Genomic DNA, 144,179 nt, shown 5'->3' on the forward strand with positions numbered 1-144,179 from the left:
GATGGTTCTATTTCAGGTAGTCTTAACAAGCGACAAAAAGTCAAGTCGATAAGTACAGCAAAAGTTCATTAGATACCATCCATAAGTTTGTCACTGGTTACTGAGAGTTTGTAATAGATTTTCGTAAACCGATGGAGTGTAGTCAATTCTTGTTTGTCGTTCTCAAACTATCTCTCATTAGGTCTCTAGCATTACGAAGTGTAGTTAGTGTCATACTTATGGAACATATCTTATAAACTTATGGTACAGACAAGGTACTGATTCTTTAAGGTTATAATCAACCGTAACTGGGATTGTACACTTTAGCGTGGATTAGTACAAATACAAACACGCCTTTTTAGCTTTAATTTTCGCGCTGAGGCCACTGCGAGGTTTTCCATTTGGAATTAAGTACTTTTCTCTTACTGCTTTCGCGCTAAATTGCGAAAGAGTCCCTTTATATAGTTGCATTAGCTGATTAACCAGGATTGTTTTCGTTCCACTACTGAAAGTATAATGTCTAGTTCTAGAAAGTGCATGATATTCTAAACCTCAAAACAGCAATCCTTACAAATTATAGAACTAAGATGGGAAATGCTGAAATATCTACAAATATTTAATATACATATATCCTAGTAACGTAATATATTATGTCTGTCAGTAAATAAGTAAAACTATAATATTATTGGGAACATACCTCATATGGTTTTCGATAGAAATAAACTGACACGGATTTCTGGAGTAGAATTATTATTATTGAACTAAATTCTCTATTGTTCAAATAGTTCCGCCTAGTATTTATTTTTCTAGCAGATCATCGCGACCGAAAAACATTTTTATTAAGACATCCACTGAGTCGTTATCAGTTTTTAATTAGACTGTTATGAAAAGAAGTTAAAATCTTGGAACACACCCTATTGGTAGGCTATATTATAATATACCGGAGATCCCTGGTTAGGCGTGGTGATTTATCAATTTATAGGTCAACGTTTTATAGTTGACAGTTCAATGCATCGATTTCGGTTTCGACCTTTCACTGTCAAGGGTGTCTTAATGTTATTATTTCTTCTCTTACAAAATATGCGGGGCAAAAATTAATAGACCGCGATACAAATCAATCGCGGATTCTCCTAAGGTGATAAAAAGACCAAACATTAATATCGATGAAGTCTTACTTGGTTCAAAAGTCAAACAGTAAAGTTGGCAAGGATTTTTATTGTAGCAACAAACAAATGTATTACGGAACGTAGGTTTCACTTTAAGACGATCGCTTCCAAAAACTATGATGTCTATAAAGGTAAGAAATGATCTCTGGCTTTTAATTTAAAGTAGTTTTAATTTTATTACTTGTTAAAGCGAGTGTTAATATGCTATAAAACTAAGCAAAACTTTATTTCTGAATAGACTAGTAAATATAAAGCCTTCTTAGGTATTTAGTTGATTATCAGTTAGTCAAACTTGCATAGATATAAATAACAATTTTGTATACTCAAAATATTTTTAATTTTTAGAAAGAAAGTTAAATACACCAAATCATTTATATACGCGTATAAAATTGTCTTGAAAACTCGCCATTAATATCAAACATAACATCTTATAACTCATTGAAGCGTGAAAATATTTAAAACACAACCAAAAGATTTAATTCCCAGGGCTGTAAAAGTCAAAACTATAAAGGCAAGAAAAGTATTCAGTTGGAAAAGTACTATACAGTCGTATTTCAAAGTGTATTTAAGACAAAAGAGTCGCAACTCCTTTTGTATGTATATAGGTAGACTGATTTCGAAAATTTATTATTCGAAAACTAAGGAAGAGAAAATCAATTGTTAATTGTTGGAAAGTTTAAAGTATAAATTCTATGTTCCCGTCTTAAATTCTATATTTTTACGGTTCCGCTATAATGGCTTTTAGAAAAGCCGTCAATCCTCATTAGTCTCTACGGCCAGTTAATCCGAGGCTATAGTTTACCATAGACGGTACCAAAGCTAGCTATAGCAATCGGCACCTAATAATTATGCCAATATAAGCAAGCGCCTCGAGGGAGAATCGTTCAGCTCGAACGATCACGGACGTTATTATAACCCTTTAGAGGTTCTCTTAGACTATTGTTTCTTTTCCAATCCGACGCCTTCTCAACCGTGATTATAAAATTTCCGCGTGGGCGCGGTTATCGGAGAAGAGAAGCTTGGCGTTAAGTTCGATCCTGTTATTATCGTTAGCGTAAGAGCTGGCTGTCCAGCACCTTTACGCGTGACTCGATATACTTCGAGGGGGAAACACTAGCTTCTAACTCTTCCCCGGTAACCAGGGGTGACAATAACGAGAATATCCTTTTAATAAGTTATTGTTTACAGCTACTAGAAGCCCCCTTCCCCCTCCCTTGCTCGCTCGCTTTCCTCGAATCGCGTGAAACAAATCGAATTTCGAAAAGGCGCCTCGTAGAGATAGCCAATGATAAAGAAAAAGCGCACAGCGTAAATCGACGGCTGTACCATTCAAGATGTTGTAACTTCCAAAATCGCTGTTAGTTATTATAACCTGAATGATTTTACCGTTACCGTGTGAATTTTATGTCATTTCTCATTAATATTTAGACGCCAAGTTACTAAAGAAATGAAAGTGTTTAACCATTAGAATCTACATTTTACTACTACTGTGAGAAATTACGAAATTTCAGCCATCTTTTTCATTAAAATTTAATTTTAATGACGCTTTCTTATGTCTTTTAATTAAAATCTCTTAAAATAGTTTAATTTAATCTATATGAACATTACGTTATTCCTATCTGAAAATACACGCAAAATTGCAAACTGTTTGTAAGATAGCCATTTTGGAGTTACAATTGTCTGTCTCTGTAATACACGAAATGGACAGCTGCTTTCCTTTTATCCGGTAAACTCTTTCATTTTTCATTGCCGAGATTTGGTTTGGTCCTCGTTAATCTCCCGTTGACGGGCTAATTATCTTTCGGATGCTTTGCCGGTACGTGTAGCCTTCTTCCAATTTTAAAGATCGGTCTGGGGCTTTGTCCTTAGTTTTGGGCCGTGTGCCCGGGCCAATCCCTCGATATTTGACTCGTTTTAGGGTTCAGGCATAGACACGCTTCGCTAAATAAATGGCTTCGAATTTTAATTGAGTTCGTAACCTCCATTTTACCCGTCAACGTTTATTCTATCGGAGATCTTTGTTTGCTCATATCTGCAACTTGACCTACTTTAACACTGGTTTTAAAATTAGCTAAGGTGTAGTATTTCTCTTTATAACTTTATGGAAATTTAAATAAAAATGTCGTCTGTTATATCTAGGTGAATTTTTGAAAGGAATAATAATATTTTTAAAGTCTGGTAGACAAACAAATCTGTGTTATTATTTGTTTTTGGTTCTAGGGTAAATTTCTACAGACATTTTGAGTAGGGTTTAATAAATGAATTTGCTTAGCCCAAAATAAGACTAGGAAAGTGTTTTAATAGTACAACCACTTTAAAGCATTAGATCTTTTTGGGAAGATTAATGGTTGTCTTGTTAGTTAGGCGTAAAAATGTTCCCGTTTAGATTGTTTAAAAAAAGCAAAGAAAAATTTCTGTACATTTTAAGAGTGAAATGGTCTATAACCTCGCTTTAACAGACGGTAATGTCTTTGCGGTGTTTTCAACTAGGTTCCTATATTTACTTTTACGTTTTTCCCTTCAGCTTTTGGTGGCGATTACGACTCTCCTGTGTTACGATGTTTGTTTCGTGAAAGGAGAAAAAATCAGGACAACGACGAGCGTCTCGGGAAAGAATCTCCTTAAACGCTTCTCAACCGCGAATGAAAGAAATTGGGAAGACATAGAAGGGACGAGGTGGAAGACCGGCCCTCGGACGTGGACGCGACGAGACCAACGATCGATAGCTTGGAGCGAGTACGATGACGGCGGCAACGAAATTGCGCCAGCGAAAATAGCCATTGCCTCGCCGGGTAACGATCCGCATTTGCTCAGAATTGAAAGAAATGAAAGAAGCGAAAAAAGACCGGGTCTCGCCCGAGATGGAAAACGACATCCAACGAATTTAGAGACGAAATTTAGCCAGCCGGATCCTTTTCAAGGCAGCGGAATGATAGTGGGCCAACGCCATCGAAAAGAGAACGATTCTTTGGACCGTTTGGTTCTATGGGCGACGACAATAGGAAAGAGAGAGAAGAATGCCCTTCGCTCAAAAAGTAAATTAAAGCGAAGAGAACCCAGAAACGCCACAAAAAGCTTCGATGGTACAGTCCCTGTTGGAGGTAGTTCGAATTCGAACTCGAGGAGAGTAAGCTGGGACGATGGTAAGAGAGAAAACGAATGGAAAGTTTCCTGGGAAACGAGGTCGAAGAAATCAATGCCAGGGTCCGATGGATTCGACGTTACCTCGGGAACTGGGGGCCTGCGAAACCCGCCAAGAAATGACGAGCATAACCGGAAGGTGGCATCCAAGGGAGTAAACAGTGATTTACGCGAGGTACGCCTTTCCGAGTTGTTTAGTAAACCAAAAGAATCGAAACTCGTATGGCTGGGGAAACGAGGCTGGGGACTCTCGGGGCCGACTGAATCCGTTGGTGGAAGAAATTTGGGGCAACCTCCATCGATCTCATCAACAGTTCGCTTCCGGCCAGAAAAACAAACGAAACAGGGCAGCTCCGCTCTTTATTTTCACGGTTATCGTTCCCATCTAACAGCCTCCCCAAACGCCTCGGAGGGATCATCTCCCATCATACAGCCTTATTACGATAGAAGACCCCTTTTTGTAAACGATACGTCGCCCAGGAAGGATTTGAAGAAAATCTGTACGGGATTGGACTGTCGACCCCCGGCTACTTCCAACGCCGGAAGTAATGGGACCCGAGAAGCTTCAACATCGGCCCAAATTCAAGGTGATCGACAAAGTTTACCAATAGGTTTTGCTGGAGGACCAGGCGCGCCTTATTTTACCTACCCGAATGCCAGAAACAATCCAACATTTCCTTGGCCTAAATACGACAGATTTCCAAGACCAGGTCAGGCTCTCATTTTAAGTTCCAATTACGTTGGACAGAGATTTCCGGATAAACCAACTGACTCGGAAAGACTCACCTCGCCCGAAGTCCCGCAAACTAGTAGTACCGTCGAATCATCGTCGTCCACCGAGTTTGATCCTCTGAAACCAACCAGACAAGAACAGTATACGCAACCTCCTAAGAGCGGTTACAATTACGGCATATTTCCCGGTGGTGGGTACGTGGGTAGTGGTAGTAAAAAAGGTTATCAATACGAAGTGGTCAACGGTTATGACTGGTATAATGGTTACAGCGGGTATAACCGATACCCCAAGAAAATCAAGGGAGAATTTCACGGCTGGGTTTACCCAGGAGGTGGCTCGAGATACCCGTACCAAACTTACACTCCATTTGGCTCGAATAATCCGTACGATCCGTACGGTTACCCGTCAGGTGGTGGTCAATATGGTGGGGGTGGGGGTAAATTAGGAGGTTTGGGTTTGGGAGGAAAACTAGGAGGACTTGGTGGAGGCAAATTCGGGGGATTGGGAGGGGGTAAATTCGGACTAGGGGGAGGCCTAGGGATGGGTGGTATGTTTGGAGGTGGCGGTGGAGGCGGTTTCAAAGACACTTTAAGAAACTTGTACATGTATCCTGTTTATAAGAAAATGCAATTTTTCCAGTCTCTTAGTAGTAAGTTCAACGGACAAGGTGGGGGAATTGGTTTGGGTGGTAAATTTGGTGGTAGCGGTTTTGGAGGTGGAGGATTTGGAAACAAGTTTAATAAGTTTGGTGGGCTAGGTAGTTCCTTTGGAAGTAGTTTCGGAGGCGGATTGGGTAACATGTACTATCCTGGTTTTGGTGGGTCTAAATTTGGTGGAGGTGGTGGATCAGGTGGTTCGTGGGGAGGAGGCAGTGGGCTTTATCCACCAGGTGGGACCTGGGGTGGTGGTAGTGGAATTTATACACCTGGTGGATCGTGGGGTGGTGGTAGTGGAATTTATACACCTGGTGGAACCTGGGGTGGTGGTAGTGTAATATATCCTCCAGGAGGGTCTTTTGGCGGTGGACGCTACCCTCCTGGAGGGTCATGGGGTGGTAGTAGTGGACTTTATCCACCAGGGGGAACATGGGGAGGTGGAAGTGGGTTGTATCCACCAGGAGGCTCTTGGGGTGGAGGTAGTGGGTTGTATCCACCCGGAGGTTCTTGGGGTGGAGGTAGTGGAGTGTATCCTCCAGGAGGCTCTTGGGGTGGAGGTAGTGGCGTCTATCCGCCAGGAGGCTCCTTGGGTGGAGGAAGTGGAATTTTACCACCGGGAGGTTCCTTGGGTGGTGGAAGTGTAATATATCCTCCAGGAGGCTCTTTAGGTGGTGGAAGTGGACTGTATCCACCGGGAGGTTCCTTGGGCGGAGGAAGTGGACTATATCCACCTGGAGGCTCATGGGGAGGCGGAAGTAGTGGGTACCCGCCTGGAGGTTCATGGAGTGGTGGAATACAACCCTGGAGTGGTGGTGGTAGGTTTCCCCAATCAAACACATTTTACGTCAGCGGGAAAGTAAAAATTAACCCGAATCAAAAATCCTGGAATGGTGGAAAGAGTGGCTATAACCCATATCCTTATTACGGGGCAACCCAAAAATAGACTCATTTTGAAATTTTTATTTGTTTACCTTTATATAGTATGAAATAGTGTTTTGTATTTTTCGTAAGAAAGAACGGGTTAAATAAAAGCATGATAATTAAATTATTACAACTACATACATATTTACATTTTCTATGCACACTATTTATTTTATAAATACATGAAATATAATATGTTTACTAGAATATAAATTTATATCATTACGATCATTACTTCATTATAAAGTTTTCCTTTGGAAAAACAATTTTCAAAATAAATCTTACTGAAACCAGAGCCTTTTTTGGGTACACCCAACAGGAAATATGTATAGATATATAAAAAGAATACAAATAACCGATACTGTTTCATGACTTTTTATCTCGTTATTCGTCTGGGCGTATCTTCTCAAAGGGAAGCAGCAGCACCATATTATAGCCTCGTAAGAGCTTCTATAGCTTCCGAGTACTTTTTTTTCGACGTTTCTTTTCTTTGGGGCGAAATCTAATACTGGAAGACCCCGTATAGCTCGTTGCCTTTCGCTATCTACATCTAGAGCCGCTGGAGTTTTCGCTTTGGATCCTAGCATCCACGATCCTTAGCGACTCTCTAGAGGAAGCTCTCTTCCGCCGCGGAATTGTGTCCCCTTTTTTTCGCTATTTCCTTCCCTGGGAACAAAAAGATAGACTCCCGCGTAACCACCGATCTACTTCCTCGGGGCGAATTGAAAAAAAGAGGAACTATAGGATAGGTGCTTCCGAATATTCTTCGCTTTTCCCTCAAGACTTTTTCAAGGAATGAAAGAAAGAAAGAAAGAAAAAATTGTACTTAGAAGACGTAGACATAAACAACTTTGAAAGCTTATACTGTTTCACTCCTCTTTCTCGAACTCAACCAATGTTCTATACCCATCTCCCTTTTTTACTTTTACTCCAACTTGTATTCGGATTCTAAGAAATGAAAATAAGATGGTTAAGAACCAACAAAAACACTCATCTGTTTTACCGCTGAAGGTATTACCTAAAAAAAACCACTTTTCTATAACAAAAAGACATAGGATTGAATATATTTCCCCTCAATCAAATGGATAAACCTCAGAATCATATTTTCTAGTAAAAAGGCTGTACTGTTTAAATGGCACACATGCAAAAAATGATTTACAACCCTTTTCATTTAGCCTTAACAGCAGAATTCTTAAATAAATTTAGATCAGGAAAACATCTTTCACACAAAACAACTCGGTATTTGAAAAAGAAAGATAGTTGTAGGGTTTTCGTGAGGAGGAACGAAAAGTTAGTCGACCGTAAACTCCTAAGTAAGATCGTGAAATTCGAACTATCCTTTTTAAGCCTCCCCAGCTTCTCTAACCTCCATCCAACTCTTCATCTCGTCTCTGGCGTTTTAGAGTTGGGTCCTCGCGGGCACGCATTTACCTTTCCTAGTTTTTCGAATCGAAACTCGAATATACGCTCGTTTTTCCCATTCCTACTGTACTACATCGCTATGCTTCTCTTCCAACCCCCGATCCCTCGTTTCGAATAAAAAAAAAGGGGCGCTCGGAGCAACTCGAGCCTTATTTCGCCCCGCTTCTCCACATTTGAATGTGAAATGCCGTGGCGTTTTTTCCCGGTCATCCTATAAACCTAGCGTGTATATCGTGCCACTGACTCGTCCCGTTATAAAGATCCGCTGATTCATCGTGACGTAGGCCCATTTGGACCTCATACCCCTTTCAAAGAAAAAAAGAAACCTTTTCCGGAGCAACTCATTCCTATCTTTTCTTTTGATGGCTTCAGTTAAGGTAGTCTTTTTATATTTTATTTTTCAACCTTTTAAAAAACTTTTTCATACCTATTCGTGCCTCACGTAAATATATTTTATTTCTATAGAAATATACCTATATTTTAGTTTTTTGGTATCATGTTTTGACTTCAAGGACCTTTTCTTAGAGTTTTATGAAGATTCAAGCAAATTTTAAAAGTAGGAAAAATCATTGGAGTACACAGGTTTAGTTATGAATTTTTTTTCTATTAGCGCCTGCAATGAAGCTACTCTGAAAGGCAGTTTGACTTTTCGGTCAGCCTACTTCCAGGGGTAGCAGTTTTAGATAGACTTGTGTCAGTAAGGCGTTGGGAAAACTGCAAATAATCGATGCCAAGATTGATATCGGTCTATTTAAAAATTATAAACCATACGTAGAAGGAAATATGAAATCTCTTCATCTTTTGAAAGTTCAGTAATGCCATGGTGTCTTCGAAGCTTTCAAATGCATCTTGGTTGGAGGTTTTACGCGAAGAAGCGCCAAAGGAAAATTGAAGAGATTTTGTTTCTATTTACCAGCGGTATTGTTTTTTCACCCAGTAGGCTTTTGTCCCTAAAGCGGACCAAAGCCCTGCGATGATAGATAGAGAACGTATTTTTCTAACCCTGTTATTTCTTCACGGTTGAATTCAAAAATGTAAAATCCTAGACAAATCTTCTATGGTTGAAAGAAAAAAAGAAGAGAGGACGGATTTACGGTTAGTGATTTCCCGAGCGGGATTCGACCAACCAAATTGTTAGTTTCTTTGTCTGTAAAGAAACCATTTTGGAGATTTTATTTTTTTATTTTTTACTATTATAGTTATGTTTCTAAGACTTTTTTATATTTCTTAAACTCGGCTTTTAAAATACTTCTAAAACCACACGGAAAAAAGTTCTAGAGGATATAAGGAATAGCGTCTCTCTTGGTATTCCTCCATTCTCGAGAATTTTTCAATTTTTGTATAATAAGCATATACATATATATAAATATGAATATGGAATCAAGTAAATTTCTCTCTCAAGTTTCGAGAAATTTACGTTGCCTTATCTGGGTTTCAAAATTCCTCTAGAGGCCTCAGTCGGCCAGCCGCTTTTGTTAAAGGGTTTCATCGCCGATGGTTATAGTATTTTGCATTCAAATCAGGTGTCAATGTCGAGAAACTTCCAAAATAACCGTATCAATTTTCAAAATATCGCTTTCTATTAGCTTACCCTGAATTTTTCCCGAACTCTTTTGGGTTTAGGTTAACCGACTCTAAGGCTCCCAAATTTCAATAAAGCCCTGATAAGACGCATTTAAACCTTTACGAGGCATAGTTTTTCGAGCTGAATTTTTTTCATCTAGTAACGTTAGCTCACAGACAACCCCAAGAAAATAGATAATTTAAATATGGCGAGAAATTCCATAATCAAATGCACCCGCTAGAGAAGTAAACATAGCCGATAGAAAGAGATTTGTAATAGTTCAAAAACATGCCAAAGTACCTACTACTATACATCTAAAGGATATAATTGAAATACCTTTGAAGTTTAGTGTTTACCATTGAGAAAATACAAATAAACTTTCTAATATTGTCAAAGTGAGCGTCTCCAGGGGTCTTTGACGTAAATTAGTTGATTCTAAAAAGAAATCCCCTATAGCGCAATTCCCAAGTAGAATTTCCCTCCAAAACTAAATCTTTTCCTTTGCCAAGAAGCAATCTATTTTGTTTAATTATCGTCAATGCAATGATGTTTCGTTCGCGTCACCTTTCAAATTAAAAAGAAGTCCCTCAATACCTGGGTGAATTCAAAAATTCTCTCTTTCTCTAAACTTCCAAAACCCGTATCGGTAAAATACTTCAAGAGCTAAGAGAGTTCTGTAACTGGTAATAGAAATAAAGAACAAGTTGGAAAATTCTTCCACACCGATATATATATACGAGGCTGCAATGCGTGACGCGTTACCTTCGACATCTCAAGAGAATTTGAGCCTGAAGATAGTTGGAAAGTTATTCCCATCTAGAAATTTCTCCACCTAGAAAATCAGTGCAGTTCGTTTGATATTCATAAACATTTTCTACGAAGGAAAGACTCTCTCTCAATAATATATATGGTATTAAATTTAAATGTATATACCAACAGAAATTTTAAAAATGATATACGGTTTCTGTCCAATGAGAATATTAAAGTTAGAGGTGTGCGGTTAACCGTTTCAATCGAATAATTCTTTCGAATACCGAACCGAATAATTCGATCCGGTACTCGATAAGCCCATTTTCACTATTCGATTCGAATATCGAATACCGAACTGACTATTCGGTTTAAGTTCGACTACCATAAATTTAGGTCCTTGGCACTAGAGAGACCACCTTTTTTTAAAAAATATCATCCCGATTTTATTTGTCCTCCATCAAAAACAACCAGCAAGTGCCTAGGAATATTATAAGAAACACTTGGCCACCAATGAGGAGAGGTATTTTGAAATTTTGGAGCTTCTAAATTTTTTTCTCCTTGTTTTGTATTAACTATTCGCGAATATGGGGTTGGTACCCGATTAATCGCGAATAGTTAAGCCTAGAATTCGCGATATTAGGGTTAACTGTTCGCGAATACTAGGCTTAACTATTCGCGATTAATCGGTTAGTTAAAAATTTACCAAGGCCAAACTATTCGGTATTCGATTGGAATAAACTATTCGATTCGGTATTTGATAAGGAAAAATTTTTGGTATTCGATAACCGGTTCGATACCCAAAAAGTGGTATTCGCACACCCCTAATTAAAGTGTAGTGATTCTTTCAATCAGTGAGCATGTATGAGAAGGAAAGGGGAAGGTAACTGTAACGGCACAGCCCGATATCTCTCTCACGCGCAGCTATCTTGGCGCACAGCCGAAGAGCCAGACATCACGTGATCCGTTAGGAATACCTGTCGTAAAAAACTTCTCTAATTTTTTCCCCTCTGTTTGGCACAACGTTTGCGCATGTGCAGCACTCTGATACCGAGCCCCATGAAAGGGGGAGGACTAACGGATAATTTTGTTTCTCCGACCTGTTTCTCATACGTGCTCACCGTTACAATTGGTGTAGAGGCAGGAATTTGAAATTTACAGAACTCAAAGCTTCGACTCCTTATCTGTTCTCTCCGCTTTATATCTTTTAGGGATAATTTTTCTTGGAAACTTGGCGAATCCCTTACGAATAGAGAGTATAGAAACAATTGAATCTACGCGTGGGTTCCACGAGGCGATATTGTCGCTAATAAGTCAGAATAAAGCTTGGGTCCTCCTGTTTTAGTATACTCCGTTTTCGGTGGATGGTGCATGGGATTTCGGGGGTCATTTGGCGTGGAAATATTAAGCCTAGATTCTAGAAGAGGATAAAGATCTAGCTCGTTCGCTTCCTAGGCGAGCTTTTGAAAATCCCCAAGATAGATATTCGAAGGAGAAAGGATTGGCCCGTGTCGTGCCACCACCACCACCAACACCACCGTCACGTATACCGGGCATCTCCTTAACTGCTTATAGAAGCTAAAAGGGGTTTTAAATATATCGACCAAAACTTCGTTGTTCCCGGAAGCGCGAGAGCTAGCGACTTCTCTCAAAACTATTGTTATAAATTTGAAAACCCCTTTCCCATACGCCACCTTAATTTGTTCAAAGTTTACGAGCGTGGAAATTCGCTGATGTACGAGGCTTTCAGCAATGTTGATAGTTTGAAGCTGGTCATTTATGAACATACGCGAGAAGCTTTATTTACACAAATTTACATATTTGTATAAACGAACCTTGTTGATACTCGCTATAAATTAGACGATTGAACAGTTTTGAAATTAAATGCGAGGCCAATTCAATAAAGGTCAAATCCTTAATTGTAAAATGACTTTCTGACGAATGTAGGTAACGCATTTCGAAGGAATTATTTACATCTTCCGCGGTTATCTGTACATTAACAGTACGATCGTATTTATCGCTACACAAATTTAAACACTATACGTTAAAAAGGGTTGTTTTTCCCTGACCTACTTAAGCGGGAAATACCTCCTTAAAGCTTTTATTTTTACCGACTGACTTTATCTACTCAACTATAAATCGAGGCGAGAGGTTGGCTCATTTTTATAGCCACGGTAATTTTCCTCGAGTTCTTCCCAAAATGGCCATCATGGCCAAGGATTTTCAGAAAACCCTAAGGAATATCTTTTTTCGCTGTACCATTTCGTTTCCTATAGTATAGTCATAGGTAAAAAATTGTTAGCCATTAGGGATGCTATATTAGTAAGAAACCTCAGAGTTTTCTATTGGGTAAAAACGACTGTAACCGGAGTCATAACTCAAATAGATTACTATTTACATTTCTAACCGCGGTTGCTTAACGTTCCGTTAAATTTTCCCTCGACGTTAATTTGTTTTCAAAACGCCATTCCCAAATGTTTTATTTTACAATTTCGTTTAAAGGAAAAGTTCAGGTAACGTGACAATTCAACCAATCCAGTTACTCCCGTAGGGGTAAGTGGTTCGATTAAGCAGACGCAACTAAACCAATGGTGGCGCAGTAGTTCACGTTTTTCAGACCGATTTAATGTTAATTATTTTGTAAAAAGAGATCATTTATTTCATTTTAATATTTTTACTTTTATATTTAGAAAAATGTCGTCCTTTTAAGGTATAATGTCACGTTTCCTGAACTTTTCCTTTATTAAGCTTCATTTGAAACACGAGCTACCCAAATTCTTCACGCTGTTATTAAATTGTACCACTGATGAATTATCCTTAAAAAACAAGGTGATTTTTATTGATGACCACTCTAGATCGGACCCTTTGCTATTTCCCTTGTCAAATGGTTACGTGAGTTGACAAGTTCATTATTGATTTAAAAAGTTATAAAGTATTTCTCAGTCCTGAGCTAGTGGTGCGGTATCGAATCCGGGTCAAATTTTCGCCAAACGAATCCCATCTCCTTTCTTTAGCTAAAATTTTGAGAAGGCAAAAAAAGGGCCTTCATAAAGATTTTGATTGATTATTTGTCGACGTCAAATTTGGGAAACCTTTAGTTTCTCTCATGGTTTTTTGACGAATGACCCTCAGTTCTGGGATTTACAAGAGCCTGGAATTGAAATTTCTTTCCCGCGCTTTCTTTGGGAAATTTCGTTAATGCGAATAATGTAGTTCTGAATCGATTTGCACTAGTTCCAGTTCATATGTTAGAATTTCCAAAAAAAAAAATACTGAACTATAGTTGCATTTCTTAATATATGTTACAGCTAAAAAACCAACTTTGGCTGAATATTAGCAGTTTTCCGGAAACTTAATAATAGGTAATCTTTCCCCAAACTTTCGCGACGGCAAGCAGAAAAATATTCCCCTTTTACTTTTAATCATGATAGAGTTTGCTCAAGTATACAGTCTTAAAAAAGAGATGAATTTTCTTCGCAGCAATAATCCAATTTTATCTTTTTCGGCCAGACAAAGTGTACTAAGCGGCTTATCACTAAATTTATTATTTTTCCTTGTTTCATGGAAGATTAGCGCTAAGTAATTAATTGGTCGAGATGACCTTTTCTATGACCCCCATCCCTTTGAAGTTTTGTTTGAAAAGTAATTGCGTAATCCTTCGATATACGAGTTAAATATTGCGAGTCAAAAAACTGTTTTAATTAATGCTACCATTATTTTATGGTTTAGGACTTCCCATTTTATTGTTTTACGTTGCGATATCCAGCTAACCATGTTTTAAAGAGGGAGGCTCAAGAGCTGGAAGAGGAGATGCCCATCTTAGAACGTGCAGATCCCGGGGTAATAGATCAAGGACCCATATTCTGTCGGGTTAAAAAGCGCTTGACAAATGTGTCCGAGAAAAAGCTTTTATCCTTAAAAGGACCGTTTGGTGGCCCCCCCTAACCCCGCGTAGTAAAGGAGCAAAATTTATTGGTTTGGTTGGGCTATAACGTCTAATCGTCTTCCACAGTGAGATGAATCAATTTCCGCACATAGCATCCGCCTTTAAGATCTTCTAAAGGTCTTTTCTGGTGGTTGATCTCTGCCAAAAATGAAGACCTCTCCCTCTCTCCTAAACCGGAAGTTCCCTGTCGAAGACTTTATTACCTGTATATGTACCGGAAGGGCCATTGGTCATCCGCCATAATATACTGGGGTTTTTATATCCCTAACGTATAAAAATGATACCCAAGAGATAAATTAGTAATACTGAATTATTTTAGAGCATATCACTGTAAAATATTATTTAGCTTCAGGTAATTAATTTGGAAAGATGGAGATATAAGAAAACAAAAACAAATTTCAGACATTCGACCTTCTCGAATTAGGAAGAGCCATTAATATCAGTTTCCGGACTAAATAAATTTATTTCCTTATCAATCTTCATCCTTTGAAAAAGAAAAACCTCTGGTATCAAATCAGCTCCAGAAACGACGTCCATTTTTTAACCCGGACAAATAAGGGTGGAGTTGAATACTGCGGGTTGATTCTATAATGCACCGTATACAGTCTGTATTTAAGGGAAGAGCCATATAGAGGAAAGAGCTCTCGACAATCTCTTAAATAATGGCGCGAGTTTATAAAAAAAATTGAAACGTAATATATAAGACCCCTTCATCGCTCTTCGAAGCTAATCTAGAAGACTCCATCAAATTCTTAAGACGCGTTGACTCTTCTCTCATCTTTTAGTTGACGCGTCTGTCACTTCTCGGTTCAGAGATTGAGCCCCTAGTCTCGTCCTTTCGACGCCATACGCGAGAAAAAAGGACCAAATTATATCATCATACTATGAAATTATATTCCAAACTCACTCTTGAATAGTTAATCTCAGTAGAAAATACAAACTTTCAAGATTCAATTAAATTAAGAAAATCCCGTCAGGGATTTTCTATTTATACTCAATCCGAAATCCTAATGTTAAACTCTATGGAGCTTAACATTATGAGGTGGAAAAATTTTCGCGACCAAGGGGGTACACTTTTTTCACAGCCTAACTTTACAGCACTAGCAAAGGCTGAAAAGGTATAGTATCTCATTTCTCGTAGTGTAAGGTTAACTTGGCCTTTTTGTAAAGGTTTTAAAAAAAATATTTTAAACCACGCGCTAGCTCACGCGCCAGCACGCGCTGCATTTCAATAAAAGTTTCAATTCAAATCTCGCCCTTAATTTCACCCTTTTGATTCTAATAAAGTTCACGTGATTTTTTTAAAACTCTTTGGGCCTATTTTTTGTCTTTGTAAGCCTAAGGTTAAATGATCACAAAGAAATAGTTGGAGAATTTTTATAATTTTCACATGGTTTCAACGAATATTTTGGATAGTGTGTCTTTATACAGTGCATTGTATTATCCGACCATTCCAATTTCCGAATGTAAGTTACAATTTAGAGAAATACTATATAATTAGTCTTAAAAAATTGGACGAATGAGTTTCACTATTCCAGAACTAATTTATTCCCAAATAACGTTTCTCCCCAAAAAAGGGACAGATATTATACAAAAACGAGTTTTGCTTCGCAGTCCTTAAAAAACTGCATTTATACACAATCCGCGGCACTTTTTCAAACCCACAAAGGGCCAGAAACTAGAAATTATTTTATGTATTGCAATTTGAAATTAAGTTTAATCGATATGAGAAATTTGGTTTTAATTGCGTAGTTCAAACATTTGTTATGATTAGAAATTTTACAACAAAAACGGGTATAAATGCGGCGTTTCGGAACAAAGAGCTAAATCAAGGACGATTATGACTCGAGTTCGAATTGAAGTTTAAAACTTATACAAGATGTAACAACACACATATGAACACCTTTTCTGAATGTATGATAAATGTCTGAAATACGACACTGCTTTTAAAGCCACAAATCAGAATGCGGGACCTCATTTTAGTGGTAGTAAAGCGACATTTTACTCGAAATAAGTGTTCTTCTTATCTGTTCCACCCTGAAAAATTAAAATGCTAAAAGCTCATTATGTATTGTTTCGCCTTAATTATTTGACAGGGATAAGTTTTTACGGGAACAGATTCTATATAATTTCAAACGTGAAAATCTAAGCTCCCTTTATCTCGAAACGCCGCATTTATACCCGTTTTTGTTGTAAAATTTCAAATCATAACAAAAGTTTGAACTACGCAATTAAAAGCAAATTTCTCATAACGATTAAACTTCATTTCAAATTGCAATACATATAATAATTTCTAGTTTCTGGCCCTTTGTGGGTTTGAAAAAGTGCCGCGGATTGTGTATAAATGCAGTTTTTTAAGGACTGCGAAGCAAAACTCGTTTTTGTATAATTTAGAAAGATACAGTTGTTTGACTACTACGAGGGATTCAAACAAACCATCCTTTATTTAATAGTTTAGATATTTTAAGACGCGTTTTCATTGGAGCTGCGAATAGATTATCTGAGCGAGAGGGCAAAGTCATTTTCGTGCCTCTTTTCTTTGGGGCACGGATGCGAGAAGGGCTAAATGACAATCCTCGTCGCCTTAACACAAAAGTTAACGACATTTTTATGACGCTCTTCCGAAATGACGCGAACGCCCTCTGTCCCCGCGTGGGAATTCATTACCAACTCTTTCATATCTGGCTTTTGAATTTTTTTAATAGCGTAAAAGAAGAGGGTGAAAAATATGTGACATCCATGCCTCTTTCATACCATACCAAGCCACGAACGGACGGCCCCTACACGTTTAAGAAAAATTTCCACTTTTCATTTTCAAGGATTTTTATCTCTGGCTATAAAAATTTTCGTTACAGCATCCGAGCTATTTTCATTGTGCCCCGAGATTCCTATCGCCATACACTGTAAGGCTTGTAATTCAAACAGACAGACCTACAAGGACGGAATGTTGGTAGATCTACCTGCAGGAAATAGGCCTAAAGTCAATATTTACTCTTGCAGAGGGAACCATAGCTACAACCACTTAAAAGAGATAGTATCAAAATCTCGTTATGACCGAATCTTCTAAATTACTTCCACACTTGTTTTGAACAATGCGCAGAGAGCAGTTAAGTGTGGTTGCCTTCATTAAGAATGAGAGAATCATCCACGTTGTCTTCTAATCTGTAGAAAAGAGTCTTTACGTGGTTGCCCTGCCCCTTAAGTAGTTTTGGAGAAAACGCTCCCGAGTATTAAGTCGGGGCCGGTTTTCCATACTTTCCATAAAAAAAATCGCCTGAAGGGGCCAGCTCATTCTTGTTTGGTCAAATTCCCTAACAAACTGGGTGACTCGATAAATCCGGCAAATGTAGGCACCCCTTCAAGCTGAACTCTGGACCAAAAAAAATGTAGTTGAAGAGTTTGAATACTCTTAACTAGGAGCGGAAAAAGAGTCATTCGATAAAAGGGTTGTAGCCTAAGCGCTAGAAGCACCTCGATCCTGCTTCGGTATCTTTTCCAAACGCCGTGCAGTTTTGCTGACGAGAGGTCTTTTAAGGCGACTGAAGGGTGGGAGGAAGGCAAAAACTATAGCGCTGGCGCTTAATTGTACGAAGGCATTTAATTAATTTTGCAGGCGCAATTTGGAGGAGCCTATATTACTACTGTTACAGACCAAGCTAGGCAATGGGGATAGGTACTGAGGGGGTTGAAAGTTGTTCCCGATTCTGTCAAAGCGACGCTCTTGACAAATGGCCTTCCCTCTGTGTAGTAAAAATGGTACGAGCGATGACAGGCTACTTTTTCACAGCTTCCAGCTGTACTTGGGTCCCTCGGACGTTAATTCGCTTTCTCGTCTTCCCTACAGTAGAAAAAAAGGACTTGTCTTTTAACCATACAAGCGCTTTTACAAAGCGGATTTTTTCCCCTGTCGCCCCTTTTGCCTGGTCGAGCGGCAATCAGGAGAGACGGCGTAAAACACGATGCTCAATGTCCCCGCCTAAAGGTCTTATCCACCAACGCAGCCGCCCGCACTCTATTTTTACTTTTTTAAACAGCTTTTGAGCTATCCTACTATCACTTTGACTTTTTTTTAAAACAGCACGAGGTTTCCAATTAAAAATTATGAAGGATTTGAGTTATGAAGGCCCTGCTAATCCCTGTGGGTTTAATAAGGCAGTGAATTTTCTAGATTGTCCTACATTTTTCCGTACAGAATTCTTGATAGAGTATTAGAGAACACAGTATCGTTGAAGATAAGTGTGTGAACCACTGTCAACATCATCCATGCATAAAGCTGGTTAAGTCGCTTTAGGATATGTGCCGTTCATGTACGTGGGCTGGTGTAGGTTTTATTTTTTTAAGTACCTGAGCAAAGTCACCTTTGTGTACCTGTAGAAGCCCATGGACAAATTTAATAGGCCTATTTACCAAACGTTTTGAAACCACAAGATGATATCGGGATCCAACCTCCAAACGACCTTGTCAACTACCTTGAAGCTTAATAATCTTTATATATTTTGGCGGGGTTTTTTGGTGGGGTTTCCTTCGCGTGCACCATAGTGGCGCGCTTGAAGGGTGTCCTATCCCCGTCGAGTCTCATCTATCTTCTATCTCTTAATCCTCGACCTGGCCGACCTGACTCCTTGCACTTGCAGAGGCTCTAGCTTTCCCCATCCCTATAAGATCTTGTCAAGCTAAAAAAACCCGCACCCCGCCACTTCTGGAGATAAATAGCTGGACATAAGCCCGCTAGCGATCCCCCTCTTCCTTTGAAATATTCGACTTTTCGTCCAAGATGTCCTCCTCGTTTTTATAGCGGGTGTGACTTCGCGCCCAGAACCACAAACTGCAGCTGATGAAACGAAACAAGATGTGTGGCATTTTCTCAAATACTTAATTAGTTTTTTAATATCTACATTGCTACTCGCTGATAAACCCCTGTAAAACAAAATACAGAGTGACTTCCCGGTATTGAAGGGTAGTACAAAGACAGGTTGCAGGCATAGAGCAACACACGGTATATTAGAATCCCCAGCAATGGGCCGTTTATATGAGAAATAGAAACAGGGTGCCAAAACGTTCAGCTATCTTGGGGTTATTTCGTCGTTACCCCTTAACTTTTGTTTTATTTATGAAGGGGGTGGAAGGAAGCCATGAGTTACTGGAAACAGGTTTTTCACATTTTTTCCCCAACATTAATCGTGAATGATTAATCAGAACTGATTTGAACTGGTTTTTATGTTGTTATTTTAAGCCTAATAATATTATATGCGATATGACCTTCATAATTGCATCTATTTCCACTTTAAGCGTGCTTTTTTTGGAAGAGCGCCAAATGTTTTTCCCAGTCTTTTGAAATAAGGGGGAATGGAAAAACCTACCCCTCGCTAGTTGAATTTTTAGTGTATCAAAGAAAAAAAGGTACACGTAGTCCTGCTAAAAAATAATTTGACCTACTGGAAAAAACTGTCTGGTCTACTGTTGTTTTTCTTTCTTTCGAATTATGAGTCATTTTAAATTCAATCGCAGCCTTGATCAGACGTGCTGAAACGTGGCGTTAGAAATTTTGACCGCATTGTGGAAAATGAATGGTACGCAATTAGGTAATAATTTTAATACTTAATTTATATGCCTTAAAGTAATCTAACAATGTGTGATTATAATTAGTGTATTGTATTTAATTTAATTTAAACAATTTTATTTTATTTATTTTAGGAAATTAATTTTGATGGAAATAGTCGTGATTACGTTTACTCTACAAAGTTATTAACTTATTTATTTTTTGTATATGTAAGTACTTAAATTTTATATTTTATTTAAAGCGTATACATACTTAGAGATATTTCAAATTACCAACATTGCGGATTTTTGGTAGTAAGCAAAAGGAATCGAATTCATGGCTTGGAAGTGAAATAGACCATTCTTATAATGCCATAGGAAAAGCAAACAGCACCGGGGCCGGGCCGCCGTATTTGGCTAGTTTTCTCTCGCTAAGAAGCAAGTCGTCTAGCCCCCCCCCCCGTGTAGCGAATGCAGGCGCGGTGCCTCTTGGCGCTAGGGAGCACTCCTAATATTGCGGCCCTTCCCCTGCGCATTAAATTCTCAACAAGTATTTAATGGAATTGTCTATAGCGCTTTGAAAATTCGGATTTTTGATTTGTACTTCAGGGAATTATGAAAGTCAAAATCGGCTTAGACTCTTTATTTTTAGGGATTAAGGTTATTTGGTCCAAAATCCCCCCCCCCCAAAGAATAATAATAATAATAGCGATGGTAAAAACGGGAGAAATATATTTTTATCTTGCAAATTGAAATCTTTTTTTTTAATATTGGATAAAAACTTCGCTGGTCGATTGGGATTTCAATATTTTAAAAACCACATTGAGGTAATGGATGGCGCAACTTTTTCGCTGCATTTAATCTCGACATTTTTTTTTAAATAATGGGAGGTATAACTTTTTATAGAAATTACGTAGGGATCATTCAAAATATCGCTGACGAAAACAAGTTTAGTATGGAAATCTAAGCGGGAATAGCGGCCTGCGAATCTCACACTCACACACGCTCACGTATTAAGCCTTGGTGGTGCGATGTGAGAAAAGGGTCGTTTTCATACATATCTTTAAAGATTTTGTTAGGGCGAGGGAGCGTTTAATTTATGGGTAGCTCGTTACGCGAAACTATTACACCATGCAAATTTCAAAAAGGGCTTTTTGATTAGCACTAATTTTTACGGTGTGTGTGTATACAGAAACTTTTAACGTAGAAACTAAGATTGATGCTAATATAAGTGCATGTGGTTGAAATTTTCTGCTAAGCATTAGTGGGTTAGTAAAGGTCAATCAAAGTTAACTTTATTTCGCGACTGTAACAATCTAAAACAGGTCTGAAATAATCAGATAAAGATGTTGAATTCGACCCTTATTTGACCTGAAGATTTGAACCTAACCTAAGGAAAAACTTTCGCAATGGTATGGTAAAGAAAAAAACAGTACAATGCCCCGAAACAGAATTCTGCTTACAATTTTATTTTACAATTCAACTATTCCCCAACATTTTTCTTTATTCTAATATCGATGCAAATGAGGTATAGTCCGAGATATATATTCGAACGAGGGCTCTTTTCCAGCATCCCTCGACAATAGGCATAGGCCAAGGCTTGCATCCTTCTTTCCTCGCACATAGGTACAGTCTGTACATGCACCTTTACTTTCGTGTTAAATTCCTCAAAACTAATTCCGCGAGCTAAAATATATTTTGGAGGAAGAAAAAGTGGTCAGGTTAGGAAGGATGGAAGAAAGGGGAGCGATTTTTTAACGTGTATTTTCTTAAGTTTTAAGGCAAGCCATCTCGATAAGCCTTAAGAGAAACAAAGATTTTTCTACTTTGCCTAGCTGCCATTTCTCTCGTCTAACCCACCCTCGCTCTACTGTTTTGCCTTTCAGAGATTAAATAACGGTAATCTTTTTCCTTCTAAAAAATATTACAAAAGCCTTTTTTCCCCTCTTTCTTTATACTTGGGGGAAAAAAGGGAAAATTTGGCAACATGGACGCTTTTTAAACACCACGGGTTAAAGCCTTTGAACTCTACTTCTAAAAATGTTTCTCATCATCCTTTTCATAAAAGGCAAAGATAGCAGCGGCTTACGAAAACGATACAGCCGTGAAATTAGCTCCTTTTTATATTTTTAATGTTTTTAAAGGATTTAATTAAAATTCCTATTAAATTGACTTGAAGTTTATCTTGTTGTGTTATTAGTTTTGAGGGAATTTTTGTGGTCCATTTGATTTTTTTCTTAGAGTTTTTTAATCAATCCGTTAGAAATTTTGTACCTGCCTGTTCAAGGTATGCGGTGCATTTAATTTTGCATTAGAGGTGTTTTAATCTATTTAAGTTTGTACCTCTTTGAGCAAAAGTTTTAAACAAGCACAGCTCTTAAGAGTGTGGCGCTATTCATAAGTTATCTCATAACTTTTCAAACAAATTCAGGAGAGGGTCATCTTTCTCAAAGTTATCGGTCCCTTTAATCCATTATTATCCCTTCCGATGTTTCCTTCTAACTTGCATGGTTAATTTATGTATGAAGGAATTGTGTCTATTCAACGATATTATGTTCATTGGAAAGATCAATTTAATTAGGTTAATTATTGTTAATTTTAAAACATTTCACCATGAGGGGGACGAAATTGAGTTTACGGTTAAAATTGCCCTTGTAGTTTCTTAGTTATGGTTTTATTTGATAATTGAGTTTGCAAAATTGAAACTAGTCTCTGACTTTCAATCGTGTTCTTTTCATTAACAATTTTGAACTTCCAAAAATTTAATTGACAAAAAGAGATGGAAGATAAAGCTGTATAGAAAAAAGGATGGCGTAGAGGAAGAGGAAGGCAGAAGAAGGGATGAAGAGGGAATGGTTTTGATCGAAAGAATTGCCTTTCCTCTCATTTTAAGAATTTGGTGTTCATTGTTTTAATGGACAAAATGAGCAATTGTCCACAGCTGTTATTTCTATGTTAGCCCTAAGCCCCTAGCTATTGCTTCTCCGTTTCCACTTCCAGAGGAAGGAGAAGTTAGTAAGAGAGGTAATTTGGATCGGAAAAGCTTTGGTTCATTCAACTCCACCCGGTCGATAAAATATTTTAGACCCCATTCCGCTAGAGTTTCATTGGCGCTGCGATCTTCTACCCCTTTTTTCCTAGTTTTTCTCTTGATTGTTACGCGAATTTCTGTCCGATATATACTTTAGAAGAAGAAGGGGATATCCAATTACGTCGGAACTAGCGGAAGAACTAAAGCGGAAAATATAAATTCGAAAAATTTTCCCAGGCTTTTTTACAGCTTTTTGCAGATTATTATAGCGACTCTTATGTAATTCCATTTCGGGATAAGTTCATTGTTTTCATTCCGAGCTGAATAAATCAGGAAACGCCACGTTTTAACGCCGGTTTTTCCCATCCTAATATCCTTTGTAATTTACGTATCATTTCAAACTTTTGCCAAAGATAATGTTTTCATCTAACTAGTTTCAAAATTAAGAATAGTTATTTTTTATGTAAATCCGGTTTATTTTTATTTTTCAATTAAGTGTTGTAGATAACCTACAAATAGCTAGAAAGGTTGTGAAAGAGATTTATTTTTACCGAAATTGAGCTTCGTGTCTTAAAGGTTTACGCAAATTAATTATCTTTTGATTACAACTAAATCATGTAATTAAATTGCGTTGAAACCAATAAAATATTTTCATTGCAAACTTTACAGTTTTACTTATCTCGTGATGAAAAGGCGTCTGAAGAAAGATGTTGTAATGAACTAAAAAATGTGATTTTAATATTTAAAACAAAATATTATCCTAAATTCCAACATTATTTGCGAAATAATTTGAACCATAGCGATCTCGACATCTTTTTCGGACTTTTTTGTGCTGCTCCATATTCTAACTAAATATATTTTTCTAATTTACATATATATTAGAGGCCCCTTTTTGCGTATAGTCTTGGGTGTGCCTCTAGTGTTATACTTTCTCAGCTTGTGCTTTTTAGCGGCTCTTTAACTATGGCAAAACGTTGCTGAAAGTTTCGGGGTCCCAATACAAAGAATGGCATTTTGCACCTTGATGATTTGTTTTATGATCACTTTGGATTGCATTCGAAGGCAACTTGCAAATCGAGTCGAAATGGATCCTGTATTAGCTTAATATTCCGCCTTATGGCTTTAATTACTACGCGAAAAGTAATATTGCTAAAGGTTTTAATTTTTTTATTGCATTTCGTCTGTTGGTTGATATAATTAAAGGTCAGTTTCCACGGCAATATTTGGCTGGTACGCAGCATTACTTTACGAGCTAAATTCGCAAAGTGACAACCAGGCTTCAGAGATAAGCTTTTTTCAAACGAAGGAAGCCAGGTTTTGACTGTAATTAATTTTCTAACATCCGTTTGTTGAAAGTTGATTCATACCCATGCATTATTGAATTTTTAATCGAGACTGCTAGGCGTCCAATCATATTTAAATATTCATTAGCTTGGGGTAATCTTGAGGGTAAAATTATTTAAACCTTCCGGCAGCAGCGTTAATTACTATAATTTGTTACTATATTTTAATATTTCTAATAAAATTAGAAATAAAAGTATGAATTAATTTTTAGACATATTTTTCTTTCTCATTGCTATCGATTACTTGTAGTTGTCCAAATAGTAGGGAACTTTTGGAGTCCTGTTTTCCAGTCGTAACATTTCATTTATTTCAAAGCAAGCTGGGATTCTGTCAACATTGACTTCTTGAATTCCCTAGTCTTCTCTTTTCCGTGGATCCCTTAGACTTAGACCTAGCATTAACACGTTTGAATGAATTCCCGCTCTTCCTTACTTCTTACCGGAAATGTAGTTTCTTGACACTAAGAGCTCCCTTCACGAGTTGTTCGGAAAATTAGACAGGACAGGGGAACGTGGGAAAATTTTAATTCAAATATTCACTTACACTTGTCATATCGCATAGATTTTAGCTCACGTTTGTAATGCACTCATTTCAATCGTTAGAAGTAGATTTGCAAACAAAATTCGTAGATATTTTTGCTCTTTGAAAAGTGTACTAACTGTTCTGAAATTCCTGTGTGTGTATACATATTAGTAATCTAAAAGTGTAAATATTCAGTATTTGGTCTCGGAATATAAGAAAAACTGAGGGATAGAAGCGAAACCTAACTTATTTCATCGATTCTTTTCTGAGTAAAAAAATAGTGGGAACATTAAAAATCGATCAATTTCCACTCTATTTCTCTATTTTTTTTTTACTCTTAAAAAATCGTTTATCGGTAGAAAGTTTTTCCGACGTATCTGTAAGGGTTAGTAAAGGTTTTTGTACGTTTCCTTGTCCTTTTTCCTATACTTTAAGGGAGAGAAAGACAAACATATCCTTCCCCCCACGTAGAAAATTCGCAAATCCTTGGAACAATTCCGAAGGAGGTATTACCTATTCGCGACTTTTTCTTTTACCCCCCCCCCTTAAAGATCGATTTTAAATAAGAATGAATGGAGTAAAATCCCAGGTTTGACTAAAATAAACCTTTCGTCTATTTGCGTCCATAAACCTTTTTTGTTCAATTGGTCAAAAAGAAAAGAGAAACAGAAACATTCTTTTACATCTAAACTTTTCTTTTCGCAGATGTGATGTTCAATTATGAAGCGACAAGTGTGATGGATTGACCAATTTCGGTCTGGAATTTGTGAAGAAAACGTTTTATTTCTTCATGCAGTCTACTGATAAATGTAAGTGGTTTGTCTTTGTTTCTTTGAGGTATATTGGAAGGATTTAAAGATGAATAGTTTTCATATGTTTTGGGGTTTATGGAGAAAAGACTTGAATATTGCTTAAAACTCTTTATTCATCAAAATCTGCATCATGTTTATAAATACGCATTGGCTATCTCCATCACGATACTTCTGTACAAAACGCGGAAAATTCTAAAGTACAACAATTTTACATAATGAAGTTTATATTTGAGAAGGATTTTTCTTTTTTTCTTATATTACTCGTGATATGCTTTCTAAAAATTGGTCAACTCCTAATTGAGGAAGAAAATATTTCAATTTATAGCTATATATACAGAAAACCGGTAAAGAAATAAACCTTTTACAAAAAGGGGATTCTGGGTGGTAGAGTGAGGGATAAAGACTTTCTGTACACAATTCGTATCAATCTTTTCTCAAATACTTAAATTTATTTCCTGGCATATTGGAGCGCAAAGTTCGTCTTTTAACGAACGTAGAAATCTTAATATCTCTCTCTATCTTGGGGAAGTCATAAAATTGACTCTTTTATTAAATGGAATTCAATTCCATAAATATACAAAAAATACGCTTTTGAATTATAGCGTTTCTGAAACGTAAGATTTTTAATATAAATTTTATACGGAAAATTGCACAGACTTCGTAAAGGTCTCCGGCCTTTATTTTTATTTTAGATTAAATATAAACCGAATAGTGTCAAAAATACGCGAATTGGTCCATCTTTGGTATAATAACATTTATATTAAAGCGATAACTTAGACTAGGATTTAATTTGTAATTTTTTTCCTGGGTTTCTTTACAAAATCTTTTATTAATAATCGAGCGCACGAAGCCCAGCAATTATTAGGTTTCCTTCTGTACAGTTAAAATATTAGGCAGTTCCGTTTGAGCGTTAAGTCGCGTCAAAGATTAGACGCGCTGTGTGGAGATTTGACAAATAGTAGCTGGTTTTATCTAGCACTCCTTTCTCTGGTTTTCCGCGTTTGATAGTAGGGTTGCCGCAGCCTGAGAGGCGGCCGCGTCTATGGCGTCACTACGTCCCATGGCCCGTTCGCAACCCAGTTTCTTAGCGGCTTCGGTCGCAATGACATCGATTACCGCGTACTGTACCCCTTCCGATTTAATGGCGGGACTAGCGGGCTCTGAATCCGTAATCTCCATTTCGAGATAGTTTAGTTCCTTGTTGTCTTTTGGAAATTGGAAGAGCGCGTTGCCGTAAGAGGGTGAGCAGTTGCAATCGACGGTTCCCGGGGAAGAACTGATGTAACCCGGAGAGGGTGAACCCGACTTTGTAGGGAAGGGCTTTGAGGTCACGAAGGTGTTTAAGTTGTTTCTCAGATCTCTCGACAAGGGGTCTTCCGTCAGACGCTCGCTTTCTTCCGGCGTGGCTGGGTGATGGAGACCTTTCTTATCTCTCAGTAAACCCCTATCGATCGATTGGTATTCCTTTCCAAAACGCGGTCTCATGGTGTTGACGCACAATCCGCTGTTGGCGTTGCCCGTCAAGGTGGCTATTTCTTCGGCTCGAATGTAATCGCTACTACTCCCACCGCTGCTGCTACTCGTTCGCGAGCACAAGGACAAGGTTTCGATGTAATCGCTCATGTCCGACGACGAAGTGCTTCCAGGGTTTCTCCCGTCGCAGAGAACCATTTTATCTTTCTCCGACGAATCGCCGCCACCGTGCTTCGGGAAACCTTAATTACAAGGAAAACGCTGACTTTTAATTTTTAAGGACCCCTAAAAATGAGACAGACTATAGGTTGCGTTCTTTCATCCAAAACGCTAGTGAAAAAAATAAAAAGAGGATTTCTTATGGTTAGAATGAAAAAATGGAACTAATAGATGTAGTAAAAAAGCGTGGCCAAGATTTTCAAGTGTTAAGGCGTCGCCGCACGCAAAAATTTCGTTATTATCTTTAAAAGGAGAGAGAAAGAGAGAGAAGAAAATTAAAAGCGGAAAGATGATTTAGCCGACCCGCCCATTAACTTTCCGTGATGAAAAATGTCAAGAAAACGGGTAATGAGGATGGAATAGTTCTTTTCTTAACGAAGCTCGAGATAAATAGCTTCTTAAAGAAGGAGAGAAAGGGTTACTTACTTTTAATATTCGGAGCGTGATCCAAAGCAACCTTCATTCTGGAGTCCTTCGCCGGAGAAGAGTGCGTGTTTAAATTCTCGCCGCCGACCACGGCCTTGCCAAGGCTGTCCGAGTAATGTTCCGAGATTAAATACTGCTTGTCCGTCAGGTTGACTTTTCCTCCTCGTACCGGAGAATCTGCCAACGTCGTCACTAATTTCTCTTTGTTTTTGCAAGGGACGCTGGAGGATCTCTTAATTTTTAAATTGTATTTAAAGTCGGAATGCAAACTTTCCGAGAAAACGTTACTGGGAATGTCTTCGTCCGACAGATGGTATTCCTCGTTGGGTTTGAGGCAATCCGCCGAGTGGTGGAAGGGTAGTCTGTGTAAGTTCTCGAAAGATTTGGCATTTGAGGGAGAAGACGGCACTGAGGAAGGAGGAGAGATTTCATCCGTGCTGTAAGATTTTTCTTTCGTCCTTAAAGTAAATTTCGAAAACAGGGAGTTCTTTCGTTTGGGCGCGGACTTGGGGCTATCGTTTTCTGTCGGACCGTTGTCCTCCGGTTCTGACCCATCGTTAGCGTTGGCTCCGTTCTGTCGGCTGTCCGCCGAGCACGATCTCTTTTTCATTAGCACTTTGCGTTTCAAACCCTCCAACGAATTAGATCGGAACGACCTTTGGTATACGTCTTCCGCCAGGGAAGGTCTACCTAAATTGGGGCTCCGCACGCTATTCAAACTACCCGTTCTCCTATCGGTGGATAGACTGTTTTGAGCCTCACTTTCCGTAGATAAAGTGTAAGGTAGAAAAGGTCTTAGTGGTAAGCTTTTGGAATGAAGATCCTCTTCGTCTTCTTTTGCGTCCATTTCATCCGAAATTAGTATATCCGAGGTCGCGTTCAATGGTTCTAATAAGGTCGCGATGGAACTAGAGCACAGAGGTTGCATGACTAAGTAATTGTCGTCCGTTTGGCTAGATACTGGCTCTTGCTTAAAAGACATAATTTCGTACGCGGCGCTGGAGGACGATTTGGTCCCCGTTGGCCTTTGAAGCGTAGCGGTCGAGGCTTGAAGAGCGTTTTCTAAAGCTATCACCCCGCCATTCTGAGAAAAGCCTCTCGGAGGCAATGGTGGCTTGGCCGCTTCTTTATCGATAATTTCCGGGCCTGTCGCTGTTTTAGAATCTAATTTGCTCAAAAGACTTTCCGTGTTTTGGTATAATGGTAATGTCTGAAGGAACTCTAAGTTGGCGTAGTGGGGATCTGTCGGGTCCAAGGACGCGCGTAGCGTTTGTCGACCATCCGTGTTGTTTATCACTTCGAAATTGACATAATGAGGCGTTCCTGTAGCTGGTGCCGAGTCAGATCGCGTCGCGCAACCGCAAGGTTGTTGACAAGGTATATTCTCGGAGACGGTGGTCGTTTGCTTTGGAGGCTCTGTGCAGACAGCCGGTTTTGAAGAGTCTTTGGCTCGCGAGCCGTTAGGGTCCGGCGGTAAAATTGAACTTCCCGCGTGTGTAACGGTGTCCTCGCAACCCGTTCCCGGACCCCAACAAGGCACTAGACTACCGGCCCACAGCATCACCTTATGGCAACCGCACGTTTGCACGCTTTCCTGAAGACAACGCGGATCGCCTCCTACTCCAGTATGACTGGCGAAGGGCTGTTTGCAGAGGCAAGACGCCGTCCGTAAATGCGAGATCGAAGGCAGTGGCTTGGTATCTAAGAGAGATATATGTTCCTGAAAGCAGAAGGATACGTCTTACTACTTCTACCGCAAGTCCCAAACGGAACAAAGCTACAGAAATAACTATAGCAAATTAAAATATGACGTAATTTGATGCAAAATAGCTAATATTTTAGTAAAATTCTATCTACGTACACACAACAAGCGGAGCTTAAATTCTTACTTTAAATTTTCTTGGAACATCGTACTCCTCGGCTGGATTGGGTGTGTTTATCTTTCCGGGAATTGGTTGCTTTTCGGGATCAAAATTCATTTTCGATTTGAGGTCGTCGGTTTGATTTTGCTGAAAATAAGTAACGTTGTTAGTAATGGGCTGGGCTAGTAATCTAAAAATATATACCTTCTGAACGATGTTAGCTAAGGCCGTCCTGGGAACCGCGTAGTGAGCGTAAGGATTTTGGCCGCCATCACAAGGACAAGTCTGTTGCGAAGCTACTGGTGTGGAAACGCCCGACTGAACCTTCTTTGGAGATGTTTTGGTATTTTCCACTACCGATTCATTTTCCGATATGGAAGACCGTCTATTAAACGGGAAAGTTCTATTCCAACAAGAACAGTACGGAACCCTATGAACTCCAGGCAGAAGCATGCCAGTAGTCAAAGGCGTTCCGCCCTTAGTCTGTCCTTGTATCGCGCAAACCGTGCAAATATCGTTCGACTGAGCTTGATGCTCCATAATAGTTTTTTCTTTGCCCATCGGAGTTCTCATCCTGTCGATAACCCGCGGAGGACCGAGGACGGACCGACAGACGACGGCCGCGTGTAAGTTTCGCGGATGGTCGTAGACGCTTTCCAAGACGCTCCTCGGGACGGAGTACTCCGAACTACTGCTTGAAACGTCACTGCCACTACTGTGGCTACTCTGCGAACACAATGAGTCTCTGTCCGTCGTAGTTCTCTTAGGTTTCTGTACCAAGGCTCTCGTATGGATTCCCACATCGTGAAAATCCATCGTCCATTGAGGTGTGAAGCCCGAACTGTCCATTTGAATGTCTGGAGATGGCGACCTTGAGCGTCCTTTGTACGACATGGTAGTGTTGCTTCGTGGACCGTAATGCCTACCGCAATTCTGACAATGGCTCGGGTTAAACCTATAACAAAGCGGTGGACGAATAAAATCGATTAGAAAAACTCATAAGTGGATTACGCGTGTCGGTCAGCCAGGCCCTAGAACAAGAAAAAGAAGATCAAGTAGAAGAATATAAGGCGTTCAGAGTTACTGACGTGAAAAGTTCGCCGGTGGAAAAAGATAAAAGTTTATAAAATTGGGTTTGGAACGAAAGGGGACTGTTTTTAGCATCGGGACGGGGGTAAATCTAATTACCAATTGATCTGAGAAGCGGAATGGCAGTGCACGGATCCCGGACCGGCCAACATCGATCTCCTGAGAAGGGTTCCTTGAAAATCGCTGGCGGCGGTAGAGACACAGTCACTCCCTCCTACTCCTTCCATCTCTGACTTGGTCCCGCGTCGAATCGTCGTTTCTGCGTGAGACACGGACGAAGGCCACTTGTAATGAATGTGACAAGGCGTCACGTGACCATCGTCGTCTCGACCCTCGCACGCCATATTTATGATTTCCGAACAGGTATCGCACGTGCTGCTCTCCGAGCCTGAGCTAAGGAGCGGGCGGCTCGATTCCGTGCTGCATTTGTGCGAACTGACGTGGTGCGGATGCGATTGTAGGGACATCCGGGACGATCCTTCGATCACTATAATTCGAATTTTGCGTTATCTTTTCAATTACGTCCAATATTTCTAAACCGTATAAAGCGTGCGACGTCGAACACTCGCGAATACCCCCCCCCCCATCAAGTCCATCGTGCTATTGAGCAGTTTTGAGAGGTTATCAATAAATGATTCTATTCATGGTAAATTCCGATTGAAGCGTGTACAAAGAAAAAGGGTTATGGCTGCTTATGATATTCGATATTCGATCTACACGTCAGACGTTTTTTTGAAACTGAACGTCTTGGCAAATTACATTTTTAAAGGCAATAACTTATTCAGTCATGCTTGGAGTGCAAGTTTATTATATTGATGACGAAGCTCTATCAACCACACAGACAGATATCCTACAATAAGTCAATATTCATTGGGAAAACTGAATTAACTTATTCTAAAGGTAGAATTCCAAGAGCGGATAATAAAGAAAAAATTGTCTATGAAGCTACTCAGTCTGAAGCAAAAAATCGTTCAGCACTTAGAGTTAGCTAGGAACCGAAAAAAATCCCTGTAATGATGTTTGATTTTCATATTAAGGGAAAAATGAGAACGAGATTCTGTTTGCTCTAGCGAGTCGTTCCCTGATTGAACTTCCACCTCGTTTCTAATTCAATACGGCCGGGAAAAGCAAAAAGGGATCCAAAAATGGGACCCTTTCCTTTCGCGAGATTCCTGTCTACAGAGCGTAGGGAGTACCGAGGAAAAAAAATACCAAATAAAATTGACTGGAGAAATGTCGGGAATTTTATCTCGAGAAAACGTTACGTAGGTGGGGGAAGAAAAAGTACTTGTAAGGAGAACTAGTTAATTACTAAGAAGAGTGGACCAAGTGGTGCAACGCGATATCGAGAATTTTGGTCTTCTTTTTTTATAAACGCGGGTCCGTCTGCCGCCTTTGAACCTTTAACGTCCGAGGTAACCGGGCACGCTCGCTACTATTCGGGATTTTTAAGTGCTTGGAAAACAAACGCGAGATTTCAGGGTCTCGAACACGTTTCGGTGTCTTACCGGCGGATTTTCTGGAAGCCGATTTCTTCCTTCCAGCTAGTTTGCCTTTCGACGCTAGATCGAAAGACTTGGTGAGCTCTTCGGCTTGATTAGTGAGCAAGACGTGAGCGCCTTCTCCTGTAAAAAGAGAAAGTAAAATGTATACGTGTCCAATTCTCTCTTCCTTCGTTTCTCACGTCAACGGATTAAGTAAGATCTGAAGAACCAAAAAGAGTAAGGGCTTTTCGGCTCTACTAACCTTTCCCGCAACGAGAACCTCCTTCGAAACAAAATTTAGAATCGACGACTCCGAATCGTCTCAATTCTTTGATGGGCCACGTTCCGAGAAGTCTCGGTGGAACTCCGGCGACTAGACAAAACCTATGGTCTTGTAGGTGTAACCTGGCTGGACCGCATGACAGTTTGCTTTTAGGTGGAGCGTGCGATATTTGTACTAGGAATTGTTGCTCTGAAACATTAATTCTATTACGTACACCAAAATTTTATCGCTTCTAACTCGGAAACCCATTCCAATCAGAGTGGTTGTCGTTACGCGATAACAAGGAAATAGGCGCAGCTATGTACCCCATGCAATTATTGGAAGGGTTTTGAAATCGTAGAAATATATACCTTCGCAGATGTTTCCTCTGATTTTGACTTGCCATTGAATGAGTAACTCTCTGGAATCAAAAGCCAGAACAACTACTACATCACCACAGATCAAGGCGAGCGTATTGCTTTCCTTATCCAAAGTGAAACCGGTTTCCATCCCTAAGAAACCCTCCAAAGACAGTGAAGCTTTTGTGGAACTGTTTTTGCAGCGGTCCTTGCTGTCGCGATAAAATTGGAGCAGGAGGCAATCTAAGAACAAGAAAAAGAAAAAAAGAACATCCTCTAATTATCAATTTGTCTTAATCGATAAACCGGAACCTGTTTTCTTTCGCTCTTGATAAGAAAAATACGAGAAACCTTTCAGAAAAAGAAGGAAATAACCGGAAGTCTATTTCTAGGTTTTTTATTTCCTAAGATCAGTTAGATGACAGTCTAGAAATTTTTTTCTACCCTTGTTCGAACATTATGTGAGGAGAGGATTGGGGTTATTCAGCGTTTGAAATGGGACTCTATTGGCCTCTTTTCGTCATTAGTGAGATTCGCGTTCTAGATGTTTGCCATCTTTTTTTGTCTGATGCGTTTCTCTATCGGCTCAACGGCTCAACTGGCGTTCTTCAAAGCTAAAGGCATCGACTTGTATATTTGCTCATTAGCTTTTAAAAGGGAATTCCGCTTTTCCCTTCGGCTCTACCACCCGGAACCTCCAGAGCTGAACTGTCTCTGGCTAGCGAAATATTTTAATCCCGCTTTGGGTGTATCGAACCGTGAACCGTTGATTATTTTTACGCTTTAGGAAAAAGGGATAATGTATATCAGACCGACACGCTATGAATATTGTTAATTGCGCTAGATAGAATGATAGATGTTTGCGTAGATTTATCACTGACGTAACGCGATTCCGGACACTGTATCTAATTAAGATTGGATATTAGATTACAATCGTGACACTTACTATATATGAATGATACGTAACAGCAATTTCTAAAGTTACGCTCTTTTAATTGGGGTTACGTTTTAAACTATTCATTAAAAAAACTGGTAGTGTTAAATTAAATCGCGTATAAGAGGCTCTCGAAAAAAAATCTTCAATTTGTAAAGACGCTATCAAAACACTCGGCTGGCCGTCTATTATACGAAAATGTTACCGGCGCCTTGATGGTATCCGGGATATTTGCGGTACATCTTAGATTCCACTATCATTAGCATTAGAAAACACGGAGTGCGTGGGGGAAGAATGGGGCACTCTTTCAAGATGAAACGTCAAGCGAGAAAGCGGAAGATTCCGCGAATAATCCGGAGCATATAATTAATTACTGAAACCCTGGCGATAGTTCGCTACATAGACGCGAAAATCCGTCTTAATGGGATTTTTAATAGCGCCCCAGTTGCAATTTTTTTCTTCTCTTCTCTTCTCTTCTCTCATCTCATCTAAAAACGTATAGCTGGTAGAGAACTTTACCGCCACAAAAAATTCGTTTCCCAAGCATTTTTTGTTCGTTATCCATCCCTTAAAGTTCAAGAGAGGCACCCACTCAAGCAAATTCTTCGGAAATCTTTAAAACAGATAAAGCAAAAAATAACGCGGGAACTTTTACTTCTTTCTTTCTCTCTCTCTCTTTGCAACCGAAACAGTAATAACGAAAGAATAATTAAAATTTCATGAAAGGAAAACATTTTAATGTGTTCTGAAGTTCTGCACCAAAGTTTGGTTGGTATTTCTGCGGTTTACTTAATCCTTTACTATTGGTTCTTGGAGAAATTAATGCCCTGTTTCTGTTCCATGGAATCGGCTTATTTCATTTTTAGTATAGGAAAAGGGGAGACGCGGTATACGCAACCCTTTAATTTTTATATTAATGATGGGAGGAGTTGTGAGGCAGCGAGTTTTGGGCTGAATGGCGTCTTGACGTCGGCGTTTGACTGCAGCCGATCTGCCCCTGAACCCGGGACATATAAGAGAGCATCCGGTCATCAAGGACCACCGCACCATCGTCCACGATTTGCTCGGTCAAATCGTCGACGACATTTCTGCTCGTTAACCGCACAAAGAGATTGAAGAGAGAAACAACCCTGTCCTTTCTTCTTTTCCCTTTTTCTTTCGTTGTGGGTTCCAGAAGGTCGAAGAGCCTAGTCGCCCCCCTTTTCAGAGCCCTTAGTGGGCGGCTAGCTGGCTAGAAGGGGGTCGATAGACGCGGCACGAATGATCCATAAAGGGAGATGAAAAGAGAGATGAGCTTTGTTTGAAGGCCTAATAATAACCTCCCTAATGTCTTCTTTGTCTTCCCATATGGAAGCGACTAATGCTTCTGACCAGAAAGACTACAGTACCAAAAACGAAATAAAAATAAGATACACCAAGAAGGAAAAAAAGAAAATAACGAAAGGCTAAATAAATATTATCGAATATGGTTTTGGTTTTCTTGTCTTGTCGGCGCCGTGTTTGTATCGCTAACAATGCCACTTTATGATGTTATTTTTGTCTCCATATTTCACGGATGATAGTATTGTCGATATGAACAAGATTTATTTAATATCTAACCAACATACTGAATGAAACCCACTTTCTTACTTCTTTTGCGATGGATCTACGTTACTTCTCTTTACACTAGCATATAAATAACATGTCTATTAGAATTAACTTTGTCAAAGCTAGGGAAGGTTTTCACGCCTTTCCTTTAAATATTTATCTCTCTTCGGGTGTTTTTAATTCGCAACTACAGTTACTGAACTCGCTTTTCTTTATTTGTGATATAACATAAGCCGTTTCGACACTATTAAAAATACACAAATTTCTTTTCATTTCGAGTTTAGCTCTTTTAATTTAATTTTCCACTTTCATCAGACGTCATAAATAATTCCTTTGCTAAAAATCCCTTAAAAGCTATTTAAACAAAAATATTCACGTAAAATTCTGAAGAACTTCGCGCAAAGTTATTAAATATTTGTAAGCTCTTTATACTCTTTGAAATGAAACATTTTTCCACTTAATAATTAATATTTTTAAGAATTCGCGAGACGGGCCAAAATTAAAAATTAAAATGTCCTAATTTTCCTTTTTTCTTGCCCTTGAGTCAACAGTGTTTCGTAACAAGTTTAATGGTGTCATTTCGCTCTTGTATTTTTAATTTGAAACAACCCTTTATTTTATTGATTCCCGGATGCGACTGTGACTAAAGCCAAAATTATTTCACTAGCAGCTAGCGCCTACGCTTAAAACCGGAAGCAGCGAATAGTATATTTGATCTAACCGACACTTAACTAACTCATTTTATTTCTTAGTTTATGGTTTTTTCCAAAGAAAGGAAATTATCTCAAAATATTAAACCTCGTCATACGCAGTTTTAATATAATTTCACGCTTCTCAATAAATTACAGTCCCCCAATTATGAAAAACACGCAATTTCGAGTGTCTGTCTGTTAGTAACGCTTTATCTAGTTGCGTGAAGGAAACTTAGATGGCGACTGTTGAAGCATGGAGTATTAAAGATCGGAGAAGAGTTATGAAAGTACAGAAGTAAAAATGGTTAAATATAAATAAAAAACTTAAACTTAGCTAATTTAATAATTATTGAAGATTACTCCCTTTTATCTTCCAGAAACTTGTGGTGGGTAAATTTCGGAAATTTTTGAAATATTTCTTTCATGAAGTAGATCCTAACAGTGTTATTCAGCAATATCTCCCAAGGGCAATATAATGTAATACGATATGAAAGGAATGGTTTAAACCTCTTACGTGAGAAGGAGGTCAAATATTTGGGAATGGAAAAGGGCGGGAAACTTAGGGTGAATGGGATCTTGGGAAACCCCCTGAAAATGACAATAGCAGAAATTTCTCTCGCACTCGGGTGTTCAATATATGAAATTTTTGGGGGGGACCAAGCTAAGGTACTCAGCGGGGAGAAATAAACCTTATGACGTTATTTTCATGCTCTTTCTACAGATCAGAGTTTTGATCGGCTTAGGAATTCAATTTTCAACGGCTTTCTCGGGGTCTTAAATTTCATAGTTTGTTTCTAACAAAGACAACCTTAACCTTGGTCATATACGCGGAGAAAAGACTTAAAAGTTTCAAACCAAATACAATACAAACTAAAAGGCTTAGTAAACACGCTATATATACACACTTCCGAACTGAACATTTTAATTAAATATATTGATTTGTTTCATATGGCTTCAACTCATCTCGAGGACGTGTTTACAGGGTGTTTCCGATAAGTGTGCCATGAAGTGAAGGGTATATCTGAGTGGGAAGTGCCAATGAACATTTGGTCTATAACATTTAGTTGTTGTAATAGGTTTTCAATCTAAAATCACGGTCCGGTATGATTTTATGTTTATGCGAATCCCGTTTGGAAATTCTCTTCCTTGTTAAAAGGCTTAGAAACAACCGATTTTTCTTTCCTTTTAGCCCTTCCATTCTATTTGTTTTTTATTTTGTCATCCGAAAGCTTTAAGAAACTTCTATTTGGGTTGCCTGTCGCGGAAGGCTAAAGCTTGTCTCGTCCATCGATATTTTCTCTGTCAGGTTATTTAGATGGGGATTGAAGTCGCTGTTACATCAACTCCCTGGAGGAATCGCCAGCCAAAGAATGGCGGATAATATGGTTTCGCTTTTAAACGATCGCCCCCGGAGAGACCATATGCCTCAATATACCTTTTCTCTACCGCGACAACTATGTAATACCTTTTGCTTACGGAGAAAATAACATGAACAATGCTTAACTAAACCTAATTTAAAGTTACGCCTAAATAAAGAGGTCCCTGCCCTTAAACTCAGTTGATTCTGCGGATGAAAAATAACTTTCTCTTGTAGCTAGGGCACGCTTTCTTTACCGTTATATACCGAGCAGGGTTATGTTTTCCCTTAGCTTTTTTTCTAGAAAAACGGAAAGATGGGCTCAGAGCAGATTTACTTCGAGTAAAAACTACCTACAAGAACTATATCCATCCCCACGTGTAACGGGTTTTTATATTATATATAACATGCGTGGAAGCTATTTTGCCAAGGGTTTCCTCATCTTACGAGGGTTTTTTTGCCAATACTAAAACTCTACAAATGCATTACAATAAGCCTAATCCTCCATATGACATAATGCTAAGATGAAAAAGAAAGTGGTATAGTATGTTTATCATACCAGGTATTCCATTAAAGATGGGAATTATGCATATTACCGCGTTCAGTAGAAGCTCAAATAAAAGTTCTTAATCTTCTTACCAATATATTACTAAGACTGTCGCTATGCCTGTGACGGTGGGTTTAAGCTTAATCTTTTGGAAAGTTTCTGATTGCGGTACAGGAGTAGCATGCAGACAAGCCAAACATAATTTTATCTTAACTTAAAACAACAACCCGAAGCAATTTAATACCAGCGAAGGGGCTATAACTCGACAACTAATTTTCTTAGACAAACTACTTTATCTTAAGTTTTAAAGTATTTTATCAAACAAAGAATTTAGCCTCGGGGTGAATTTTCTTCGCCGCGTGTTTGTGCCACTACTACTACCACCAACACCATGTCGTTTAATCCTAAATAAATGGCTTAGTGATAAACACACTACACCAGACTCACTTTGCCTAAAAAATGAGTTCCTTCTACACCACTACATTATAAGTAAACGGTGTTCTTTTTGGAGTAATTTTTTTTCCTTGAGCATGAAGTCAAACACGGTTCTGGGGATCCCTGTATGTCGCGCTGGGGCAATTGATTTGGTAGGGTTGCGTTGGGGATGAGGTCGATTACACTGAACCATTAAAATGCCAGTGAAAGAAGGAGGGCTGATAAAGTGACCTCCCCGATGGCTTTAAAAGTAAGGTCCTAGCAGCTATTTGAAGCTCGTAAACTATTAGGGACCAGTATAGGTTGTGACGGCACATGAACGAAGAAAATGGGTCCAAGCAAGAACTTATCGATATTTTTGGGTAGAACTTAAACTAGAGAATGGAAAAATTTCCAAAGGACACTTTTATGCAAATTTAATTGAGGGAAAATATACGTATACCTTAATATTCTTAGCGTATACCTGTATAAAATTGTTTCGCTCGCAACACACCTGTGTTCAGGTAGTAACCGAACAATTTTTACGCAAATTCCCCATTTTCTTAACGAGATATACAATAAGAAACTTTGTACAATATCACGTTTGTCTCATGCTTATTTTTATTTATATTATATTTAAAATAACACATGAAATAGTTAACCTCCAAATGTTTAGCCTGAATCATTATTTTTAAGAAAAACAAAAATGCGCGAAAAAAAAAAAATAAAATTTCCGTTTCCATGATGAATTTACATATTGAATTTTTTTCCCTCTCTTTTTCTCTCTTATATTTTTGGCTGTATATACAGGGTGTTTGTGAAATGTCCATCAATAATGAAAGGGCGTATTTATTGGGCCACTTTGAGTCGAAAATGTTCTATGACATTTTTCCGTCCGAGCCACTGTTTTCAAGTTATGATTGGAGTAATTTACGGATGACCCCTTAAATTTAATTAAGAAATTGAAAGACAGCGCTAATTTAATGAAGGGGTCATCCCTAAAATATTCAAATCATAACTCGAAAACCGTGGCTCGGACGGCAAAATGTCATAGAACATTTTCGACTCAAAATGGCCCAATAAATACGCCCTTTCATTATTGATGGACTTTTCACAAACACCCTGTATATTCCCCGTTTTTACATTAAAAAATGTGGGAAGGATGGGGAGATTTTTCGAGTATAGTTTGAAGAAGAATTTCTTTTCTCCTCTTTTTTTCTCACAGTGCCCCGTATCTTATTTTAACACGCATCTCCTTTTTTCGCGGTATTTTAACGGCTAACACGGGACTGGCGCGAATGGTAATAAGATGCAAATTTTTAGGCCTCGGTTTTTGCCTCTCTAAACTCCTCCAGGTCGTCCTCTCTGTTCTTCTTTTTCAACAAGGATAGGTCGATGAAGATTTTCACACCTTTTTTTTCATCCCACCTCCCTCGCGTCACTTCCACAAACAAACAAAGACACGCGAGTGTAAAGTTTTTATAGGAACATTGCTGTCCTAATTTGGTTTTTTTTTTATAAGAAAAACATCCGTGCCAGATGGAAGGTGTTTACATCACGCTGAGCTTGTTTTATTTTATGTGATATACAGTATCAGTTTACTTGGGAGGAATGAATTAAGCATTTCCTCAACCCTTTCATTATCTGCATACGTTTATAAGAGTATGGCACTACCTATACTTGGTAATGCTAGAGACTTACTGACAGCTTGTTCGAGAACGAGTCGAGAATTGAAGTCCTACACTCGGTTAGTTTTGCAGTCCATCTTACTATTTAATCTGCATTACTAAGCCTTTGATAGCGTCCCAGTCACCAGGCGTCGCTTTACCTCGATTCTATGACCTACGTTGTCACTTCATGACAAGCTCCAGTTTGTAACCAATGACAAACTTATGGAACATATCTTAGGAACTTATGTTATCAGTAAACAACAAATATTGGTTTCCATAAATTTAATATATAGTCTTACTATATCTCATTCTTATCAACAAGCGATTATTGAATTTAAATTTCAAATGAATTAATTGTTCCTTATAAACTCTATCGACATAACTAAAAACGATTTAATTCAACTGGCGAAACAATGAACCCGGCTGCTCAGTGTTTGGCGCTCTAAGCGGTTGAAACAAATTATTGATTCGATTAAAATAATGTCGACGCTCTAAGTCACGCGAAGGTAATGTCACCGCCAGGGAAAAAAGGCACATTTAAATGATGATTCATCTACACCGACGTTTGAGTTAATATTTTCGGGGGTCCCCCCATGCAGTCCGAAACTAGTGTATGGTACGTCGGTATAATCGATAAATCGTTATTCCAAAGTAAACTTTGATACCACGAGGTTCACAATGTCCCTGAAAAATGGGGCGCGGTCCTGTAAGGTCCGCGATCTCTGACGGACCTCTTAAGAGGTTATTTGTGTTCCATTCCCTGCAAATTAGAAATGATAGTCCTTTCTTGGTTTTTCTTTCTCGGGAAAAGATAAAATTTGGTCATAAGGAGAAAAGCGAAACAATTTCAGAGCAGTTTTAAAGGAATTTGGGGAAATCTTCCTTATTTAAAGTGATACTTGAAGTGTACTTCCGCTTATCAAGAAACTGTTTCTTAAATTCTGTTCGTCACTATGAGTGGTACAGTCATTTGGTAGATTAAGGCAGGGCGAAAAACCAATGCATTTACGAGAGAGTGTCAGTAACCCTTAAAGAATATACCAAGGAACTTGAGTTAGAAATGGGAGAGAAAAGTTTACGACGCCATTAGAGTTTTGCCTCCGTGGTCTCAATTCCTCTTGGTTCCTCTTAAGTAGAAAGTGTATTTAACTCTTCAAGGCTATAACTCGCGACTTAACAAAGCGAGAAAGTCTTTCGTTTTTCCCCCAAAACTTGGATAAGATAGAGAAACTTGGAAAAGAAAGTTATCGTATATGGAAACTGCTTCCCCCTCCCTTTCACGAATAAAACGGTTTCTTCCTTCCTCAAAAAAAGACGTCGTTTCCTTCCAATCGAGTTTATACTAAACTTCGGTTATTTCTTTCCCATTCCGTTGTTTTTCTCCGCTTTTTTTCTACTCTCTCTCTTTAAGTTCATTCCCACTCTGAAAAGGAAGAAAAAATAGCTCATGCACTGGTCCCTAACGCTAGCGGGGCGCTTCCTACAGACCTCAGTCTCGCGTGTTGTATAATGAGGCTCTTTCGTAACAAGCGGGCCATACCGAATAGATGGGCACCCGGGTATCCCTAGCTGTATCCACGCGACACGCTAGACTAGTTGTCTGCTATAGGGGGCGACAACTCAAGAAGAAACCGTCGTTCGGAGGTTTTTGGTCGCGGGGTCGATTGCCCGATTTCTATGATGGTTTTCAGAGAGGTCCGGGTACTAAACCGTTAGTTTCAGAGCGATATGTTCAACGTAGACTCTTGTGTCAAGTTAGAGTGAATTGGGATTTACCAGTCGATGGTAGAAGGAAAAATGTAGTGTCGGGACCGCAAAAAAAGGGATTGAAAGACGACTGGGAGGTATAGCCAATGTCCATCGAAATTGATTTAATGAAGGAAAGGTGGACGGTAGTACACGATGTGTGCTAAATGGAACCAGAGTTCACCATCTTCGGGTTTGAGGCCTATATTGGCTCTATCAAGGATCTATAGTATCGAGATGGCGTCGATCAACTGTTTCAGTCTGTAGGGACGATTGATTGGTGAGATATCGGACTTTTCTCCTAATGAGGCGTGACCCTGAACGTAGCTACGTCTTATAGAGACCCGTAACCTCGACTATCTAACTCTGTGTTTACTAGTCTAGCTAGTCTAGACGGTGCCCAGCTGGTCGCTTTGGGGATTGTTTCCAACACCCTTTATTAAGCCGCAACCTATCATTTTATCCATTTTATCAATATAGAACGTTATTATGGTGCTCCACCACCCAATACACCAGACTATAAAGATTAACCACGTCGAGCCTAATAGCTAGCCTCTATCTCCCCCTTATAGACAAACCCAATTAAAACGGGTCAACGTGAACCTTTGACAAAAGCTTTGCTTAAAGCGTGTCCCTCGTGGCTTTGAAAACGTCATCGTATGCCACGTGCTGTACGTCTCGCTTTGGTGACCCTATTAGGAATTAGGCCAAAGATAGGGAGGTCCCTTCTGTTTGGGACCACTCGAGTAAACACGCAGTAGCTCGCTGTGTAACTTCAGCTGTGAGTCACCCCGTTGTTAGTTAAAAGTATTGAAAGTGGGTATTGTATTTAAGGATTCTGTGAGGTAGAGGTTCATAGAATCAAATTGAGATCCGGGAATACGAATGTTCAAGAACTATTCCGTTATGTTTTTTTTATCACGATGAATGCAGTCACATGTTTTGGATTCAGACTGAGGCTTGAAGTATTGACGAGGTATAAAAATTCATCCCATTAAAAATAGCGCACGTATAACGGAAGAATCCGCATTATCCTCTATTTATATTCTGTCTATCTTTCGAATTATACGCCCAGTTTATCATAGAGGTCAGTATTGTAAAAATGGTCTTTTTTTCTGGATGCCAGAGAGTTGATGGGTTTTTCTTCCTTGCTTGAAACGTCTTCGAGAGACTCGTGCTGGATGTTCCGTCACGCGCTTTGTACCCAGTAGGCCACGCGCTTCATCAAGCGACTTCAACAAAGATCCATCAATGACAAAAGTGTAACAAAAAAACTTTTTTCCCTTCCCGCGGAGGAATGGAGAACATTTTTTTGTCCCCCTTTTTTTTCAGTAGATGGTTTTTAAACGCCGCATTTGTCAACAGGCGTCGAATACTTCTTAAAACGTCCTTCTTGTCCCAGCTGGAGGCCATCTTACTTAAACCACCCCCTTTGCGCCCTGTTTACCATTGTTTTGTCTTGTGTAAAAGTTAGTGTCAAGTTAAGAACTATAGTGTATACTGATATGTTTATATCTAACCTTAATTACTTGGTTAAACCTCAAAGTTTAACGCTTGACCTAGTACAGGAACAAAGCGTAACGTTAGTATATAATTATTGGTAACAATATAGCAGAATTTAAACAGTATGGGCACTTTTTGGTGTTGATACAATGAACAAGCTTCACAATAGCAATTGTTTTCGTGTGACATAATCCCCTCTTTATATCAATTAATGACTTCAATAAAGATACCATGTCCTATATCCTGTTTTTTCAGCAAAACGGTCGATAGACTAGCTGGGGTATAAACGTTCGACAATGATTTCTAAGTGCTTTAAAGAGAAAAGTCCCCCTTTCTCTTTCGATTACAAGAAACTTGATATTCGGGGTCCCTTGGGATGTTGTGGTTAGTTTCTTTTGTTTTATTTGTGTGCGAGGGGTCTAGTAAAGAAACTCTACGCGGTGAATAGCGCCCTGCGGGTGGTGTTTGGGGTTGCGATGTTTTAGGTGGACGGACGTGGGAGATGAACCTAATAAAATCATTAACGCTCTCTTTGCCATCTATGCCCAAATGGTCTTTAATTAACTTAGACAGGACGAGTCGCTCGAGCGCGCCTAATTCGATAGAATACTCACGGTCTTTAGCTACCCGCTTTGACTTTATAATTACCATCCGACTAATCTCTGATAAACAGAAGCTCTGTGTTTCTACGCATTAATATATTTCCTTATGTAGCCTGCGAATATCCTTTCAGTTTCAATATTATTCGTTAAAAACTCCGACCTTTGTTGATTCATGGGTGAAGGGTTGTTTCCAAATTTCCAACGATCCGTTGGAATTATGCACTAACTAAAATATTTGAATTTTGTATATTTTATATTTTCTAAATATGTAAACTCTAGTTATAGCATTACGGTTGTAATGTAATGTTTGAAATGAAACCCCCATCAGTGCGAATAGAAAAGGGGGAAAGCAAATTCCGAGGAATTTATACGTCAGTTTTAGAAACGAAACACGAAAAATTCAACTGAAAGAATTTATAAATTTAAAACTATTTCTAACTGCGTTTCTAAAGTTAGAAATTTCTTATTTTTAAATTACAACGGAATACCATATAGCTAAGCCGAGATATTTGGAGTTAGAAATCCTCAACGGGCTTTAGTTGAACCAAATAAATCTCAGATGTTTTTATAGAACCGCATAAGTTTATAAGGTATGTTTCATAAGTATGAAATTTCCTGTACTTCATAATTTTTGAGGCTTACTGAGAGCTAGTTCAAGAACGACGCGAGAATTGACTACACTCGGTTTTGCAGTCCATCTTCCTATTTAGTCTACGCTAAGCCTTTCACAGCGCCTAACCGGGCGTCGCTTTACGGGAATTTATGACCTACGTCACTTCATGACAAGCTCTCAGTTACAAGTGACAAACTTATGGAACATTTCTTATGATAACGGAGAAGAATTATGTAAGCAATTTCAATAAGCCGTTTATATTGAAAGTATAGGATCATTTTGGTTGCTCCTCAACATAATTAATATGTTCCTAAACGTTTTATCGAGACATTGATTGGCAAGGGTATTTTAGTAGGACACCTTTGACCCGCACCCTCGTCTATCAAGTATATATAGATATAAATATAACGGATGAAGAAATCGGATCCAAAAAAACGACGAATCTCTATTAGTCATTATGAATGACAAAGGGGGCGTTAACGGCGCTTTATATTTTCGCTCGATTGACTAGCTGCTCTCTGGCACAACTCAATGGACGGTTGCCACCTGGATGTCACGTCGGAACGACTAGCTTTTTTTATGACGCGTATACTTTTTCCCATACGCGCATTGCGTTTGGCAAAGAACCAAATATGTTACACGACGAAGTACGTACATGTACTCAGGCGTCAGTCAAGATACGTAGTCGTCGTCGGAGTTTTTATTTCTGTCATCGGTTAGTTAATGTATAAGCTTACATCCTTGACCGAGCTTTTTTTCTTTATCAAACGTCATCATCTATAAAGACTAATAACTTTGTACACTGTTCTATGAATTTGACTGTGAACTTGAACCCAAACTAAGTTGAAAGTTCTTTCTCGTGTAGATTACTTGAAGGAGAAACGAAGTTAATGGATTTAAGCGGAATTGCACGTTTTCACAATGAGATAGTCTTTGTTTAGTTTCCCGCTGAGTGCATTAAGATCAGGCCACCGTGGTTGATATCTGATAAGAATTACGCGATGGAAAGATGTAAATTACACTTCTCAGTCAGTGGTGTTTATGTGATTGAATGGAGTATTCCATGGGGTGGTGGAATTAAAGTAGTTTTAGTCTTTAGACGGTGTCATGTTGCGACGCATTTGCACTTTGTATATTGAGTTTTTCGTTGTAGGGGTGCCTTAAAATTAATAACCATAACTTTAAAACCAGAGTTGAACTAATTCACACGAGATTAGGCTAATACTTTATTTTTTTTTTCTTTAACAATTATCCATTTAAAAATAAAGCATTAGTAATCTTGTTATAGGTTAAATAAAAATCTAAGGGATCCAACAAACAGGATAACTTTGAAACTCTATTCTTAAAATCCATTAAACACGAAAGTATAGTTTAGTGTCTTGAGAATTTAATTCTTAAGTTTAGCATAGAGTGAAACGAGTAAATCTTTGTTTTAAGGAAGGAGTCACGTTGTACTTGTGAGGAAAAGCCCATGCACTCTACGGCTTGCTACGAAACTTCAGAAATCATTCAATATTCTGTTCGTGCGGGGACAATGCACCCTTTTCCTCTTGGCGACACCGACAGCGTCCTTCTTTAGGCATATAGCGAGCTGTGTTGTTAGTCGTATATACGAAATATACTATATAGGCATTAATGCCAGGCGGCTAACAAGGACAGCGCGTCCCTAAAGGTGTTTGTCGAAAGAGAAAGAACACTAATGGATTCGGATCTCCGTTGATATAGAGTGTGGATGTATGTATGGAAAATGCGTTTTAAACACTACAGGGTACCAGCTCGTGCCACGCTGCAGTCTATACGTCTTCGGTTTGTAAACAAATCAAGTTTGTGTTGGCGATAGCTGGTGTTGTATAACGAGATTTTGCTTCAGAACGAATTCGCCTTTCGTCCATTATACACACTAATAATTCCATCGTATCCATTACACCGCATCTTCCGAGGCATAGCGGAAGTTAGTAGTTTACTTTCAAATTAGCCAGGGAATTTTCGAAAACGTTTATTAACTTATTAGTAAAATTACCACCGAACTTAGGGCCTTACCAAACAAAGGAATTTTCTGTTTATATACAGGGTGTTTCTGAAAAGTCCATCACAAATTAAGGGGCGTGTTTATGGGACCAAACTGAGCGGAAAGTACCAAAGAACATGGGGTGTACAACATTTTGTTACGGAGATATGGCCTTCCAAACATTCGCCCCTAAAACAAGGAAATATCCAAAAATGAGGAGTAACACTTAAGACCGACTAACCAGCTTGTTTAAAATTACTAGACAATTTCAATAGCCTTTAATCGAACAATTGATTTCTACCTTTACTAATCAGAAGCGTATAAATGAGTAGAAGTATGCCTACGGTGGTAATGTAAAATTAATCCCAAGTGACATGATGTTTCAAGATCTTCCCAGCACCAAGTAAAATGGTTCTGATTGAAGGGACTTTTATTAGCACAGCGTAAACAACGTTATTTTCAGGAATTAGTCCAAATGTCCACGGGCGGCATTACAAAAACGAGGCAGTCTTTCGAATGATACTTGGATATGTTGGAAGATCCCTGGCTTGTTCCTGATGTCTCAAAACGTAACAAGCTACGCAAGTCTTCATCATCACGGACAACACTCTTGTACGTTAGGTATGACCTTGAGAAAACCTAAAAGATAGACATCTCGAATGTATTTGAAAAACCCATCTCCAATTAAGGGGCGTGTTGTTTGTTTCAAACAGAGTAAACTCGCCCTGAGAACAATTACAATGCAGAGCCACGTTTCGGCGTTAATGGCCCACAAAGGTGGTCCCAAACAAAAGAACAAACTTTAATTTGTTTCGTTCAGTAAGTATTTCATGTGTCATAGATAAAACGCCATGATTAATGCACAAAGAAAATGTATTTATTGACAAGTTTTCGGACCGCGATGCTGAAATGTGGTGGTGCACCATCGTGCATGAACCACATTCTGTTTGGGCTCTAGGAAATATTTCCTAGAGCCCAGGTTAAACGGTGTGGCTTACTTGTAGTTCTTACGGGACGATTTACCAGAACTACTCGAAGACGTACCCTTAGGTTTGGTAAACAGAATGTGGTTCATGCACGATGGTGCACCACCACATTTCAGCATCGCGGTCCGAAATTATCTTAACGCGACCTTCCCTTTGCGGTGGTTAGGTCGAGGTGGACCTGTGGAGTGGCCTGCTCGATCACCCGATCTGAACCCTTGTGATTTCTTTCTTTGGGGCCACCTGAAAGACTTAGTTTATCAGACTGAAGTGCCCGATGTTGAAGAGCTACGTCGACGAATAATTCACGGCTGTCAAACAATTCGCGAAACTCCAGGCATTTTTCAACGTGTAAGGGAATCATTTGTAAGACGTGCTAATGTGTGCCTTAACGCGGGTGGTGAACACTTTGAACAATTTTTGTAACTAGTTGCAATTAAATGTTAAAACTTGTCAATAAATTCATTTTCTTCGTGCATTAATCATGGCGTTTTATCTATGACACATGAAACACTTACTGAACGAAACAAATTAAAGTTTGTTCTTGTTTTTGGGACCACCTTTGTGGGCCATTAACGCCGAAACCTGGCTCTGCATTGTAATTGTTCTCTGGGCGAGTTTACTCTGTTGGAAACAAACAACACGCCCCTTAATTGGAGATGTCTATCTTTTAGGTTTTCTCAAGGTCATACCTTACGTACAAGAGTGTTGTCCGTGATGATGAAGACTTGCGTAGCTTGTTACGTTTTGAGACATCAGGAACAAGCCAGGGATCTTCCAACATATCCAAGTATCATTCGAAAGACTGCCTCGTTTTTGTAATGCCGCCCGTGGACATTTGGACTAATTCCTGAAAATAACGTTGTTTACGCTGTGCTAATAAAAGTCCCTTCAATCAGAACCATTTTACTTGGTGCTGGGAAGATCTTGAAACATCATGTCACTTGGGATTAATTTTACATTACCACCGTAGGCATACTTCTACTCATTTATACGCTTCTGATTAGTAAAGGTAGAAAACAATTGTTCGATTAAAGGCTATTGAAATTGTCTAGTAATTTTAAACAAGCTGGTTAGTCGGTCTTAAGTGTTACTCCTCATTTTTGGATATTTCCTTGTTTTAGGGGCGAATGTTTGGAAGGCCATATCTCCGTAACAAAATGTTGTACACCCCATGTTCTTTGGTACTTTCCGCTCAGTTTGGTCCCATAAACACGCCCCTTAATTTGTGATGGACTTTTCAGAAACACCCTGTATATATATATATATATATATATATATTATATAATTTGATTATGAATTAGCGAAATTCCTGCTTAGAACTTTAATCTTGTTTGTAAAGCCATTTTGAATATTAACTTGGAAGTTTCATCTAGAAGTATTTATCCGACGTAAATCGCAACAACTAGGAATGTGCCTTGTAAAGTTTGTACATCGTTTTGACGCCCTTGTTCTAGTTTATTGATTTTGTCGGTTCAAAGACTGGCACGCATCAGGTTTATACTTACAAACAAAGCTATAACTCTCTCACCTTCTCTCTTCACTCAATATTTTCTAGCTGGTACTGAACAAAGGATTTTGCGTTTTTCAATATTTTCAACCCTTTTCTTCGCGTAATTTTTGAAAAGATACGCGGTGATACCGTATATTAACTTAAGTTTAAATCTCACTTGGCGGAAAATCAAGACCAAATATGGCGCAATGGAGTTCATCAGTGAAATTTTCGTTTCGTAGGACAGAATATGTATTATTTTTTCGGTTTGCGTAAACTTGGGTATTCATTTTCCGCCGACTGATAATGGAGCTTTAGAATAGTTAAAATTTGTGTACTTTTAATCTTTTATACGTTATAACAGAACTTATTTAAATATGACCTTGACCTCGTTGCATTTTGAGTTAATTCCATAATATCTCTTGATCCTATTTTGAAATTATATAAATAATAGCGACCTGAATTACAAATTTAGATATTTATAGCGTATGGCTCGTAATAATATTCTAATATAGCTTGTTTAACAATATAAAGAATTCAATGGGGTTTTGCATTTAAATCACATTCTAAAAATAAATCTAATAATCTAGATAAAGTTAACAAGCTTAGGCATTTACAAACTGCAAAGCTTTATAAAAATTTATAATGCTAAGCGATATAAAAAGATACAAACAAAACAAGGAGGCGTTGAAATAAATTTCAAGGTATTCATTTTTCGCTAACATATGCAACGATGCGAATATAGAACCCTTAGTAATGAAGATTGCTATCGAAGAAAACATACAATACATTATATTACTGGAAACAATTCCGGGAAAGGTTAGAGCCTGATAGATGCACCTTTATAGTAGTTATTTACACGGAAAGAAACCTTCATTTTTTAGTTAGGAACTTAGGGGTGCCTTCCACGATTAAAATTATAACGAAGCAATTATAATAGGTCATCCACGCTAGATAAATTTTTGCTTGGCGCTCCCATTAAAGAATTTTCTCTCTCATTCTCTTAATTAGATTAAAGTTGTGACGCCATACCGCGTGCACGCCTTTCTTTCGAGATGTATATATGAGATAATAGAAAAGATGCACGAGAAATTTCCTCACTAACACAATAACATAGAAAGGTTAGGTAGGATTACATTTATAAAGAAAAATTATGAACTTAATATTTTAATCTTTGCTATTCTTTCATTTAAACTCATTCTGAGATGAACATAAAAGACTTATATCATCGTATTTCCTATCTTTGGTTAAACTAAACTGGGGCTGTAATTGTGGAAACCATTCCCTACGAAAGCCTCTAATTTCGCTTACATAAATTTAAGAACACAAATATCTTCCACTAACATATTTTTCAAAGCTTAGTACAACTGCGTGTGTTTTATTGAATTATATTCAGAATAGGTACAGGAACACCTCTGACTTATGTCTTTTTTAATTAGTGAGAAAATTTAGCTTAAACGTACGTTGTTTTTCGTAAGCCTTGGCAGAGTGACCGAATCACAGCTTTTGGAGCTTGTTTCTCCTTTAGTCCGGAAATATCGGTGTCAAATCAAAAGTGAATTACTGGCTAGGCTTTACGTGTTTCTGATATTAGCCCAAGCTCTTATTCAAAACGAAAACTGGACTTGACAGCTTTTCCATCTAGACCGTATTACCCGAGAGACAACACGATACGTTGAAAACAATATTTCATTTTTGCCACCGGAAAACGCGAAGAAAAGCTCGTTTAGTATATAGCTATAAATAACGCTGGCAAGTTAATCCGTCGCGTACCAACCGAGGGTCACACTAGTTGCTCGAGGATTCTGCATTTCTCAGCATGGTATTGCCTATAGAATAAGTTTTAGCCGCTTTTTAGAGCCTGCAGGGGCTACTTTTCTATGTATATAAACTTTCAACAGGCATATCGCCCCTTCCTCAGATTGATGCTCCTTGAATAATCAACCTCTACCGCAACTCTCCATGTTGTAGAAGGCTCTAAACACATCCTTTGCTATAATGATGTTTTTCCTTCTGTAGAAAAACTTGCTTACAAAACTTTGCGGCGGCAATCTCGTGGTATCCAACTTGAGCTTGGATTCGTTCAATTTTTGGTCCTGTATAAGCACGGAGTTTTGCGGATGAAAATGTATCACGTGGCATATTTCGCCCATTTTTAGAGCCTCATTGGTTCTTACATCCTTACTTTTTCTGTCTCGCTAACTAAGTGATAAGTAGCAATCAAGCCCATTTATGACGCCTTTGTAGACATCCAATGAACCCATCCAAATTTAGGGCCTTTCATCCCGTTTAAATTACAATAACATAAATTTAGTTCTAATCCCTTAAATTATTGCGAAAAGGGACTTATAGAGATTCCGTTGGAAGGTAGTCAATATTTAGATCATTTGCTTTTCCCTCGGGGTTGTAGGACTTTGCAGGAGGTACGGCACGGAGCCGAATCTGTAGTAGCTGATCAATTTCCATTTCCGAATGAAAATATCGAAAAACGGGAAAAGGGAAATTGGAAAGCTATCGGAAGATATGCAAATGGGGAAGAGGGAAGCCTGCTGGCTTCCTCATTGACGGAACTGGCTCTATCCTTTCCTGGTCGTACAAATTCGTGCCTCGGACAAATCGATGCGCCACATTCGCTGGTGCTAAGCTTTAGGAAAGAGACTCGATTGAATTTCCGAGAGTGGCGTTTTGGCGCGAAACAATCTCGGGAACAAAAGCGAGCGCGTATCTAATCGGGCACAAAATTGAGTCGAGATTGATGGCGAGTGAAGTAATGTAGCATGTCCGCCTTTTATAGTGCCGCGTTTCTCCCTATACCATATCCTTTGTGTTTACAGTAGAACGCTGGTACGCGACGATGCCCATTCTAAGTAGGCAATGTCTGTCTTTCCAAGTAGCGCCTTTTCCTATATCGTTTAGCTTAGAGGCCGAATAAAGAACGACAGATTTCATTCAAACGATCTATTATTGTTCGGTAAACAGGTTTACGGTCTCCCCTCGAGTATCGATCTACCACTCTTTTAGATCGACCATAATGGGCTTCTATCCCGATCGTCCATAAATTCTTCTGATACTTTTACCCTAAGGTATAGAGGTATCGAGAACTGAAAGTGTTATTGAAAAATTTCAACTTTCGCTTTGGCCTACTAACTTTATGGCAAAATATATTGGAAAAGAACCACTGTTTTGTTTTCAGATACGCTGTTGAATTCTTATTGCAATTAATCCATTGTCATGATTCTAAAACCGAGCTGGCTAGGATTGAAGCACTTGAACAACTGGTAACTCTTAGATTAGGACACTTTTGAGCCATACGCGTCATGTTTACCTATGAGAATATTTAGTAACAAACCGGGGGATGTATCAAATTCCATCTCAATACCCATGCCTCGTATAAATTCAACTACTTTCATCCTTTTGACTTTGAAAAACTTCGAGTCACTTGGAAAATCCGGCATTCAAGTTTATGGAATAATAAGTTTCGTAACCCGCCTAAACCTAAAACCACCTTCTTGACTTTTGCAAAGAAGAGGTGTTATATATATATATATCAGCAGGGAAAGGGTGCCTTAAAAACTCGTTCCCCGTTTGTCTTTCCGGTTTTTGGTGGATGGCCTCACCGCGATAAGTCATAAGCTAGCTTGGTACTATGGTGTAAGCTATAGTTGCCCGGATTCTATAACGTCCCCATTATATAAGCACAGAAGTTCTCGTCTGGGGAAGTCTATTCCGGGATCCTTTTGGTTGGCGCGGGGTGCAGCTTGGGCCTTCCCGCGCGCCTTTCAGACAAAAGAAGACGTCTTTGTTGTCGGAAATGGCCCTTACTTTCTCCCCCAATACGGCCCACCCGTCTTTCCTTTCGCCTTAACTTTGCTGGGGCTCTCTCTACTCCGGCTGGTCGTCAACAACTACGTCGTGGCTGCCACTCTGGGAATGTTACGGCGGAATGCGGGGCGGTATACGGACGTGAATCAAGGACTCCCTAGACCACCCGGCGATGATCAAAACGCCACCAAAAGCCATCGAGTACCATTTTCTCTACACTCTCCTATACGAATATATCCTCCGTATCTTACCCGGCAAAGAACCTTTTTTTTTTCTTTCGGTATCATTCCTTTTCCAGACGTACAGCAACGTTCGAATGGACCAATATGTTTAGTTTCAAGAATCCGTATAGAGTTTTAGATTATAACTTAAACCCCAATCACTTTTAATATCATAACCCATTCTTTGGTGAGTTGGGCATAAGTTCATGCATGCTGGTCGAACTAATGATCTGTTTCATACTAACGCCAAAGAATGAAGTTGAAATGACCCTTAATGCTTAATCCGAGCTTCATTCTTAATCATTGTATTCCGATTAAAGAGCAAAGGCCTCTGTTATTTCGACCCTTACCAATAGGAATGTCAGCGTATAGGCTCGAGACATAACATTTGCGAGCCCTTGCCCAGTCCATAGCTACCAGAGTCCGAACTTGGCTGACATTCCTCTCACTCTTATTCCGCGAAGGGGGTGGGTAGAGGTACCGGCTTTTTTTCGTATAAGAAGGAAAAGATTTTTGCCCAGGCTGCCGAAGAAATGCCATCAAGGAGAGACAACCTTTAGGAGAAAAAAAGGGAAGGCAAAGGCTATATCCCGAGTCGAAGCCTATGGCCGGGGAATGAAAATGGATTAGAAGCCCGGCCGTCTTTGGGAGTAGCTCCTGATTGATTAGTAGAAGGCTAACATAAGACGCGAAACCCCTTTTTTCCTCAACGAAACTCGGTGGTTACGTTGGTTTGGAAGCTAAGGATGAGGACCCTTTCTCGCGGCTGTACTTGTATCCGAGAAAATCTCGATGATAAGACGTCATGGCGCGCGATTACGCGACTTTACCAGGACCTAGGGCTCGTTGAGGCCTTCTTCCTAATGCATTAGATTTTTTTTTCTTCTTTGCCCAAGTTTCCTCGCCCTTTTCTCGTCCTCTAGTAAAACGGGGTGATTTATCGACGCGGCTTAATCTCTCAAAGACGGATATCTTTTATTTCTGGACGAATATTGGATCAGTTATTGTAAACATGGTAGATATTTATTAGCTCGTTGCCAGATACCGCGTGACCCCGACTTTTCCTTCAAATATTGTTTTTATTTCGCCGGCCGCTACTTGTTCATTATTCTTATAAATGGGGTGACTCGATTTGGCGACGTTTTTGACATTAACTGGGAGGCGAGGATGACTTTTTCCCTTCCTACCATCCATTCGTTCGTCCCGTTCGTATAGAGGCCCTTATAACGTTTGAAATCCAGATGCTGAGTTTTTCTTGATATTTGATCGCCACTTTTTTATTTTTGTTATCAAACAGGGTGCCTATTTTGACACGCGTTCGCGCGCCACCGATGACTTCCTCGAAATCAGGAAATGTTTCGGTAGTGCGGAGGAGCGGTAGTGAAATCTTGATTGAATCATTTCCATATACGATCCAATTACACTATGACAAGGTTATTCATTCAAGATATTTAATGGGGAAAAACCAACCAACTCATTCATTTTTTGCGCATTTTAGCGCTTTTTCTAATCTAATGTTTATATTTTCCGACCCATTTTTTATACTTCAGAGTAATTCGATTTAAGATGAAAACACAAATAACCTTTAACGCTGTGATAATTGTTTGAAATAAGCACACGATTTTTAATGTAACATTCTAATATTTTTTTCTGTCAACGTAACTTTAGCTTTTTCAATTTCGTTCGAAGTATTTTAAGTTTTTGAAGTCGTGAGAGTGGGTGTTCTTGTCGTATCATAAGAGGTAATCCACCGACTGTAGGAAATGGAGGCCTTTCACCGAGGGAAGAGTAGGATATGTCCTGGCAGGAGACAGAAAAGAGAGCTAATGACCGGAAAAGCCCTGTCAAGAAGTCGGCAGCTTCTTCCCAAAGTTAAAAGAAGCGTAAAGACGCGGAGCATGCGTCAACAAACTAACTCTCTTTCAGGGAGTAAGGCAAGCCAAAGAAATTACGAAATGGAAAGATATTCCATGGCCAAAAATTGAAACAAGATCCCTTTAGTTAGACACGACGATTGGAACAAGTGGGCCGCGAGAACGTGCTCCCTTCTAAGTTCCCCATCAGCTTCCTTTCCATATTTAGAACCCCCTACCCGTCTCAGAGATTCATATATATCCACAACTATCTAATGTAATTCCCTTAAGGGACACCCTGCCACAGTGTCTTACGCGATAAATCGTCTATGATTTTTTTCTTCTCAATTTTTTTTGTAGACATAATCACCGTATTTACGACTTCGTCCTATATTTTAATATTTCACGGTAAATTTCTAATGTTTAATTATATTTTGACCACCTCAATCTCTTGGCCTTTTTTTTCACGAATTCGCATTAGGAGATGCCTGCTTTTGAGTTTAGTTAAAACACGCAGGATGTGAGAGTCTAATAGCCAGCTAGAGCACGCAGTGATTACTTAGATTTACTGCCTACGTATATTCGGTAGTAGTAGTAGGCCTATACCAGTATATTACGCGCAATTATGATAAATGCTTATTACAGCTTGCTTAAACGCTGCCTTGTTATTTAATAGTAATTTTTTTCTTCAGTATATAGATGGTTGGGGCGAATGACATTAGTTTTACATGACTTGAGCCGCGCCATTTTACGTATACTTTGAAGAAGAAATTTTATTTGTAGCTGTGTAGAGATGTGCTTCAGAACACAGGGTTATTTTTTCAATGAATACCCTTACAAATATTACAATGAAACACCCTATCCCACGAACACATGACAAAGCCATAAATTAAATTCATTTAAGTTAGTGAGAAAGGATTAGATATGTTCTTTGTTTTCTAATTTAATCCATCCGTTTTAGTTAAAAGAGAGGATATGACTCTGGATGAGAAACTATATTACATAAAATTGCATTCTCGCTTTTAAAAAAGGTTTCCCATGTGCTACGCCTCATCCATAATTGAAAACATGATAAAAAACGATGGTATGGTACTTGCTTAAACTGTAATTGGAATCGTTATTATCCCTAAAAAATTTCGCAAGGTTTATATGGTTGCCGTCGACATAAAGGGATCCATCTATAAGCAGTTCTGCACAAAATGAGGAGTAAATTCGTTCCCTGTTATATTATCGTCATTGCGAGGCGAAAAACGCTTTCGGACGTGTGACGCGAAAATTACTAGCTTGCTGAAGATTGTTAGGAAGATAATTTCAAAAAAAAAAAATATAAGTTCCTCGAGTAGATTACGAAAACCTTTTAAGGGAACAACTGCTGTAGCTTCTATAAGACTATCCAAACACATAACACGTACACTTTTCGGACGGGAAGACCATATAGGAGAAAAAAATACTCCCTCGTAAAGTTTATATCAAAATCCGACATATATATACTTTATACGGAAAATGCCTGAAAAAAAACAACGTATTCTGGAACACACACGTAACGTAAGATCATATTGTAGGTGTTTACAGACTAAGAATGCCAAGAACCTTCATGGAGAAGTGATATCCTTTGCAATAGGAAGCTCATAATATCTAAGGTTGCGTTGCGTTTCGCTTTGAGACTCAGTATGGTGTATCGCTACTTGTAAATGGCTATACAGTTTAGGGAAATCTGATGGTGACTTGGCTGGTCAGACCTGGGATTCGGCGTTGGTGTATGAAACATTTTCAGAATGAGGGTTTACCAGTGCTTCGCTTGGGGTTCATGAGAGCTTAAAGGAAACCTTACGATGATGGGTTATGTTTGGTACAATCTTACATTGAAAAACTTAAGTTCGTAATACTGAAGCTTGTTATTCCTATAGGATATTTTTTTTCCTATTTGGTCCAGCCACTTTTTCGTTATTGAAGCGAGACTGTGTCAGGCTATCCTATCAAACCAGCAGTCAGCCGCAAGTTTTTTTTTGGAATTTTTTCAAAGACATTTTTGCTTTTTTTTCGACGGAGAACCATCTTTGACAAAACTAGTTCGAAATACTAGTTGAAAAGACCCATATTTTTTACTGGCAGCTTCCGTACTCGTACGTGAGGACTATAGTGTGGTTATCAGGGCGTTTTTAGGACACCACGAAATAAAAATGTGCAGGACCCTCTCGTCTTAATATAAGTGTATCGAAACTCTAAAGGTATCGCGGTGAAAAACCACCAGCTTTGCGAATTCCATTTTAGAACGGAGCTTTTCCCGCTTTTTTTCACTCCTGACAGAGTAATATATACCTTATGGAGTGTAAAAATATGGAATGGTGTTTTATAGATGAAAATAGGTTGGGCAAGTGGCTATTACAATGGTTTCACTTTGTTGCTTTGAATTCTGTGAGGGCCAAACTTCAAGATCATTATTCGACACATGCTACGACTTGGAACGCGATTGCACCTTATTCTTTTGGATGAACAGTGTCCTTAATTTAACTCTATAGCCAATTTAGCGTAGTTTTAAGAGGGGTTATTCTCTAACACTCTGCAAAAATTCACGACTTATATATTTCATATAAATACCCCTTTGTTTTCATTTCGTCTAAAATAGACGCATTTCAAAGCAGTAGTTCTACTTCAAATTCTACACGGTCTTGACTAAAGTATATCCCAATATATATATAGAGTTGGGAATCTCCCCTAGCTAGTCCCGTGTCTATGCGTTCTTTCAGTGGGTCGTGCTGAGAAAGAACAGAGTTCGGATCGATGCTTCGAGATACTTTTGCATTTGGTCGGCAAAGATATAGAAGGCACATACAAGGAGCAAAAGAGAGAGAGAAAAAAAATCGGTACACCCATATAGCTTCTCTTTTCCAAACATATAGGCACGTAGTCTTAGTTGGATCCGTGCTTTTTGCGAATTCAATGTAGTGTGATCGAGAAAGTAAATGTAAAATGCATTAATTTTACGGGCTAAAAAGAGCGCATTTTCACGGTGATGTAAAAGAAAGAAAAAAACAACAGATGACCTCTTTAAAGATTCAGTGGAAATTGCTTTCCTTACCCCCTTGCTATATTTTTTTTTTCATCAGTGGGTTTTTACGTAGATTAAAGCTATATGTCTGCATATGCCCAGGAGTTTTTTTTTAGTTTTGGTAAAGTGCATCGTGCCTTCTTAACTGCCACAAAATCGGTCGGGGTTGAACCAGGATGTCTAAATGTTTTAGTACTAACGATAATTTTGAACGAGTAAAATTATCTAGGAACACTTCTGTTCAATTGTAAATACTAACTAGTTTATTTTGAATTGTGTCACAAAGACTTAATGCAATACTGGAACTTGAAGTTTAAAATTCAATCCGTGTATACAGGAAACGGAGCAAAATTTTCTAGAAGTTTTTAAGGCTTTTGCAAACATGGGTTGTCTATGGGTAAATGCGAAAGGTTTTAGAGGGGACGAAGCTAGGCCTAAGAGTTATCGATTTCAGAGAAGTATCTCGGACATCGAGAGAGCAGCGGGCATTCGGGACCAACTTGGTTCTGGCCAGTACAGTGCCAATAGGGGTCCCGAAAAGCGTATAGGCACAGAATGCATAATTAAGCCCTTCAGTTTCCTAAACCATTTTCTCGATAAACAGCGGGATTATACAAATACTTTAGCAACGATTTATTAGAAGTCGATAATTCCAAGTAGCGATCGATACCCATTCAATGCCTCACCGGGAGTTTACAATGACCCTGATAAAAAAAAGCAAAAGTGGTTGGTTGAATAACCACTAATCTTAAGAAATATATCCACCATAGGGGGTCCACTCGATACCATTGATTATTTACAGGAAAATCACGGCATAATACGGTAACGGTACGATCATAATGGTGGAAATATATCACTAAAACACTCTTAAATTTGGTTACTGATAAAGGTTTAGAGATAAAAAATTAAATCATGAAATATAATAATATTTCAAGAATTATTTTGCACTTTAAATTATGAAATATAATAATATTTCAAGAATTGTTTTGTACTTTACATAGGTCTTCTAATTTAGCGCATATTTAAAGGGTAAATAGACATTACACGCTTGTGTTATGAAAGATAAACTTAGTATGTTTAACTACTAAGTATACTTTTAAATGAAAATACATTAACGTAAATCTTAAGCCGCCAAGTTTAAATATTAAAATTTTACATTTGAGCAAACTTGAACTTTACGAGAAAAGCTTAGACTTCCTTAGAGTGTTGTGTTGTATAATCTTGAACAAGATTCATTAAATTTTCATAAAATGGAGCTTATGTATGACAGGTTTCTAAATTCGAAACGATCCTTTAACTAGTAAATATTTCATGGAATAGCTTCTCGGAAGATCATATTCTTCCCTTCTGTGCGTAAAAGTATAGTCCAATAATATAAAAAAAACGCCAGTGGACAGTTCGATAGCGCTTAAAACGCCCCTGTAAAGCCCAAAAGGCTAGAAGTCTAGTCCACGTAGCGACAATTATATTTGTACCTTTTCGTATTTATAGCATTTTACCCTTACTATATTCCGTGAAGGTTTGCAATGAAGGGACCTTAGTTGAAGGGGAACGCCTATATTGAAGCGACGCGTGGCGTGCGTTTACGTCATAACGAGTTTATACAGCCAAGCTAATCTTCCAGAGAGAATAATATAAAAAAAATCTAATGGGAATGGACTTTAACTTCAAAAATGGTCTACTCATATCACACTCTTTTGACCCCCGGTTTTCGGTACTTGACCCAAGTTAAAGTTTAAAAAAATTAGACGATAAAGTTGGCCTAAATTAAGCTTGCTATTCTGAAGTAAAAATAATTTCTTTAACCCTTTCATTGAAAAATAATAAAATTTCTCTAGATTGCCCTAGCTCTTCCTCCCTTTTTGTTCTGGAGACTTCTTTTTTGAAAACTTATTTAATTTTTAAAAAAAAACTGAAAGAAAAGTCATCTTTTTTTTTCTTTTTTGGGAAATGAAAATAAGTCAACAGAAAAGAAGGCGGGTTTCTTGGTTATATAAAAGTAGCGAAAGAGGAATTAGTTCTTGCAAGATTACAAAAAGAAGAAGAAGAAAAACTGGAGAAAGAAAAGCCAAGAATGGAAGAAAAGTTTTTTTTACGACAGATCCATCTCCTATCTTTCTCATTTTATTTTTCCTTTTCTTTGGGTTCAATCCCATACGAGCTACTTCTATCTATGCCAGGCTTCTTTTTAACATATGTTTTATCTCACAGAGAGAGAAAGAGAGAAAATTGAAATATTTTCTTCGTTTATTACCCAGTTATCTATTTAATCAAATTAAAGAGGGGTTAGATTGAAAGACATAATTTAATTTGAAAAAAAAACAGTGAATTTCATTTGGTACATACATACATGCACTGGATATATTTATTTTTATATTTAAGAATATTTTGCAAAGTTGTTTTGTTTTGTATTGTTTATTATAAGTTCTAGGATTAGTTGTTATGGAAAATCCATTACGTAAGGGGTTGAAGTTAGTCATTTTAAGTTTCGTAACCCCCTTTTCTGTTATTCCCCATATAAATGAAATGGAATGGAACATAATGAAAGGAGTGGTACGTGTTACAGGAAAAACAAATCGTTATACGAAGCAGCTAGGGTTCGCGGTGTTTTATTAAAATCTATACTATTACACGATTGAATCCATACATGCATGCACCGTTGTTATTCAATATATTTTTAATTATTTCTGAGTGTTTGCCTAATAACCACGCAAAGCCTTTTGATTTTTATCAAACGTATATATTGACCGAATGCTATAAAGTATATTTAACTTCTACTATACGTGCATTGTATATAATTATTTAACAAACGTTTTATAAATTGTATTAACAATGTTTTACCAATCATACACTGAAAACAACTGTTAATTAACGTATATTTTCTGTTTCAAAAAACACCGGTGATATATTGCTATAACTTTCAAAGGTATGTCAACGATACTACCATTGTAAATTAGAATATACTAATTAACAAATATTATAGATAATAATAGGTATGTCGATTTGAATTTACTATACATTTATGGATTACACGAATAGAGATTAAAATCCATTTGAATAGATAAGCTAACCTGTCAAATATAGTCAAATCCCAACTGATTTGAATCATCGACTTTCCGGAAATGCGCTAGGCAAATCCGTTCATTAAACTGAATGCCTTTAAGCCATTGAACAATTTCGAATCCAGACTAGTTAGCTAACTTAGCGTCTAAAGGTCCGAAATCAATACACTAGAGGTTGCAAAGCTAACTCGAAATAAGCGTAAATACAGTTTTCCAAATAAAAAATGACGAACAAAAAATTTTATACTGCCAAAGGCAGGACTGTGACACCCCTACTACTACTACTACTACTACTACTACAACAACAGGGTAGGTCAAACTAAGAGCCTCATCGTAGATGTACATCATACGATGAGGCTAAAAATCAAACTGAATAAACTCTTATATAGTTATAGACGCGTAAACAATATTAGTTTATAACTAACAAAACGAGAGACAATATTGAATAGAAACGCACCTGCTACTGGTGAAAGTTTGCTGACAACGCACCACCTGCACTTCCACTGAAAATAAAAGAACATAAGCGTTCTAGCTGCTGTTTTGAGAGGAATATGAATCCTCCATTGAATTTAACGAAACCATCGCATTCGGGAGATAAAATTTACCTTTCTATAATCGCGATATTTTAAGCAACCTTCGATGATTATTCGTGGATCAGCCATGATTTTAAATTATCCTTGACTTGATTGACCGCGAGACGAAATAAACAGGAGAAATGGAAATGTAATTCACGGAAGTCACTCGCAACGCATTTTTTTAAGTATATTAAGGGAGCACCCTATTTTCTAAAGATTCGAATACCAGGGTCACTTTGGGGTACGGTTGAGGCCTCTCTCTGTCAAGTTTCGTTTTCAAAGACACCGGTAACCGTGGCCCGTTCACCATCACCCGTTTTGAGTTGAAAAGATCCATGGGGACTTAGCTATCAGCGAAATATTCTAGCTTATGATAAAAACCTAGAAAAAATTCCTCTTTTTTTTTTGGAAAGAGAGACCTTCCTTCTCGAAGTCCCGATAAAAAATGTAAAACTTTTGGCGTCACTGAATTCGCTTTAGGAAGAAAAAAGGCGAATGCACAGGGCCGTCGCGACAATTTATGGAAAGGGAGCACCACCAGCGCGTTCGCGAGTGAGCTCCGATTCGTTCGAAGCCGCCCCCACGACTGGCAAGGTCCCTGCTGGCAGATGTTTGCTCGAAAGGCCCTAACGGGGATCGAAATTGAAGCTAGCCCGCTGTGCTCTCGATTCTACCATGGAAAAACTAGCTCGATTCCTTCCTAGCGGAGCTTGGATGAAAGCGCTCTCCAGCGGATTCCTGGAGAAGTTACACTCTTTCGGTTCGTGAGCATGGATTGTGTGGCAGCAGCTAGGTGAAATTGAATTTTGAATGATCCTACGGTTTTGAACTGTACTTGGGGTAGGAGTAAACGATAGGGTTATGTGGTGATAACCCAAGTTACTGAACAGTTCCAGCAAGGTACGACGAAACCTGTTCCAAATATGGCAGTTAAGACTCCTTAGTCCTTTTGGAACCTCTGAATAGACACAAGGTTTATTTGGTATTTGGAAACCTGTGAAATACTAAATTGTTTTCGCCTTCCGAACTACACCCAAAATTCACACTTAGAATTAAAACAAGATTCGTTTTAAAATAAATTCCTATCTTTTGACAAACTTCTAAAATTCTAAAGTACCAACACGCGCGTGAAACAACTCAGATTATATTATCGCAATGAAACGAAATTCCTTCATACACCAATATATCTCGACTATAGAGTTCTCTCTTGAAACTGTTCCAAAAATGTTGCCATAGTGAGTGTGTGAGAGAGAGGCCTTTGAAAACAGAATTAACGTTATGTTCTTAACGCAAGTGCTCCCTGTGGTGTACGTACGATATTTTAAAGAGTATTATACTGTATACCGAAATATCTCGTTAAGTGTCCGAAACTAAATTAATTTTAAGGGAGGGTCCGTTGAAAAGCATGCATTCTCGTTCAAAATTTAATTAACTAACGAAATCTGAGACGAGTAATGCATCTCACCAGATTTTTTCTACTTAAAATTATGTTTTTCTCTTACAAGAGGAGGTACTTTTCTATATATAAAGGATATCAAATTTCATACAAAAATTTCTATAATTATTAAGGGTTGTTTTTTATATATTTCAATGGCGTTTGCTTGAAGTATTCCATAGTTTTTTTGTTTTGACGAAAAGGTTTTCACCCTTTTTCTTGGGTGTATGTGTTAATACCGCTAATGATTAAATCGCGTGTCTACGCGTCAAGGGTTCTTGTACCGAGTATACACCGAAACACGCTAGGCAATTCCAAATTAAGGGATCATACGTCATAGTCATTCTAGTTTTAAGGGTTTCCAGTGTAGTGCTAAATTAGGAAAGAAGAATTAAAGGGAAGGCATTAAGGTTAACGAAACGGAAGCTTGGCGGTCAGCCGCAAGAAATTCGATCAGATTAGGAATATTTTAATGCGCGGTTTGATTAAATGTCTGATAACATTTAGACCTAGCTGTTTCCGTTGGTACTTTTGCGAGGACTTCACGAGGTTATAGTTGTGTTGTCAATAAATGATTAAGTCGGACCAATATCTCGACTAAGATTATAATACTCGCTAATGTTGTTAACTTACTAACCGCAACCCCGCTAGCAACGCCATACGAGATAATCAATAGGCCATTTGTGTTTGGAATTATGATAATAACCACCGTTATTCGTAATGGAATGTTCAATATCAACTCCCTTTTGGTATATTCAACGTTTGCTAGATTTAGTTGAATAACACGCAATATTTAAACCATAGTCATATAAAAGTTTTAGTTTCACCATAAGTTTACAAGATATGTATATATGACAATACATACTTCGTAATGCTAGAGACTTACTAAGAGCTAGTTTTAGAACGACGTGGTCGAGAACTGACTACACTCTTTTAATTTTGCAGTCCATCTTCCTATTTAGTCTATACTAATCCTTTGACAGCGCCTCACCAGGCGTCGCTTTACGAGAATCTATGACCTACGTCACTTCATGACAAGCTCCGGTTTTTAACCAGAGATAAACTTATGAAAAATATCTTATGAACTTATAGTTTCACGTGTAGTAAGTCAATGAAGAAAGTTACTGGCGCCAGTATGCTTTATTTGATCGATAATTAAAGCTATGACGAATAGTAGAGAACTGGATATTTCCCTTCTATACGCTTTTCGGAATAACTAACCAAAGTATAATATTTTTTACTTTTACGGATATTTAGCAGGTAGGGGTCTCTAGCGTGTTAACTTAGGATCCGTTTTCATATACTTCGGTTTCTGGCGAAATTTTTTTTTACGACGCCACGGTGTATAAATCCCCTTTCCCGCGTTCTCTTCAAGATTATACAGGTAGACCCTGGTGCGTTTTAATCTATATTTTCTCAGCTTATTGTTTTTAGCGCTTATACCTCTCTTGCTCGGTCAAAAGAGGTTATAATTTATTAGCTTTTCAGGCGAGTTTCTATTTTATCGCCTTTGCCGACACGTTTGTCCAAGGTTAACGCTAAAACCGAGAAGAATAATTCTCTTTACCTGTCATCGGAAAAAAGGTGTTATAGGGGGAAAAGGAAAAAAAAGTTACTTTTTATTATTTGTTTGATAGCTAGACAAATTATTCCTGGCATAAATTACTTTTTATCGCCGTTATGAATGCTCCTTTTGTTCGAAATTACGCGTGGGTTTAGATTTGTTTCCTCGATTTTTATTGGGACATGAATGAAAGAACCGATGCAGGTGTAAGGATTGAATAAATTAATTTTACTAACGTATCGAATGACGTGTGTAATATTGTACGGAGGTAGAATACATTTTTCTTAATTCATCTACAAATAAAGAAAATATCAGTTCAGGTTGTGTAGATGTTTTCGACTGAGGAATAGATATAGCTTATTAGTTACAATTTAATTAATGTAATAAATACTTAACCAAAAACAATTTGTATTTATGCAATTACAATCTAAGAAAATAATTACGAATTGGAAATGCATCGGTAATGAAAAAACAATCTCTGTACTTCATCAATCAAAGCTACTTCACCTTGAGAGAAAAAGCAATGTTGCTTCTTCGTACGTACAGAGAATCTTGGGGGAAAGTCATATCTGTGAAACAATTTTTTCCGCACCGTGCATCGTTTCCTCTTGGGAATCAAAGTATAAACTGTATCGCGTTAAGCTCCCTTGGTTAGATTCTAGCCAAAAGAAAAGCGCAGAAAATTCTACCAATACTTATATAACATATCATAAGCTCATAAGAAATCTTCAATAAGTTTGTCATGAAGTGACGTAGGTCACAGATTCTCGTAAAGCTACGCCTTAGTAATGCAGACTAAATAGGAAGATGGACTGCAAAATTAACCGAGTGTAGTCTTCAATTCTTGCTTGTCGTTCTCGAACTAGCTCGAGCTGTAACTCTCTAGCATTACGAAGTTTATGTAGCGTCATACTTATGGAACATGTCTTATAAACTTATGAAATATATATGTATATACACCCCATTCAATGTTTATAAGAAATATACTTTAAAAACCCCCATTTTCCAACCATTTTCGTTTAAAGGGATTTTTCCATTCTCCTCTTTCTAAAAGAGAACCCAACCATCTTCGGATTATCTTGACAGCAAAGCTAAAATATTTTTATTCCCTATCAAAAAATCCCGAGAATCTCAAGTCGGACTCGCTGCGAAGTAAGACTGAATTCTCGAAGGATTCACTAAACCAAAGAAGAGTTTTAACCCACCGATATAAGAAGCAAAAAAAATTGGATGGAGGAAGCATATTGTTCTTATATTGCAAATTGAATCACTCCGGAACAAAAAAAAAGTGTAACCACTAGCTAGAGCGCATACTCGGAACTGCTGCTGATGCTGCAGTGTTTCCTGTGCCGCTTCAAATCTTCTAACTGTACGGAAAAAATGAGAACCGAGTATGAGACAGCCTCATCAAATAGTCATGCCCGTTAGTTCATTTTTTCTTTGCAACTCTGCAGACTCAGTAAGGGCCACGGTTATCTCTTATATGTCATGATGGAAGATCAGACAAAAAAAATTACCAAAGTGCAAAAGAATGGACTGACTACAAATGGACGTGCAACAATAGTAAAGGTTTTTCTATGGACGGATCTGTTGGGTTTATGTTATCAAAATGGAATAGCAATTTTTGGGATGGCTATAGAACCAGAGTACTTAAGGGTTGTTATATCGTGGCATAAAAACATTAGGGATAATTGCTAGATGTTTCAGAAACTTTACTCAAATCCTAGTGTTGCGGACTTTGGTATCGTGCGCGGTTATAGGTTCCGGTTGGACCTTGGAATATTTCCCCATGGTATTCAACAGTGTTTCCTTCTAGGATTTAGTTCTATTAGTATTAGCTAAAACATTTAAGACGCGCGTGACGTCACCCGTAAAAATTAGATGATGCGGGAATTTGAAGAAAACCCCCAAGTGCCTCGTTGGTGTTGGGATGATCCAAAGGTTTCTCCATCTGGAGACCAATTCGTCAGTCGACCGGGGTAAAAAAGGGGGATGGGATGGACGACTATAGTTTCTTTGGTAAGAGAAAACAAATTAATCTGAAAATACGAGCAATTACTCGCGGTCCCGCTCGCGCTCCTTGTACGACTTATATCCAGCTCCGAAGATATTTAAGCGCTCGGCGCTTTACGGGCAAATGGAGCAGCTCGCACTGTAGAAAGACGGGGAGGATAAAGTTGTCATTGTGCTAGGAGGCGCCCCATATTTCATAGAGAAAAAGAGGGTGGGAGATGTCTTTGCCCGCTAAAAGGTCGAGATGACTTTCCACGCGCTACGACCAGAGCAAAGAAAAAAAAAGAACTAGATCCACGCTGGGGTAGGAAATCGTACAAAACGGGCAATATAAAACCCATTCTGGGATTATAAGCGCCGATAAAGGGTCGCGTTGGGTTTTAGCGAGTATCGAAGCTTCCGGCAACTTAAACATCGCTTCCAGTTGGACCTGAGTCTAGCGACTCCGAGGAAACGGGCTTTGTCAGATCAAGCGGTATCTGACGGTGAAAGCTACTTCCTCGCTTAAATATTTTCCCCGGGTGACAATGTATCGCGTCGAGAACGAAACGTCGCGCAAGCGCTACTAGCGTTTGATGTGTCCCTGCAGCTTCTCACCCTTGTATGTGCGCCACTTCTGACTTCTTTCCCTAGGCTTTAACTCGACGCAACCCGACGAATCCGATACGTCTTAGTACACGCGCCCGACGTGCGGATTGTAGTCAGGGATCTTCTATAAATACAACTCCATTTCGGTACAAAAATCGAGAAGGGGAAAAAAATACGAGAAACCCTAAAGAACACGCGGGAGAAGCTTGGAGTCAAACTGTTGTAACTGTCAAACCAGTCCGTATAATGTAAAGTAACACGGGGTGAGGCCGCCATTAAGGTATTCTCCCTCTCTCCAAGAAGCACCGCTAGAGGCAACTCGAAATGGCTAGCCTCACGGCGTGCAGTGATTTTGGCTCCATCTGGCGTTGCTTCTTGGCGCGAGGGAGAATACCCCAATGCTGGCCTCGCCCCAGTGTGTTGGTTTAAATTGTCTATTTTCAATTTTTCAATATCTTGCCTATTTGGCTCTCCAAAACGAAGTGTCGTCTAAACATTGGTTGATTCGTTTTATTGAACATATTCGTTTACATTAATGTATTTTTTGTAGTTCAGAATATCTGGCATGAAAAGGTCATGATTGCGTTGAAGACGTATTCTCAACTGCCTCGTTTTACGTCTCTGATTTATATCCCAGGGCCCGTTGTTCGGTTCGCGTCTCCATTCCATTCTAGTAAATATTTCAGCTGGCGGAAAAAGGTCGGCTATTCCAATCTTCTAAATTTAACTTGTAAAGGACGTAGGTACGTGGAGATCGTTTTCCCGCTCCGGTTTCTCAAACTAACTTGGTTCCCTCCTTTGTTTTAAATAATAAAACGTAATTTAGATACAGGGCTGCTTGGATTTTACGGCCCCTGAAATTCCTGCGAAATGTTAACGCGACCTAGGCCTCCCGCCAGGCATGCATTGCATGCACAGCCTCTTTTCACTAAAACGCTTAATTTTATTCGCAGTTTAATTATTTTTTTTTACTTCTCGAGTAAAAAAAAAAAATAAAAAAAGTCTTCAGGGAAACTTTTGAAATTAATATCAAAAGCAATTTTACGCGAAACCTTTCGTGAATTTAAAATCTAGATTTCGTACAATGGAAGCCGAGTAAGTTTGAAGATAAAAAAGATAGACGCTTTTATGCATTGCCTTATTAAAATTCTATTTATACCTTGCATTTTCAGTACATGTTTTAGGTATATATAAGTCTAGTCCCAAAGGCTCCATAAGTCTTAAAACTTACAATACAGTCTGGTTTAAAATATACGCCATTTTCGATATCCTGATAATAGGTATTATTACTCGGACTAAGTTTGGTTCTAAAACATTGTTTTAAAGTTAAACATCGCGTTGCAAGTTGTATAACAAAACCTTAATACAATCCTAGGCGTATGTATACATCCTTTTTAATATTAAGCTAGCCCCCTTAAATTTATTTTTGGTACAATTTTTACTTTTAACACAAGTTGGGGAGGTTTATATTTGTATGTGGAACTTCCCCCTGCAGTTTCGCTCGGATTACGGGAGTGGGAAAGTCAACAGCTCTCCCTGGCATACACCTTAGCTCTAGTAAAGTTTAGCCAGGGCTCCTGTAGACGTAACAAGGCGAGAAAGTTAATATAAAAGTAGAGAAGGAGAGAGAGAGAGGAAACGTAAAGCCTCCGGTAAAATAGAGAAGCAGCCAATCCCTCTATAATAGGATCTCACGAGCGGAGATATTTGGCATAATGAAAGCTATATGGCCTAGAAAGAGCTACGCTTGCATGGGACATCGCTATGGAGAAACGAGATCTCTACTTGCCAGAGGGTGTCTCTCTCTCTCTCGGTGTGTGTGTGTGAATATCTAGAAAATGCGTACTATGGACTAAATCCGTGAGCAATTCCCAATGAATTGGGTTGGGAAGACCTAGACGATTTTCTTTTATCTTATAAATTTAGTTTTACTCCTTGGGTGCAGGCTGCTGGGAATTGTTCCTACGTTTGCACAAACGATGACGGTACCAGAAAATAAGCCACGTTAGATATTTCTGGTTTTCTTTATTGGCAATTCTTTTTACGAGACATTATGGATTAGTAGCACTATGCCTTTGTCGCAATATTAGATATCTGTAGATAATTCCTCGGCTTAATGTTATGTAATTAGAACGTTGCGTCAATGTTAACTAAACAATGTCGACGTTGAACATAAATATAGTTATTTCTTCATTGTCCGTTTATACTTAAGTGGGACAGATGTATATAGTATATTAACTTAATTAATGTTATCAGAAACAACAGACTTAATTAGTATCAAATTAAATATTACAACAGTTCTAAGCGTAAATTTCAATCTAACTAGGTCGCAAACAGACAATCAAAATAAACAAATAACAACCTTTACTTTATACAAGAGACAATTGAATTTATACAAATTTAAACCGATGCCTCTAGAAAGATTGTTCTCTATTCGTATATAACATTTGTATTAGCTTGTGTTCACGAATTAATCAGGCAAGGTATACATATAGGTATACTCTCAAAGCTCCCTTTGAAGGGAATTCGGAGAAAATGGAATCTATCATCGCTTAAACAAGCGAATAATTGGATTGTTCAGTTATTTTTCTCTGTGCAAGTTAAGACTGGGGACTTACAGTAGAATTTCAACACCCTCGTTGCGCAATCGGGCATACTCTAATCCTTTGCAGATTCGCCTCATAAATTTTCTCTATCTAAAGAACAAAAACGAGAGAGAGAGAGGAAAAAAGGATTCAATGATTCTTTCTCTTCGCATGCTGTAATATAATTTTGAAAAACTATAGTCGAAGTCACGTGTTAGAGCTCCCCTTTTATAATAGAGAGAGAACACTAGCTCCCTTCTCTCTTTCTCTCTAAGGAATTTGCGCCGTAGAGTTTTTGATTGGAAAATCGACAAAAGACGTTGGTTGCTCGGCCTAGGCCTAACGCGTACGTGATTCTCTCCGTGCAACTCCCTTCACTCTCGTCATTGTCACTTCATTGATTCTCAATTCAAATTCGCTCCCCTTCTGCATGCTCATTCATTTGCAGGTTGGTTAATGCAACGATACGAAAAGCCTACTTCTCCCTATCATGTATAGTAGGAAGCGTCTCGTATACACGGCTTTGGCGCGAAAAGATGAAAAAGCCTTGCTCGAGATACCACCACCATCACTAGGCGCGCGATCTTTTGTGAAAAATGGTGAACTATGCAGAGCACTAACAATAGATGAATTATTTTTAAACCTCCATTGATTTCTCTTTACATTGTCGTTGATCGTATGATAATACATACCCATCATTTAAACCGTAAACCAACTTAACCTGTTACATGTTCTGCGATACATATCTTTCGTGTTAGGCCTATATCTGGTTTTTTATCTTTTAAAGAAATTTTTTTTTATCATCTTACGGAACAATTTCCGCGTAATTAGTCTCATTTCGCGTCGAATGTCTTAGGCGCGTAAAGATTTTAATTAATTTTCTCGCCTCTATCTATACGCTAGGAAATTTTGTCTAAGACGAGTGTGATAATAAAGTTGTGGGTTGTTAAAGGATGGTTTTGTATTTCTCCGTTTATCCTTACTTGGCCCTTATCCGCCTTATTTATCAATGCTTCTAAATTGCGGGATGTAGTATAGGTTTTTCCTTTTTTCATAGTTCCCGCTTCCTTACTCTTAAACGTGCAGCGAGTGGCAGATGTTATACCATCGTGTTTAAATCGCTGTCTCCAACGCAAATCTAGCGGACTTAGCCGCTCGTTATTAAAACCTCCTCCAGGCGTATGGATCATCTCAACCTAAATCTTCTCTATCTTTCACCCTAATTCAAAGTTCCTAACAAGCCATTTAAGCTAAACCCAACTATAACTTCGCTGAACGTCCTTCGTGGGACGAGGAAAGCAGACAGTAAGCTGACTGTATAAGTGAAGATACAAGTGGCTTTATACTCGGACGGCATTTGACATCTTTTGGGTCCCTTTTCTTAGTATATTCCTTATTTTCTCCGAATTTCTAGTCTTGTCCAGTCTTAAAAGAAGTAAAAGTTTTACTCGGCGCCGCTAGCTCGGGGCTAAACAAATATTAAGTCCGTCATTAAGGCAACTTAACGAATTCAAGCGCACGCTATATAGTGGTAAAACTGCTTGCTTCGAAAAAAAAGCTAGGCTAGCTGCCGCAGCTTCTTTGCTGGATTTGCCGGTTTTTCAGACTCCCTCCTGTACCCCGCTCACCAGTTTTAACCGTTTCTCAACCCAATAAGAATTGCAAACGAGGAAATAGTAAAAGAAGCTGAATTCGTGTAAAAATAAAACACGTTTACGGAAGTAAAGGTTTTTCTTCCAAGCGGAACAAAGGAGGTAGGATGAAAATCTGGTGAAAAATAAAGGAGAGAAGACTTATAGCGCGAGGAGCTGTAGCTTGCGAGGGTGCGTCAATCACTGGTTCGTCCTGGCACTGTTGGGGTAGTCTTCGAATCGATTTCTAGGCTCTTCTCGGATGCTACGGATGCTAAGGCGAAGGTCGCCCTGGTTCTAATTAAATCCCAGCTCCCCGATAACATTTCCTTAGTCGGGACGAGCCTCTTCCTTCCTCGCTCCTTCCACCGCTATTCCACTAGCAGCGGCAACCTTAATATACGCCCGGCTAAGGAAGGTTAAGGAACAAGAAAAATCAAGATCCCGAGCGAGCTCTCAGAGTGCTGCACCATTGCTGTTAAGGAACACTGGAAGAGAGTGCTTGCACGGGGTAGAACCCAAATTTTGTTTCAGTAACTTAGTGGGGGTTTTCGAAAGAAAAATACCTTTGTCTCGCAGAAGGTTCCGTTCGAATCGTCTATTTTTAGTTTTACTTTCCGGATGGGACGTTTTTCGAATAACAACAACAGGCAACGCTCCCGTCGTTTTCGTAATGGGATTGTCTCGATGGTTCCGCCGGGCTCTCTTATGCCTTATTTGCATTTCGGGGCCTTAAGGTTTTCATTTTTTTTTGCCTTCTGCTCAGTTATTTGAGTTTGTTTCCCCATACTTGAAAGATTTGAGTTGAAGAAATTTTACATTCAGAATATAAGTAGATCTTCTAATGCTCCATAAAGAATTTTTATAAAGCCTGTAGTGGACTACAGACCATTTTGATGTAACCTAGAAGGAAAGACACGGCCTTCCACCTCGCATTTTGGCGCCTGCGCTGTAGTCTCTTTGTATCATGAAAGTGCGAACAAATGGCAATGTATCAACCCTCTTGGATGTCACGATACTGAGGGTTCTCTACCCATTTTTAACGTCGAATAGGTCAATTGTATGACCATCTCATTGTTTAGTTCTATGCTTAATTCATCGAAGTCTTAATAACTAACCCCAGCACTCCTTAGATTCAAAATATATTGCACTTTAGTCTTTAAATCAGCTTGATCTTCTTTTGGTATATAAAACAAACCCCACTAGGAATTCTTTGCATTTTAAAGGTTAAATCTCTTGAGGTAATTCTCTCGGCACTTGTTTTCTCTTAAACCAGATCAGTTTATTTCTCGTACAGTGAAGAGCGTGCGTATTTCGAATAAATGATTCGCATCTGTAGTTTTAAATTAGTCGGAATACGACTCCTCTGAGATCTTTTCGTGGATAGTGAAATCTCGACTTTTTCTCTAAGCTATACTGATTTTCTTCATCAGGAGATAGCACGACGATACAGAAGGATGCAGTGAAAAGGAATAGCGAGCGAGCGACCCGAACCATTACCCTATTTACTTTTTTCTTTTTCGGAGAACTTCGAAAGAAGAGAAAACAAATGAGAGGACACGCGAGAAGGGATAAAGGACTGTGTAGACCACGCAAAGAAAACTTGGGAAAATAACAAGCTGGGCTAAGCTAATTCAACCCTTTCCGCGCGTAGATTCAAAAGTTTTAGAACTACCGCATGCAAGGATATCCGTTGGAATTAATATTCTTTTCAAAAATATTCCTAAAAGACTCGCGAACCATTCGTGCATTTTACATCAATTATTTTAGAGGTAGCTTTATTTCAAAGACTTTTTATAGTAGCAGTAAAGAAGCTTGGTAACTAATCTGATCATCCGGGTTAGGGCGCATGCAACCCTTTGTTCAATTAGATAAGAGTCCAAAGATCTTTGGGAAGGCCAAATCTTGGCCGAATGCGATACCTCTTACGGAACAAGGTCCCTTCAAAGGGAATGGGGGGAATGGAAAAAGGAAAAAAAATTATCGCTCTGTGCAAGAAATTGGTTAACGTAATTACAATCTCGAAGACACGATTCTCTTTCTTCTTCTTTTTCTCTGTTCGTTTCTCTTTTCTTTTCTTTTTTAAATCATTAATAGGTCCCGTAATTTGGGAATTGTACTGTCGAAATGCCCTCCCTCGCTATTTTCACGGCTGGCTTACGTAAGGGGTCGGGACCGAAGCTTTATCTCCCTTGGTTATCGGACGAAGCGGCTCCATTCATCACCCAGCTTTGGGCAGACTTTTTGGGGGGTGAGCTAAGTCGCGATAAAATTAGTAAGATCCTAGCTCGTTTTGAAAAATTGTTTATTTTGGGACTTTTATAGCTAGGGCGGTTCGTTTTTGCGCAACATGTACAAAGGTCGAGACCTCCTTGCCACGCTTCGTCGATTCGTTTGTAAGATTATTACATACAACGACTTATCTTGACTTTTAATATTCAACCCTCGTTCTTTGCTCGCTTGCTTGTATGTTTCGTTATAACTCCTTTGCTTAAAATCAGGGGCCCAATCATGAAGTTTTGATAAATTGCTCCCTAAAAATCTATACCAAAACTTCTTAGTTTGGAACTATATGATATGGACAGTTATAAATGAAGTCTTCTCTCGAATTTCTGTTATCCGAAATAGCGCTACTGTTCCAAATGCAACAACATATCTAAATATTGAAGTAGGAAAAATTTGGTTGAAAATGCTATCGAAATATTTAGATAGGCTTCGGCTATGTATTTAACAATTGCATTAAGCTGGGATATTTTTACAGCTAACATGACACACTTGATCACTTCGAAGAAACTGTTTTAACGATGCCAGTACTCTCATTAAAAAGTAAAAAGAGAAATTTATTGCTCCATAAAACTAAAAAAAAACCTACAAGAAAAAATAAGAAGAAACATTTATTTTTAATTATGTTATTTTCTTTAAAGGAACGTTAGTCTTAAACTTATTTCTTCACGGCGTTTTTTACCCATCCTCTTCTTCCGTTTTCCGAAACTAACAGTAGTATATACGAAAAGTATCTTCCCAAACAGGCTCGTAATAAAACCATAAATTTGAAGATCCCTTTCCATGTTTTCTTTTCGGCCAATCATAAATCAAGACTCAGTGTATAGCGTATCCAATCGAGAGGGTAGCTACCAAGAAAAAAATTTTCTGTGCTCTGCGTTTATATAATAGAAGAAAGATTTCACGGTCTTCCGTTGTTCAAACAACATTCTGGGTTTTTTTTTTCGTGGTAGTTTCAAAATCTCACGGAATTCGCTTCTGAAAAACACATTGTAACATTCATTTTTAGGTTATTATGAGACGGCAACACGTGCTTGCTAGGGTTCTATCTCCGCCATTGCGTTAACTAATTGTTAAGAGCAGGGTTTCGGTGGGGATGAACCTACCAATAGGGTCACTGAGTTTGACCTTTCAAGACGCTAAGGCCCAAGCTGTTTCCTTCCTTTAAAGATCTACAAGAGATAACCTCAAAAGTTATTCTGCCCTCAAGACTCTATTTTACGGTTTAAATTGAAGGACACATTTTTTTGTTACCATCTTTTGGGAAGATAGCTTCGAAGTTCCCACACAAATTCTATGGGCCTCCTTTCAACATGTCGGTATTTTTAGAAGTTTTGACCTTTCGTCGATTTTACTGATGCTTTGACCTTTAAAGTGTTGATAGATCGTTTGAGATGTTTTCTTAGTGTGTACATGGAAAAAGCAAGGACAGTTGCACTGATTAAAATCAACTCCTTTAAACCTCAGTCGTAATAGAAAACACTTTTCGTTTAAGGTACAGACTAAAATAGTAAAAATGAAACGCGTAGGTCCTCACGGATTCTGAATTTCAGAGCTATAGTTTTTGATAGACCGTAATTTATGCTGAAGCACTCGCTCGCTGTTCCTTCGTCTTCCATTTTTGTTCTTTTAAGCGAATCCATTGCCGAGTAAAAGAAAAGAGGGTAAGAAAGGGTATTCAAGCATTCTACTTGAAATGGAAATATGATTTTTGCCCCTTTTTTCGTCTCAGAAACTCGGTAGACCCCTAAAACAGTGAGAGAAAAAATATTTTCCAACTTTCGTCGAGGAAATTTTTTCATACTCCATTTTTTCTCTCTCTTCCCCGCCTCCCTTGAAAGCGAGTTTTATTTTCTGGTCGAAAGAAGCTAGATTTGGAGGAAAAGCTCTAGAACTGGCGACGACAAATCAAATAACGTTGGGCCTTGGACCAAGTGAAATGCGCCGGGCTTTAGCTTTTTCGATTCTCAGTTTTTCCATGCTCGAGTTGTAATGTAACAGAGAAGTTTAATAGCGTCGTAACCTGTTCTCTGTCTGAATTCAAGATGTCATTTGTCTGTGGATGAAGGAAGCGAGACCCTGTAGTTCCTTTTCTTCGACCTCTAAAGCTAGTCAAACCCAAGGGTGGAAAACCCCACCATGGAAGCGTATGCGGTCACTCGTGAAACATTTTTTTCTAAGGAAATTTTCTCATTCTTTTTAAATATCGATTTTATTTCGGGGAAATTGGTTCATAAATATTGCCTGGAATTTGATATTACGGTGGAGTATTTTATTTTTCTTTAAAGGTCAAAGTTCATTCAAATTAAATTTAAATACTTTTAATACCTTTTTTTTTTTTTGCTAACTAAGGTTTTTCTACGAGATGCAACTCAAAACCATTTACTAATCTCACACACATATATACAGGGTGTTTCTGGTAAGTCTGCGTTTATCTTTGGGCGATTTTAAGTCGAAAATGTAACTTCTGTGACATTTTTACGTCCGGGTCACTGTTTTGTAATTAAATTGGAATATTTTACGGATGACCCCTTAAATATAATTAAGAAACTGAAGGACAATGATTTCTACACTTATTAGAGGCACCCTGTGTATACTAAACTTGGTATAGAGTATAGAGTCTCAACGGATATTAACTGCAAAGTTATCTCAAAGTTTATCAAGCACTCAGTGTATACGTATTTAGTTCGGTTCGCATTAATAATGTAGCAGCTTCAGTCGCATCCTATTCGATTTGAAATGACTGTCAAGAGTTTAATGCGAACATAACTTCTTTAACTCGAAGAAACTGCCTATGTTAAGAAACGTAAATTTTGTATTCCCAGCTGTTGAAAAAGAAGGAAAATTGATTTCTTCTCTGAGTTTAAATATATGGCAACTACAATATATAGCTAAGAATCTATTAGACAACGAAATAAAATCCATGATAAAACAGAACTAAGACCTTCTACAAAACTTGGGCCTTTTTTTCTTCTTCTTGGTTCTTTCTTTCTTCCACAAGACCGCCAAAAAAGAGAGTGCATCTTCGGAGTGTCTTGGGATTTGGGTCTGCAGGAATGGTATACTATAGCGGTGTTATTGTAGTAGAAGATGGGTCCGCCGCGTGTTATTCCATTAGAGAAGCTTCAAATGAAGAAGTATGGTCGCGTTCCGTACTCTCTGGAGTGCTACATCCGAAACTACGAATAAACTCGTTGCTTATCGACAGGAATGAGCTAAGCCTGACACATTCTGCAATTAATATTCTTCTCTCATCGATCCAGCACTAGCTACGGAAACTCCGAAGCTAAGATATTCCCAAATACCCAAGGAATACCTTATGCTCTGATTTAAATCCAACTTTATCTTTGTCTCAGTGGTATTGATTTTATTCTTTACGTCAGCATATTTTCTCATGGTTCAAACCATATTATTCATGGAATCATGGAAAATGCAAAACTACGCGTCGAGGATGTGTAGTGAAATGTTATGGGTTGGTCGTTTGAAGCTCAATATGCTATAATTGATAATCATGTCAAGGCAAAATTAATTTTCATGTTTAGCCAATTATTATTGCAAAAATTCCAGTTTCATCTCCTGCTGAAAATACAAATATGTATCCTGGGTGCTTAGTGTATTTCCTCCTGGGTAAATTTGAAACCAATTTAAATACTGATACGTTGGCCGCTAGTCTGTTACTGAAAAATGAAATATGTATCCTTGGTGCTTATAGTGTATTTCATCCTAGCTGAAGCTGAAACCAGGTTGAAATCTGATACGTTGTACCACTGAATCCCGACTTTTAAAAGAGTGGGTTGTAGGGATTTCCCTAGTATCCTGACTGAGTGAGTAGGGTATAGCCCTATTACACTAGCTGAATCGATCGTTTTACCTGGTAGAACGTCTCCCTCGAGTTAAGCAAAAGGGATCGGGAGAGCTTCTGCCTTTAATAATTGAAAAGTTTGGTTTCGGTTGAGAGACAATGAGCTAGCCATGTAGAAAAGAGTGGGAAAGGTAGACTGATGGTATACCGGTGAAAAGGAAAGCACTTTACTCGTTTCTAACCTAAGTAACTTCAGTCTAGGCAACGCTGTAGCTTTACCATACACGCGGGAAGGAGCTTCTGCTTTTCTTCATCTACCAACTGGGTATAGAAACAGACTTCTTAAAGGGGAAGTGAATTAAAAATTGAAGTGTGTTAATATAGGAACAAAGAAATATTGCGACATGATTTAAAACCAAGATGTTGTACACCCGACGCATAATGTTTCACAAAGTATACTTTTCTCATAATTAAAAGAAGAATCTATTAAAAAATTACAATACTATCCTCTTCACCCTCCCTTTAAGAGATAACTCTTGAGGGAAATGGAAAGAAGAATAACTTCTCTTATTCAATTATTGATCAGTGTTTTTTGCCTTTCGCTTTTTTCCGTAATCCGTAGTCGGATTATCTAAGTATTTTATTTTTACTTCTGGGTTTATGGAATTTTGTTACGTAATATTATCTATTATTTATATATATAAGCAGGTACTTTTCATTTTGCATCTATAAGTTTAGCAGTTCAAATGGACAATTGGTAAATTGCTATGAGCGATGTTATCCGAATGGTACTCCTATATATGACATGACCTTAGTATTATCCGTTAGTACATGGCAAAGGCCCGGAAGAAAGTATCGGTAGATCATTTGAGGCACTTAAAGTCAGGCAGTCATCCAGATTTCTATACTTAACGTCACGACTGAAGTCTTTTAGCCTTAAGTAAGACAATATCCCATTTTATCCGTTATAAGTATATACTTAATCGATAAAACGTTTTAGGGTTCCTCGATAGTTGCATTATCCTCGCTTGACAATTCGGGAAAATTAGTCTTCCGGAGGGCTCTGTAGAGACCGGTGGTCCACTTAATTAACCCTTAGACGAAGGCTGCACGACCGGCAAAGTCATTCTACCGATATACGAAAAGTCACGGAAAACCCAGGAATCGAGAAAGTTCATTTTATAAGAGCTCTTTCAGCGTCATTCTTGGGCCCATGTAACAATATTTTATGGACTGTCCCTTAAACTGGCACTCTCCCTTTATTTTTCTAACCTACCTGGTGGTTTTAAAAATTCTACCCATGACGTCAATGATGACGTCGACGAAAAACCCGAACAACGAAAACATCGTGAAGATGGACCCTCGAGTGGTCCACGTGTTTGTGCGCGAAAAGATTAACGCGCTCGCAATATAAAAAGGGTCCCCGACCTTTGTTTAGCTCTCTCTGACTTTCACCTTGGTCCTGCTTGGTCAGAGATTCTGTCGCTGCAGCCCTCGGGCTCGACGCCCTCGGGCGTGGACCCTTCGGGGCCACGCCGCGGTTTTTATCGTGAAGTCTCCGGACTTAAACTTAATCAACGCGCCGGTAAATGGACGATCTACTTTTCGCGCCGGACGCTTTTGTGCGGGTTTCAACAAATTCGTAAATATAAACTCAAACTATTTTTATTTAAATTAAACCCAGCCAGGGTTACGATATTCCCTTTATATTTAAATCATTAAAACCTTTATTTTTATGTCTATTTCAATGACGACAGTTTAATATGTTTTAAAAGCAGTAAGCTTTATTTTATTATTATTATTATCAAATATTTCCCCTAGACGTTAAAACGAACCTCTTTAATAAAGTTTCAATATCTTAAGTTCATACTTATTTAAGTTATCTATGATCAATTACTTCTTACAATTATTTCTAAAAACTGTCTCATTTTGGGGATCTCCGTCCGGGATTCGATTCCCTAGAACCACTCGCATTATATAAACTGTTTCAGTCTATGTGCCCATGATTAGTAATTTTCTTTGTTTAAGTCCTTTAGTTAAAAATGGACGTTTTTTTTTGTTAATATATTGGTTGCAATATGGCCATAAGTTATTTAGTTGTAATTTTTATGATCCCTAGTTTTTGAGGTAAATATGCCTAAATGTATTGTAAAATGGGTTCTAGTACGGCAGAAATTATTTCTGTTTTTAAATTTAAATTCCTTAATTTGTTAATTACGTTAGTGAAAATGTTTTTAGTTAATGTTCACTTAAATATTGTGTTAATTTTTCTTTATGTTATTTAAAGTTAAGATTTATTTTTGAAATAACGTTTTTAGTGTTGGTCACGCTCTCCCCAGTTAAAGTATTGTGCTCGATGAGATTAGTATACCCTAAAATTTTTTTTGGTCGTGGAAAGGGCTATTTTTTATAGAAAGGGGCATGAATCAATTAGTCACCAGTACCGCCAGAGAAAAGGGTTAGGCCTAGCTAGCTGCTCAATAAGTTTCAAAATTTTCCACACAAATATTTTTCCAAGTTCAGTACCACCCGGAGTTAGGTTTTATAGTGTGATGGTGGACGCATTGTCACCCTAAGCCGTTGAACTCAACTCGCCCGCTGGTCGGTGCGAGGAAGGGTTTTACCATGCGGTTCCTAAAATTTGTTTTTCTTGGTGTTTGCTAAATCTTTTATAGATGTCCATAATATGGATTTTTCTAAGTTAAATTATTTTGTAAATTTTTAGTTAGCCTCTGACCATCCCGTTTAGTTATTTCACCTTTAGCAATATAATTTTCAATGGATATAATTCCAGTTAAAATTCTTAGTTTTTAGTTTTTCCCCTGATGGTTCTTCACTATTTCATTGTTCTGACCTCAAGCTTTTATCTCAGGAGCGTGTATACCTCTGTACAGACCCATCGCAGTAGGCAGGCATAGATATGATAATCAAAAATTAGGGTAAAAATTTTTTTTCTAGAGTAGTATAATTAGTGATCTCTTAGCGTTTATTTATTTGTCAGGGTTAATTATTAGGCAATGCTTTAGTCTAAACGAGCATCCCACTATTTCCCTTAATTTTTCCGCCTGTGCCAACACGGGCTGTGAGTTTATTTTTTTGATCCTAAGTTAATCTTTGAAGCCCGTTATTATGCGTGACCACCTCTTTAACGTTGGCCAAGTTACTTAGTGATATATTTGTTTTCAATTGGCCATTGAATAACTTTTTGGGTAGGGAACCCACATGTTTTTTTGTTTAGAGGAGGGACCTCTAGTATATTTTAAACCTTGGTGTACCAGGTTATGATTTGAACATATAGTCCGCGTGTAAACCGACTGTATTTATTTTGTTTTAGAGGAGGGACCTCTATTGTAGTTTAAGCCTTGGAGTATTAGGTTAACTCTTATTTGGATATATAGTCAGCGTGTATACCTGACTGTATTTAGCTAGCTTTGTCACATTTTTGTAAAATTTTTGTGTTTTATTTTTATTTATAGTAATTATTTATGTCCATATGACTACCTTAATATTAATTTTTTTCTCATTGACAACATTGAGTTTTTTTTTGTTTCATTATGCCCAGCGCTGATGGTTAACTGTTTTATTATTTTTGGCCCCAGTTTTGGCCGTTTTACTTTTTTTGTTTTTGCTGTAACAAAACCTTGTTTTGCATTTTTTTTTTTGTTTTGGTCTCAGTTATGTTTTTATGTATAGTTCTCGAACGAGGACGTTCGAAATTAAGTGGGGAAGAGAATATTGTTACACCCAGTAGAAGGTGGTCATTATTTTCCAATAAAGTCATCTCGATTAAGAAAACCTCGGTTTGGGTGAAAGACTGAAACCCTGATGGGAAAATAGAGAAGCCAGTCCGTGCCATATAAGAAACCCCTTGAAAGCCCACATCCCCTTTGCAAAGCTAAGAACTACCAAAAAACGAAAAAAAATCTCTGGGATCGTTGAGTCGAGGATGATGAATGGCCAAAAGAAGCGACAGATGCCGTAATGCCCAGAAGGCTTTATATACCCCTCGCGTACGTCACCTTGGTGCCCAAAAAAGCTCTCAAAAACACCCTAAAGCTAGGAAATCGCTCTCATGCAGCTTTATTCCTGCTGGTCAGAATGGGACCCAATCTCACCTCTCAGTCTCACTTGCTAGGACGGGACACGCGCCTCTAAAGTCACGCACGAACGTGCGTTTTTTTATTGGGTAAAAGTAATAATTACGTCATCATTGTATTAATCCTGTACGGCTTTTTGCAAGAAAAAAATAGGGGACCTCTGGACCCATACACTTGCCGGATAAATAGTAATCGGGGATCTCTATTGTATTCTGTTCGGTAAAGAAATATTAAAGTCCCCAGGGCGGTTAGGATTACAGTTCCCTTGGGGAAACCATGGTGGGATAGAAACTTGCGTGCTAGTAATATATTTTTATATACGGGTTCCAAACTACATCGTTTGGAAAATTTGGTTCAAAATTGGATATTTTCCAGTTGAGGATGACCGAAGTTTGCGCAGTTTGCACTGCCATAAGTTTTCCAAGTTTTGAAAAATGTAACATAACAGACAGTAAAATTGCAAGTCTTTTAATTTAAGATATAACATCATATAAATTCACAACCCCTTTAGAGGGTATAAAGTTGAGCAAACTCTGATTGCCAAGCAAGATACATCCATCCTTAAGCCCTTGAAGGTAATTAGGGCACTGGAACGTTTTGGGAATATCACCCGAGAACGCGGTATTCCAGCTACTCGTTTCCCAAGTTGTAGATATAGAGTAGTATCTCCCCACCAACGAAGTATTTTTGGCCAAAGGTTCCTGGGTTCACGGCTTATCGCTCGAATCTGCAGTTTGTGTTTCGCAAAAGGTCGTAATTCGGATCGATCAGACCAGGAGGGGTCTGCGAATTCCATCTTACCGAGGTCAACTGAAAACCCAAAACCAAGTAGACTATTGACTCAAGAGCTAAATTGTGATAGATATGAAATGAAGTGCATAAGGTTTATTCATTTGCATATGAATAAACGTTGGTTTCTCCTTAATTTTCTATCTAGGGTCTTCTAATTGTAATTTATTGAACGATGCCAACTAGGAAAATGTTCTACCATTGTCAACTGCAGCTAATTTTAAACGCGTATAATTTTGAGAAAAATTCCTAATGGATAAAATGATGGGGAAGTTTTCCCCCGAAAATTTTATAATCAGGAGCGACCATTCCAAAGCCTAAGGAAGGGTGCCCGAAAGGCCAAAGACCGACCGCTCTGGCGTCTTTTCTCGGATGGGAAAATCAGCGAATGCTTTTAAAATCCATCCAGATTCTACCCCATTATTGTTTGGCGTTTCTCCGAGTGATTTGGTTATTGAAAATGGGATGCCTATACGCGCATTAGCAATCATGAAAGAGTTCAAAACTCCTATTATAAAAGGCAGCGTTTAAATGCAATGATGGATGCATACTAAGAATGAAATATGGAAAGTGCACGAAATGGTTTAATAACTGGAAAGCTTAAAAATATTTAGGAACAATGGCTCGCGTAAAAGTTGTGGTGTTTATATATCAGTTTCGATTTTCATCTTTCGAAAAAAAATGGTGGAAGTTAATTTGTAGTCGAAGGAGCTAGACATGGGTGTTTAATTAATTTACTTTATATAAGTGCACTATAGAATTTTTAATCTTTAAAACATACGAGAAACTTTCTTACGAATGTTAGAATAATTCAGGCGCACGAATCCCTTCATTACAACCCTTACAAGAAACGAATCAATGCAATTACTTGTACAGTATACTGCAACATGAAATAGTAATTCCGCGTAGAAGTTTGTGTTGAATGGTTTGAAGATAAAAGCGACATTAATAGGATTTTACTTTCCCCTCACATTCTTGCAATCGAATGTTTTCGTGTGTGACCTACGCGTGTGAGTCACGTTATAAGGCCTACTACTTCGGACAGGGTCACGCTTCGTTTAGGTTTGGACCCCCACTAGCATTTCCTAGCAAAGTGGCAACGTGACTCTGTGTAAAACCGCGCGAATCAAAAGAACTTGGGGCGACGTTTCCATATCGCCGAGAGCTTTTGAAAGCTTGGCAGGCAAATGGGAAGATCTTTTCGACTCTCTCCCTATTTGAGCAGCGTGTTCTGAAAGCTTTCTCCTTCGATAATTCTTCGTCCGTGTGCTTCCTAAAAGAGTAGGCGAATATAAGGCGAGCTTCTCCGTATTCCGTAGCAATTTGTGGCACGCAATTCGCACGCGGGATGATTTCTAACGGGGAAAAGTGAACCACGCATAAAAGAGAGATGAGTTGATCGGAGGGCTTCCCCAATTTTCCATTTCTTCCTTTATGAAACGGAAGAGCCAGTGCACCACGCACTCTCATTAGAGAGTTCTGGATGCGTCACGTCTTCCGGATCTAGGGAACCCCAGCGCCTGCTCTAGGGTAGCCTAGGATAGCCCTGGAGTAGGGGCGCGCCCGTTCGGTACAACGCTAGATTTGTTATTCGTTCATGGGGCCCTATTGTTGATTAATGGAGAACACCTCTAATGGCGGGCCAAGTCCGACGCACATGTCGCGTCTCGCGTCATTGCCTTATTTTGCGGCCGGAGAATATGGTCTTCGATTACCCCCCGAGCACTAGCCTTCCCACATTGGCGTCTAATAGGGTTTTGATAGAGAGAATGACCCGTCCGCCAACAAGAACCGAGCTCCCCTTTCGAATTATTAAAGTGACAATTAATTTGGGTAAGCCCGGCCGGGCCCAATGATTATAACGAAGCGTTTTTAGGCTGTTGCCAGATATGACGACCATTACAGAACCCCTCGGGCAATCTTTTCGTGTTATGTAATGGCTTTCCCAGGTGCTTGATACTACCGTGGCTGAAAGTAAATTGTTAGCGCTCTCTCTCCCTCTCTCTCACGCGTCGTTAGTAACAGCCACCATAAGGTTATCTCGAGCTATCAATGTTCGCGGTTTCGTGAATTAGGTGCGCGCATCCTGCGCCAAACTGAAAAAGTCCATTAAATATTCATTTTCTTTATTGTAATGGCAGTACTTGGTAATTATTTAAATTGGATAAATTGTCTGTACGATATTGCCTGAGTTTACATTCAAGTTGGATATCCATTAGAGACAAATTCCAGGATTTAGAAATCTTGTTAGAGTTGATGGTGCAGTTTATTCCACGACCGCTTTACTTTTCTGGGTAGCGGAGATGGGATGATTTTTACTTAAAAGTATCGAGAGACAAAATAAAAGATTTCCAATCCTAGTGAACTTTTTTCGTGTAGCGATCTCGTCGGTATTACTTCTAGTTGACCACCGGTCCGAGAAAGAATTTAATCTTCTCTTCTTTTCTACCTTTCGTAAGACACATAGATTGTGGTATATCCCCGCATGGCATGGCTACCGCCCCTTTTATAGCTAGACTTTGCCCAAGTCTTAACTGGTAAAGTCTAGCTAGCTACGGGGCCCGGAGGCGGATGAAATACATTTCCGCGGAAACTGTTCTTTTTTCTTCTTTCTTTGGCACGATAGAAGACGTAAAAGAATGCGATTCCCGTTCTATCCCGATGTACAGTACGTCTTTCCCCCTTTTTTCTTTTTGCGGCGAGTTCAATTAGAAATAAGTTGCGGTGTTCCGTGCGTCGAATCTTCGATAACCAAGGTTGAGGGAAGAAAGAGTAGAAGTAAAGAAATACAAAGGAAACAACTTTCGATCGAAACCCAAAAGCCTACGATACGAGGAAAAAGGGAATTGAGAACTGATCATTTTATAACCTTCCCAGATTTGATCAAAGTTTGATTAAACCTCCCTTCGCAGAATGTTTCGCTCCGATACACCGTGTTGGCTTGAAATGGTTGTGGTTTATATCCGCAACTTCAGCTGGGGGACAATTGAGAGAATTCCGGATTTCGTAGAGTTAAGAGGGAGGAAGATTAAAATTGGTACATGAAAAGGGTGCGGTTCCAATTCCGTTATTCTGGTCTACTAAAACTAAAAGATTTCGGATATCAGAAGTCATTAGTTTCGCATAAATCACGTGGCGGCCGCGTCCACCGGACAAAATCTATACATATCCCCGAGAACAATGGGAGTTTGATTCTGTCGCTCCAATAGGGTTTTCGGAATTTGGATAGGAACGCGTGTCTCGCGCGATACGAGACTCGTGTGTCCAACATTCGGAATCCGGCGCGTCCGCCTCCTCACCTCCTTGAGCTAATCGCTACTGCCGGCCGCTGGTTTCCTCCGTTCTTTTACAAATCGGACGTTGAACGCTCTACTGGCGATGGATATTGGGGAGGGCATTTCGGATTGGGGTACCGAAAATCTGATAACTCGCTTAGAAGAGTATACACGCCGGAGTTAGCGCGATGACTCAGGACTGAAGTATGTATAGGACGAGATCGAGCCAGCGAGAACCGCTAGGTGGACGTAGCGGAGAAGGGAGCAATGTCGCTCCCAGAATAAGAATATATGGAAAAAGAACTCTATAGTGTTAAGGGTGAATCAAAACAACTGTTCCAGTTCGCGTAACCCCCAATGAATCCTGGTCACGAAGAAGGTACTGCGAGGGCAAACTTTGAGTCTAGTTTGAGAGAACATTGGAAGTAGAGAACCATCACTGTGACACAGTTGCTGTAGACTATTGCTGCTGGAATTAATGCTTTAGTGTAACAGATTCGATATAGTCTGTGACACTATAGGGTTGTAGAGCCTGTATATCTGGCATAGACTATAGCTATATCGCGAGCGAGATTTAGGGGGGAATAACACCCCGTAATCTCTACAGCAACGCCACTTATCGGATAGCCACGATTCATTCGTAACGCATTATGGATTAATGATTAGATCTGGTCGCGTAGACGGAATTCTGTAGATGGAAGCGAGGGGGGTCCCCAGAACCATACCCAACTAGCTCGCGTGGGACCCAACCGAGCGTTCATTTCCTTCTTGAAGGATGACCACGATTTCGGGGTAGAAATCGCAACGGGCCTTTTTACCACCAACTTAGGAACGTAGCGCGGCTTAGGTTTGAATGTTACTTACGAAACGTATTGTAAAAGTTCGAAGATAAGTTGACGCTGCTGGGTTTTTATAAATGATACTATTTTTAAAAGCGCGTACGCTCGAATGGTGTAATGGATGACACTTTTCGGGTACGTCTGTTATCTAACGAGGTTTTAGAAGCGACGAATCCCCTATCTTTTTAACTAAAACGATGAAAAGCTCAGTCGAGTCGGCCGGGGAGTATGCGCGAAAGAGAAAAAATTAGTACGCGTAATGTAATTGAAACTAAGTAATGGGAAAGGGGTAACTTCGTCATTGCCCGATTTAGCTACAGTCCTTGTGGCGGGGGTAAAGTTTCCCAAAAGCGGAGAAAAGGGGATTAGCTCTTCATCCCATCTCGTTTCTGGGTTTCTAATTTAATCAACGAAAGACCCATCCTAACCATTTACAGATTTGCATTTCTATGGCTGTGTTATTAATTTTCATAATTTTTTTTGTTGTCATTTTGATTAATTGAAAATTTCAACAAATCAAATTTATTTGCGTAAAATCGGTAATTTCAGTTCGTGATGCTGAACGCGTTAGTGCCTAAATTCTGTGTATTCCATAATCTTATAAACGTTATATTATTGCCAACAACGTTTAAGTGTCTAATTATGCCATTTTTTGTGGAGTAGTATTATTAGAGTGAGAAAGGAAAATTCATTAAAAAGGCTTTAATTAAATTTTTGTCTCCTTCAATATTGCTCTATGGTGTTTTTTTAATATCGGGGAAAAATTCTCAATGAATTAACCACCACGTTGCATCTTTATGCGTTTATCCAATTTGGCTCGTGACATTATTCTCGACTGCTTGAATTCTTTCGTTTTACAAAATGTCAGAAACTGCAGACGGTATAAAAAGTAGAAAATCGAGGAAAAAAGGTAAGAAACTAGACGGTAAAGATTGTTAGAGAAGAGAAAATAGTGAAGCGGATTCCAGCCGGTATTTCTTCCAGCCGTTTTCCATCGGTAGAGTTAATAGACAGCGTTACCGCGTTCTTCTTCAAGGTTCTCTGTATTTCTTTTCTTCTTCATTCTCTTCTTCCATTCTTTGGCCTCGAATACTTCTAGTAGCCTTGATATTTGTGTTCTCGTTTTCGTAAAACTTTTTATTTTTATCCCTTAAAATTCGATTTACTTTGGTTGAGCGTGAGAAGAGCCTTGCCGAAGGGTCCCTTATCTCCTCCTAGCAATCCTCCCTCTATTTTTAGTTCTATTTCTTCTCTTAAAGGATACCTCCCCATCCATTATCCGCGTCTTTGTCCGCTCCATTAAGGATAGACCGGCGAGCGAAATCTATTTATAAGGACACTCGGGGAAGCGGTTAACTGATGGGAACTATCCTTGGCTATATATTTTCTACTTCAGAAATGTTAGCACCCTTAACGTTATCAAACCAGAGACTGATCTACGAGTCGGTTCCTTCACAAGGGCAGTAGGCCTAATAGATATGGCGTCGTACGTCCATCTCGTGTTCTAGGTAGACCAACTTGTCAGAAGTCAAATACCATTTTTAAATACGGTCACTTACCTTCGAGTGTCAACTACTGACTTCTTAATTAAATAGTTAATGTTTCAATATAATTTAAATATTTCAGTTTCTCCTTGCAAAGTTATGATTCATTGTTGTGTTTCATGGCCTTAAGATATATTGCGAACAAATTTTTTTAAATAAACTTGTTAGCATGTTATGAGGAAGGGCCAACATTCTCCGTATTCTCCCAGTTACATAAATCAAGCTATGAGTTCATTGAAGAGAGGAGAGTCAGGTAAAGAAAGGGCTCATGCAATATTAACGTCTTTAGCCCTCGGCTCCCTCTAGTCTACCTTTAAGCCAACATTATGGACATTGAATAATTTATGGGTCTACTCGACGGGGATCTGGCAGCATAAATTTTGCTAAGCAAAGGCACCTGTTTGCCTATGTCCTCTCGCGTTTGATCTACTAGAGCGGAAGTTGAGTCTTCCTTCGATTTTTGACGATGAAAGCCAGTTGGGATAAGATGAGGAAATCATTTCGCCACTCTCTAGAACCCCTACAACCATGGTGTCGCCACTAGCCTTAGTACTTATGCGGGTACCCTAATGTAATGGGGATGAATCAAGGATAGATGAAACAGCAGGGTTTTGTCTAGTTAAGTTATGCATTACTCGTTTTCTACCTGTTTATGGTGCATTAACTAAGGTTTCAATGAAGGTTGGGAAGATAAAAATCCTTTTCGGAAAATATTAAATTTCCTGTTTTCAAAATTACTTTCAAAGAACCTAAGACCTAAACTAACACATTAAAATCAATTGTATTTATAGTTGCAAAATCGATACTTCAACAATCAACCAATATCATGAGTGGAATTGTGGAAGACTTAACAAACAAAAACCTATTGATCTCGTGGATATGCGAATCACCGAACTGGATGAATGTTCAACTATAAATTTAGGAAACGGTGGGTGAGTCATAAAAAAATTGTTTTTATAATATGGAAAAAAGGCCAGGAAGGTAGGCCTCTTTCCAAGCAATTTTGTTGAAACAAACCGATTCCGTTCTCGATCGAGGTATAATTTTACATCGATCGTTGGGTGTAACCTACACAATGAACTTAAAGTGTCGCGAACATTAAGCGTAGCATTATAGTTCACCACTTTAAGTTGAAAATTTAACCCCTAATATAAGGCAGTAACCCACCATACTCACTGTTACGTGAGGAAGTAAATAGACAATCAAGTAAAGTACTAAATCCATGGTTACATTTGCCAATATTACCGCTTGACTCGAAATGCTCCCTATATACCGGACATCAGCATGTTTACTAACACTAGCTACGATTGACTTTTATGGGGTCCATCAACTTTCATCGCCCCATGTTTTTCCATTTTGACCATGAAGTTATTGGGTCGAAGACACGACCGGAGCCTTTAATGACCATGGTTTAATATTTCATTAGTTGTTCCATCTAGGAGGGGAACCCAAAGTTAGGGTGGTAGAAGGTAGAGATAATCATGGGCGGTCTTCATAGCGTCTCGGGGATGCTTTCGATCGCGGGAATTATTACGAGGGTCGATGTTCGTTCCCCTTCCCCCCTTTTCGTTATTAATTTTGGACGCGTAAAGCGGCTTAATCGCCAGGGAACTTCGTACCACCACCACTACTACCACCCCTTCTTTCTGACACGAGGGCTCTCGGGGTAGGTGGAATAGTCGATACCAGCGTTTCTGGGTTCGCCTCGAACTTTATTTTTGGCGAAATTAGATATAATACTTTGAAAACAAAAGGTGGTAGTTACAAAGTTGATGAATGAACCAAGGCTATTGTCGCGTGATAACAACGTGGATTAATTTGTTTGCCTTCGAATGAAAATTGTGCCCGGCTACTAAAATATGTTATACTGGTTGCCCGTGAACTTTAGTCTTACGATATAATAGTGGGTATGGTTCTTTAATGGGATATAACAATAAAATCAATAAACATTGACTTATCTAAGTGTTTGTTGTTAGCGCATCGAACACTATACTGGCAAGTGTAAAATACCCACGGAGTTACTTCCCCATCATAGCCTGTCTTACTTCTATAGTCTTCCTAGCTTATTGTGATCTTCCGTGCCATTAATCATTGAAGAAGTCTTCTTGAAGAGGTAGTTTTTGGAATTGGCTTTGACTAGACGATCATAACTGAGGCTGGGGAACATCCTGGGTGTACTTTGGGTGATCTTCTCTCCCTGCATGTGTACCGTAATGAGATTAAGCTTATAACGAGCCCCGTATTCTTCTCTCGGGCAGGGGGTACTAACTGGCTCACTCTCCACCGCCTAGCTTTCCTCGCAAAGTACCTTCTTGAGTCAAGGCGTATACTTCTTTGCTTCGCGCGAGATTTTCGACGATCCAGGTTCTGGACGCCATCTCTACTTCCCTGACGCTACTTCAGACTAGAGTGACTCGAATATATTCTCCCCCAAAAGTCCTTCTATTATGAAAGAGAATTGACTAAGACACGGGGGCTTTCTCGAAGCTTTGGAAATAATATTTTCTCGACAAGAAACGTACCCGCCTTTTTCCCAAGTCCCACGAGTGTTTCATCGCTTGGCGCGCGTTGAGCTGTACTCCTATTATCCCCTCATATTGATATTGAATTTGCGATGGGGGACTGACGATATACTGTTTTATAACACCAAAGCCTTAATACTTATGTCACCCAACGGTGCTGTTATTCTATTTTACTTCATCGTAAACCTAGAAGTCCCACTCTATCATTCAAAAGACAGTTTCCATGCTCGCAAAATGAATAAACTTATATCTGACGCTGTAATCTATTCACTGCTTGAATTTAAAGTTATTGGTGCACATTTCTTCCAAATTTATTAAGAAATCAGTACTTGGATTTAATAAGCAAAAAATATCATTACCGAATTTGTATCTAGAATATATCTCCGAACGACAAATCTACTTAGTGCGGTTAAATTAATACATCAGGGACACTTCGAAGAAAAAAAATGATCCTTAGAAATATTAATCCTCTATGCAAATTTAATACTGGTATAATGAATAACAATTTCTGAGGAAAAAACTTGGCTCGTTGCATAAGGTAACCTTTACATTTACAGTTTTTTTAGGTAGCTTAAATCTAGCTACCATTACTTTTTACCAAACTTTCCGTGTTCACTTAATTGGGTACTTTTTTTTGGCTATACTCGAGTAGTTTTTCGACGGTACTTTATACCCTTTAAATAACTACCATTTCATATCGATTTGGCTTGTCCTAAAGCAACTGCACTTTGCCGATGGCTTAACCCTAATATGTTACTTGGCGCGGAAGTTTAAAATTGAGTCATTTTCACGTTAGAAAAAAATGTATGACCTAGATTCTATGGGCTAAAGCATCCTTTTTTTGCGCTAATCTTGAACCTAAAACTTTTTTTTGGCAATATACGAGCCCTTGGAATTGACTTTGCGAACCTAAATAAGTTCGTGGTACCGGAAAGATGAACGGTTACGATTAAAGAAAATGGGTATATAGGTGCACGAAAAACTCTTTGTTCTTGTAGATAGGAGAAGGAAAATGGTGAAGGAATAGTTGCATACTAGGAAAGGATGAAGTTTCTCAAAGGGTTGACTTATTTCTCTTGAGAATGAATGCTCTTTCAGAGGTTAGAAGTGATGGTACCAGTATACCGTCTTTATTCTTTCTTTCTTTCTTTGGAAGGCTATCGTAGCACTCTTTCGGTTACTAGGGATTCGACGAAAGCTCGACCGCTTTCGGAAGCAATCAAGCGAACCTGAAACCGCAAACGCCGAATGATGTCGTGCCTTAAGTCGTAGCCAGGCTGTTGACTAGGTGCAGCCAACCACTCTCAACCTCCTGAGTCGACCAGATTTCTTTTCTTTTTTCTTTTAACGTATATATCTCTGGGACTTAGTTACTCTTTCGAGCATGAGTAGGTATCGGGATAATAACTATCGACTGAGTACGCACTTTCGGTTTTACCTCTCAATCGGTGTCCGCGTAGAAGCCATTAGAGTGCCATCGCGCGGGTAAAAGTCCCCGTAACCTTTTTATTCCCACTATATACATTAAGGTTGAGAGCCTTAATAACTCAAAATCAGAGTTTTACAAAGTATAAACTTCATTAAGTCGCATAGTTTCAGCTATAAACAAATGTTAAAATTCATGAAATCCAAAAATTGTATACTACTCGAGCTTGTCCTTTCCAGAATTTTAAGTATACGTTGAACTTTTATTGGAAAAAGAGTAACTATGTTTGACATTACTGCATCGTGGGAAAGGTATACGGAAAGTTTTCTAAAGCTATTAGTCGCGAGTGTCGGCCCTATGACTAGTGTCAGAGACAGAGAGGGCATGTGTGAGAGAAGAGTGGTAGCCTTATGAATTTTTCATAACCGTCCAGGACCATCCAGGCATTAGAAGTTCTCCATCTACCCTTTCTATTCTTTCCCAGACTTTAAAAGGAATTTTCAACGCGTTCCTCATTCGCTCGGGGTGAACAATATTCCTCCCCACCACGTCCTACCACGCGCAATGTCCTTAAAACTCCGCACTTTGGTTTTGGTCAAAGCCGCGGAACTTTGCCTCTGGTCGGACGCTATATTTTGGAATTTATTCCCTGCCCTGGAAAATTTTACCTTTAGTAGTCGGAGTTTTAATGAAACTTTACTAGAAGTTAAACCGTCTTTACGGTATAAAAGCGATATTTTAAAAGCAGTCCAGAGCCTCTGGGAAACTGTGTGACGGAAGGTGGTAAACCTCGGAATCTTTTCAAAGATTCGCCCTTGGCTACCTTTAATATTAAATTAGTAAATCAGGCGAAGCGTACTGGGTATCGTCGGTGTAACTATCCCGGATTATGGCGCGACCCGGGGTCTGGCTCGCGGAAAAGGACAATCAAGATTCATTAGAAAAGAGGCGGCGACCATTCTTCCCTCCTATTATGGCAATGAAACCCTGGATACAATGTCTCTCTTCTTCGTGAGCAAAAATAAAACCCGGGGAGTCGTATTAGACTATTTATTCTCTCACCCACGGTGGTTTTCGACACGCCACTGCCTGGCTGGAGATTCCAATATCGTGGAGTAGCCTCATCCGACTGTAATAAAAAAAGGGGTGACACCTATATCTAGTATATCATTGCGGCGTCTACATAGGTGTGTCCTGTAGCTATAGCTATAGAGTCGTCCCGCGGCGACCCAAGATATTCCCAACTCTTTCATCATTAATCTTTATTTTGGATGAAGGATTTAACCCCTCGCGGTGTGGTGCGCGCTCCAGGACTAGCAGTGTAGTCTATTAACATTTGAACCGTGCACTGCCGCCGTCTTGTCTTAATTAACTGCTAGTTAGCGAAGGGCTTTGTTTCTTTTCCTTCAAAAAATATAACTTGAAATTGCCATAAATTCAGAATTACACGAAAGAATTTTTCAATGGAGCTCTTTCATAGAATCAGTAGGCCCTTAAGTAAAATGGTGTGGAGTATTAGTAATATTATTATTATTAGTTCCTTATTCGTGCATTTTTGAACACTTCTTAAAAATTTGGCTGAAGCCCGAAGATATAGTCTCGGTAAGATATCCTGAAAAGAACCGAATAAATCTTCGACTATACGTATACTAACTTAAACGTCCATACATACAGTTGCTAATCTATTCGGTAACCCATGGAAACCAAGTTTTCCGGTGAGAGAGAGAGGGACCAACTCCAACGCCAAGTGTGTATCCACGAGGTATACTCCTTCACTCGTTGGATTGCCACAGCTCTAGCTGCTGTCCTCTTCCTTTTCTCAATCCTTATCTCACTTCCTCCTTTGCAAATCATAAATTTTTGAATTTGCCAAGCTCTGGGCTAAAAAGGAGGCAGCCTGGAGGAGTTAGTAGTATAGGTGGTAGCGGTTCAGGAACCAGGGGAGAAAATTGTTGGCGCATGTCGTGGTGTGCGGCTCGCGGGGTTGTCGCTGGAGCGTGGAGACCTCGGTGCGCCCGCCATCTTCGCCGAAACTCCTTCTCTTGGATCAACACCGAATGATTCATCAAAAAATCTGTTTATACTAATCCGATTAAACTCGGTTCGCTCGCTTCCCGGGGTCTCTTCCTAACTTCCCTTACTCTACTTTCCAGAGATAGCAAACCGAATTACCTCCACCCCCTGCTGCTTCGGTATAAACGCGTTTTATTTAAATTCAAAATTTACAATGTTATAACCCATCTTTCGCGTCGTGGGCCTCTTCTAGTTTCCCCGGACATGGAGTACGTAGATATTTTGGAGGGGGCACCCTTAACGAATTTCAATCCCCTGAGCGACGTCCTTAAACTGATCGAATTGCTAACGCGTCGCGCCGCCGCGGACATTGACAACGTTCGCCATATACGTCGGCAATGAAAATCCCCATCGTTTGGTCAAAATTATATCGGATTATGCAATATCTCGCAGGACGAGTTAGGGTTTAGCGCGAGTGTAAACCCTTTGGGGTCTAGTGCAAGATTATTCTTGTTAAGCTTACATGATTCCGGTGTTTAGAGTATTTTCAATATTTCCTCTTTGGGACGCGTTTAAGAGGAGCCAGTTTTGTTAATATTTGCCCTATCCGAAACGTACTGATTTTCATGTCCTAATAATTTTCTCACACGTGATTTCGAGAACTTTCGCATCTTCTCTTAATTCAGTCACTGTAATAGTTCCTAAACTTTTCGAATGTATAGTGATTACAGTGATTGGAGTCTAGAGCGCACTAAGCGGTAGTCATTCCGTAACGGAACTAGATGTTATTTAAGCGATTTTGCGTCCTGTTCGACGCCCTTGCTCAGTTCCTCTATTCCTTCCTGTCGACGTTAAGACAAAAGCGTTCCCCCACGATTCTTCCTGGGTCTTCTCTTCGGCGAGAGAGAGGGTGTACTGGAGTTGCCCCTGAGTAGCCTGAGGAAACGATCTTTATAAGAAAACTGGAAGGGAAGGAAGAAGGCGATACAGTCCGCTCGCTCTTAATTCTTATTGGTAGTCGATAGGTCGAGACGGTGATGCCTGCAGCTGTCTAATATTAAGCTATCACTCCCCTAGGTGGTTCATATAGGAATGTCGTGGGGACTGAGTTTCCAGCGCCAATTAAGTGTAGCAAAATAGTATCCAAGGCTTAACGTAAGCCTTTGATAAAACCTAACTCATTTTGTCAGACGTTTTAAGGTTTTTATTGTTTATTTTTTCGCTCATGTCAGTTAAACGGTCCATGGAATTCTCATATGATGTTATCTCGAGGGTATTTGTTATTTTGGCTTTGCTTTATTGAAGGCGCTTGAAAAAATAATGCGCTATGGTTTTCCACCAGGTTTTTTGAAGTTCATAGATGGTGCTTTTGTAAAGAGCCTATTATTCTTAGCTTCCATCTCGTAACAAGTGAAGCCTTTCTATCCCCACTGGATCATTTTCCATAAAAAAGGCCCGGTTCACGCTAATGGTAGTTGTAGAGACTCACGAGCTGGCGTATAAGTCTGAGCTCTGTTGTACTCAGAAATGAAATCTTTTTCCTCTCGCGCCTACATACAGACCAACAAAGGCCCTACAAAGTCACGAGCGCCATCTACTAGATTCATCTAGGCAAGGGCGTTCCGGACGCTTAGCGTAACATTCGAAACGATTCATTAGACTACCCAAGAGAGGAAAAAGGAAAATTTAGGAAAGTTTTGCGAGTTACTGAGGGCCTTCCATTTTCCAGCTTCCTAATGTCAACTGCCTCCCGCTATGGAGCCAGGCTTCTTATGAGAGTAGATAGAAATCTTCAATTTACCCTCTTTTTGTTTCGTAAATTTTCTCTGGGGTATCCTAAAGGGAAGATGAAAACTATTCAGTATTTCGTGAAATGTGTGAAGTTTAATAGGCTTATAAAATGTGACTGCAAAAATTGCGCAAAAACCAATAATAGAAAAAAATTTATAGTGGACGAGTCTAAACGTTTTCTATAGCTTCAACCTCTCTTTTACGGTTTACGCGTTTAAGTTATTCTTGCCTTTTGTGTGGCTTTTATCTAAATACACGCTTGTAACACGATAAGGCTACCACAGCAAATTTATCGCGACGTGGCTTTATCGACAAGGTGAATAATGCGAATAATTACATCCCAATTTACTTTCAACGCTTAAGATAAGCTTTATTTCCTTTAATTAAAACACTCTGTAGACAAATTATATTTTATAGGAGAGTCTCGGAGCTACGGTTTTTCTTATCTTGATTCGGTTGGGTTTTGGAGCTCTGAGCAAAGTCGTGACCCTCTCTCTCTCTTTGTAGAGTTCGTACAGTCTTTACCTATATTCTAGGCCTTGGCTTTTTTCAAATCCCGAGCACGTCTCGGGCGGAGGGGGTGTGACCCTGATATGGGTTAGAAATCCGGCAGTACGCGCTGGGAGTGTTAAATTCGATATAATAATGCAACTTAATTGTATGGGCCTTTCCTTCTTCATTCGATTCGTATTGAGGGAATTCTCTCATGTAAGAAAACTCCAGAGACTAGATTATATATTGAAAGTGTACAGTGTGGAACAGATCAAACTAACTTTTAACTCTAGTATAATGTTGACATTTGAGTTCCGCGTGCAGGTCGATATCACGTGATTTCTAAGTTAAAATAATTAATGTTTGACGTCAGGGGTGACGGTATCTACAACTCCTCCCTTTTAATTCAAGCAGATAGTCCCAGAAAATGGCGTGTTAAAGATTCAAAGTAGAGGAAATTTATTTATTCCTGGTTATTCTGAAAGTTTCTCCAGTATTTATATTTCCCACTTTGGGTGTTAGCTGCAATCAACTAAGAAATAGTGTCCCAAATATTTGGATCCTCATGCACGTAAATATTTAAAAAAAAAGAAAAACTCATTCCATATTAAATTGTTTTACGAATTAATAGATTCTCTAACATCCCAAGACCAATTCCTTAAATAATTTCTTTCTACTACTCTTCTTTCGACCGTATACACTTTTTAAAAATCTGCCAAAGCATTTGACAAGCGCGAGTTGAATTGGGGTCGGCGGAAACATTTTTTACGTTACTCTTTAACTTTTTCTTGTTTTGCCGTCAACAAATCAAGCGGGGAGGCCTTGGTAATATATTTCATATATACGTATTGGTTAGGGTCGAGGAGAAATAATTTTTTTTTTCCTTACGAATGTCAAATGGTATAGTAAGAAAGAAATGTTTCTTCTTTTCCCCCTTTTTGCTTGGTTGCTAGACATTGCGTTGCAATTTCTTGAAGTCGTACGCGCAATGTTTGGAAGAAGAAAATATTTTTGCATGAGACGCTATTGAGTGTCAACAACACTACCGGAACGCTTTTTCCTCCCCCTTTCTCCACTTTTCAAGTTTTTCATTTTTATGTCAATGACAGAAATAGTTTATTGTATTACTCGATTGAAATTCTGTAGAGGGGTTTTCCATTTAAAAGGCCGCTACGAACTGTATACACCCAATACTATTTTATTTTATTTTTTTTAGATATGTACCTTTCAGTTTTTCGCTAAGCTCTGTGATTGGTTGAAATTGCCTGTTGTTGAAATAAGATTAAGAATTATGTCAAATTACATATTTTGCTTTATTATTTCAACTCGGTTTCACATCTGAAATATGCCAATTAAAATTAAACCAAAAATGTAACATTTAATTATTTATTTATACTTCAAAGATAAAATATTGTGTTATGGTAAAAACCCAAATTTTATTACCTTGATTTATTAATCGAGTAATAAAGGCAAATTTTCCGTTAATGTATCTCAAGTATTATTGCCCATTTGATATTTTATGGGTAATACATTTTTCTTTATTTCCCCGCCTCATGTAATGCGTATAAATATTCTATTAATATAATTTTATCAGCATTTTCATATTTAAATATATACATTTAACGTGTGTTGTATATAAGAAAATATATATATATTTTTATATATATCTAACTTCCAAGAATATTTTCTTTATAGAGATAAAAGGTGTGGTTCACGTACTGTTTTTCTGCGAAATGTTAGACTTATAAAATATGAATGGCTAGTACTCTAGCTATAGCTAACCCCAAGGCCTTACTCTGGGAAAAGCAACGCTAAGAAACCGATAAAAAACAAACCCATCCGGCTTATTTACGACTTATCGATGTGTAGAAGCATATTTTTTCTTCTCCTTCTTCTCCTTCTATGGCAACCGAGCCTCTTCTCTTTTATCTTTCTGTATAACTCAAGACGTACTTGTACTGGCGATCAGTAAGTTGCCAAGTACTTTCCTTCTGTATTGATTACTATTGGGCGCAATCGAATGGCTGTATATTCTCTCTTTCAAAAAAAAAACATTTTTTTCTGCTTTGTTCTTATATTTATTGTAGGGTTCTTAAATAATAAGAGTTATCATAAAAGATTTCTAGAAAATAAATTCATTTTTATTTTATTTGTATTGCGTTAAATATTTCAAATATATAAAATATGCGAGCATGGGTGTGCTGCGGGTAAAGTGTTTTACAGGCGCTAATAGAAAATACATGGGATTCACTGCCCCTAAATGGGGGCTTCTCTTAAGAAGCCATAATGTTCAGTAAACACGAGTGTTTTGACAGACAACCAAAGGGAAGCGAAATTTAAGTTCTTAAAATTAAAATAATTAGAATTAATGTATACTGTACTGCGGAGAATACTTTGATAATTATAATGCAACAATTTATAATTAATTAGTTTGACGAATTTAATTAATAATATGGCAAAATGAAATTTAATTAACATTAATAAGATTCCGTGGGTTGTTTAACAATTATAAATACATAATAGTAGTAAGTTGAAATTAAGTGAAGGTTGAATTCCAGCTTATTTATAGAGAAAACTACTGTAATATTAAACAATTGTAGTGTATACAAAGAAAAGTAATATTATATGGCCTATTTCATTCATAGACTTATATAGATCAATTTTTAGACAACAACAGACCCCGGAAAATCTAGTAGATGGTGGAAAACTCTATTTCCAGTTTCTAATGAACCGAATTCGCCTCATCTCTACAATCTCAGAAAGGGGAAGGAAGAGTTGGAAAGAGCGAGGAAGATGCTGGGCAAGAGTTAGTAGAGGGATGAAATCTGGCGTAGATGGGGAAGGGGATAGTGTAGTAGTACAAATACTATTCCATAGGGGGAGCTAGTTCTTATCGTTGACGCTAGCAAGTCCTAGGGAAGAAGCTCTCGGGATGAGCAAAGGGAAAAATGGAGGGATAGTAGAGGGCAGACCGATTGAATGATCATCTCTGCCAAGGATCGAGGCGCGTAGTCTCTCGCTTCCTCTGGTGATTACACCCTGAAGCTGAATCGAAGCTCATTTCTGTCGTTTTTATCACGGAGATGAATCCGTGGAGGAGAAAAAAATCTCTACCTCCCTCGCTTCTTTTACTCTTCCAACACCACCATCACATCTGTACATCAGTATGACATGCCAATGTACTGTATGATGGACCAGAGTTATTATTGGACATGGGGAAGACCTGGCCTATTTTCCCAACGTGCTTACATGCCTTGAGATTTCGGAAATTGCTTGAAAATTGCCTCGAGGAGTCATGGGATAAGCGTAAATAGAGAAGATAAACTATTTGTGACTTAAAAATACATTTATTTCGTTTAAAAACGTATTCCTAGTTTAGACATCTCTTATTTGCATTTGTTTTTTAATTCTTCAAAATATGGTTAAGTTAAAGCTTTTATAAACACAGTTATTAAAAAGTGTGCTCAGACTAAAGCAACGAAGAAAAATGCTGAGCAAATAATGAGGAAGCTCAAAATGTAATTAGTAAGAAAAGTAGTCAATTAAGATTTCCATCTAACACTTAACACGCGAGATTGAAAAAAAGAAAGAAAACAAGCATTACTTAATTATAACGACTTAATCTATTACTTTCCGTGATAAATCCCATCTTCCCATAAGATCTCCTTCCAAAAGAAAAGGAAGAAAATGGATAAGGAAATAATTTTCCATCCCATTTTTACTCTTTACCCCTCTTACTCTTCGCCTTCCCTATTTACCCAAATTTTTTTATACATACAGAGTTATTTCCCGTCCTTTTTTTACGTCCCTCAATTTTTGCATATTTTATATAACCTTCCTTTTAGAGTTTTACCAATGGAAGGGGCCATAGGACGAGGCATTAGGAACGAGGGGTAATTTTCGAGTTTTTGGACAAACTCCAACATCAGATAGAGTCGAAAAAGGGCCACGTTCCTACCACCCGAACAAGTTGAGTAAGGCTTATTTGAAACCCTGCCCTTGTACCTTTCTTTGGTTGAATCAAACCTAGCTTCGGAATAAATGTTTCACGAGGTTTACCAATTACAGTTCTTATTCGAATATTAGTCGTAGTCAAAAGTGTTACTGAAGGTGATATCTATATTTAATTCATTGAACGCGTTCAGAGCAATAAACCTTAGCACCTTACGAGGCTAAAAAAAGCACCAGGGATGCTAGCTTGAACTGATCGATTCTTACATTGGTGCAGAACTGGAGCATATCCCGCGTATCGCGTCATTATCTTTCTGAAAGTAGGAGGAGAGAGAGAGAAAAAAATTTGGTGGTGCTCCTTTTATTTGGCATCCCAAAAATTGAAGGCTCCAGGGGGAGAACCGTGGTAAAAAAAATATTCGGTACAGGGTTTTAAAAAGCCGCGTTATCTGTAAAAATGTAATTTTTAGTGGCACGGTTTTTAGTAAAATTAAATGCTCCGTATAAAAGGCTGTAAAAAATAAACGCGATAGCTTCTATCTCCAGGCGTAGAATTTTTTCGTTTTTAGAAAAATAGAAGTTTGGGTAGAGGGTATATAAAAATTGCCTACAGTCGGTGATTGATGAGTGTATGCTCTAAATGGTTATTACATTGAAACTACTCGCTCCATCCCCCATCCTCTGCTTTTTCTATTAATCGAAGAAATTACTTTGGGAGGAATTTAAGGGGATACTTTCTCAAGGGTAACCTAACCCTTGATATAAAAATAAAATCCTTATTGCGATGCTATCGAAGACGAAATTGAAAATGTCTAGTTCATTTCGATTTTCAACCTTTTTTCCTTCTTTCTCTGTTCTTTCTCGTTTAATTTCTTTAACGGTTCGTTGGGTTTAGTTCCTTACTTTTTTCAACGTCTATTGTGAAAGATACTTTTAATTTTTTCCAGGAAATTCAATTTTATCTACAGAAAAAGGTTTTCTTTCAGAATAATAAAAAATCAATAAAAATTAGGTTAGGTCCTATTTCGATAACGAATTTATGAGATTACAATCCCTGTTTTTTTTGGAAAACTAAGTTAAGATTTGTTTTGTGTTCTGATGTGATAATTAAATTTGTTACTATACATTCCGTTCTATAAATAGATAGATTGTTAGATATTTTTCCGGGTTCTCTAAGTTCATTTTATTGTTAACTACAACTTTTAAATTTAAATCTTACGGTCGATATATTTTTCAGTCTATAAGTATTTTTTTTTTTTCGCTTTCAAATTTGAGTCTAATGTAAATATCTATGTTTACACTCGAATCTGTATTTCTTTTATATATTTTTTGTACGTTCGTGGTTACGCAAACATTCCAAGGCGGAAGACCAGAAACTTTTCTCAATAAAGAAACGTTAGATGAAAAAAAACCTAAGAAAATACAAAGTGGGAAAGAAGCTGCTTGGTGTGTTATTTCTTTTTCACAATGCGTTTTACGAGAAGCAGAAGACAGAAAAGAAAAAGGATGAAATGTTAGAAAAATAGTTCAGCTCGTGAAGGAGATGGGAGCTAGGGATGGAGGAAGAGGATCAAAATGTCTTTTATAGCATTATGAAGAGACGAGAGGCAAGAACGAATTCTAAAGGGAGTTGGGTAGGAAAGACTGGGCGACTCAGACTCGAAGCGAGGAAAGGAGTCGATTGCCCAAGGCGAGATCGATGTTGAATTCTATTTGAAGTTTGGTACACGGATAAGCTGGCTTTCTTCGAGCTGCACTCTTCTTGAACTTCAAGAACGTTATATGTTAGTAACAATCATAACATTTCATGAATTAGACCGGAATTTGAATTATATTAGGTCTGATTATCTGTTTAAAATATTGAAATGACTTAACATTTGTTTGTTTACAAGTTTTCTGTTATGAGGTTTTATTGGCTGAAACGACTTAATCTTTCAAATGAGGGAATTTTTTCGCACTAAAAGATTTATTTAAGGTTTCTGCTATGAGGTTTGCGAACTTGATAGGGAAATAAGCAGGCGGTGTACGAAAACATAGCGGGTTTGTTTTTGAGTCTAAAAGCACCAGCGAAAATAGTCTAGTACAGTACAGTGAACTGTATGTCTACATATGAAACGGAAATCTGGCGACACACAGACGGAAATGTGAAAAATCGAAACAATGCGTAGACCTTATTTTCTAAAAGAAATCTATATATGAGAGAAGGGGGACCCTACGGCATCATTTATTGTTTTGGGAAAAATAAATGATTTTAAATATTAGACGATATAAATCATGGACTGTTTTGGGGGTTCTAAACTTTTCAGGGATATTAGTTCCAGCCTTACTCCCCACCTCTCTTTCTCTTTGTGAAATATGGTTTGGGAATTTTTGGTTGGCTCTCTTTTCGGAATAGAGTTTCTGGTATTTTACAGAATACTAGACAGTCGTTTTCGAGCTTGGTATATGGTTTTTTTTTTACCCCTAAGGGAGTTTAAATCGAAAATAATTCTATATAAGAATGTGGCCACACCATCTTTCGTATAGACTTATAGAAGTAACTGAAATTTATAGGCCTATTTAAATAGGTAAAATAAATATAAACGATACGATGATATCTGTATTTATAAGATACGCTATGCCTAAAAATGTAATAATTTATTTAAGACCTTATCTCTTTGCATAAGCCAAGTCGAGGACTGGCGAACTGGGATCCATATACCCATATATACAAAAACTCGTAAATTGAATTTTCGCTGAGCTTTTCTAATGCAGCGCACTTATATCCGGATTAAGTACACGTGTATTCGTGAAGGGCTCGAGTTGGAGAGAAGAGAGACGAAAGAGATTAAGAATTAATTTCTCCAGAACGTTGGAAGTTCCCTTTAATATTGACACGCAGTCTATAGCTACGTCTCGCGTATCCTAATATAAATACATCCCTTCCGCATCTGTAGTATACCCAATGATTCATCAATTTCCAAAACTGCGCCGAAATTATTCCTTACTATAACCATAAGATATGTTCCATAAGTATGACGCTTCCAATACTTGGTAAAACTAGACACTTGTTGAGAGCTAGTTCGAGAACGACGCGAGAATTGACTGCAGTCCATCTTCGTATTTAGTCTGTACTAAGCCTTTGACAGCGCCTCACCAGGTGTTGCTTCATGACAAACTATCAGTAACCAGCTACAAACTTATGGAGGAACATATCTTATAAACTTATGCTCTAGCTTAGGGCTTTAACGGCGGTGGACCTTTCCCCAAGCGAGATGAAACGAACCCGGCAACCGACCGACGTTTCGGCAAAATTCGAGCAAAAGGAGCTTTGCGAACTTATACGATTTTACTCTTCATCCCGGCAGTGCTCCTGGCAAACATGAATATTGAAACAAAGTCTAGCATATTGTCACGAAATTGGACCCTCCGGCCATATTCGGGCCCGTTCAAGCAAGTGGTCTCTGTCTCTTTGAGTCTGTTCCGAGAATCTCAGCCTTAAACAGCTAGCTCCTCATTGAGCCTTAGGCTTTTCTTGCTCTTTGCACCCCACTATAGTCTAAGCCGGGCCTCATCGCTCCGATAGTCCCCCGTCTTCGTTTGTTTGTCCATGTATAGGGTGCCGTAAAAGGTCCGAGAGAGAGGGAGCGTTGGCTGGACTAATCCCGCGTGTCATGTTCTAAGTTACACGCTGTAGTCATATTGCTCGAATTGGCAAATATTGTTTGAACCCCGGCGATGACCTTTTAGGAATCCAGTAATCCGTTTGGCAGTGCCCTTAACGATCCTAGTATAGTTTTCTCCCCTTCATCATCATCTTCCCCTCGCGCTTTCTCCCAAACTCCGCTTTATCGGATTTCATTATATTGATCTACATAATAAAGTAAATATACTGAGAATAGATCTTCCCATTCTATAATCTTCCTCTCTTTACTTACCGTTACTCCGTACGCGTTCATTAGGCACTAGCTGCGCGTTACTGGGAACGACTAAAAACCCGGTTGATTTAGACTCCGAATATTTTAAGCTATGTAATTATGTATTTAATCATAGCGCAATTTTTATCTAGGTTGCGGCATTCTGAAATTAAAATTTTCAAATTATTCTATGCCTAGTTTTGAAAGGGTTTCGAAGAGGGGAGAAAAATTCCAGTCAATTCCAATGGAAGAGCACGAAACTTTCGCTTCTCTTGACCCTTACAGATTAAAACTCTCTGGTACAGTAGGAAAAATCGTTAATTTGAAGCCCGAGTTTCCCATTTTCCTGGCGAATTTCTCTAGTTTTGTATACGCTCTCTACCCCTTTTATGATCTGGGGAATGGCATTTGAAATTGTACAGTACGTGATTGTGTTTTTTAGAGTCTATTATCAGGGCTTTGCGAAATCCCAGTTCAAAGAAACCGCAAATTAAATTTGAAATTGCATTGCGTGTGTGACCGTAATGGTACTATTGTTCGTTTTTATAATTTAAATTTCGAAATAATTATAATTATAACCAAGAATCAGTCTTTCAACTTAAAAATCGAAGGTAGGCCTAACGCTCTGCTAAAACTAAACTCTCCCGTCTTCTCAAAACCCTTATCATTAATGTTAGCTCTAATTGATTACGTCCTGGTATAGTATATAGTGAGTGAAGCTCGTGTCTGAGAAAACTTGATGAAAAAACTCTAATACCATAGCCATCTCTTCTCGGTTAGGGGTTGTACAACAATAGACCAAGGGGTAACGGGGAGTTTAAATCCAGGCGTTTAGAGGGAAGAATAAACTTGACGTGGAGAGAAAAGAAGGAACGAGAAATGAGGATGAGAGAGGAGCCGAGGCCTAGATGTTAGCCAAACCATAGTATAGCATAAATCGATACAAATCCCCCTGGCTCATCAGGAGGCTAAAAATGTCCCGCGAACCATGAAACCGATAACGCGGGCCTACACATACAAGCATCTAACTGGTTCGTTTCATTCCATCGCGTAAAGCCTAGACAAAACAGAATTTTTTCTTTATTTTTCTTCGCCCTTGATTACAATCTGAAAATGAACCAGAAATTCCATCGAAACCCACTAAGTCCTTGCGCACATTTACTACCTTTCAAGAACGTTACTCCCTATACAAAGTCAACGTGTATAAAGCGCGGAAACCCTCACTTTTTTACATGTATAATAAAAAAGGGGGAAGAAAATAATCAACAAAAAATATCCTTCTAGTGAATTTGAAGGTGCAGTGTTGGGAGACTATAGGATATAGGTTTAACCATGGTTTCTCCCCCCCAAAAAAGTTTTTATGTCCTGGAAGCGAGGTTTTTCCTACTACAGAGATTTAAGGCATTTTAGTGTGTAACCCCGTCGGCTCTGCTGCCACTAGCGATAAAAATAACGGTGTTGGGTTTAGCTTTTTAAACTCGTTTCAAAATTGCGTCGCGATAAAGATTGCGCCTGTTTTTTTTTTCTTTCCTACAATGGTTAGTCGGTCTTGTAAAGATATTTTTGGAACGTAATTCGTTTTAAATAAAGCCAATTGAAGGGTTTAAAGGTTTTCACATGCTTAACCCAATTGGTTAAAATTTTCTGCGAGAAGGTGACGCTCTTGGGCATTGCAAAGGTGCATAATCCTAGATATTTAAGGACAGAAATATCCTTCCATTAAGAGAAATGTTTAAATTTATTCCCCTTTATAATCTAATAAAATGCAATTGCATCTAAATTCAGCTACGGTGGGGGGAGGAATCTTTGAAAGTGGTTTCGGGGTCGTTTCCTCCCATTAGACACAATGGGAGCATCTTGACATCAAGAAGAAAATCGGGGCATTTTACCACGATGAAAAACGAAGCCAATTATATTAAAACAGCGAGTGACAACATTGCGGGAGATTTTAAGACGTGCCATGCCGTCTTGCCCGCCCTCTTGCATGGGTGGGGTTGGGTATAGCAGCGCGTAGACCACTTTGAGACTAGCAAAGGAATGGATACGAATGAACAGATAGAAAAACGGAGCCCCAACGTCTTTGGTAATGTAATTGGTACGGCAGGGTCAGGGGATCTCATCTTCCCCGATATCTTCCAGAAAATTCGAATCATGCAAGGGTAGGGGAGATCTCGACTCGACTACAATCTTTACCCTCCCGAAAAAAGACGGAAAATCCAACCATCCCGCTATTTTTAGTCTCGTACCCAAACTATTCTTAGTTAGACCACGAAACCGTGAGGGAACGTTCAGTAGTTTAGAGGGAAATGGATGGGCACTCGAAGGTGATTGCTGGACGTTAGATGTTACAGTGAAGATCCAATTAAATGGGTTTAATATTGAAAATTATTCATTATCCTATCTAATATATTTTTGTCATTTAAAATCCTATAAGACAGAAACTAATATTGTATTTTTCCTATAAGAAATTAAAATTTTACACCGGGCTCCCTGATTAAGATGACAATATTTTAGATTACGGAAATTCCCCTTATGTTTTCGTCGTAGTAGAATTAGTTCTTACGATACAGTCCAACTGTTCTGAAGAACATGGCGCGATTATATATGGAGATCTTCCCATCTTGTTCGCTTTACCTAGGCCTAGTGCTAAGTTTTTTCTTGTCTGTGCGCGAAGTCCTATGCGAGGGAAAAGGACGTTTCCATTAAAGAGGCAGTCGACTCCCCAGCCCATGGTCACCCATTCCAGAACTAGCACCTTTCGTGGAACCTTCTCCTTCTTGCCAATCACTCTTCTTCTCTATATATCCCCTACCCACTCATTTCGTTACACGGAAAAATTTCCCAGATAACACAGCGAGATAGCTGGTTTTTCCCCACCCCGTACTAGCAAACTGACTCGACATAGAACTAGCTTGCTATAGTAGAGACATGCCGGCTTATAACCACCTTCGTGTCATCAATTACGTCCCGATAGATCTCTAGATTCTTACCCTCAACCCTCACTCCCTCTCCTTTAATAGCAACTGTGTCAGGACTAAGATTACGGATAGTCTCCAACTAGCCATCACCTGATGACATTCGTTGAAAAGCACCAGATACGATACTGTACTGTACTTCGGTAAGGTTCTCCCACCCAAAACCCATTCGAGTATCTAACAACTCGGTACAGTCTCGATCAGGTCTTAGTGTATCAAAATTTTTCCGGGGGTAAAGATTGGATTCTTATACCAACCTCCGTGTCCCGTCCTTCAACCTTTCCACTTAGGATAGTCAGCTTTAATGATATGTCCGACTATAATTGCTAGGCGGACTTAATATTTGGATTTCCATTTTCTTCAAATTAATTTTCTGATTGACGGTCTGTCCGGTGGTTTATGTAAGGGTTACACCCTCTTTTTTTTGGCAGTCAGGAAGAATGGCTTACGAAATTTCTAGAAGTTGCGTTTTTCTTACGTTCGTGGTTCCAGATTTAGTCGTTAAGGAAACTTTCTTACGGAGGTTAATGGTATCCTTCAGATATTGATACAGAACATTATTAAGGTGCGTTTTCAAAGGCGCGTGTTGAGGGTAAAAATCGAGCGGGTGCGAGAAAAAATTAAAAATTCTCGCACCCGCTCCGCGAGCAACCGTTTTCATTAAAGCGATATTTTTTGCGGGTGCGAGTAAAAACCGCGAGCGGGGAAAAAAATCGCTACCCGCTCCGATCAGATTCAATTAGATATTCTCGCTAAGCGTTTTTCTTTCTCGCTTAATGTTTGTGATGTCATATTTTTCATAGCCAATAGGAGCGTCGAAAACTTCGGCGCGTGTTTTAAGTGCAGCGCGAGACTTAAAAGTCTTACGTTTTAAGCCTAATTATTCCGAGTTTTAAAAGTGAATATAAAAATGGGTAAACAATTAATTATATGACTAATTCGAGCTGAGAATAAAGGAGTTTTAGATGAAAAGAAAGAAAAATTGATAGATTTAGTTAGAAAAAAGAGACATTATATGGAGCTTATGGACACAGATTTAAAGAGAATAAATGGATGGATGAAGCGACGAAAATGGAGATGAATAGTAGGTTTTTTTGTGATATAGGTGTTTTTCTTCAGCTAAAATGTTTACTATTTAGAAAACGAATGTAAAACATTTACTGAAAAATTAGGCTTAACGATCTCTCTGTGCACGTTTATCGCGCACATGAAAACGGTTTGCAAAAAAGTATCGCTAGCGCAAGCGATAGCGAGAAAAAGAAAATTTCTTAGCGAGAAAAAAAAATCGCGCGGTCCGCTTCTCGCTAAAAAAATATCCTCAACACGCGCCTTTGAAAACCCCCCTTTACTGTCAATGAAGGGTAATAATAATAGGGTTGCCTATCTTTATGGTTGTACTTTGAAATTCTGACATACTTGACCGTAGTAATTTCAAGTTGTTTCGAAAATTTTCGTTATATTTTATTGAGGAAATATTAATCCCAGTCACCGAGAATCTAATCATTCTCCTGAAATTTAAATATGAATTTGAAAACAAATTGTTTGAATTGAAAATCGGGATTTATCCAAGACATCGTAAATTGGTAATGGAAAATGCTTAAGCCTATCTCGAAATCCAGAGAACCAGGACGCGAATAAATATTGAATATTTCCGAAACTATGGCTAAAATTCCCCCTAAAAGTTTTCGTCAAATTTATCTCTGACACGTTGACGTCTTTCGAAATTCAATCATATTTAGTTTAGGAACAAAGTGTTGGACCCTTGTGTCTCGTTTGAATGACGACTCGAGTCGAGAACGCTGTCGTCGTTCGTAATCAGTGACGATATAAACTCGGAACCGTTTCACTCGTTGTATTAAATCATGGATGATAAAGCGTCTGGAGCCTCGCAAGATGAGACGACGACGACGAGGAACGTAGTCGACTAGCTCCTCGAGAACTAAGCGCAAATTTGAATCTCAAATATTTCCATCAAACAGTTGTTTCCCGGAAGCGTATACCTTTAAAATGTTCCCCTTTTATAGTTGCCTTTAATTATTACCAAAAGTTAAAGCCCTCGCAAACATCTTCGCTGATTATTCCCGCCGTCTCGTAACTATAAAATTTCCAATATGGCGTCGGCTCGAGCGGCTCGCCTATACTCGAACCATTTTCTAAAAGCCGCTTTCGGAAATTAATTTAATTCCGAGTCTTCCCACCTCATTCACCCTTACTATTTCCCCCTTTTTGAACGTAATGAATTATCGGTAGAGGTCTTTGTGTAAAGGGGGAAATAATCCTTTGGCAAAACCAAAGATACGTCCCTGCATGCTAATAGTATATCCGCCGCGATAATGGGCTATATCTACCAGAGTTTGACGCTAGGGGACGACTGTACTCCGTTTAATTGACACTGGGCAGATTTTCAAGGCATTGACCGTACCGTATACCTTTTGGAGTGTTATAATCGACAGAAGTTCTTAGTTGATGCGCCAAAGGACTAAAAGATTACTTAATTAATTATTGGACAATGTTTACGCTACAAAATCGTCAATCGTCAGTTCATCTTATGAAAATTCTGTAAATTAATATTTAGCTAGCACATTCTCCTATAGCCTACTTAGGTTTCCATTGACAGGCTGAAGCGTGTATTTGAGACGTGTTAATTTTTAACCCACAAAGAGATTTTGCAAAATTTAAATATCAAACCCACATACCCACCTAAATATACTGTAGAATATTAACGGCTCTTAATTTGAGATAAAAATAACCTGACGTATATAAACGCCTAATTTGTGTATCATCTTAAAACATCGTTCATAAAATCCCTTAATTCATCAGAGAAGAAAAAATAAAAAAAACGTAGATAAAAAATCTAACATCGAGACTAAAATATTAGTGTCATTATTTACGAAGCATTAAACAATTGGTGGAGCCTCTGTTTAGCACGTAATTCGAGCAAGTCATTAGCGATTAATCATAGTTGCCGGTCTTACTCCTCCCCCCTTACTAAAAAAAAATAAAAAATGTTTGCTAATACGAACAGCAAGGAAAAAGGGTATCTGAAAATAACCTTCGTTTTACTAAATTTAAGGGTTATCATTCTTCGTTAAGAACCGTGGACCCAAAAAACGAAGAGGCTGCGATTGCCGCCTGCCAAGCTCTTTAACACCACTCACAGACTCGGTAAGGGCGCGTCAGAGTGAAAAAATAATTCAAAAAACTTCTTCTCTACCCCTTCTTCACTTCGCTCTTTAATCTGCATATTCTAATCAGAGAAACTACTTTTAAATCCTCCCCTTCTCCCGCTATAAAAAGAAGCTGAACTTAGGCAAGGATCTGTAGGGAAAAAAATTGCAACGCGATCTTAAATAAACGAAGTTTTTCAAATACTCAGAACTAGTACTTACTTAGCCATAGAATAAATTTAATTTAATTTGAAGAAATTTAAATGAAGTTATTTTTATTACTGGGTTGCTCTTATCACACTGTTATTTTAAAAATTTATTAAGATGTGAATTATACTTCGAATTTGTTAGAATGTTATATATCTATATTTAATTTAAAGTCCTGAGGCCCAGCCCAAACCTCTTTACCCAGAAGGTTGAAAATTGCAGGGACGTTGCTCTTAAGTAGTAAGGACACACCAATAAAGAATTAATTCAATCCGTCGCCATCTTGAAAAATGGCGGCCAAAAATGTTTAAAACAGTTTTTTTTTCTGAAAAGGTTCAAGCGTTTCAACCGATTTCGCTAATATTTTTATACTGTTTACCTATAATTTATAAACGGGCCATAAAAGCTAACGTTTTCCGCCATCTTTTAAAATGGCGGAATAAAAATGTAACGATGGGCTGAGACGGAAAACGCCAATTAATAAATAAATTAACTGAGACATAATAGACTGAAAATTCTTAAGCTTATGCATTATTAAGTCTATATATAATTTAAACGCGATCAATATTTCGCTCGAATACATTTAGTACGTCTACAAAATCCCCCCAGTCAAAGCAAAATATATATACTTAATTAAACGGGCGGTCTATTCAATTGGATATTTGTTAAATAATATAATTAATATTCTCACTAATCGTCTTTCGCTCGCCTTTGAAACTTTCGCTAATGATATATTCATTCCACCACATTATTTGCTCGATACGAATATCTCATTAACCATATAGAATCCGATCAATAATACCCAAGTTTAAAAATAGAAGCAGTCGAAAAGCCTTAACGATTTTCAATACAAGTAATGCCGGAATAAAAAGTACACCCACAACTAGCGATAAAATAAAAAATAACGCCGCTTTGAATGGTTCTGTCGTATTTTTTTTTTATTTTTCTACAAAAAAGGAAGTAAAAAGGTTTCGACCAGTCTGTCGTTTTAATGAAGTTCCTAATTGAGAAGATTATTTTTTATCCTCGAACAGGGAGTGATCTCTAATAGTTCTTCTTTTGGAAAAGTGAAGGAGAAGGGATAGATGTAGAGAAGAAAAAAAACGTTCTAGCCAATTTATATTGTTGGGCGAACGAAACCCGAGTAGAGAGAGAGTGAGTGTAGAATCTTTTGTGTCTGCGGGATGGAAACCGAATCCTTTGGATTAAATAAAAAATGCTACATAGGTTCAGAAACAAGTTGGGAAAGATCGGGAACAATCGTTTCTCAAGTGTCAATCTTGAAACATGGGCTGAATCATCATCCTAACCAGGAATACATTCAGCTAAGAGGAATTATTGTGCCCCCTATCTCCCAATTTAATTTCTATGCGGGTTTTATGGGCCGGGCTTGAGTACTCTCCTTAATGCGTTATGATAAGTTTGACATCTTTCTGTTGTTCCATTGGTTGGTAGGTCAGGCGCGCTAGGTTAGATTCCCCATACATAATGATTAGTCAAACTTTTCCAACAAAATCCGCCTGCACAATTATTCCTATTAATTGTCTGTATTCCATGTTAATAGCCCATAAAAGGAAGTAGTTGAAGATGGAGCATGTAAAATGGATGAAAGTTAGTATACTCTAATTAATCTCAGTTCAACTTTCATGGAATAAATGAATAAATTCGCTGCGGTAATATGAGACGATACTACCACTACTGTAATGACCAATGCAGTCGTAGTTGGTTGGTTATTTTCATCAACCGAAATATAGAAACTAAAAATGGGTATTTCCTTTTTGCTGGCGCGTTCTCTATGTATCCATTCGGGTCGATTCGAATGACGTGGTTTCTATTGTTCGGGTTACGGCCAGATTGCTCGGACAGACCGCGTGTCAAACTTTGTCGGTCTAAAGGAAAAATGCTTCTGTACTATATACGTTTCCTTTTTTTATACTATATCTCTGTATATATAGCCACGCGGATTTTTTCCATAACGTCTCCCTCAGCAAAGCGCCGACCTATTTTCTCCTATACTGTCTGTCTTTCTTTCAATAGACAAAATTTGCATATCAAAGGAAGAGTTTTTGGCCCGGGGAGAAGTTCTGCGACGGCTTAATCTCTTCTCTTTAATGGTACCCTGTTTATTGATAAATTCATTGGCGCGGTAGACCGTGGAGGGTGAATATATGGGCTGATATCTTTTGTTAGAAATAGGGAGAGAAAAGAGAGAGAGAAAAAAACCTTGTCACTCTTGATTGGAAACCTAAGCTGTACGTGTCTAGAGGTTTTGTGTGACGAGCCAAATTATATACGCTTTTAACATCGCCGATGTTTAATCTTTCAATACTATGTTGGTTGAAATTGTTTCCAATATCTTTTGAATACCCGATGTCTCCTCGTTGACAAGCATTGAATTCTATTCATTTTCCTGAATGTCGGATTCACCCTGAGCTTTGGTGTGCAGCGGGTAAAACATTTCTACAGGGGCTGGTAGGAAATACATGGGATGGTTTCAGCCTGTATTGGTGCTTCCCCTCAAAACACAAAAGTATTGAAAATACATATAATTTGAAAACTGGTAACGTTTCCAGTTAACATCTTTATCTTTTCAAGTAATAATCCTTGTAAACAAGGAATTGAAATGGCAAAGTAACAAGAGAATTATCGTTATAAAAACGTTTTTACAACTTCCTGTGCCTACAATGGACATATTGTGTGGTCTCGTTTTCTTAACAACAACAAAACTTAAGGAAATAATCCGCAAATTCCATTATCTCAAGATTTAAGGGATACTTTAAAAGCTCATTTTCTCTTAATAAAAAGAAGGCTTTTACGGGATGGCATTAAATTTAAACTCCAGAGAGTCTACAAACATATTTTTCGCTCGGAGTTCCGGTATATTTCCGAGCAATTTACTAGAACAAAAGGAAAAACTCTGGAAAACTAGCCGCGCCGCGGTGTGGTTATCGCTACTTTTATTCTCCTTCGTCAAGTATTAATGAAACTGCTAACGCTTAAAACGTACTAACCTCCGTTCGTCTGGGACCCATTTTATAAAGGAAGTGATAGTTCTACTTCATACGAAATAGCCCTGCAAAGGCTTAACTCATATTAACAGTAACAAGACGAATGCTTTTAGGTTTAGTCTCATAGAAAACGAAGTGCTAATCTTGTAGTCGTGAAAACAAAAGCCGCTCGTGCTGTTTTTTGAGACAGAATAGAAACCGTTGGCACGTCCATGGTGCCTCTACTCCATTTTTCATATTGAGAAGTAGCCAAAGACAAAGGCTTGTACTAAACATTTTCCAATGAAGCTCGTTTTATTTGTGTTTAGCCTTCAGGTACGGTTAGTTCTCATTGTGAAATCACTGTAGTAGAACTAAAATAAACGTCCCGGTAGAATAAGAGAAACGGAAGGAAAGGAAGAGTGTAGGAAAGAAAGAAAAAAAATCGAGAAAAACGTCTTCATCTCCAAGAAAATGATCGCAACGCCGCTGCGGTCGTAATATTTTTACGATTCATAAAAACGAAAGTAATAAAAAAAAGAACCTGGAATAGAAAAAAGTCGCAAAGAATCGCGCTTGGAACGAATGAAGAAAAAAACCTCAGTGAAAATAAAAAAGAAAAGGAATTTAGGAGCTTTATATGGTTTGTCGATTTCTTCAGGTTTTTCTATTTTAGAGATTATAGACAGTAAAAAAGGTATGAGAACTCAAACATAGTAAAGAGAAAGTTTGATCAGTGTTTTTAGAATCTAGGAAAAAGTAGCAGTAAATGATTAGAAATTTAAATCCTTGATTAATTTTATTTATTGGTTTTCCATTTGAGAGTTGGAAGAAATATCAATTTAAAATCCATGTTTCCTAACTTGACATTCTAAAAATAAGTCGGAAGTTATTTCTATATATATATATAAAAACCAGACATTTCGACTTACTCCTCTTTAGCTCCCAGTTTTCCTTGCCTTTACAACGCTTTCAAGTTAACGTATCCTTGTCGTTAAATATCGCTTCCCCTATAATACATATGACTTTACAACCTTACCCGGCAACTTATAGAGGAAACATAAAATGAATGAGAAAAATATAGAACTTCCCAATAATTTTGTCTGGCTATCATCTTCCGATATTATTATTAGGCGATAACCCTTTCCTCTTTTTTATATAGACAACTTTAAAAACTTCAACAAAACTCTGTATGAACATTAAGGAAATAGAAGAAAAAACTATTTGAACAACTCTTGGCCAAAAGGGCTTGTTCGTATTTAGCGTACATTTATTTCAATTGAAAATGTTGTACGGGTTGCTATGTACACCCTATGCCTTTTTAACTTCCTTTTTCTTTCTGTTGGTGAAATAATGGTAAAATCGATACCGTTAATGTGTTTAAGTGTAGGCGTTTTATTTTTTACTGTAGTGTAATTCATTAAAGGGGGGAGGTCTAGTTTTATTTCATTGTACTTAGGCTATGCTAAACTGGTAGTTAGAATAAAATAGGTCTATGCGATAAAATGGAAAGGAAGTGTACCCCCTTCCTAATGCGTTTCTCTGCAGCTTTTTATTTCCTTTCTTGTAAGCCCAACGGTAAAATTAAACGGTGATTTGCCTTGGCGAAGCAAAAAGATAACAACTTAGGTTATATCATAAGATATGCCCCATAAGTTGTTTGCTGAGAGCTTGTTATGAAGTGACGTAGGTGAAAGGTCGTAGATTCTCTTAAAGCGACGTCTGGTGAGGCGCTGTCAAAGGCTTAGTACAGACTAAATTGGAAGATGGACTGCAAAATTAACCGAGTGTAGTCAATTCTTGCTTGTCGTTCTCGAACTCGAACTATCACTCTCATGCAGTGTCTTGTGTTTTAAAGTATAGTTAGTGTCTCTTTAAAATATTATGATTATCTTTAAATATGTGACGGTCACGTAAATATAATTTTGGAAGCTGTTACGCTTCAAGAAAGGGTTTGAGTATGTAAAAATCAGCTTTTGTTAGGTTTGAGGACCTTTTGCACGCAGTTCAGCAAAATAGATCTTAAATCCTATTCGAAATCCTTAACAAAACGAGTTCAACTTTGTAAGGCTCTTTCAAATCATTAGGTACCATGGAATCTCTAGTCCTTTTATATCGAAACCCTCCGGGGGTTAAGAGAAAAAAGTATATCCAACTATAGTCGGCCGCATCAAGCTCCTGCTCTTGCCAAAGACACGTCAAAAAATATCAAAAAACGCCATTAGGTGATGCGCGTTTATTTTTTCTTTCTCCGTTACAAGCATCTTCCTAGAGGCTGCTTACTCTCTCTTCTCCTCTCACACCGGGACCTCGGGACATTCCCGTGTTTCGATCCGGATTCAACTTTATGAACTGCTTGCTGAATCCGGCTTCTCGTCAACTGTAAGGCGCTTTGGTGTGCGGCCTACATATAACGCTTTTCTCGCTTTGACTGGTGCTTTTGCTCCTTTGCAACAAACTGCCAAAAACCTCACTAAGGCCCACGATATATATAGAAATTCTGTTCTTTTACTATATGCCATATATGGGTGGCCTACTACATAGATTGTCAGGGTATTTGCTGGTTTTGTGTCCCTCTGCAAACGGGGAACTTCCTCTTTTTCGATTTTTTTTTCTGTGACCATTCTCGCTTCTTTTTCTTGGTGCATGTATGTAGCAATTCCTACAAACTTGATTTTATTTTTTTTTAAGAAAAAGCATAAAGGCTTATAATCACACTCTTTAATACCGTAACGACTGTATTGTTGACTCAGAAATTAGTCATACAATGTCTTTCCTTCGTCTAAGACAATGGAACCAAAGCTACCGAAGCGATAGGTATTTTTTTCCCAAAGATTCCATTATTTCACTCTTCTCTTTCTATCCATTACTTCTATTTCACTTGATATTATCCAAGGGGGATATTTGTAGCACGTTACAGCACTTAAAATGGATGATGATTTTTTCCCCCTTTTCGTTCTTTAGGCCTTTTGTAGGGTCGAAATTACTATGGGTGTTATACATAGCGTCTCTCTTCTTCCCTTCATGCACTCTTCTCCGGAGTCGTATCAACCACACCCTGGCTTTAACACACCCCCTAGCGGAGGGTGGGGCGGATAATGCCCTGTTTTAAAGTAGTAGATATGGGTGCCGGTGCTCTCTGTTCTGTAGCCTTAGTAGTTGATTCATGTCGGTGTAAATCCCGTCTTCGGCCGCACCACGTCAAAAGGGAAGAGATATACATAACGTAGAAATGCCATAGTGGGTGGAAGACAAGCTTTGGCGCGCTAAGAGTGAGCTGGATACAACCTCGTTTTAGGGAATTATTTAGAAAACAAACCAGGCGAGGATTGGTAAGCACTGCTATGTCCAGCGTTGCCCTGGATAACGTCGTCTAAAGAGAGAGGGGAGTGTTGCTCGCGTGGCAGAAGCGCGAGGTTGTTATTTCACTTTCTCCAGGAGTCTACTAGTTTGCTTGCTTTCGCGAAAGCGCCAATCCGACGAACGTTGTAATTACGTTAATTATAGTGCGCGTGCGAGGGTGTATTGTACAATATACCGTATATCTTGGCATTGTTTGACGATACTCCTTACGTAATACGAGTAACGCTGCGCTGTATACGCATTTTGGAACTTAAATGTTGTAATTTAGGTTCCATACTTTAGTTGTTTAATGATCTACCTGCAGCTTGAATCAAGTACATCATTATATAAATGATTAAAATGAATTTGCCCACGTCCCGTTAGCTGTTGTTGGCGTTGCTTACAAGTACATTGTCTTGTGTAAACAAACACATGATGTTCTTAGTGACTAGTCTCAAAACAAATATCGTTGGAGCTTTGTTTTTAAAATACTGAATCTGCTAAATCTTCCATGTTCTAAACTTTAGATTTAAAGGGAACTAAGCTAGTTGCTAATGCCATAAAGAGTTAAGAGACACCCTTCCCGGTTGGGACCACTCTAGGTTAGAGTAAGGGGTCGTTTTCTACATCGATAAAAATGAAAATGTCTTTATGCTTTAGACAATGGTTAGGTGGTGGTATAGAGACTATAAGCGAGAGAGGTTTCTAGACATAGGAGAGAATGAGTCGACGATGGCTCTATTGAGAGAAATTGCTTTTGATCCTTTTCATTGTTCCCGCAAGCCTTTGCCCTTAGCCTTGGCGAGTACGAGGACCGTTTTCGTTTGTAAAATCGTAAAAACCTTTTACAACTCTCGCAGGAGCAATGGCGAAAGTCGACGGCGTATACGCCAAGTCGAGACAATGGGTAAAAGAGGGAAACACCGACGTAAATCCGTAAGCCTTTGCCACCGCAATTTGATAGCGGCGTCAAACCGCAGGTGCACTCAAAACCGCCTAATTACCAGGGCCGTAAAAGTTTCGGATGCCACGGCATCAGCCTCTAGCTTTAGAATAAATATATATGTAATTCGAGTTGTATAAGGTAGGCCCGGTTCAACTCCTTACGCGTGCCTAACCCTACCATGTTAAAATTATTGCTTCATTTTATTAGAATTAAATCTGATGGCTTATGTGGCAACATTTCTAATGTTGTCCGCGGTTCCGCTATTAATATTATTCCACGACTTTATGAGGAGTTTTACATTTAAAGATAAGACACATTCCTGCATATGTATAACACCAAATTCCGATATATCTCTATAAACTACAGTACTTGGAAATTTCCTAAAACACCCTAAACTTGAAGTTTTGTTTTAGAGTGTACATAAATACGCTAAAAATAAGCGTTTAATTATGAATAAAACATATAATGTTACTGAAAGAAAACAGGTTCAATTTAAGAACAGTTTTTGCAAAAATTAATATAGACCCAAAAGACCAAATAATTACATAATATTTATAAACATATAAAACAATTAACATTTAAAAATATAAAAATAGACTTACCGGCTACGGGTGATAGCTTTGTAACTACACACCATCGTGGCTTCCACTGCAACAAATTAAAATACAGAGAACAAAAAATCAATGTTAATGAAATATTTATAAACCCGGACTTGTAAAAGGGGGTATGGAGAAAATTGAAACCCTGCTCTAATTAATTGAACACATTATTATTTTGTTGAAAACAAAGTTTTGGTTCCTCTTTTACTTTTTGGAAGTGCCCACTCCCCTAATCGTAATTGCTACTATCCTTGTGTAATTTATGAAAGGGTTATAAAAAAAATTCCATACCATTATTTTTATAAGCCTCGTAACAGGATGCCTCCTGGGGGAGGAAGGTTTATTAACATTTTCAGACTCTTTTTTTGGGGGGCAAAAAGGTACCATGAATTTTGACAATTCTCCAAATGAATATAGTTTACATTTATGCTAAGCCAAAACAGCGCTGTTTGTTGAATAGTATGGTTCAATATTTAGGGACGAATTGAGTAACTTCAAGCAAACCATGAAACAATATCCTTTTACAGGCGTTTTTGAATAGCGGAGTTTTCTCGCTATTTAATTATTAATGACTGTATTCATCGGGTTCTAAATGACTTTGGACACGGAAGCTCTGTTTATGAGCTCACTAAGACTTGCATAATTAAAAGAGACGCGCGCCGTTGACCTTTTTCTCGCGTGATCTCATAACAATTTTAAATCGCGATTCTGTTTTTTTTTATATATAGTTAAAGGTCAGCGCTTTCAAGGTACACTTCCTCCGATTGATTCTATTTTAAAAATTAATAATAATTTGAAAATTATGGAAGATGATTTCATTTGTGCGGGATTATAACCATATTCCTTTCTCTCTCATTCATTTTTCAATCAAATTAACGTGTTGATGTACAGATAAATTGTAAAGTAATATTTGGAAACTGATTTAATTTTGGGGAAATCAAAACGCAGTTTTTTTTTGGTATTTTAAAATTAAATTACTTGTTGGCTCTAAGAGAAAAAATCTTTATAACATTATTGGTAATTTATCAGTTCAATTACCAGTAATTTACGGATGTTAAATTACCTATATATTTTGGTAAACATCAAATTTCGAGTATGAATTAGTGAAACAAGTTTCGGTTTCATAATTTTAACTCTTCGTTTAAAATAGACCAATTATTTTAATTTTAAATATTTTCCCTTACATCTATATACGCTTCAGCTTCCCCTATTATATCAACACCACTCAAAACTAAAGTCACATAATTTTGAGCTATTTAGAGAAGAAAGGAAAAAAAAACGAAATTCTGAAGCCATTTTTCAAAAGGGTTAATTTTGGAATACCGTAATGTTACTGTGTATATATACATAAGGAACGTGATTCGAATTAAGGTAGAAATCACGTTTTAAAACCGACTAAGCTATTAATATTAAACCTTGATAGTTTTTATTTGTATTGTATACTACGTGAAGGTATTGCGCTGCACTGAATTAACTTCAAAATACCTTTAACATAAATCTACGGAGATAATGAGAAATCCGATATTTGGACTATTTTTAGAGTCAAAAAAATCACTTAAGGCTTTATACAAAATTAAACTAGCTTTGGAGTCATTTAGATTAAACTTTTACGTTACTTAATAACAGAAGTATATAATACTTCTCTCCGAGAATTATCCCCTTCCACTAATAATTAATAAGTAATAAATTAAAGATAAGTTTGTTAATATCTAAGTGGAAAGTGTACTTAATATATTCTAAACCAGTATTGCAAGCACTCTCTAAATTACGAAAGTTTTAACCTATCCCCTTAGAATTTCATCTAAGAATTTACATAATTCAACTTGTTTATTTACTCCTTCCGAACTTTTCGTTTACTATATCCGAAATCTAATGATTAAATATTTAAATATATTTTAAATTTTGTACGCTCGCTTTCTATTAGGAATATCTCTCTCTCCTCTTCAAACGTGGCGAGACTAAAGTTTGACCCGGATTTTAAATATTTACTCTTATATTTTATTTGCTAGGTGTCTGAATCTGAATAGTGTTTTTACGAAATTGCAATTGCAAAATTTTCTAAAAACGGCAAAACGTGATCAAGTTTTGCATCGGCTATCTAATTCTATTTAGCCCTCTTGGATTTTAACTGTTATTTGTTCAATACCTTTAAAAGCCTGTTAGCCATTTCGGAATTTTACTTAGCGAAAACTTAAAGTTATTTTTTATTTTGAATATATTCTATCTTTCCAAGAATATTGGTTTAATTTAGTTAACTAGAAAAGGGAGGATTTCAGAGCAATGAGTTTCAGTTTTTGACAAATGTCGGTGGTACGATTAAATTTAAACCAAAATATAAAATTATGTTCAGCTGATAAATATGCACGAATTAAAAATATTGGAAGAATTGAATTAATTCTGGTATAGAAAACAAAGATCAGAGTATAAATTGGTATTTGTTCGGGGAACTTTAAGCATGCAAGAAAAATCTAAATGAGGTCGTATATCTCGCCTACGAGGTAACTAAAAAAAGTTTGTTTTTCCCCGGCTTCTTTTCTTACTTTTCTTCCTTCCCGGAATTTAAGGGAGCCTTCAACGAGCGTCCTGGGATCAGCCATCCTCCCACGCAGTTCTCAGTTGAGCACAAAAAAATTTCCGATTGTTTTTTTCTTTCTTTCTTTTGGGTCTTTATATCTATTCTTCGGAATCTGGTATAGTTAGGTAGGTATATCCGGAGTCCGTCCGAGGGAAACACGTATACTACTCTTATGTATAATAAAGTTTTTGCTTTTGGCGCAATCTCGCGTATACACCACCGGGGTTAACTGGAGAATAGCGACATGCAGTAGTGTAAAGGAATTCCACCTGCACTAATCCACATAAGCGAGCGATCCCCTCGCTGCCGATCTGAGGGAGACCGCGTGAGTTTGGTTCCTCTTTCCCTCACGGCACCAACGCCAACGACAAAAGCGAACTCTTACGGGCAACGAAGAAAGTAATACCGTTTCCCATGGACCCCCACTATACTCTGTTGGGGTGTAAGACCCCGCAAACCGCTCCTTCGATCTCCCCTTTTGCTCAGCGTCTTTTCCTTTAACCCCGCTCTCTCTCTCTCTCTCTCTCTCTCTCTCTCTCAACTCCTGCAGGGAGGTGATTAAAGATTTTTCGCTTTACAGAGCTCTGCTTTTTCTGCAGGGGTGAGGGAAAGGTTCCGTCTTAGTTTTACTTCCGAGAAAAATATGTAAAGAAAATGGATTTTTCCATTTTCTACCATTCGTTTTTTTTTCTGTCTCAAGAGACACCTGGAAAGTATTAAAATAACCGAATTCCTATACATTTCCGCGGCTCTTTTTATTGTTCTTTGATTATGACAGGAAAAATTCTGCAACGTTATTTTTCAATTTACACCGAAAATCCATTTTAATTATCATATTGTTGAAAAGGTGAATCTTCAAAAAAGTTTATTCTGTCGATTCTCTTTAATCAATCTTTCATATTTAGAAAGGCATATGTTTATGACGAGTCTTGTTTGCCCAAGAACGGTTTAGAAATTTCCTTCTTGCAGAGTAATATTCTTAAAGCCGGATATCCTAGTAACTTTTCCTCATTTTTGCTTGAGCAGTATGAATAAGGGAATGAAATTCTCATTAATCCAGGAGTTTTTTCTTCCGAGCCTGGTGTTTTTTCGCCCCTTTTTTGTGTGCCAAGATTGCCGAGGAATAAAAAAAAAACAACCACAAGGTATATGTTGAGTATCTCCGAGAGTAGAATAAAGAAAAAGGATGGTATACATCAGTCACATAAAATACAGCTAATGAAGTAAAAGGCTGTTGGAGTTGTTTAAAATGGGGTATACCCAGCCTTATTGTATATTGACTCAGTTTTTCTAGATAAATGGAATAGGGAGTAACTTTCTGGGATGATGCTTCGTGAGTGGGCGAGCTTTTGTTGTTTTCAATATGAGATTGTACTGTAAACAAAGGCAGGGATGCGGTTGTTAAATGTGGATTTGTTTTGCTGTTGGGTTAGAGATGTGTGTGATAAAATCTAAACTTGAAATTTGGATAAAGAGAATGCCCGGCCGCTGGCGTGACCTAACCACTTTGTTGTTGGTTATCCAGACCGCTCACGCTACGCCGTTACATCCGCAAAACTGTACCTCATAACCGAGTTGGGTAATACCGCTTGGTTTCTTTCTTTCTTTCTTTTTTGGTAATGCACACTCTTTGCAGCGAAAGTTTTTTTTTTTTTTGGAGGTTCTTACGCTACGGGAGAGATGATGTACTGTTTACGTTTTATTCTCGGATCATAATGGCAGAATTTCTTCTATTTTTTTAGTTGTTTTCTAGAAAACATTAGAAAACGAAATGATATTCTTTTTAAAGGCGCGATATATTTTTTACGGCTGACGCTTTTATGTGTATATATATATTTAAATGGAGTTTTTTTTCTTTTATGGGTATTTTAATTCGAGGTTGAATTGTATGGTTTTTGGTTAGCGTGAACTTATCTCTAAAGTCTCACTCTTAAATGATCTAAAAACTCCATTACCGTTTTCAATGATTCACTTCATTTTACGAACTTCTGATTATGTTGGAAAATTTTACAAAGAAATCCCACTGATATATTTGCATTCAAACCAATATATCCCACTCAAATCGTTTCTGTGACATTAAAAAAGAAACATTTCTTTCATCAAAGACGTATGGATTTTACGAAACTTCTATTGTTTTTAGATCGTAATTTATTTTTATGATGGATTTAATTGTCGATTAAAATAAGGGATGCTCGTAAATTTGGTTGGTATCAAATAGTCGGGTCGGAGTCGTGACAGTGCCAGGGATTGCCGGAAGTAGAAAAATGAAGGAAGGTAGAGGATTTACCGAGTTATGATAGAAGAGCCAATATAAAAACAATGGAATTATGAGTGCCGTTTATCACCCGGTATAATTTATATCACATTGGGACGAAGAGGGTTGGTACCCTGGAAGTGATGTTGGCCCAACGTGGAAGTTCTTAGAGTCCAAATAAAAGTATGGGCGAAGTTGCAGCAGCGCTTTTCGTGGCGAAGCTTGGACCTTTGAGAACATAAATCGATTGGTCTTCTCCGTGCAACCTTTGGGGACACATTTGGAAGCAATAAAGACCGCAAAAGGCGGGTAGCCACCCGATTTTGTTCTTAGTATGGGGATCGAAAACTGCAGCTCCTCTCTACATCGTGGTGAACGTTAGTCAGGGATCTGAAAGGGTGACTAGTATAGAGGTAGCTTTAGCTTCCCGTACGAGTAAACATCACTAATGATGACTGACATGACGGCAATGACCAGAGGTCACTTGACGTACATCCCCTTTACTCCATATAGCCAAAAATCGACGTTTATGGTGTCAAGTTTAACTTTTTGATCCCATATAGTGCGACTATACCTAACTCCGGTTATGGTTTTGATCAAAGACTTAGTATATATATAAGTTCGTATTAATCTAAAGTCATCTGAAGGTATTTATGTGCAGCATTATCGAAATTTCAAGTTCACGCCATGTTAGGTTGTGAAATAAGTGTTTTATTAAAATGGGCATTTGGCCAGTAGTGCCCAAGCTCTTTAATTGAATGAACTAGACACATCGGCCACTTAAAATGGTGAAACCTTAGAAGGTTTTTAATTAATTAAACTGGTCCAGCTAATTTTTAAAGTGGTGCATGCAATGTCCACACGACGGAAATAGTTCATAGTAGACCTAAAATATACCACTTACACAACACAGGAAAAAAGTTTGGGAGAAAACGGTTTTCTTTTGGGCTGGAAATATTGTATACGTCAGCATGGTTTTCTTTGCTTTTTACTCGGCATCCTAAAGCGCTAGCTAGCATCCTGGCGTAGTGTTGGTACAATAGCAAAAATCCAATACTAAAACGAGAGGAAGAATGAGTTTTGTGTGTGTGGGTACCACCGGAATATCTCGCTCGCTCTTTTCTCGGGTCATTTTGAAAACATCTCTTACCCCTATAGTTGGATGCTGCCGCTGAAGAAGAAACTCCGATGGATGCTACGAGGGAGAGAAAGTTTGGAGGAAGGGATTCGGGCATTTTTCCAGGGACCAAGGCCATATATAGCGCTTTTCTCATTCTTTTTCTGGCCAAGCCTAAACACCGAATCGATTAAGATAAACTGGGTTCCTCAGCCTATGGGACCCCATATACGCTGGCTAAAGCGCCCCCTACAGCGAGGATTTCCAGCGCGCCACCACAAAAAAGGTTTCCTTTTTTTCTGGTTCAGTTTGGCTTTCGCGAGACACATTCCGAACACATACAGTCGGAAAAATATGAATTAATCGTCCGCAGTCATCGTTCATCCCGTTAAGCCACTCTGGAAAAAAACTTATTGTCTAGCATCTTATCGGACGTTACCAGCTGCTTTTCCACCAACCAGAAATAGGTGTTTTTATATGAAGTTTAAAAATCCTTTTGCCCTCGTTCCTTTTCCCGCTCGTAGACTCGTTCTTTTGTCTACTTACGACCTGGTTTTTTTTTCTTTCTGGGATGAGACTGCGAAATACGTACGGTTGGTTTCGCTACTCTTTTTCTCATTGTTTGAGAAAAGCAATTTAATTCTTTTTTAAAGGATTTAAAGGCTTATTTAAATTTAATGAAAGGTTAATTTCTCTCAAAGATGGAATTAAAGGATTGTGTCTGGCAGTTTTTGATTATCCACGCCAATCTCCTTTCTCTTTTGAATTTCACTCTTCGATTTCTGCGCCGAGGAAGTTACCTGAAATCAGCGTAGTTTAAACTACTGATCAATACAACACAGTTCATGAAATAATTATGAACTCCTATCATCAGAGGCGCATTACCGGAAGTGCACGCGACTTTCCTGTAGTAATTCATTTTGTCATGTCCAGCTAGGTCAGTTTCTAACTCTTTCTGAAGTAAAAAAAATATCGTAAAAGCCAAGACTTGCGAACAGTAACATTCTTATAGATACAAAAACCCATTGAAGTTATGATATCGCGTCATTTTTCACAATTGTCGCAACTAGCGAGACTTCAACTTTCTCTCAGTAAATCATCTTTTTATATTTGACTCGCTTCCGTGAATCTTCGTGTTTTTTTTCTTTTCCGTTTTTTTTTTGTCTTTGCTTTTTTAGGAAACTTTAGATCTCCATTGGGATGATGATATTTTCTTTCGCTGTGACGCTCTTTCGTATATTCCATTTCAAAAAAGGTCTTATCACCCAGCCTATCTTTTTCTTATTAGATAGTAGAGCGACAATCCAAAGATGACTCCATCTCGTATATATATATATATATACAACTCCCCTTTTTTCCATCCCTATAGCAAACAATCTCGTTTTAAAGATATTTTTACAGAGATTTTAGCTATATTAGAGAATAGGTTTTTTTTTCTTTGCACGAGTTAGTACGAAGGTTCCATCCTTTTGTACTGCAGAACTGAAGGCACGCATTCTGTGCCGCGTCAATTCCAGAGTTATCTATCATTTTAACGCAATTTTCGGATTCTCTCTTTTTCTTTCTTCTTGACGCGAGAAGGAAATCCGTAATGGCATGGGAACGCGCTTATATGCACGCTGAACTAGCGCTCAACTTTGCGTTTCTTCGTGCATCACCCTCTCACTGCTTATAAAGGAAACTCGTTAGACGTAAGACGTATATAACATTCTCCTTCTGTTTTTCCATGGAATTTAACTTGTAAGAAATCCGTCTTCCGAAGAAAAAGTATAAGAAAACGAGAAAAACTCCTAGAGAGAGAGAGAGAGAGAGAAAAGAATTGCACCTTTTTTTTCTTTAAGTAATCATAGGGGATGGTCATATTTTCTGCGAGATATGAGTGGGTACTTTTATGTCAGTTATTTCAGGTTTTAAAGCCCAAAAATGCTCCAATCATTTTTCTTTTCCTTTAATGCATTATAAAAATTTAACTTTTACTAGGGGCATATGGATTTTACTATAGTTGAAAAAATAAACCTGCTTTTCACCTTTACAAGTTTATAAAACCAAACCCAAAACCAGTCTTTTTAAAAACTTCACGTATTTGGCCTTGTAAACATTGTTCGCTAAATTATAATAATATAACCATAACGTATATCTATTGAACTGTTTTTGTTACTTACAACGTTTTGGTTTTACAAACGTTGATGTAATTGATAAGTTAACATAAATAACTAGCTTGGCGGAACAATACCGAGTGTGTGTTGGCGCTAGACTTTGGCTGCAGCCCAAACGAGTTTCTGTTATCGTAGAAGAAGAGATAAACGAGGAAATATCTCGCGTATATTTAAAGAGTTTGATAACCTCGAGATTTGTACTTGTAAACTTGACACGAATCGTATTTTCATGACTCGGTGGCGCAATGGTAGCGCGTCTGACTCCAGATCAGAAGGCTGCGTGTTCGAATCACGTCCGGGTCATGAGAGTATTATTTTTGTTCCAAGGAGTATGTCATTGTTAAACATTAACTTTCCGGAAGAAGCGAAATTGATTTTGGGTGTTACTATGGCCGTAAATGGGTCAAAGACGCGGTATAAATGTATGGATTTCTTGCCTAACTTCTCGTTCACCATCTATCGGAATTTTTGAGAAAGTCGAAACAGTCTTTACTGGTTTTCGCTTCTCGCATCATTGCGCGTTTCCCTCTTTGACTACCGCTCTATCCCCCCCCGCCATCCAAGTCTCTTCGGGGAAAGTACACATTATCGATTTTGTTATCATCCCCTTCAATTCCATATATCGTTTAATCCGCTCTTTTCCCCCGTTTTATGAGGCTCGAGGCTTAAGATAAAGAATAAAACGACGCTATATTGGTACTGTTTTAGAAGCGATTTTGTTGCCCTACAAAACCTAATTCCATTCACTTTCTGGTGATAAAGGGGTTCCTGGGTTAATTGGAGATATCCTTTCGAATTAAAAGTTTTTAATGACTTGTCTTGAAGCGTATACCCATCCTCGTAACCAGTGTCCAATGGAAAGGGACCACAAAGCTGCTCGAAGATAGCGGCGCAACAAATACCCAACCTGGCGTACTAAAATTTGAAATTGATAAAACCAACCGAGATATTTTGTACTTTTGCCCACAGATGACAAAGTTAGCTAGTCGAGAGAGAATCAATCCTGGGGGCTTTTCATATGGAAATTCAAAGTACAAGGGAACCCTATAGAATAGAGATGGCATCCCACTTCTATTCAACAATACGCGTAGTTTCCCCTCACCTTAGTTATATCACACGGGGGCCCTGGCCTGGACTGCGGAACTGTATCGCCTATTGGCGTGTCCATGATCCTCCGTATAAATTATCGTGGTTAGCTTAGCGCAGCTGCTGCCAATGCCCCTTCGCTGACAAAAGCAGCTGATGCCCTAGCTCGCCCACCTTCGAGGCTGCGACGAACGTCCTTATACCTTACAGAGAAGGAATGTCTAATAATAACGCCAGGTCCTCTACCCCCTCCACCCCTTTTATTCCTGGTCGAGCCAATGGAGCGATTGTCAAATGAGGCTCTTTCTATCAGTTCCTTTGACCAAAGCTTCTAAACCTCCCCCCTTGTATATTTAAAATCACCCGCGTCTTTGATTAACGGTTTATATTAAACAGCTAAATCCTTTGAGTAGACTTTCCGTACGGAATTTTGATTTTAAAATCACCTTTCTTACATTATGTTTATACTGCAACGCTAATTTGGAATAAATTATGCTTGAAGTTATCTTTATGTTAAACGAGGTACTCCAACTGGCTTAGGGAAGTTTGACATTGTATGTGTACGAAAAGGGAATACAGGAAGTGGGTTTTTGATTTTACTAGGTATACAAGTGCTGTTTTAAGAAAATTGAAGTGTTTCGGGGTGGTGTCTTTATTTGTATGCAAGAAATAAGACACAGGATATGTATGGGGTTATTTTTTCATTTACGCTACATTGGGTATTCATTAGAAGTCATATTGTTTCTTTAACCTTCATTGAAGATTTAACTCAGAAATACATTAAATAAGAATAGTAGCAGAAGTGTAAAATACTTCTCTTTGAGAGAAGTGAACCACAAAGAGGGGTAATTGTTGATTGTTGAGGATCTAGTACCAAACAGTAATATAATTCACCGGGTTTTCACCCTAGCACGGTGCGATGCCCATCTGAAGTTTGATGAGCAGGAGAGCAAACAGAAAGGGTGAGCCTGGGAAGAATAATGTTACATAACTAAAGTATTTAGAGGATACAGATTGTGATCCTTCTTCAATTATCCCCTTCTAATAGTAGGGGCGAGATTGTGCTATGGTTACGAAAAATAGGTACTTGAAGTCAAAATTCAACATTAAAAAAAGCAATCACAAAAATGCATGTCCTTCAATAATAATATTTTTCTTTTCCCTACGATCACGGACCAATTATTTCATGTACAGTCTCTCCAACAAAGATTAATGCTCCAGCAACCTTTAAACGGTCCGTTATATAGCCACGTTGAAACCCAACACGCCATTTCCCTTCCCGGCATGCAGTGTAGCGCGCCTTCCAGTATTCGCATCGAAGAGTCCTTTATGAATTAGTAGCAGGTGATTTCTAATAGTTTTTCACACACATACACTTTCTCTCCTCTTCTTGCACGTGGCGAATGATTATGACAGGTTGGCACTAGAATGAACCTATTACTAGGCAAATTCTCTTCGAACGTTTGATACGCCGGTGATTCATAACCGATACGTTTCGTGCAGCGCCATCGTAGCGTCAATTTTGTTAAAAGCGCTATATAGTATAAAATGCATCGTTTAAAAAAATGAGCTAAATCTCGAAAGAGGACTTGAACGTCTTTTGTTGGCTCACCGCCATAAGCGAGAATGAGAAAGGCGAGGGGTATACGACTGGAAGAGAGAGAGAAGAAGAAAAAAACTCTTGAGCAAATTGGAAGAACCGTTCTTGGTGCCTACAAGACGTAATTTGAAATATGGTTGGAATATCGAGCCTGGATTGGGAAAGACGCCACGGTTCTACCTATATCGGCTACGAAAAATTCACTTCTCGAAGAGTTTTCGATTTTTCTCAATGAGAAACATTCCCTTTTTGTACGGGGCATCAAGGTGTGGGTGGAAATTGCCATCGTAGATTTTAAAAGACGGCCATCACTCGAATGACTCGTTGATGTTGGAAATTATAGCGTCAAACCTTAACGTATCTTCCCCGCCCCCCTTATCTTTACCTATTAGAGTGAATGAGAGCCATTTTAGATTTTTTTAAGAAGATGAAAGTGGGTGGTGGAAGGCCTTCATCGTAACTTATTGATAATATTATACCCGATATAGTTTCGGCTTAAGCTGAGGACAACCCAGGTTACGCTTTTCATAATCGCTAAAGTTTTATTCTAACATATTTTTTCTTTAATTACGTACCTTAAGTCTTAAACTAAGTTTAAGCACTTATAAAATTTATGGGCTCCAAACTAATGAAGTAAAGGTAAAGTCTAAATCATCCATCATCTTCCTGGCAGTTATGGAAAATTGCGTTACCTTATTTCAAGCAAAGATCGGAAATATTTTTTCTTCAGTTCTTGATGGAGACCGGACACTTTCGTTTTCTCTCGACTTCGATTCTCTCGGCTGGTCACGACCAATCAATGGTCATTTATTATATAAGGCACGCGTGCTGGGAGGCTAGTAAGAAACCCCCGACTTACATAAGCGCCTTTCATCGCTTGTCCAAGACAGGTAAAGGGTATCTTGTCGGAATACTTTGTCGTGGGCGGTTGAAAGGAAGTCTTAGTTGACTGTCGGGACACGTACCAAGTTATGGAAGCTTAAGCGACTCGCCAGTGTTGTCCTTTAAGCCCTTCATGGCTTTGGAAGCGTCGACTGACTTGTCGCCTACTTGTTGAGTACTCTCTCAAACACGTGCTGCTGTCAATAGGAACGTTTGTTTATACTGATCACGCTTTCCTGTGTTGACTTACAACTTAAGTCAAAGTTCTTTATTGCTTTTCAAGTCTCTCTAGTTATTTCATGATATATCGTATCTATGGATATCTTAAAACCATATTCGACTGAAGACTGAATTAAACTGATATATAAATATTATTTTTTTAACCAAGACAACTTCAAAATATTAGCATATCCGCAACCAACTACATCAATTCTTCCGTTATTTAATTGTGACCATAAGAGGGTGACAACATCTTCCCTTCAACAGTGAATAAAATGAATCTTCTTCTGCGAGACAAAAGCATTCGGATTATAAAAAGAAGATATGTAAAAGCTTTAGCCGTAATGAAGCCATCCATTTTTTGAGGCTTTCCTTTGGAGCTTCAAAGGACTCATCCTCCCACCGTCATCACAAAAGGAAACTGCGGAATTTTTCCAGAGCAAAACTTCGTCAATTCTCGGCAAAGCTGAGACCGTATGCCAGGCAAGAGGATGGGTACGGAGAAAAGAAAAGACGCGGTATAGGGTCGGAGTAAAGGGGGTCTCAAACGCGATAAAAAAATTTGCGGAATTCGGATTCTCCGGGGCCAAGCTATAGGAACCCGAGCTGAAAACCTTCTCTACAGTATGGCGAAAGCATTCCATCGGAAGCCCAAAACTTTTAATCTGAAACTCTCTAGGGATTGTAGAAAAGGAAAAGGGGACTGGCCCCAGCCTTGGCCTTCTTCTTATCTGCATTAAGGAAGAAAGAAAACCAGAAGCTGCCGAGGTATTCTAGATAAAAAATTCTCTAGTCTGAGTTCCCCACTTGGACTTGCTTTCCTCAAAATCAAAGAGCCGTCTAGAAATACGTGAGAAGCGAGCTTACAACCCAACCCTAAGGAGTATGTGGATATACCAAATTAAATCTGCCTTTGGATTACGAGAAAAAAAAGTGTGAAGTGATATGGCTTTTATAATAAATTCCTTACTGTATAAATAGATTTTTTCCATCTGATTCTTACACAGAGCAAAGATTGTGCGTGCGAATTGAAAATTTTTTTTTTTGAGATTATAAATATAATCTCGGCTACGTTCGCTGTTTTCTTCATCTTAGTCATTAATATTCTACGCGGGCCTCCATTAATAATGTTCCGCAGGAATTTTTAATTATCTCGAAAATTTATAATTACGTTTACAAAGTTTCGCGAAAACTTTTGGAAAATAATGAATGATTCGAAACCGCGAGGGTGAAATTTGTTTTCCGCTGAAATTAATAAAAGAGATGGCCTATATATATATAGTCGTAATCTGGGGCGCGCAAAGTTGTTACGAGATGAGGATGTGCCGTGCCCGCGTCGCTTTTACAATTATTTCCATTTAATATTAGCGCCCTTAGTAACAAACGCGGTAGTGGTGGTCTCTAAAGCCGTGTAAGTTCTAATACGATTAACATAAAATGATTTATGGTGAGTCACGGACTTCGTTTCGCTCACTCCTCGCTCTCCTACCTCTGGCACCACGGACCAGTTCTCCGTTCCCTTCTCCCGTTCTTCAACACCGGTGTGTTCACCGGAGCACCCCAAGTGCGTAAATACGTCCTCTTTCTGCTCCGTGGCGACACAGAAAAGGCAGTATAGTGGCAAGCAGCTGGGACCCGATTTAGATTTCTCTCGTTTTGCGGGGGTGGATCACTAACTAGAGGTTAACGCGAGTTAAAGGGAAGGTTGGCCTTCATCATGAGCCCGGGTTGGATGTTTTTGTAAGTTGGCCTTCATCATGAGCCCGGGTTGGATGTTTTTGTAAGTTGGCCTTCATCATGAGCCCGGGTTGGATGCTTTTGTAAATTGGCCTTCATGAAGAGCCCGGGTTGGATGTTTTTGTATGTTGCTCTTCATCATGAGACCGGGTTGGATGTTTTTGTATGTTGGTCTTCATCATGAGACCGGGTTGGATGTTTTTGTATGTTGGTCTTCATCACGAGCCCGGGTTGGATGTTTTTGTAAGTTGGTCTTCATCATGAGCCCGGGTTGGATGTTTTTGTAAGTTGGACTTCATGATGAGCACGGGTTTGATGTTTTTGTAAGTTGGCCTTCATCATGAGCCCAGGTTTGATGTTTTTGTAAGTGGGCCAACTGTGAGGCAGGTGGAACAAATAGGAGCGCAGATACCTCCTCTTTGTACAAACTCTACGACTCACGATTCAACGTTTTCTACCTTACGGAATATATCTAATGGGAAATATTAGAGTCGACCTTTTTCTTCTCGCATTTTGGCGTTTTCCCCGTAGAACAGCGAAGAAAAAGCTAGGGCCTTACTGTAACCCCCGCGTAAATTTGTCAGGAAGATGTGGCATAGTACATTGCCTGGGGAATCTAGATGGGCACACGCGGCCGGCCATCGCTACTCGCCAGCTGCCGTTTCCAATGAGAACTGGATGGGAGAAATTCAGTCTGGTATTAAGCCGTGAAAATGAAATGGTCATAAGCTGGTATAGTACTCTCCCCTTCCATAATACTATATAGACGTCAAACAATAATACCTAAATGGGAGGGGTGCATGGACGCTTTCTAAATGCCATAATCGGCCCCAGAAATACCTTTCAGTTTCAGCTTGTACTAACCCTAATAAATGGTGTTTCTATATATCGAAAATCTTTTACGTTTCATAAATCTTTCTCACCCCCTATAAACCGTGTTTTTTTCCCTTTCAAATCTATTCACACTCTCCTAAAGGGTGATTGAACTGTTGAAAAGGTCAGGGTTCTATAGTATTTACGATGAAATAACTAAAGAAGTACTCATTTTGCTCTGTTGAGCGTTACATAATGCCACGAGAGTCTTGCTTGGACGCCATCCAACCAGAATTAACAACATCATAATAACTTTGCATTTCGAATTGAAGGTTTTTCACTGTTCCATGGTACCTACCGAAGAGTCATAAAGATAGGCTAAATGCAAGTCTTGGCGACAAGTAACTTTCCCTATCTAAAGTTACAGGCCCCAATTGTAGGCGTATCAATATCCTAGACAGGCATACATGTTTCAACCTCGTTACGTATGATTAATATGTTATATATTAAATAGAGATATATATATATTTAACACCACTGTCTGCTAAATACGTTTTCAGCAACGCTCAACCTACTTCATCCTAGACTAGACATAATTTCATCAAATTCCATATATAGCCTAAAACTCTTGCAAGCTCGAATGATCTTAACTGCATGCCGCGATCGCGCGTTCTCCCTTTCAACCTGGTATCTTTCTCCCCTTTTAAGTCATCCGCTTTTAAGCCCTTCGCTTTAATTAAAGTCGGGCTCTGTGTTCATTGATCCTAAACAAATTAGGGTTTAAAAACTGTCTGCTTTAGAACTATTTCCCCTATCTGTCAAGCGTGAGCTTCGTGTAAGTGTACGGGCCTCTAGTTAAAGGAAAGAGCGCGAGTGAAAAAAATCACCGAAACACGAATGTGTACTTAACGACCGGGTTCCCATGCTATCCCAGTTCCCCTATTTTACCAGGACTCTCTAATCAAGAACACAGCCTTTTAAAAAGTTCCAAAAAGCCAGCGGGGTCGGGCCTTCCGGGTCCGTTTTCCCAGCACTTAACGCGCGCATTTTCGCGAGAAAAGGCGGCATTACTAACAACGCGTTATTAGATAGGGATTCTGCCAGATTTAGCCTTAGGAAAAGGCTAATACTTGGGTAGAAAAGACGGAGTGGGTGTAATAGTGGAAATGTAGAGTATATTCGAATGTTTCGGTCGAGATATCGAGAGTCGGTCGCTTTGGCATTGATGTCGGGGCCTACGTCATCAATATTCACTACAGTTCGCGGAGACGACGAGACTTCGGGGACACCCGTATTCGAGGGCCCCTATTCCTGACTGTCCTTGGGGATAGAGGAATCGGACTTGGCCCCGATATTCCTACTCTAAGCCTTTGCTACGCATCCTCTATAGCGTCAATTCCCCTCCCATTTCTGATGACGTTCGCTGTCCCCGAAATTAGACAGGGGAAGCACGAGGTATCAAAGACAAGCTTTTATACTCTGTCCGTTGAGTTAAAGCCAATGTATCCTTAGCCTTTGAGGAAGTCCAATGCTAAGTCCATTTCTCATCCCATGTCCTAACCCTATTAGCTCTACATTCCCGTACATATAACGAACGTTCTTCCCTTTTAGAAATAGTTACTACCTAAGGGTTTCCTCTCTCTCTCTCTCCACCGTCATCAGTCCCGTAGAGTATGTCTTGTCGCAAACCTACCGCAAATGGACTGATGATAGAGTGCTCCGAACTACTCAATCCCATTTTCGTACTAGTGAATCAGATTATATGTTAATTATAGTAATTTCGTACAAATTTTTTCCGCGTCCTTTTGAATTAATTCCCTTTGAAACATTCTTCTAATAAATATACAGTTGCCTTAGATTTTCGCAGACTAATTTCCCCCCCCCCATAAAAAGAATCGAGTAGACTTCCAAATTAGGGGTTTATTCAAATTGAGTCTCATTGTTCAAGCCGCCAGCTCTCCGAGTTAACTAACTACCACTGGTCCATTCCTCGAGGTCTTTTATTCGCCGTATCTATTTTGCTTACTTTTTTTTCTAGAGTAATCCAGAAAATGTTTTTGTTACGCGTTGGGAAATGTTGTTTGCTCAATTCAGTTGCACAAGGAGGAGGCGTTGTAAATAAGGCTAGCGGCCTTTGGAATCTAGAGCCTCCTTTTGTTTTCTCTTCGTTATACACTCTCTGGCGCTTTATCTTCGCGGCGCCACGATTTACTCTCGAGAATATGGTCTATACATGTAGTTGTATTTGGGGAGCTGCGCATCTCGGTTCTTGATGAAACGAGACTTTCGATAATGCATTATTCATCGAAATGCCGCAGAACCCAACCTTCATTGTTGTATTACCTCTTCCCCGCTTTAGCCTACTGAGAAATCAGCTAGACAATGAATATATTCCTTCCTTTTTTTTTAAAAAAAAAAGGGTTAAGCCTAACGTCGACCTTTTCGAAACTAGGTAAATCTGGTCTTTTCTTAGAGCCTCTTTTATATGTTTATTTCAAGGAATTTAGAGGAAACTAGTTGCAATTGTTGCTCTTCCATTTCCCATTTATGGCTTCAAAATATATCACGAAGGGCATTTTAAATAAATTGGATTAAGGCGCACCTCCAATCTAATATAATAACTCATACAATTGACGTTGCGATAGACATTGTTATAGTATAAACAGATTTATAGAAATTGACGAAAACGTCTCGTGCCTAACATGTAATAGGGTATCTTCCAAAATTGGCCCGAGAAAATGGCACGTGCATTTTAAGCTTCATTTCAAACTAGGCTTAGCTCTTACAAGTTTTTCTAACTTAAGTTTCTAAAACTCTAACGACGCCATGAAGTTGAATAATATTGGCTTACGTTTTACATAAGGTCTATATTTCGCAAAGTCAAGAGAGACATAATTAGTGTATTCATATGAAATTCTGCTGTAAAGCTCCCCCTCTTCGTCCATATCTGAATGAAAATCCGATTTAACTTTATCAACTTTAAAAATAAGTATCATTTCCTTCCCGCACCGCGATATATCCGTTTTCATCTCCTTCTTTACGTACCCTACCACCGCGATTCAAACGATACGTTATACCATAGTATGAAAAATTGAACTCGCTATCGTGGTATATTTATTATTGAAATGAGTAAACCTATTTTTCACTATAAAAATACATCACCAAGGATTTACTTAGCTCTCCCTACCCGAAGTAACTTCGTACCTCCTAGCTGGCTGTGGTAATGATTCCAAAAAATGTATTCCCCTCATTTCAATATGCACCCATCCACCGTACACTCTTCCAAAACCCAGGTCCTCTCGAACGCTTGGCAAAAATATATATTTGAAGAAGACTAGCCAGAAGAGTCTTTAAGTCGAGTTTGGTCTCTCTGGGACGACGCAGAAATCGACGATGCTTCTTCGTACGGGAAAGGAGAAGAAGGAAAAAAAACGATCCTCACTGAATAAACATTAGTTTGCCAAAGCGTGGACCGCCTGGGTAGTTTTCCTGCTAAAAAAGCGATACCTTTTCGAAAAAAGAGCGAAAAAACCGCAGGAAATTATCAATTTATCCATGCAGGCTATAGTTACGCCTGAGATTTTTTATTTTGCTTTAGTAAATGTCGATAGTCGTTTGTTTTGTTATGACTTCGGTCTTAAGACTCTATTCAAATTTGGATTTCTCTTTGATTTTTTTCTTTTAAAACCTAGGCCTAGTAATAATATTCTAACTGATAATCAAACGTCCAGCCCAAACCATTTTCCCTGATAAGCCCAAACCGTTTTGCCTGATAAGCCCGAACCGTTTTACCTGGATAGCCCAAACCGTGTTACCTGGGTAGCCCGAACCGTGTTGCCTGGGTAGCCCGAACCGTGTTGCCTGGGTAGCCCGAACCGTTTTGCCTGGGTAGCCCGAACCGTTTTGCCTGGGTAGCCCGAACCGTTTTGCCTGGGTAGCCCGAACCGTTTTGCCTGGGTAGCCCGAACCGTTTTGCCTGGGTAGCCCGAACCGTTTTGCCTGGGTAGCCCGAACCGTTTTGCCTGGGTAGCCCGAACCGTGTTGCCTGGGTAGCCCGAACCGTGTTGCCTGGGTAGCCCGAACCGTGTTGCCTGGGTAGTCCGAACCGTGTTGCCTGGGTAGCCCGAACCGTGTTGCCTGGGTAGCCCGAACCGTGTTGCCTGGGTAGCCCGAACCGTGTTGCCTGGGTAGCCCGAACCGTGTTGCCTGGGTAGCCCGAACCGTGTTGCCTGGGTAGTCCGAACCGTGTTGCCTGGGTAGCCCGAACCGTGTTGCCTGGGTAGCCCGAACCGTGTTGCCTGGGTAGCCCGAACCGTGTTGCCTGGGTAGCCCGAACCGTGTTGCCTGGGTAGCCCGAACCGTGTTGCCTGGGTAGCCCGAACCGTGTTGCCTGGGTAGCCCGAACCGTGTTGCCTGGGTAGCCCGAACCGTGTTGCCTGGGTAGCCCGAACCGTGTTGCCTGGGTAGCCCGAACCGTGTTGCCTGGGTAGCCCGAACCGTGTTGCCTGGGTAGCCCGAACCGTGTTGCCTGGGTAGCCCGAACCGTGTTGCCTGGGTAGCCCGAACCGTGTTGCCTGGGTAGCCCGAACCGTGTTGCCTGGGTAGCCCGAACCGTGTTGCCTGGGTAGCCCGAACCGTGTTGCCTGGGTAGCCCGAACCGTTTTGCCTGGGTGGCCCGAACCGTTTTGCCTGGGTAGCCCGAACCGTTTTGCCTGGGTAGCCCGAACCGTTTTGCCTGAGAAACCCAAACACGTTTCGTAGGGACGTTACTCTTTTAGTTCAAAGACGTATGAAAAATCTGCTCAATGACAGAGACATATTTAGCCCAGGAATAAAGAACAGTTTCATTTCATGAACAATGTTGGTATACATATATGGAATTCCGCACGACTTCAGATTCAGTGTCCCACGTGTATTTCCGTCTAATATCATTACTCCTGAAACGAGATGACAGGTTTTCTTTCTGGGCTCTCCTTATAAAAATAATTGATTTATGAACCACGAGAAGGAAGGCGGTTTCAGTTACGGCCAGAAAAAATATATATATCACCCTTTTGATAGAGATAACGACTTTTCGCTTAATATTTTAACACTTTAGTCACTTGATGGGTGAATACATTACCATATACTCTCATAATACAGTGTATACTGTATTTCCATACCGCGATTGTCACGCTGCAGCTAGTCTCACAAGCTATGAATATATTTTGCGAATGTCGTTAAAATTTCAAAACTTATCGGGGGTCTAGGTCTAAATATACACAACACAAACCGCAAAATATGTAAATTAACCTTATATATAATTTTATTGTGTTTGGTAATTAAAATACTCTCTCTTGTGTATATATAAAGTGTACGTAGAATTCTGCGGAATAATGTGCATCATACTGGGTGGCGAATCCTTATCAATTCTAATTAACAATTTTACGTCTTAGATGAAATTATCCGAGAGAAATTAGCAGCGCGTAGCGGTCTTAATGCCGAAATTTAATCTCGCCTTGGGACTTCCACTACGACGGTCTTCTATTGTGTGTATATATTTCGGAACTCGCTCGTGTCGTACGTACGTAGCTTCTATTCGCTTTAACCCTAATTCGTCAACATCAATAATTTCATTCTGAATCGGAAATTCATTTACAGGAGCGCTTCGTCCTTAGTTTATCACGAAGGGGATTTTGGGTAAAGGTATGGCCGGTGCAGCTATTTACACTGTTTGTTCGAAGTTGTTTGACTGGACACGCGGTGTTTGATGGCCTTCCCGTCTTAATTCGCTATAGTCTTCCTCGAACACTACGGGTTTGTAGATACAATTACCTTAATAAATTTATATATAGATATAGATCGGGTAAGTACGTTTCGCGTATTACGAAGGCGTGCATGCTTAACCATACACACACACCCATTTCCTTCGAACAATTGAATTTTGCTGTTACCCCCTAAAGCGATTCGATTTAATTAAATGATGAGCTACGAACTATATATAACTATTCAGAGTCACTCGCTCAATCTTAACTATAAAACTGTAAAGCGTGTAGATTTTCTGTATTTATAGATACATTTTAATACTATAATTTAATTTTAAATTCCGATAATGTTTGATCAAGCGAACTAATTTATATTTCCCTTTCTCGCATAGTTTAAACAATGCTTCAATTCTTAGAATATTTCTACGCAGTTTTGCAGCTGCGAGCGTGTCTTCGACAAATACATTTGCACTTAATTACTGAACGAATTTAATTAATCCTGAATTATAATATACAGAAAATTATGGATTTTTAAAATAATATATAAAGATTCCTTATAAGGGAACTGGTTTTCGAACAATAGCCTTTGAGGACGAATACGAACTTTTGTATTTGAAGCCAACCAGCTCTGTTACACATCAAGAATTCCATTATTTTCTCGCAACCTGTTCATGGAGGACTTATATATAGATATATAAATATCGACCAGTCCCATTTCTTCGTGTTTTTTAACACTAACAGCAAGGCTAGGCCATTGCTTCAGCTTTTCATTCTTGTCTATTATATTCGTCTACTCTTGGGACCGAGACATTTTTTTTCTTCATGGCTTCAGACATCTCTTCCCTAATGACATTTCGCTTTTTTTTTTCATTCTCATCTTCACTCCCATTTTGGACGTTACTTACTTCCCCATCTTTCGGATTAAGGCAGAGCAGAGTTGGGATAATATCGGAGCATACGTTCCAATAGAGAAGTTCACTAAAGGATCTGAGCTCCGATCGTCTCTCTAATATGAAAGGAAGGGGATGCTGTTCTGAATGGCGTGACGATGGATAAAAAAATGATAAAATGTCAATGGAACCAGACTTTATCTGTCCAGTCGCTTCTTTTATATATAGAAAGCCGCCTTCTCGGAAGAGATTATCACCCCCGTGGTTTTTATTATAGCTTTTTTTCATTGATTGCGCCCATGTCTCGATCCGTGTTTTTCTTTATATAGGCCTAAAAGAATAGCCATTGACTGCCGTTTGTATTCGCTCTATGATAGTTATATTGTCATGATGGCTGTGCTATGAATCGATCAGTCTGGGTTATAAGTTCTATAATGAGGGATATTTATAAATAACTAGGTCAGAAGAATTGTGAAACTAAATTACCCAAGTTCAGTTTGCATTTATTTTAAGATAAACAAAGGCTATTGTAATCGGAGCATTACATCTTTATTCTGTTGGCTTGGCCTTTGGATCGGTTGAATTCTTAACAGGCTGAGATGGGCAAGGGTAAGGTAGGGGTTTAGCAGAAGCCACTACACCAATGACGACACAGTGGTATTCGTTTCTTAAGACTATTTAAATGCTAATGCGGTCTTAAACACTCGTAATGTTAATTACCATCAATGGAGATAAGCGAACTGAAGTGTTTTATTTCATATATGGAACTTCTGTTATAACACGTAGATATCTATAGAGCCTCATACTATGACGCCATCTTTTTCCAAAACACAATATATTCATCGTAATAAGTTCCGGATATATAACGTTCGATTTTGTTCCGGTATTCCTTTCCTTCCTTTTTCCAAAAAGAAAAATAAAGGTTTCCGTACATGTGGATAGGCTTTTGAATTCGTAATTCACACTGGACAGAATATAGAAAGGCTCCGGATGTCCGTATAGTCTATATTGTTACACGTATACTTTCGACATACTGTAGGGGGAATATTCATATTTGATTGACAAGAAACAGCATAAAAAATAGTATAACATCAGAAATCTATATTGTTGAGAAAAAAGAAAGAAGCGTTGGAAAAAGGTTTCTGGGATGGGGATGAGAAAGTCCCTGGTGGACGTACTCTCTTTGGTGCACGTGGAGAACAGTCGGAATCTATCTTTCATCATTCCGCCTTTTCTCTATTCTTTTTCAGAGGCGTGGGAGTGTAAAAATAAGAGCGCGAAATGCGCAAGGGAAAATGGATAGAACAGGAAGAACGGAGTCAGTCCCTTGCTCCAACAAAAAAATAAGTACGATGCAGCAGGACGGACGTTGAATTGGCTCGAGTCGATAACGTTATTTGTCGATCTCCCGCGGACAAACAATTTTCCTAGAAATGCCCAGGAAATCGCGTTACAGCTCTGCCTAAAGCACGTATAGACTATTCCCCAAAATATAAAAAAGATGACCAATAGTTTTCGCATTGCTTGGATAGACATTTCGCGCCAAAATAGCCTCGGATAAACGGTTTTATGATATTTTTAGCGTTCGTTTTTCAAACTCCAGGGTGTTATTTCGTAGCGAAGAAATTGAATTTATATTTTTTTCTGTTTTAAATTCGTTCTGTATCTAGTTTTATTCGAAACAATTTAAGTTTTAGAAAATGTTTATCGAAGTACTGACAATGCACGTTTCTGGTGGAGCTACGCAACTCAAACGTCAATTTTGAAGCCATAATGCGAGTTAATGCTCTTAGTTCAATGTTCAAAGCATCCCAAAGCTACACGATTGGCTGATACACACAATGTATATAGGATATAACCTACCCTGTATGGTTTTGTAAATGGATTGAATTCGTATTACAGCGAAGGATTAGAGAGGGTTTACTCAATTGGATTTTAAGGCAGCAGCGTGCGAACGGGAACTTGGGAATAAGGCGGTATCACGAAACCTCCTGGTATTTTCAAGCCGGTGGTAAAGGTTAAGAATGGAGGGGAGACGGGAGGTAGGGAACTACGAGTGGGCGGTTGCCCCACGAAAGGTTCCGAAGAAAAGAAAAACATTCAAGCTTTCGGTCTACGATGCGCAAAAAGGGAGGTAGCCTTTCTTGCCTGACACGAATCGCTTCCCCACTTGGCACGCCATCCAGAAAAGTTCCTCAAAAAGAGTGGAATCTCTCCCTGTACTTCTTCCACTGCCGTCCGTTTTTACTCTTTCTTTGGGGCTCGAGTTAGAGATAAAAGAAGTGGGCACCCTCCAATTGTAGCTTCAAACGAGTATACTCCTCATAGGAGTATAGATAGGATATCGTACTAGACTGCACGCGTACCTTCTTAAAGTTGTGGCAAAAAAAGGAAGAAAAAGTGTTCTTGGACGGAACTAGCTCTTCGGCAACAAGCATCAGCTTTTTTTGCTGTTTCTTTTCTTTGCTAGGTTTTTTTTTCTTCCTTATTTTCATCCAGAGGGCAGTTCAGAAGTGGTACGTTCACCCATGATATTTCTAAAGGAAAAGTTTTTTGCTTTTTATCAGGATTTTTTTACGTCTGTGAAATGAATGGGCAAGATTTCTTCACGCAGAAGTTGCGCTATAAGCTGAAGTTTAATTCAATTTTAGTTGGGAAGGAGATCTATTCGTCATGGATGGTTGATTCAAGCAATACACGTAACGTTACCTTTACTATAATTAGTATGGATTTAACCTAAGCCTTTGTAGTGAATTAGACCTGCTCTACTTCTAAATGTCTATCTTGACGATAGAACTTTCGTAAGTGCGGAAAACCCATTCATTATCTTTTTGGTTTTAGGATGGGTTTTGGGGCATTAGAAGCCTCTGTTTCCGGAAATGGTTCTCCTCTCATTAAAACTTTATCTTCTTTTATCGGCTAAGTGTTTTAGCTTGATCCGCTTCTCCTTCATCCGAGCAAGTACATCGTTGGCTGCTCTCTCTCGCTACTCTCCATGATTCAATTGCTTTGCCTCTTTCGACTCGATTTTTCACCAAGTGTTTTATTACGACGACGAAAACTTAGCGAGTTCGGGGTCCCCTTCAACTCCCTTCTAATGGTTTCTCGGGAATTTGGGGTCCCGCATTTTTTTCTATAGGATCCTTTCCGACTTTATCTTTTAACAGTATCTTAACAACGGTTCGCCTTTTATCTTTATTAACTGTAAGGCTTAGAAGAGCAACGTCAAAGCCAAGGGTAACGTTTCTTCTAATTCGAGAAACATTTATCCTTACGAATCTGTAGAAAATCCTTTTAATACTAAATGATTGATCCATCTTTCGTCTTTCATCCGTATAGCCGCCTATTCCTAAAACCTCGAAATAGACGACGAAAAAATTCCTCGTTTTTCTTCCGGTTTAAACAAGCTAGTGAACGACCATATAGTCTTCAACTTCTCTCCCACCATGGGACATTCAACTGTTTCCTGATGTGGGATAATAGTTCATCCTGAATCCAACATCTCTAGGAAACTAGACACTCCTTTTCTACCAAGAAAGAATCCACGATATTCCCGATGCGTGTGCCAAGGCTTATAGCACGATTTTAACTAATAAAATCTTGGTCTAAATGATGCGTCGTCTGCTTCACCATAAAAACGTTTCAATATTTTCTACTATGTGTGTTCAAAGCCTGTCCTACAGAACATGGACTACATTGCACTCGTTCACCTTTCGTAATATGAGGGTGGAACTAAGGAATGGTTAACCCAGAAATCTCGCTCGGACTCTTCCTAATCCCACGTTCACTTCCTGGAAGAGATTTCAAACCTCTTTTCCGTTTTCTATTAAGGTTTAGTACCGACCAACGGGACATTTTTTCTTCCGTACTACTTTTATCCGAGATTCGAAGCCAAGGATTTTCTACGGATCGCTTTTTTTTCTTTCATAAAACGCTGAAAAAAGTCCTAGGAAAAGGTAAGCCTTTCCGACGATTAGGCTTAGGAATTTCAAGCTACAGAAAAGCAATGACTGAACATGATCTTCAAATTTATTTTTCAAGAAAGTGTAATATTCTTTTCTGCACCTTCCTATTAGATAAAGGTGTTCACTTTTTATTCACGATTAGAAAAGGTAAATTACCAATGTTTCTACTAGTTCCTTTCTTTCTTCTCATTATAAGCAAATTATAAATACAGTTTGGGGAACAAGAAAAATGCATAATCTGACGATTACTGCATGGGGCAAGGAATGGGTAGGAATTGTGAGAGAAACTCTTCTCTCATTCTTTTCGGTGTGGCCCCGCGAGTTGAAGGAAACAAAACTAGTGTCATTAAAGGGCTCGAGCCTTAATGCGTGTGGACGACGTAATAGAATATACTAATGAGGCAGCGAGTTGCCATTAATGGCAACGATCCTGCCACTACCAATCCCCCGGTCGACGATTTGCGACTTCTCTTCCGTCCTTTTACAAATGTTCATTAAAATCAGCTTCTACCCTAAGAAAATAATTCAATTAAGAACTGGCAACGTCCCACAGCTCCATCAACCTTCCCTCATGATCCGTTCTTCTAAAACTAAGCCTTATTTCGTTTTAAAACTTACCGAGAAGTTTGCCATTTTCTTTAAGAACTAAGTTCTTTTAATCCTCTAGCTACTAGTCGTGTCATTAAGCCTCGGTCACAGAGGACTGCCTTCAAGAAAGAGTATTTTTATATCTCTACAAAAAAGCAATGTTTAAATGAAAACATATATAAACAATGTTGATACTTAAAGAAGGCTGCTAACTTCTCTGTGAAATCATTTTGGGTATTTTTTAAAGGTCTAAAGATATGCACCCGAAATTTTTAATATCAAAATACAGGGGACAACACCCCATTTAACTATGTTAATGGGGTCGGGGATAATTTCTTCGATTGTTACGGAAAATGCGCCTTTGTCCT

General features: G+C 38.7%; 1 protein-coding gene, 2 long non-coding RNA genes and 1 other non-coding gene across 10 annotated transcripts; 2 read left to right on the forward strand and 2 right to left on the reverse strand.

Annotated features, from left to right (window-relative positions):
* Positions 1 to 25,615: 25,615 nt before the first annotated feature.
* On the reverse strand, positions 25,616 to 120,854 carry LOC149651049 (uncharacterized). Of its 7 annotated transcripts, none has more exons than XM_089847817.1 (11): positions 61,457 to 62,101; positions 61,309 to 61,354; positions 32,709 to 32,939; positions 32,338 to 32,547; positions 32,100 to 32,216; positions 30,691 to 31,078; positions 29,707 to 30,457; positions 29,530 to 29,649; positions 27,929 to 29,360; positions 27,641 to 27,872; positions 27,098 to 27,237 (listed from the first exon to the last, which is right to left on the reverse strand). In XM_089847817.1, exons 1-10 carry the CDS (start codon positions 61,511 to 61,513, stop codon positions 27,643 to 27,645), a joined length of 3,582 nt encoding a protein of 1,193 aa, XP_089703943.1. In that variant the 5' UTR covers positions 61,514 to 62,101; the 3' UTR covers positions 27,098 to 27,237; positions 27,641 to 27,642. The 7 variants fall into 7 exon arrangements, with proteins under 7 accessions (XP_089703939.1, XP_089703938.1, XP_089703940.1 ...); XM_089847818.1 differs by having other exon boundaries at positions 27,186 to 27,325; XM_089847813.1 differs by lacking the exons at positions 61,309 to 61,354; positions 61,457 to 62,101 and adding exons at positions 118,189 to 118,234; positions 120,726 to 120,854 and having other exon boundaries at positions 25,616 to 27,237; positions 27,641 to 29,360.
* Positions 46,418 to 47,834, forward strand: LOC149651050 (uncharacterized). The gene is made up of 3 exons (XR_016371043.1): positions 46,418 to 46,990; positions 47,083 to 47,188; positions 47,522 to 47,834. It is a non-coding gene; the product is annotated as an uncharacterized LOC149651050 (long non-coding RNA).
* A 3,323-nt stretch (positions 120,855 to 124,177) lies between the features above and the next one.
* Positions 124,178 to 126,023, reverse strand: LOC149651051 (uncharacterized). Its single transcript, XR_016370866.1, has 3 exons — positions 125,017 to 126,023; positions 124,590 to 124,931; positions 124,178 to 124,529 (listed from the first exon to the last, which is right to left on the reverse strand). It is a non-coding gene; the product is annotated as an uncharacterized LOC149651051 (long non-coding RNA).
* Positions 126,024 to 126,518: 495 nt separating this feature from the next.
* On the forward strand, positions 126,519 to 126,590 carry TRNAW-CCA (transfer RNA tryptophan (anticodon CCA)). The gene has a single exon. It is a non-coding gene; the product is annotated as a tRNA-Trp (tRNA).
* The last annotated feature ends 17,589 nt before the right edge of the window (positions 126,591 to 144,179 follow it).

The sequence above is a fragment of the Phalangium opilio genome, unplaced genomic scaffold (genome assembly GCF_054372755.1).
Source record: "Phalangium opilio isolate 3A_F unplaced genomic scaffold, DU_Popi_V2 ptg000082l_1, whole genome shotgun sequence".
Classification (NCBI taxonomy): domain Eukaryota; kingdom Metazoa; phylum Arthropoda; class Arachnida; order Opiliones; family Phalangiidae; genus Phalangium; species Phalangium opilio.

What these genes read in the sequence shown, in the direction of transcription:
- LOC149651049 (XM_089847813.1), bottom strand. Translation starts at nt 120,782, where the DNA reads ATGGCTGATCCCAGGACGCTCGTTGAAGGCTCCCTTAAATTCCGGGAA. An exon ending in AAAGCTATCACCCGTAGCCG is followed by an intron (nt 32,940 to 118,188) that starts GTAAGTCTATTT and finishes TCTTGTTCTTAG; the next exon opens with ATTGCCTCCTGCTCCAATTT. An exon ending in AGGTTCTCGTTGCGGGAAAG is followed by an intron (nt 32,217 to 32,337) that starts GTTAGTAGAGCC and finishes CTCTTTTTACAG; the next exon opens with GAGAAGGCGCTCACGTCTTG.